This window comes from Apteryx mantelli, chromosome 3 (assembly GCF_036417845.1).
Source record: "Apteryx mantelli isolate bAptMan1 chromosome 3, bAptMan1.hap1, whole genome shotgun sequence".
In the NCBI taxonomy this organism is placed as follows: Eukaryota; Metazoa; Chordata; class Aves; order Apterygiformes; family Apterygidae; genus Apteryx; species Apteryx mantelli.
Window position 1 is genome coordinate 90313477 of NC_089980.1, and position 144179 is coordinate 90457655.

Below are 144179 nucleotides of genomic sequence, written 5' to 3' on the forward strand. Positions count from 1 at the left end.
TCTGATCTGATAAAACGAGTGCAAGTTTCTGCAGCTTTCATCACCTTTTAGGCAGAATAGATGTGCACGTGTTTACACATATTCTTTTTGTTATAACTTCTACACCTCTGATTTACTAGGTCATCATACCCTAGGTCTTTGAGTTCTGGATAGGGATATTATAACAGTTGATTATCAGCTGATTTGAGCTAACCTTCTCAACAATATAATATAAATTTTAAAAAACTGTAAAATTTACAATGTACTAAACAAACGTATCAAATGCAGGATCTCTTAAGTGAACAGGAATGAACATCACAGTAATGAAATATATCTTCTATATCAAAAGACTTGGAGTGAAAAGCTGATGATTTTAAAGAAAAATACCAGTTTAAAAAATGCAAAGAATTCCAAAGTTGTAAAATTGTGTAACATCATAGAATACTAATTTAAGTAAGTAAATTCACTACTCTAAGTTCTTCACAATTAAGCATTCAGTTGGAGTGCTTCATGAGAGCAGTTCAAGTTTCCTTCAATGAACATTCATTCATATAATAATCTTTTTGATGGCTTAATAAGTTATTTTTTATTATTTTTTACTGCTATAAGATGATAATTTGATAAGATCAGTGTTCTTCTAATTATACATTATGTACATTATGTAGCAATGCTACTTGTCACTCAGTGTCCTTCTAGTGAGTTGCTTTTGGCACTTCTGAAAATAATAGCCTTGCTTTAGAGATAGAGAAATTAAGATATAAAAGGGGTAAAAAATTTGTACAGCATCGCTAGGTGAATCAGTGACAATATTAAATATAGAACATGGAATTTGGGGTATCCATTTTGCCTGTTAGAAATTCTTTCTCCCATGGAAATCTGATTCCCTCTCTGTTTCATTTTTGTAGCCCAAGAATGAAAACATTCCTTAATAAAAGACTTTAGAGAAAGGAATTTTTTGTGAAGTTTGTTAGTCTCTCAACTCCCACTGCTGTTCTAAAAGAAATAATTGCCAATCTGAGGAAAAGTCAAGAAAGCCTTGAGAACTGTTTCCCTAGCATGCAGTTTTCTTAGTATAAAGGTGACAAATACTGGGATTCACATACTTTAACTTGATGACGTTATGCATTCTGCTTAACAGTTAATAGTGGAACCCTCAAAAGAAAATTAAATGGAAACCACAATGAGGAGTTTCCTATAACTCCTTAATAGATATATATAGAACATTTTCTACCCTTCATTGTAGCCCTTCCTAAGTCTGTGTATCTAACTCTGCTTATAAATCCCTTTTCTGTTCAACCATGAATGGAAACTTAATAAGGGGAGATAAGTCTCAGAACTCTGCAGAGCCATCCCATTGTGCTGTGCAAGACCAGGGAGCATCTAAATAACAGATATGCTAGCACAGCTGAAGTCTGAAGAAAAAGAAGATTCATTTTTTCTTTTCTTTGTTTAACTAACCAATAACCAACTATGAAGGTGGAAATAGCAAAAATAAGGAAAGGAGAAGATGAAGGCTTTATCCCTTCATTACCTCTAGCGTCCACAAAAAAAAAAAAAAAAAAAAAAGAGTTGTTAAAAACAGACGAAACTTTCAACTGAGCCTGTATCCTCTTGCACTGAATCACACTTGAGGTTCTGTTCATGAAAACTGAACTGGAGTCATTCCAGTCTTCTACTACTTTTGTTTATTCAAGGGGACAGAAAGCTAAAAAGTGAGTGGGGCAGGCAGAAAACAGGTGAAATAGATTATGTGGGAGACATGCTGAATTCAATTTTTTCTTGCTTTCTTTCTCTCTGACATCTAAGTGTCAAGACTATTTGTGTAAGGGTTCATGCAAATACAATAGGAAAAGGAAGTATCTTCAGTAAAGAGTTTACAATCTCGATATAAGAACAAAGATTGACAGGAAGGTATCAGGAGACAATGAGATAACAGTGATCACAGCACACCAGTAATCTAACCATTGTCATATTTTGTGCAGGCATTATGGAAAAAGTTTAAAGGAGCTATCTGGAAAAGGAAATACCTTTGTGTAGTTACAGAGAGCTCCTACTAAGTGTGAGGAGCAGCATGCGAAGAATCACAGAGGTCTTTTTTTTTAATTTTAGCAAATAGGCAATGTAGAATCTGACCTGAGACAGGAACTGACATCTTAATGACAAATGAACTCATTGCCACAAATTGTGTTCACTGGGGAGCGGTATGTGGAATGGCTGTGAGAGATCTGACGGTACTGCCCTCTCCCAGCATGGGCAGGACTGACACCTGCTCTCTCCTGCATGAATGCTCCTGTTGAATCCCTGTTGACACAGAAGAAAGTAGACTGGGAGCAAATCAAACTCTTTGAAATAAAGCTGCTCTCTCATTCTTCCTTCCTCCCCCACCCCAAGGCACTCCTGACATCCTCCAAATTTTGTGTAAAGCTAATTGTGCCTTCCCTCCAGGGACTCCATCCAACAACGCTGCTATTGTCTCAACCTTCCTATATGTCTACTCCAAGACCATCAGGGGAAGTGAAGAGCTTTTTCCAATGTACTGTGAAGAAACTAATCTTTTGCCCCTTTCCTACTTAAAGTTTTCTGTGGTTAATGAAAAATGAAATGTAAATGTAATGTAAATGAAATTTGTAAGGGAAATGAAAAATGAAAAATGTAATGTAAATGAAATTTGACACTCTCTCCTGACTTTTGCCTGTCCTTACTTGCTGAGTATTTGTCCATCCTTTGAAAAAACTGGCAGGCCATCATACAAGCAATGTGCAAAATACATAATGGTTGTTAGTCGGTTCATTTTGGTCCAAAGAACTTTCCCTAACCAGGAGGGGTCTAGCAGGCAGACCCACTCTCCTGCCCTCTTGGAACCTTAGGAAAAAAACAAAACAGAACAGCAAGTAAATGAAACCTGGGACAACCATTTGCTATATGTATGAAAGGCACCAAAATACTTAGACGCAAACTTTCATGGAGTAAATTGCCATTGTTCCACTGGCTTTTGAACCAATTCATCTATCAAATGTGACCTATATTAAAGACTATGTCCTGACCTTTGAAGCATCACCACAGCTGTGCTCCTCTCGAACAATTCAAAGCTCTGGTTGGAGTAAGGGAAGGCTGGAGACAAAACTTTCTCTGTCAAAGAAATACAGAGATAGAACAAACTTCCAGAGAAGAGGATGATCCAAAGTGGAAAATGCTGCCAACCATTCTCTTCTAAGGAAATCTTTCCATTGAGACACTGATCAGTACTAACTTCAAAATTTTTTTCTCCAAAGGGTGTATTAAAGGATATTTTGTTCTGCTGTCCCCTGATAACTTTTTCACCTACCAATAAAATACTACAGGAATTAGATCTTCCAACCACCACATTGTTAATTTCAACAGGAAGGGAATTGGTAAGCAATAATATGTTTCATAATGGTGACACTGCTTTCAGCAATTGCTCCTATAGTCTCAGATTTTACCTACATTTTGGCCTGATGGTGGCCATCAGCTCTCTTTCATCAAAAACAAACAGAAACCCTCTCCTCAGGATTTTTTTGACTTTGAAAGAGGAGGTTGGAGGTTTGCTGAAATTTACTGGTAATTCTAATTTTTTTATCTGATGTGGAAGGTGGCTTTCAAATTCACATCAGCAAAATTCCTAAGTTTTCCACTTATATCATTCCCTGTGTTATATCAGTGTTTGTGCAGTTGCACAGTGAAACTTACGTTTGTGGATCTGGCTGAAAAGCCCATAAAAAATCAGCCAGAAAAACAAAAAGAATATATAACCTGTATTATTATGTTTGCACTAAATCCTATCAATTGTCCAGACTTGAGTGGGAAAGTGTTGAGAAACATATAACTTAAACACCAAATACAGGATGAGTTTTCTTCCTCAGCTAGTCTGTCTCATCTCGATACCCTCCTCCCCTCCCAAAAAACTTATAAATATACAACATGCCACCAAGTGAAAGGCTTCTTATTTTGCTCTTTGAGATACAAAAAAGGATATGGAAAAATGTTCACAGAGAGCTCTTCATTGACTGCACATTTGAGAAGATTCATTTGTGCTGTTGAGCCCACCACACGCATGGACTCATTTACACACAAGCATTTAGGGTCAGCTACTGATTTATGCACCATGGAACATAAAGGGAGGGGAAAACAATGTGTGCTCTAGAGTGATACAAGGGAAGTGAAACCTTAATGCCTTTAGGATGGCAAGAAAATGTGCTTGGAGGTCTACATGTGTTTACAAGACACAGTAAGTGCTTTCCTCAGTGCTCCCTGTGGCTCTAGGTTAGTTGTCCTCTCAGCCAATTCTGCCACTTCCACTGTTTCCCCCATCTCTAAATTAGCCAGCATTTATACCTCAGTGAGAGTAAATTGCATTGCCCTCCATACCTGTGGGGCACTTGCATGCAATTTGGCACATAGTATATTTCCTAATATGCTTCTTAAAGATATTAAGATACAAACGAAATGGAACAAATGTGTCTGCAGGACTCATTCCCAGCATAACTTCCTAGAAAATTATTTTAGCGCCATATTTAGAAACCAAGATCTCATAGGACTACATTTAAGATGCTCTTTACCCCTTTAACCTGGAGATTATTTCTTCCATCAGGTTTTATTCCACTAATACATATTATAACAACTCTATCCATGCATCCCAGACTACACCATGGGCTGAGGATTCAGTAATTGTTTGCATAAATTTGTTCAAAAGAAAGTTGAAGTGATAAAGCCTAGCTGACTGAGAGCTAGTGTAGACCCTTAAGTAAGTCTCAGATTGTGCAGATGGCAATATTCTTAGAGCTTCAAAAACTTAAAATTTATATTCTACTATGAGGGTAAAATACCTATAAAATACAAACCTGCACAAGCCCATTGCCCAAACTCTCAAGTGTTTACAGAGCAAAAACCTCCTTTAAAACTTTTTGCACTTGTATAGTTTTAGATGGTGTAGTGCTTTTCTTGTCAGATGTTCACTAACATATGTGCTCTACCAGGGTTTGCAGGAAGGAAGGGAAAATATGAAAAGGCAAAAATACATGTATAATAAACATATGGAAACAAATATGCCAAACTTGTTCTCCCTACTCAACTTACTGGTCTGTCAGGAAAGTATATATGGATTGTTAATAAATAAACCGTGTGTAACTCTGCCCTGAACTTGCTACCTTGATGCTCATTCTTTTATAACTCACTTTTTAAGAGCCTAATTTAGTAGAAATTGGTTTCAGAGCTGCATAAAGTCAAGTTTTCCCAGTGTTTTTACTCAGGTGATTCATCAATTCATTTGGCTTGACTTCAGAACTATTAATTCCTCAGAAGTGGTTGTGTGTAGAGACTGTGTTAGAATATCTTGTCTTCTTGTGAAACACTAATCTCCAAAGTCAAAACTCACCTTACACAGCTGCTGAAGCTATTTTTGTATATCCAAAGTTAATCCAGCTCTGAGCTAGAGTAATGATGATATATCCCTTTAACAACAGGCATGGAAGCTTTACACTATTCTTTTAACACTGTCCCTAGCACTGTATTCAAGTGCATATCTTGCATATCCATGATGCCAATGTCTGATGGGATGTTACCATTCTCATTCAGACTTATACAGTAGTTTAAATATGGCAAAGATCCCAACCAAAGTTTTTTTGGATAATGCCACGTTGAATTTTTAGTTGTTTAAGCTCTAGTTAATTAACATGTACTAAGATGATTGTATTATAGACTGTACACATGCATTTTTGTTTAACCGTGTTTAAGGAACAACTGTTTGTGTCACGGAACAAATATGTAAATAGTGTTACTATTACAAACTCTAGTTTGTAATTGCATTACTTAACACATATTAGAACAGGCCAAAAGTTATGGAAGAGTCAACAGAAAGTCATTATATTATGGACAGTGCAATTATGGCCTTACAGCCATTAACAGTGTTAACTCTGTTGGAGAATAGAACATAAGAATGATCTTACTGATTTAAACTTATGGTCCCTAAGGTCCCTATCCTAATCTCAAGCAATGACCAGGATGATTAGGAAAAGCATGTAAAGACATATAGTGATATTTCCCTCAGGATATTCTCCTGCTGTTGTCCACTGTCATTTTAGAACCAGAGTTGTATCTACAACGTTATGTTTAACAGCCACTGAACGCCTTTTTTTTCCAGGAATTTCTCTAGCTGCTTTTTGAACCCATACTTTGGGCAACCACAATGTCCTGTGGCAGTCAGTTCTACAACTTCCTATGTGCTGTGTGAAATAATCCTCCTGTTTGTTCATATTGAACTTGCTGCCTGGTAATTTCGCTTGATGTTCCATAATCACTTTGCGTACATCTTCTCTGTGCTATTCATGATTTTAGAGAGTTTTATTTTATCTTCCTCCTCACCTCCAGCTCTGTCTTTTCCAAGTGAAGTATTTAGGATCTCCTCCTATGGGAGCGATTTCATAACTTTCATCATCCCTGCCACCCTTTTATATCCTTTCTGAGATGGGCAAGGAGGCAGAACTGCCCACAGTATTCAGTAGTACAATGACATTTTCTATTTGTTTATTGCTCTCTTTTGATTTACCAAGGAAAACGGATCATTCTTTCATGCAGATGCTGAGGGACATCGCTGGTGCATGCCCTCCAAAGAGATGACGTCTGCGTGGAGCTCACACCTTGCGGGATGCTTATTATCCTTTCTGCCAGACCTGTGATGGGACTTTTGTTAGGAGCCATCATCAGCTCTTCAAGACGAAATGAACTCACGTTTCATCCATAATGGAACTGGCTCTGGAGCTGCTCACAGGAATAAGCCTGGCAGTTGGGTGCAAGCCATGGTCAGCAGGAACAAGGAAAATGGACACCTAGTCCCATCCAAATCGCCCTCTGGAGTCCTGCCTGGCCTCCATCTGCAGCTCAGCATGGGCACAAGTGTCCTGTAGGTCCTGTGCCATATTTGCCAGCCCTACTCAGATGCCTAAGGTATGTACAATTGCATGAGACACCTATTTCAGGCACCTGAATAGTTCCTGCTGTCTCTAAGCTAGTCAATTAATTAACAAACTAGTATTTCGCTGGTACTGACAAAATGACACAGACCAGCCTGTGTCAGCCTTTGTTTCTAAACGAGGGTGGAAATGCCTTAGCCTTGGCTAAGTCCTGAGCCATGCCTGGGGATTACTTAGGAGAGATATGCCTGTGCCAAAACTGTTCCAGCGACTGCTCCAACAATTTAGCAATACAGACATTTCAGTGCCAGTGCCCAGGAACAGTCCCAGGCACTGCTTGATTTACTAGTATAGACAGAACCTCAGAAGCAGGTAACTTGGCAAACCAATACGCTGAGTGGGTGCAGTTCCTCTGAAATCTATGATGTTCCTTCCATTTATATTTGCTCTGTATTTGGAGCAGGATAGAAATGTTCAGATATTAGATGATTCCAAATGTTTTCTTCTACAGCATACCTAGAAGATCTAAAAGACATTAGCATAAGAGAGCAATGCTTGGGATTGAGAAAATTAAAGATATGCCCTGTTTATACAGTATATATATTTAAAGAAGGAGAATGATTCAGGTTAATAAGCAATGAAGTATTTATAAGGTAATCCAGGAATCAAGATCATGTGATTGCAGGGGGGAAGGGAGGATTTTCTCCTCTGATTTAAGATTAGGAATAATCAGGATTAGATACAGCCATTAAACTGTTGGAGTACACCAGTCCTGCACAACAATTAGCACATCCAGAAGTCAGATTTTGCTTAGTAATGCATCAAAGAATCCTTAACGTACATACCCTTATGTATAAATCTGGCCTTATATGGAGATAAATACTCCCTAACACTCTATTTAAATATCTGTATAGGGGCATAATTTATGAGTAAACAGATATATATTAATCCCTTTATGGCTAGATTCTGATGCCTTACAATGAAGACTATTCTGCTTATTATCTGGTGTCCTTGCTATAAATAGAAAACTGTCAAAAATTATTTATTAAGAGGATTTTTTTAAAGGATAGAGATGAAAAGATATCTGTCTCTTTGTATGGCTGCATGTATCTTTATAGATTAATGTGTTTAGATAAGAATTTTGTGGCTTTATTAGTCATTTAGGCATGGTATGAAAATAAAAGTTTCAGATTAAAATAGCTGTTGTCTGCTTTTATGAGCACTCTGAAATTAGGTCATTGCAAGAATTGAAAACATCCCAGTGGCTTGTTATATTCTATATTTTTATGTGTAGATAATACAATATATTGTTAATGTGAGATCTGGCATGTCTTTTTGTAGCATGACATTATTTCAGTTGTGTCAGTTGTGAAACTCGCCTTGGGGACTGTAGGAGTGAAGCAGAAGCCAAGCATAGTCTGTGGGTGCTAGGCTATCTTAGCAATTTTTATGTTACAGTTCAGATGGCTCTTGACCTCCAGAAAAGTACTCTAAACCTCCTTGCATCTGCACATGAAAGTTTCAAAACTCAAGGCTTAAGCTCTGGCTGTCTGGAAATTTTGGGTCAGCGCTGCAGAACGGTGTCCTGATGGCCTGCACAGCGCCCTACAGCCCTACGACACAACCAGGACTCAGGTCCTGAACATGAGGCTCTGCTTGTAATGCTTTGTTTGTGGGAAAGTCATTCAAGTTCCTGGAAGATAAGGGTAGGTGATAAGTTAAACTCCTTCATAGCATTTATCTCCCTCTAGCTTTCTGCTGCTGTTTCCTGTGCATTCCCATCTTCTTGTCCCATTAAGCTACTAACATTATAGACTTTATCATGCTATCATTCTGTGCTGCTAGGTGCCCTCTGTGGTGTCCTATGCATATTGCAGGCAGCAGCTTGCTGGAGAGTGTCACTTTTCCCTGGTTCTTTAACTCAAGTTACAAATAACAAATGTATGAGAAAACTTTGCCAAATCTGTCTGTGGCTATGTGCCACTGTTTGGCTATGACTACCCTCTTCTGGCACTTTAACATAGCTGCTTTTATCATAGCTTCATTTTCCATGGGTTAATCTCTTTACACATCCATACCCCCTCCTCCAAAGAAGTTAATGAGATGACAATATAGGTAAGGGTGACAAGACTGGGTATTATAGATGGCTATTTGTCCCAACCATATGTATATTTTGTATGATTAACTCTTCATTTACAATGTTGCCTTCATTTACAAAGTTAAATTCTAGGGCATATTCCCAGCAACAAACCTCTCTAAATAATAACAGATATTATAATAAAGAATAAATATTATAATAAGAAATAATAATAAAGTTGCTATTTTTTATCACTTATGTTCTAGTGCTTAAGGTTTGTTAAGTGTTTTAGAGAGTAATAGGGAATGATCTTTCTTCCCAAATCTAGATCTGTCACATCATCCTTTAAAAATGAGACTCATTCAACCCATGTTCCCAGGCCATAGTACCAAACAATCATATACCTCCAGGACATATCCCCAAGCTCACCTGCATCTTTTTTCTGGCTCCAGCATCCCATATGCCAGGTGCAACTGAAAGGCCCCCCGACAGCTGCATTTGGTGGGGAGGACCATGGAGGCCACAAGGCTGGGGAACAACCAGGAGTACATGCTGGAAAACGGGCTCTCCAGCCACAGTTCTGCATCTCAGTGTCCCCTGTCGCATGATCCAGTATTTCAAGGAGGGAGTGAGCTACAGACACTTTGTCACGTGTCTAAATTCAGGGACAAAAAAGAGGGTGAGGAAGATGTTGAGAGGTCTGAAAATCTCAAAATTCAAATATGGATTTAACGTGGTACAGGAGAACAAAAGAAAAAAGCCTGGAAGAAAAAGAAAAGGCATTTTCCAAATTTTTGGAAGCTGAAGCCAGGAAAATGCCAGGAATCCTATCCTTCTATGGCCTAGCCATGAGCTGTTAAAAGCATCCATATCTTAAAGTACACATCCTCTCAGTTCCCTTGGCTGAGCCACATCTTGTCCTCTGGAAAATACCGTAGTGCAAGAAAGAAAACATGTCTGCAGTGGCAAACTGGTAATTGTACATGTCATATTGGACTTGGATTGGTTACTTTTCCATCTTTATGTTTGGGTGTGTATTCTGAAGACTTGAAGTGATACTGGAAGATGATGTAGAGATGGATGAGGATAGTGGTGGTGGTAGGGCATGTTTTTAAGATGAAAATAAAGTGGCAGAATAGGAAGGTAAGCAATGTGATGGGTAAGCTTAGGAATGCAGGGCAGGAAATGGACTGTGAATTAGCATCTCGACAATGGGGGAAAGGTTCTATATCATCTTTCATCATCATTGCTGATACTTAAAACTAATGTTGAAAGAGACATGGATCTACAACTTTGTCTTAAAATGTTAAAACACTAGAAAATTGCATGCTGAGAACAAGTGAACAAGTGAATAACATTTAAGAAGCTGGTTAAGCATCAGGCAAGGAAAGAAAACTCTCTTTAATGGAATACAGTAACTCTATTAGCTGTCTTCAGTGAAACTTGAGCTAGGATTGTATTGACTGATGTAAAGTTACCCATGAAACCAACTGCGCTAGAAGTTTCTGGCATAAGAACGGGGTACTACTCTAATCAATTTTGCAATGCAAACAAGCTCTTTAAATGGCAAATGCTAATAGAACATATTTAGAAATGTTGAAAAATATTAATATAATTTACTGACTGGTCTGAAAAATTGACTTTTATATGTTGAAAGCATTGCATTTTCTGTAGAAATTATCTGTGTCAGATTTTTTTTAGGTAAGTTCTGCTATTGCATTATCTTGCTGACATCCTGTATTTCTCCAGAGGTACTCATTATAAAATAATTGATGAGTACTAAATCAATGTATGTTAACTCCCGAGTCTGTGATTCTATACCCCTTGTGACTACTGTAGTGGTCAATATGTCTAGTTACTTTTCAGAGAAAAAGTACACAAAAAGAAACTGATCTTGTACCAAAGAGCAGGCAGTTTCCAGACAAATTACAAGACAGAAGCTGAGAAATGAGAAACAACGGCTTTTCATTCTTTACCATTTTACTTTTATTATTTGCAAGGGATTACTATAAGTAAAGAATACTGTGCTAGCAAGTGAAGGAAGAAGCCTGAATACGCCCCAAAATTTGTCCTCCTAAATTTTGAACTTCCTACCATAACATGTTCATTTTACAAAACACAGAATCTCAGTAGTATATGAGTCATTTTTCAGTCAGACACACAAACAACCTATGTTTGCAGTAACACTTATCCCAGACTGCAGGAGGCTTTTTCCATGAATTTCAGCTAGAGATGCAGATTCACACTTTTTGAGACTCCACATCAGTGCATTTCCCATCTTGTTCTGTATGAGTACATCTTGACTGTCCCTGTTTAATGGGTAGTATCAGGCGTTTGCAGAACTGTGTCTCTGCTCTATATTGACTTTGTACCACTAGAAGGTCCAGAACCAAGGCCCACAGTACTTTTTATCTACATATTAACATGCTTGCTCTTTCCAGAATGCAAAAACAGATGTCCTAAGGGAGACAGACAGCTGTCAAACAATGCATTATGAAACCTGAAGACACAGCAGGTGAATTAAATTTTAAGGCTAAAGTAACTTTAGTAAAAGTGCTTTCACTTAATAGCTAAATTCAGGGTCTAGCTAAGTGGTTTATAAAGCTGATGTGTGAGGTGCACAGGAGGGCTCCAGCCTGTCTGAGATCCCTGTAAAGCCTAGAGGGACTGCCTGCTTGCAACTACTAGAGAGCCAGTGAAGGAACTAAAAGCTCAGGGCTTTATTTAGTGATAAGTATGGTGGTGCCTCAGGTATTTCAGTAAAGTTGATGTATAACAGTTTTAATTGTGTCATAGACAGCCTATCTGTGATTGCTGAGGGAGCAAATGCTGCAGCTTGTCATCTCAGAATGAAGGAACTGAAAGCAAATCCGTGTCAAAGCATCTTTTGCTGTTTTGTCTGTTTTTTTTTTTTTTTTTTAAACATGGGTAAGATCATGCTGGGAAATTTGCCTGTTGTGGCAAGGATTCTGTGCACATCCTGGGTATCGCTTGAACTCTTTTAAGCACATCTGAAAGACTGCATGGACCATTGTAAGAAAAGGTTGAGCAGCGATGCAGAAGCAGTCACCAGTTTTGCTGGCAGAGGAGAGCAAATCAGCACAGCATGAACAACTGGCAGAAACAACAACAGGAGGTTGTGACTGATGGAAGTAGCTAATGGTAAACCTGGCTAGAGTGAACAACTGGTAGCAAAGGCAAGAAAATTGTTAGTGTGAGTAGCTAGAGGCAAATCGAGCATGCATCATAAAAAGCAGCTGAGAGCACTACTTCTCAGTTAGCTTCAGAATGGCTAACTAAGGGGGAATGGATTGCAAACCACTGCAGGAACAACAATCAATATATCTGTCACTTGAGTGTCTCCAAACCTGGATAGGAAATTGGAAATTGGGACTTTCTCATTAACTCAAAAGCATTCAGAATTGTAGGAAGAGAACATAGTCAAGAACATGAAGAAAATAAAAATAGCTGTACAGGAAGAAGCCCCAAGCCCATCTAGTCTAGTATCCCAGCTCTGACAACAGATGCTTAGGGAAAGAGTGTGAAAACAGGGTAAACGTGGAATGATATATCCCTTATATGTCCTCCCAGTGAGTCTCAAGCAGAAGAGTTAAATCTTTGGAGTTTTTCTAGTGGAAACAAATGTTTATAGGGATTGTATTTGGAGCTGATCATTGTTTTTCTGCTCACCTTTATGACTAGGAATAATATTCTTAGATTACTTTCTCCACAAAATTTTCAACATGGTAAATACAGCTTTTCAGTACCTAGTTACTTATCAGAAAGGAGCCAATCAGAATAATCTACCGTAATTCATTAGGCTGACATCTTATGGTTGCTTTCTGTATGCAGTCTTCTGGTTATATTCTTACAAAAGACTGAAATCCTCCCCTGACTTAAATAGCTACTGTATGTCTTCTTTATGTCACTGGTTGTATATTAAGTACACAATTCTGAAAATTATTCAGTATCCCCAAGAGGTAGCTAAGAAAAGAAGTAATGCTAGTATCGAAATTGACTTCTATTTTTCTTCAGAGCTTTAGGTTTTTGAATAGTCAACATACCAAAACTAGTCAACGTACCAAAACATTGTATCAATAGCCAAAGTACCAATTCTGACCATTGCAATCACAGTTCTCTTTAACATCTCTACATTTATCGGCTTAAATATTTTTAAAACTCTTAGAAATCCTACCCTAGTACACTAAACGAAATTAAAGGCATTGACAATGGTAACCAGGGAGTATACTTAAGTTTGTAAATCTCTCTAATGGTGCTCCCTGCCTTCTGTGAATTAAAACCTACCAGAGTCCAGCTGGAGCAGCAGAATGTATGTAACTAGGCCTGCCTTTTGTATTTATTTAGGCAAGGCAGCTACTGGGGGCACAGAAGTGCTCCCTATGGTTACATCGTGTTCTTTATTATGGTGCAGAGCAAAAGACAAACCACTGCAAAATAGAATCCATTTCAAAGTATGAAATACTATTGTTTCTAGTCCAAACAGTATAGCAATTGCTGCACCTTTTTGAGTGTCAGGGATGGCTTAATAATATTACAAGCTTACAACTTCATATGCTGCTGAATTTAAAAGTAGATGTTTCTTTCTTTTACAGGAATTTGCAAATTGCAGTATGTTGCTATAAAGCTGGAAAATAATTTGGATGTGTATCTAAAACTCTTCTTAACCTTTCATTAGTACTTCATTAGCTTATCCACAGGCATCATTAACTTCTGCAGCAATACCTTACAGAGGGCTTGGGATACCACAGAAGTCCGTTTGTATAGTGTCAGCAGCCAGTAGCAGAGAAACAGTTAATACATCAACTATCTTCAGTTAGAATTGTGCTAAGTAAGGATAGATCGATCCAATATTTTCTGATGTGTGTGTATATAATTAATTCATCTATTTATTTAGTTTAGAAAAGAAAGGAGATTGCCTTCATTTAAACTTTTCTGAATGACAGAATGCTCCTTTCTCTCCCAACAACTAAAATTAGGCCAGTTTTAAAACATTTCCAAGAAGGAAATTAGTTGCTCAGGAATGAGTTAATAGGTTTTGCTTGTCCTTCAAAATAAAATCAATTCTAGAATAAGACTAAAGGTGTCAGCCTGAATACAATTTTTACAGAGTTAATGAAGACTTGAAATGGGGATAGATAATGAAAATCTCAGTATATCTTAAACACTAAATTTGCAACAAATTCAACAAAATAATTAGTTTCACTGTTCATTTAAAATATTTAGGTTGTTGTTCAGGATGGAAAATAATATTTCAGCATTGTTCAACTTGCAGGTTTCCTTACTGTGACCTCTGCTGGGTATAGGGATAATTAATTACAGGACCTTAAGTCATGAATGTAAATGCATTTGTGGAATGATTATCATTGCAGAGCTGCAAATCTGCATGTTCTAGAAACTGAAAAAACAGAGAAATTGCCATAAATATCTGGAGGAAAAAACCCTCACATATCTAGAGAGTTGCAGCTGCTGAGAATAAAGACGCAAACACAACTAGCCATAGAAGTGATAGGAAAAACTGATAACTGATATGACAGCCAGCAGGACTGTTATATGAATCATATCACCAAAGTCAGACAGAAAAGGACAGAATCATTATTGACTTCTTATTGCCAAGCATATGTTTGAATAGTAGGCCTTTGGCTAATTCCACATAGGCTGATACAGAGAGGAGTATAATAAGGTGTAGTGAGGACTGGCAGAACAAAGGCTTGCATCCATGTTTTACTCACCCATTGGTATTTTTGCTCAAAACCATATGCTTTGTGCAGAAGATGGGTTTTACTAAAAGAGGAGCAATGCTGTTTTTTAATATGAGATACAGTTGTAAGCTTTTCAAATTCCAGTGAAGATCTTCTAAAGCTAAGAGCTATTGGCATTATAAAAATAGTTCAAAGTATCTTCCCTAATTCCTTGAGCATTGTCGATTTTTTTTTCAAGGTAAGGTAAAACTTTCCTTTTGAAAAATTAATAGGAAGAAATATAACAGAACTGACAACTGAGTTGCTTTACACAGGGAGCATGGATATGTTAGACAAAGGGAGAGAGTTAAAAAATATATCTCTGAGCCTGGACCCTTTACTACTGAGAAATTTAAAGCAAATCAGCTTTAAGGAAATGTAGGCAGGACTCAAGTAGAAACTCCTGCTCCACAGAGAATAGAAATGGATACTGCACAAATTGTGATTGATGATCCTTTAGTTTAGAAATGTTGTTGATAGTCAGTGTAAATCATGTGGGTCAAAAAAATAAAAATAGATAATAACATTTTAAACCAAATGATATTAGGCAAATAGTTCTAATTAAAATTAGAACAAATTAAAACAAATCTATGTTTCTTTTGCAGCACTGTCTCAAGTCTCAGAAAGAGAAACTAGGAGTTAGCATACTTTGTACAGCATAGGAGGAAAAAAAATAGAAGGAAGGAATTCAACAGTTCAACAACGCAGATAAAGTAAAAACAGAAAAAGTGAGTGGTAGTTTCTCTGATGTCCTGATCCACAGCTACTCACTGCTGCTTAGTAGAATCAAGGCAACTGTAGTGCTTTCAGGGCCTTCTCTGAGTGAATTTCCTTCCTGGATGAAATCTCTATATAGTAAAGAAAAAAGAAACCCAGTCAAAGTATAAATGATTTGTACTTTTATAGAATACAGCCTTCAGTATTACCTGGGGAACTAAATTTGTCTATTAAAAGAGGATATTAAAATCAGTTTAAGAAATGCCATTAAGTGAAATATAAAAATAACATTTTTTACATAGGATAATTTTCCCTGGAAGTAAGACAAGATATAGAAATAATATATCTTATTATGTGAAATATATTCTGTCATATTATTATTATTTATTCCAGCCATTATTAGTATTGCTGTGCCACCTGTAACGCAAATAATGAGGCTCAGAACTCATATCTGGAAGCAGATCAGTTCGCATTTAATTTGGCAGCTGAAATGAATGTGGACATAATCCATATTATTATTATTTTCTTATACATCCTATTGACAACAAAGTAAGGTTGCACTGATTGTTTTTAAGATAGATATGCAAATGAAACAATTGATTCCCAGTCAGGATAACGGATAAAAGTGTAACAGCTTAATGCTACATTTTCTTATCATCAATATTATTGACAACAAGGCTAAACATAGATTTTGGAGTATGAAAAGCATTTGGAATAATAAGGATTTTTTATATATATAAAGTCTATCTATCTTATAATAAACAGCTACAACATCCTGGAAAGGTTAGTATAAGTCTAATTGAGGTAGCATTTTACATGGTCAGATGTACTAAAATAAGGTAGCATGAATTGGTGCATAGTGCAGACATACACCTGCTGGAGTAGTGTAATTCACAGAGGTACATATGGACCCTTCCTCCTTTTTTTCATTGGGATTATGTGTGGTTTTCTTTTTGGAGAGGTTTGATCCCATTTCCTCAGTCCCTAACAGAATCTATCCAGTAATATGAGCAGTCCTCTCAGGAGCACAGGGAAAGCAGCTATGGACTTTTCCCTGAATGCCTTATATTCTTTGACAGTAACACAGGAATGAAGAAGGTAGCTGAAAGAGGTGTTTGTGAATTAAGTTGATCTCTACTATAATTCTGTGAAAGCCTTCTGTTATGTAGCCTAGTCGTTAGCCCAAGAAAGTTGCCGTGCAGAGGACATTGACCATTTTCAGCCTCACTCTGTTGGCAAGTGCAGCAGAAGCTGCGCAGCCCACAGGGAGCATGTGGCCTTTGGGAAAAACGGCTCCAAGCCACACGCTGAAGATGTGCTGACGCCGAACACTGCAATGCAGGGGAGAAGAAAATCTCTGCTGACAGAGCTGCTTCCAGGAGGAACTCAAACTGCCCTCGTGAGTCCAGTGCTAGGGAAGTGAATCAAGGCTAATGGAACTGCGGAGGGGAAACGCATGGTTTCATGCCTACCTATCTGGAGTATCCTGTAAGATTTTTAGCTTATTCCTTGATGAAACATGAGCAACTACACTATCTGCTCCTTCAGTATGAGTGGCAGACAAAAAAATAAATCCTTCTCTCTCACCTACTCTAAAATATTTAATAATATTTTTGCTATCTGAGGAGATTTGTTACTTCTTTTTCCTTTCAAATAGTCCTATCTTACAGTTTGTCAGTAATTAAATAGGGCCTGCTGAAGTAAACCTGAACTTTAGCAGAATCTCTTTTTTTTGCTAAAAGGAGACAACAGAATATAGCTGAAATGTGCTTTCCCACACATTAAGTTTGTTCCTATATTTACATTACATTTATACCCCAAAGGTCCAATTTATGACTGGACATTTGGACTGAACTCTGTCCAAAAAAGACTGTTATGTGAAGACTTAATAAACTAATAATACACAAAATGTACCAAAAACGAGATCCAAAGTTCACTGAAGTCTTTATGCCACAAATTTATCTTGGGGATTTAAAAACAGAAATACCAATATCAGCTTACCTTTTTCTTTCTTCAGTGCTGTAGGCTAACAAGCTTAAAGAGTTTGTAATTTTGAACGCCTGTGTGAAGAATGTACAGAGGAAAAGCTGAGTGAAAGAGCTGAAGGGTTTTATTTTTATTCAGTCTTGCCTTCCCTTTCTCACAACAATCTGCCTCCAAATCCTGAAAACACAGTAATTTTTATCTCTGAAATCAAGTCTGGCAAAATAAATGCAATGAGCTCCACTGTTTTAATTGTCTTCAGACTACTATCTTTCTGAGAATAAGTACAGTCTATTTCCGTTCTCCCCAGGGAACGCTCAAGACCATAGGCAATGAACTTCCTGTAAAATCCAGGGACACCGTTTCTCTCACAGGACTAGCAGTTGATTTGATTTTATTTACTATGAGAGACAAATGTCACCAACTGCTTTTAGACCTGAACATGACATCTTTAGATATGCAGGTGCATTGGACAGATATAGTAGCGTCTGCTTATCCCAGTATTGAAGAGAACTGCTGACTGCACTCAGTGAGTAAATGACTTAAGAGCTTTTGGTAAATTGAGAATCTTAGTCTTTCCTTGGGATGTTTGTTTTTTCCTTAACATCAAGGAAACAAAAAAAAATTCTGAAGTATTATTGATGACACCTGTCATGGTGTAACTAATTTTAGCTAATTTTACTACTTTCAGGTAATTTTAGTCACCTGAAAGTAAGTTTTCCATTAAAACTAGAGACCCAAGCTTACTCTAGAAAGAAACAGCCACCCCCAGAAGGTGTTTCATCCCTGTGTATCATAAATTCCTAAACCAGATGTAATTAATTACCATCTGGAGGTGCCTAATTCTCCATGGCAGCCAATGAAAGCATGGACAGTAGCAGTACCACTGGAAAAGCACACTGTTCAAGTAGGAATTTCCCAGGACATACTAGCCTTCATAGGGCTGAAGTGAAGTTTTTTGGGTGATGGTGGAAGTCTGCTAAAGCAGTCTACTAACAAGAAAGACACTTAGGCCATTTATGCATCCCTCAAATCAGCAGGGTCTATCTAGAGTTTAAGTCAGCCTCTGAAAGTGATACCGCAATTTGTGACCACTTACCCTGAACACTGAGATCTCCTGTTACCAGTATCAGGTTTGCTTTGGGATGTCCACTGGATTTTCCTTCCTTGAGCTTTTATAAAGCCAGCAATCATAGATGTTAGTCTTTAGGAAATGCTTTTACATTGTAGACTTCTTCCTGCTAGGGTGGAAAGAGTAAGGCTTAAAAGCTGCAAGTGCTCATCAACATGTCCCATCAGTTTGGGAATGTCTTGACAAGTAGAATGAGCTTGTGCAAAAAAACATGAAATAGGCACATAAAATGCAGGAACAAAATTAAAGTCCATGGAGCTTGGTTGAAGACCTTCCCTGGCGAGTCAGGGAAATGAGTGTTGTTTTTCCTGCCCTTACTGTCTGTCTGGATAGCAGGTCTCATGAGCTAGGTGGAGGAAGACCCTGTATTTATGGTTGGAAGACTGTGTAGCCTGGCGCTAGAGAAAGAAAAGGAATCAGGGAATGAGTATCCGCCCTGCTCTTCTTTCCTGAGCAGTCTGTAACAACATGGAAGGTAATAAGCATGAATGCTATGGGAGATTAATATCCCATGAACTGAGTAAGATCTTAAAAACAAAATGAAAAACCCAAACAACTCCCTCATCTCCTCTCCCCAAGGCTCTAACATCTGCTCCTAGGTAGATCTGAAGTAAGAGGCAACAGGTTGTATCGTTATCTCTTCACTGTCTGCCTGCTCTCTAGTAACGCTTCTGCCCTACTGACTGCAAATCACAGTGCGTCCAGGATTTGACTGTAAAACATTCTCCATTTAAAACAAAGTTACCTTTATATCACTGCTGAAACAATCCTACCTCTTTGAATGCACTGTTAGCTTTAACTTTTGAGAAAAGCATGCATTTCTGAATATATTTTGTACTTGGCACTGAACTTGCAGCTAAATATATAAGAACTTCCAACATAACCCCTAATAGCAATAATATTATTAACAATAATAATATCTAATAATCCATATTATTTGCATAGTCATAATGCTTTGGTTTTCTTTCAGTCCTTTTTTCTGATGCTCTTAAAAGATGCCACTAAGAATATTACTTGTGGCAGTGGTATACTCTTGAAACGTCATTGACCATTGAGGGACTCAAAAGACATTAATTTAAAGGATATATATTTTTAACTTTCCTTGCTCTTCTCTTCTGCAATTATGATGAACAAACAAAACAATGGTTGTTGTTCATACAAGTTGGGTTCCACTATTAGGTGTATTCAAAATCATGCACAGAAGAAGTGAAAGGGACCTCGAGAGGTCATCTAATTCATCCTCTGGCTAGTAAGGTCATTTAGAAATTGGAATAATGAACAAACAACAGCAGCTCTAATCTTAGCCCCAAATGACCTTAGTTCTTCAAAACTTGGAAGAAAAGGGAAAAGTTCTGGATGTGCTCACAGATCCTCACTGCTTAACAGCATGCAAATACTGTTTGTTTCTATTAGCAGCACCTGCAGCCTTTGGCAAAGCTAAATGCGAAGTGTTGCTGACTTGCCTACAGAAGTAGACTGAGGAGGGTAGGATTGAATATACTGTTTATTTTACTTACATAGAAATTACATATTAATTTTTCTAAGGAACACTTAGGTATGGAGACATTCTGTAGTTGGTTCTTTTTCTTTCTTAATACCAACCAAATAAGAAGGAAAAAGGACTAACTACAGAATGTTTTGGACCAGTAGAGGAAGACAGTGACACTGGACGGATTTCAGTTTGAGGAATAACATGATGACACCTCGTTAGTATCCTATTGCCTGTTTCATTTTCGGTCTCTCTTGTTGGCCAGAAGAAAAATGTGACAAAGTCAAGCTGGGGTAACATTCTTGTTGAAAGGGGTCCTCTACTCCATAAAGTATTAGCAGCAACCCGCCCCCCCCCCCATACACACATTTTTCAACTAGTATTTTAAAAGACATTTTTGTGCTTTAAAAAACTCTTTTAATCTTATACCCCAGCCTCCACACTCAGAAGAACTGTTTTGTATGATTTCTGCAGGTGAGTGCTATCCTGGCAACAATACTGTACAGGTCTGCAAGGGAAGAGAGAGGGAAGTGTGGCAAAATCCAGGTAGCAGAACCCTGTAACAGAAAAACAAAGTGCTGTTTGGGCAACACCGCTGGGGATAGGTAGATTCGCTCTTCTGTGGAGGACAGGAAAAGCATCCACATGGGTTTAAAAATCCCAGACCTGAGCATACACTGATACATATAAGAACTGTCACACCACATCAGACCAAAGGTGAGGCCAGCTTCTTGTGTCTGACCAGATGCACGTGTACTCTGACATATTCTTACATACTCTTGCATACTCTTACTGAGTTTATGGAACAAAGCATGTAAAGTGTGATTCTTTACCTGGTTTCCACCCCCAGTTGTGGTAGTCTGAAGTTTAGGAACTAAGTCAGGCTGCCCGCAAACTCATTATGCTTAAAATTTGCTGATGACCAGGAACTGTTTAATCTGCGTTGCAATCCACTTTGCACACTGGCCTCTGCAACATGTTTGTTTTAAGCTCGTTTTCTGGTAACTTTATTTTCTAGTCACCTTCTCCACATTGTTTGAAATTTCATAAATCTTCATCATGCCCACTTGAGTCTTGTCTTTTCATACAAAAGAGTCCTAGTCTTGTTTACCTTATCTCATAGACAAGTCATTTCACGCTGTTGACTATTCTTCTTGCTCCCCTTTGTAACTTTTCAAGTTTTATTACCTCTTTTCTATGATAGGGTGGCCAGATACACGCCCAAAATACTCAAAATGTGTAATCTTTTTTCTACTCTTAATTCCTTTCCCACTATCCCTAGAGCAGTCAAGTTTTCCATTCTTCCTTCCTGTACTTTGTATTGGCTTCCTGGCTGTTTATTTGTTGAGATATTTCTCAAACTCTCTAGAAAACAGTGCTGATAGCCTGGCTGCTGAGAATCTGCTCCAGTCTCAGGATGCTACGTCACACACTTTTCAGTCCTTGGTTTTGATTTCTGTGTCATTGCCCAGGATGTGTTATAAACACCTGGACCAGATGCTCAGAAATCTGGCTATCCACAAACCTGCCCTTACAGTAAAGCATGGTGAGGTGATTCTGTCAAATTAAAGCAACATCTAGTGTGTGTGTGTGTGTGTGTGTGTTTGTATGTGTGGTGTGTATGAATCCTGATAACAGATCAGAAAGTTTGCAGTGGAAAATAGACAATATACTAAAAAACTAAGTAGAGTTGGTGAAAAAATAAGCTAATGAAAATTTCTTGGGTCTCTGTATATATGAAATATTTCTAGGAGACGTGGCCCAAGCATTAAGGTATGGGAGCTCAACTTGAAATGCTACCTATGTATTACCCAGGGCATTCTAGGACAACTAACAAAGCTGGGGAACTGCCATCATTTGATGTCAGTGTGAGCCCTGATGTATAGATTACATGTTCTAGCACAAGTCAGCACAACAGCATTTTAACTAGTGCCTAGGTCCTGCTGTGAGCACTTCTCAAAGAAGTGAGACTGTACCGTGCTTTACAATAATAAATGAGAACTGCTGTGGTTTTGATATCCTCTATGAAGTATTTCCAGGATGAGATAACCAAATCACCCAGTGATAAATCCAGACAAAACTTGTAGCTTTCACTGCATTAGAGAATCCCTTTAACAGTCTGAGCTTTGTTCATTAATTGAATTTGAGTAAACATTAAAAACAGTATCTGCAGCAGTTAACTTTGGTTCTCTTTTCTGCTTCAAATATTCAGGAGATGCTCATCACACTTAAGAACTAAAATTGATACTCTTACAGTCTTTGAATCCTGCATTATGAATGCCTGTGACTGAGGTACCTGGAGAATACAATGTAAGTTTAATTTTCATATTTAGCTCAGAAATTGTGAAGTAATAGTTAATGTGCTTAGAGCAGACAGCCCTTTGTTGATTATCTCATCACATTTTAGAGGTTGATACACTATTGATACTTGTATTTTCCTTATGTAGTGACTGTTAATATTGTATATAATTCACACATTATTTTAATATAGAACTATAATATATATATTTTTTTCTTTTCTGAGTTCTTAAAGTCTTAGATCCAGAGCCATTTCCATCTGAGGTAAATTTTTTTTCATTAACTCACTTTTTATTATATAAGTCTTGCAGGTGAAGGGAAATAACCTCAGGTATCCTCAAGTCTAGGTTAGTATCTAAACCACTAAATCAGTGTTCATCTCCCTGACTGAGTTCTGTGAAAACTGCCAGTGTTAACTGAGGATGGAACTGGCACTTGGTATAAATAATCCCACTGAAAGCACAAAAGAATTTCTCCTCAGATAAGCTGAAACACAGCTAATAAGCAACTGCCGCTGAAGTAGAGATACCCTGTAATTATTTTAAAAAAGGACATTTTCACTCCAAAAGTCAAAAAAAAGTAAACATAAATATTTGTAGAACTAATAGCCAGAGAAATCTTCTCAAACTATGAACAATTAAAATGTATCGGTATTCATATTACATGGAAATAGCAATTTTACGTGTTAGAGAGTTAAAAAACAAGAGCTTTAAATACTGTCATTTACAGTAGAGATTAAAAAATACTCTTCAATTGCTAATAAAACAAAGGTTTGAGAAAACAGACAGCTTTGCAAGATTCTTGAAAGTTGAGATTCAGACATCGGGCCAATGGGACAATGAATTCCGGTACTGAAAGTCTTCCACTGTGTATTCCCCCTTAGCATTCCCCAGGTATTTTAATCTACTGACTTTTAGGTGGAATATCTCAGCTGCTATCATTTACCATGGGAGTTCAGGCTGTCATCTGGGTAGCTAGAAGCTTTCTGAAGATCAGGCAGTGTTATTGTATGTTAGTTTTTTTAAGATATGTTGGCAGGTTAGCAACCCCTTTTCCTAAGACTAAACTTCCATTTTATTTCTGTTCTTTTTTTCTCTTTGTTGAAGGCTGTCTTCAGAATTTAAACAACTACTCTGTTTTTATCTGCTATCTGTAAACCAAGACAGATCCCTAGGAAGTACAAAGTCCTCTCATTCATCATCACTGGTGTGTTGAATTCATAGTCTTGTCTGCGCAATCAATATCTCAATTACCTTTTAAAAACATTGTGAAAAATAAATTTGATACAAGGACTGAAAGCTATCTGATAATTTCTTAGAGTAGACTGGAGTCTAGCCACCACATGTCTAGTAGGTAATAGTTTGAGACAGGATCTTATTGACACAGGACACTAATCTGTCTTTCCCTCCTTTTTTGACAGATCAAAAAAGTAAACTGTATGTAGTTAGGTATTTTAAATTTGGCAAACAGAAGTAGCCATTTTAGTACCTATGATTATTTCTAGTCTGTTACAATAGTCTGTGGATGCTAATCAGTAGAAACAGACATCTGACTAATAAGTTATTAAATTTCCATTCAAATGACTAATTTTAGTGAGTGGGGTAAGTACATGCCTTGTTAGCTGCTATCTCATTCATACATTAATGAAAGGCTTCATTTGTTAAGCTTATTAGCATTTCTGACATAGAAAATTTGCACGTCACATTAACTCATAAATAAGTACTTTTTCTACAATGCTGTGAATATTTAGAACACTTATTTTTGAAAAATGGAAAAGTTTTATGACATTTTCACAGCATTCCATCATCTTTCACTACAATGTTAAAACTCATTACATAATTTTATCTTCCCTCAACAATTCTTTATTTTCATTTAAAAAATCCTGCTCATTTTTAAATTTTATGTAAATTGCTTATTTTTGTGATTCTTGTTTGAAATACATCAGTGTTATTGTGACAAAAGTAATAAATATTTAATATTTTCCACAGAATTTTAGGAAATATGGCTGGAAGGGACTCCAAGGTGGTAATCTGCTCATCTCTTTCTCCTAAAGCAAGATCAATGGATCTACATCATTTCTTTGATTTGCTCCTCTCATTCATTCTTAAAGCTCTAATGTTGGAAATTGCATGAATCCTCAAACAACCTATTCTGTTACCACTACTATTAGGAAATGTTTTCCTAATATCAAACCTAAATCTGAAACTCCAAAAAATTTGCAGTTAGGAACTTCCCGGGGCAGATATGACTCTAGTCTTCCATGGATTTTCCTTCCGTGAACTTCTCCAGTGTTACTACGTCAGTTTTTAGCAATCATCACATCATTTGGCAAGAATTGCAGTAGCACTACCTCTTTTTGTTTGCTTTTGACACTAATTGCTACCAGCTTTGTTCAGTGCCTCCTAGTCCTACTGCTGGGAGATAGTGAACAATAGATCCCTATTTACTGTCTCTGTGCCACTCATGATTTTATCTGCTTCTACCATAATCTCTCCGTTGTTTCTTTTCCACATTTTCCACATTCTACCTTAGTTATCACTTATATGGAAGCCATTCCATATCTTTGGTTGCCTTTATTGTCCTTTCTGAACCTCTTCCAATTCTAAGGTATTTTTTCTGATTTATTGTTTGAATTTTAATCCTTCCATGTCAAAATCATTGGAATATATAACAAACATTTGTTATTCCATTATCTCAGTCATTAATGAAAACATCATACAGAATCAGATCAGGATAGATTCCTGTGGATTCCCACACAATACTTTCTTTCATTTGGAAATAAAACATTAACAACAATTTTCTGGACTACGGTTATCCCACCATTTTTATATTCCCACTTTACATTATTTTCATGTAACCCCCCCATGTCCATGGCTTGATAAGATTATATTAAATAAAACCTAAACCATAATTAAGGCCAAAATACCTGACATTTAATACTTCTTCTCATTTGACAATATGTATTATCCTGCCAGAGAAAGAAATTGAATTGACGCAGTTTGTTACTGATAAACCCATGCTGGCAATTGTTTCCTTGTTGACTTTTATGTTTCTTAATAAGTTTCAGCTAGTTCTTGACACTCTTAGGAGGGACTTCATGATACCTAGCTGATCTGAAAGCACAAATTTGGAAGCACCTAACTAACTGATCTTTCCTTAGTCTATTCTCAGAGCTTAACAATTTGTGTTTGGAATCAAGTGTTTTATCTGCTTTGTTGCAGTTGATACTGATGGCTGAAACAAAAAAAAGACTTGAAAAATAATTTTGAGGATGTTCTTGGCTTCTCATGTGCTATTCTCTCTGTATAGTTGCTATTATTAAATGCCGCTTGCTTTTTTTTAGGTTACAGCTCCTGAATCTTCCTTCTCCTGTGTTTATTTTGAAGGTGCTAGTGAAGTCAACCATAGTTTTCATCCTTGCTACATGCTTGATGTTCCTTAATGCTTCGTGTTCAAAGCTCTGAATATTCTGCTGGTGAAAACGTGTTTCTCTCAGGCCTGGAGCTTGCCTAATCAACACCGCTCAACGCCTGTACTTTCAGGGCAGAGACCACAGCTGAGGTGCCCATCCTGCATATACCTATTTGCTAAACCACTATTACTGCCTGCACTTCTGGGGAAATCAGGGCCCCAAGGTAACACTGGAATGATTACAGAGAGGAATTCAAAGGGCAAGAAGCTTTTACAAAAAGTGTAAAAAGCAGATGTTGAAATATTAGTATTCTACAGGTTTTTGTAATTTTTATTCCATTTCCACCCTTTGTCTTTTTCCCCCAGGCACGCTCCCCGGCCACGCCCGTAAGCAGCTCTGACAACTCCGGCGGCCCTCTCCCCCCGGGAAAGGGGCAGCGCCGGCCGCTGGGCGGCCCCGCCTCGCGCCTCCCTCCCCAGCCGCCGCCGCGGCCGGTCGGAGGCGCGGGCACGGCCCCCCGAGGCACAGCGACCCCACACTGCTCCCTGAAGGCTTGAAACGGGAATAAAGCGTAGTCGGTCACCGGGACAGCCCGCCCCGATGCCCCTAAGGCGACTCTGCCACACAACCGCCCCGCGACGCCGCTACGAGGACAGCGAGCGCCCTCGCGCCCCCCCCCCCCCTTCGCCCGCGCGCATGCGCGCTGCGGTCCTGCCAGGAGTCTGAGCATGCGCAGAGGCGGCGGGGCCGGGGCCGGCAGCGGAGGCTCCGCGCCGCCACCGCCGCGATGGGCTGAGGGGGGGAGGCGGCGGTGGCGGGTGTGCGGCTCCGAGCTGGGCGGCCCGAGGATGGAGAGAGCCATGGAGCAGCTCAACCGGCTTACGAGGTCCCTGCGCCGCGCCCGCACCGTGGAGCTGCCGGACGGTAGGACGAGGGTAGCCGGGTCTCGTCGCCGGCCGCCTCCGGCCGCGGCGGGGTGGCGCGGCCTGCGGGCCCGGGCCCAGGCCCGCGCCCGCCGGGGCTGCGCGGGGCGGGCGGGGCCGTTGGGTCACCCCGGCCGGGGCCCGCCGGCCGCCTGAGCCCCGCCGCCCCAGAAGTGACTCAGGGGAACGCAAACCAGCTCCTTCTCCGGCTCCGAGGGACTTTTTTTTTTGTTTGTTTAGATGATGATGACAACAACAGCAAAGATTTCTTCTTCTTCCTCCTCCTTTGCCTGGTGTCTCATCGGAGGAGGACACTCCAGCGCGGGGTTTTGCATGCCGCTTTTGTGCGCAAAGTGACCCGGTTTACATCTGTGTCACATCTGGTCCGAGATTAGTGGTCTGTGGTACTGGGCCGTCTTCTTTTTATCTGGCTGTAAAGCCTTAATTTGATGCTTTGTAGACCACACACTACTGATGACGATTTTTTTGTTTTTTTTCTCTTTGTCTAATGCTGAATTTTGTTTCAAAAGATATTGTAAGTCACTGTCACCAGTAACAGCCTAAATTTTTTGTCTCTAAACTTGTCATGGGTGCTAGCAGCATTACCAGGGTCATGGTGGACTTAAAAATATAGCTTCAGGCTCTAATGAGAAATGGTGTATTATTTTATCTAGATCTAGCTATTGGGAAGACTACCCCTGTAAAAGTTTTTGGAAATGCAAAAGTTTCTGTTCTTCTGAGTGATGTGCTGTCTTCAGGGATTTATTTATACAGACAAGTCTTTGGCTGTACGTCTCTCAACTTTCATTTCCCGCGTCGGAGGGAAAGGGAGAATATTCTGTTTTCTTTGTACTTTCCCTGTTTGGACTTTTCCCCCACTGCTAGCTGTTGCTGAAGAAGAGCTGACTTTCAGCACCCTTATTGTCACTAGTGAATAGTTTCAGTGTATGCCAGTGCAGTTGCTCATAAATGTCACAAAATGACAGAAAAAATTCAGGTGGATTTGGCTGTTTCTGACAAGCCCTTGAATGACAGGAGTGAAAACTGACCTAATACTTTTCAATATAAGCTCAAAGTTATAGGAATGTTAAAATAGCACTAATTCAGCTAATTGATGATGTTAATATGAGTAATGCTTAACACAACCTGTGCCAGGCGGAGTAGTTTTAAATTTACTCCAGTACTAGTTTAGGCAAATTCATTTGGAATTTGAGTTCAGCTATTTTCATTATATCTGGTGCATTATTATCATATGCTTCTCAGGTAATTATGTTTGTGGTAAGACAAGTACAAGCCCTCTACCTTTCATAACAAATAGTTCTTTTGCACTGTAATGTAGAGTGCATGTTAATGCTACTTATTCTCTACGAATTATATAAAACAAATCACAGCTAGACTGAAATAAGGGCTTCAGAAACTGAAATTCCAAATAACATTCCAAGAAAGCCTCTGTTCAGTGGATGGATCTGTTCATTGGATACATCTTAACTCACTAATTGTCATCTTTCTTGACCCTGATTTTTCCCCAGGCTGATGCAGGCCTGCCTCAGTATATGTCTCAAGCTGCCCTTTATTAGCAACTGATGCCAAGCTAGGTTGGGGATCTAGGGATTTACTTCACAGATCTAGTGAGATGCCTGATTCTTAGCACTCCAGATGTGTACTGGCAAGGTCTGCTCAGAAAATACTGTCCCCACTCTAGTATGGCATGCAGTTTGGTGGCTTCTTGTGTGCTGTGTCTGGCCTCATGAATTATGTGTGGTTTTTTTTTTTTTTTTCATACATTTGAATAGCTTTAATTGGAAAGATGGAGAGTTCACTTCTGCTGTCTGTCCTTAATCCGTGAGTTATAGTACTCTCAGGTAATGGAGAGGTGTGTTTGCACATCCGTATGCTGAAGAAGGGGCTAAATCCAGATGCTTAACTTCTTGTGCATGTGTTGTAGCCATTAGGGTATTATATGGGTGCTCTTGGCACATCTTCCTTAATATTGTGATCTCTGCCAAAATCAATACAATTTCTGTTATAACACAAAGCAGCATGTGCATCTGGTCAGGGGAGGATTCTGGATGATAGATTTTAAGTGGTTTTTAAGTGCGCATGAACCCCCAAGTCCAGGCCAGTGAATACACTGAGCTGGTCTTGCCAACAGGAAATAGTATTTATTTTTTCATCACTCTTCTGAAGTAACCTTCAGCAGGCGTTTTTGGATGCTTAAGAACTCAGCAAAAACTTCTGGATTCTACTGTTAGGGCCCAGTACTAGGAAAACTAGACTTTGCAGACCTAAGTTGTAAGATTTTAGGTCTTTGTGTTTGTTTGTTTATTTTTTGTTTTGCTTAGGCATTCATGACTTGAAATGCAAACAAGTTAGATAACAAATAAGTTCTGTAAGTTCATTAGGCGTATGATGTTTCTTCTCTCCCTTGTGTCATGTAGTTTTACTTTGAGTCAGTAGGAGTTTGTTTATGAAGGGAAATAATTTTTGCCAGAATAGTCACAGAAGCTCCTTAGTCCCAAACCCTTTTAATTAGTTCTGTACAGACAAAAACTCTGGGAAACTCTGCATATGCTCCACAGTGTAGACTCTGTTAATAAAATAGCAAAGAGCTTAGTGTTGCAAATATACCATAAGCACCTTTTATGTTCTGACTGTCTTCAAATTTAACTATTATCTCTTTGTAAATCACTATACTTGAACAATAGTTAAATTTAATTAAGATCAGTCTTAAACATTTGAGTTGTGTGCTCATATATTTAAAACTTTTTATTAGTGTTTTTTTTTTTTTTCCTTATCTCTATTCTTTAGTAGAGCATGGTTGTGAGAGCATGCAAGAACGTCATGCTCAGATTTAATTGATGCTCTCGGGTTCTGTTTTTTGTTTTAATTAGGGACCTTTCTCTTCCTGCCAAGAGATCTGTGGAACAGAGCTCAAGCAAGAAGAAATTTTTTCATTTGCATATATTATGGACTAATCCTGGATACATTTAAAAAAATGATTGAGTCTTTTCCACAAGTGACACCTTTACTTAGTATCAGTTTAATTTTATTTCCAAAACTTCTTTCTATTTTTTTTTTTTTTTAACTAAGCATCAAATTCTAGTGGTATGTGTCAAGGATGGACTGATGCTTACAGAGCTCTGTCATAAGGAGTAAACTATAGCCTGTTCAAACTTTTGAACTTGCTGACAGTTAGTGACTCACTGCAACTTTGAAACTTAATTTGGTGTTGAGAGGCTTACATCTCTTCCACCATGCGTTCAGAATAAGCAACATTGATTTTTATAAATCAGAGTTAATATGATTAGTATCATTAGTTATCTCATTTTGGTGTTCAGAAGTACTAATAAATTAGCATTGCTTCTTTCTTTTGTTAGTTACAGACAGACTGCTTCAAATAGTGGGTAGCAGCAGTAAAAGAATTTTGGGGCAGTAAAGAAGACTAATAATGAATCTTATAGCTGTAGGATGATAAGTGTTTCTCCGACTTCATTTGATAACTCTGAAGAATTATTTATTCAGTATTTGATAAATGTCAGCTTGCCTTATCTTGGTAGTATAAATAGTTCACTATGTGCATGTTCACTATGGTGCCTAAAAATATAAAAAGTTACACCTCTTCGGGTCTGTTTTAATTCTTCCTGTTCTGACTGCTTTGTAACTTTGGAATGTTGGATCAATTAAGATGAGGAACAAAATGTTCAAATTAAAGTTTGATTGGAACAGTCCTGTATTTCCATATTCTACCTGGGTTGCCAGTAAGTGTAGTCCCTGCAATCATAGGTTGAAAATCAAGCTGAAAGAGTCTGTGCTCCCAACGGTGTACTTTGCTTCAAGCTAGAAAATACTGCCTAACAGTTATTATATATTAAAGCATTTTTTCTGTTTTGCCAAATTCTTTTTTTTTTTTTTTTAATAATAGTGTTTTACTCCAGAAGGGCTATCAGTGATGAAACAGGCATGTGGTACAAGTGTATATGCAGTGGAAGTACTGACAGAAAGTGTGTTAGGTGAATGCCAGTCTGTTTCCACCACTGATCTGCACCTTTATCTGTTCTGGCCTTTTTCCTTGCCTTCAAACTTGGGATGTGAAAAATGGTGGCTTTTTCTTTATAATGTAGTTGTAGGTACCTAAAACCTATAATAATAATCTGTTGAACCATAGGCACTTTAAAAGGTGATTAAGTGTTGCTAGATTAACTTATTTTACATAAAAGATCACTTTAGGATAATGGAATAATTTAATTTTTACACAGATAATGAAACTGCTGTCTATACGTTGATGCCAATGGTTATGGCTGACCAACACAGGTGAGAGCTTTTTTTTTTTTTTAAGTTTCCTGTTTTTTTTTTAAGGCCCTAAGAAACAGCATGTTTGTTAGAGTTGCAGCTACTAGAGCACTTTTGGGAGTTCCGTTGCTGAATTGCTGTGCAGGTTCACAGAGATATCTTCTAGCTGAAGCTAGTCTATTCATGCATTCCCGTGTATTCTTACCTGAGTAGCCTTTTGGAGTTCAGAATTAGAAATTTATTGTTCTTATGCTTTAGACTGGAACTGGGAGATGTTCTGTTGATGCACATGGAGAAATTTGGCCAAGGATGAGATAAAAAAGCATTGCTTTGTAACTGAATTGTAGCTTCAAGTGTGTGTTTATTGATGATATAAAAGCTCTTAGTCTCATGTTGCTGGCTAAGAAATATATGGAATAAGAATTGGACAATAAGATTGGTACTTCTGGAGTTTCCTGGATGAGCAGCTGTTTCTCTTCCCCAGTAATGGTTGCTTGGGACCTGGGGGCTGTGTAGTGCCAGTTAAGTGGTGCTGCCTTCCATTGAGCTTTGTAGGCAAGCAGGTAGCACCTCCTGATGAAATTGTAAATTGCATATATAATCAGGATAAACATATGTTCTACTACATAATATCTTGCTGATAGTGTACAAGGGTTTCAAATTATGTGATCAGCTCGTTACTGCAGGCTAAAATCACCACTTCACTTGCAGTCTGACCTATTTAGAGATGTTTTATCTTTACTACTGTCATGATTCATTAAGGTTTGAAGGATTCTATTTAAATTTCATATCCTGTTATCATATCATGTGTTTTCCTACATCATCATCATGATTTCATGTATCAGTCTTCCTTCTGAACTTTGCCTATGTTTAGGAAAGCTGCTGGATATCTGGATAGGATGCCTGTGGTGAGATAAGGAAGAAAACAGGAATTTGCAGTTTTTCAGACCAATGCTAATGATATGCTTGTTTTCCATATCTGTAAAGAAGTTTCCATATCAGTAAAGGCCATCTGGTCTAGTTCTAACTAGCTTACATTTGAAACAGTTGCCCAGTGTCACAGCTTGTCCTTATAAAAACAAGGAAGAAGTGAAGAGTTAAAGTATTGTTAATATGCAGATTTTTAAAAGCTTTTGGATCTCTTGTTCAGAAGTTAGCTGGAGGAAAAAGAAATGGTGATGAAGTAAGAAACAGAGTGCTTTCTTGTAAGTTACAGTATATACTTTGGATATTATGAACTTTTTTTTTTTTAATTAAAAATATTTCTCTGTTTTAAGGTCTGTCTCAGAGCTGCTATCAAATTCAAAATTTGATGTGAATTATGCATTTGGACGTGTGAAGAGAAGTTTGCTTCATATTGCAGCAAAGTAAGACTTGTTTGAGTCCAATCCAGAAGTTAACAATGAAAGTATTACCACAAATCTAAGGCACTAATGTAAGCTGGAAAACTCAGTAGTATCAGTTTACTTTTTATTTTTACACTTCTTTTTGTATTTTGTTTGTTCACCCCTATTGAGAGGACAGATTGTACACATGGTATCAAATGGCTTTCCAAATTCTACTGAGGGGAAGTCTTGGTGGATTTTTTTTTTTTATACTTTCTTTGAAAGCTCGATCTGAGAGAAGTGTAGCCACTACATGTGTTCTTAATAGCTGACTTACCCATGCTTTTCTAGATTTAAAGAAGCCTTGTCTGCCACAGCAGGTGCTGCTTGTTTTTTTGTGGTTGTTTTTTTTTTTTTGGATGTATTTTGACATGCTGTTCTCTGTGGGGAGTGTTTGGATACTCATTAGGAAGCAACTGTCCCAAATTACTTTGTGTACTCATAACTTAATTGAAGAAAACTTTGTCATTCGCTTCTAGTAATTTTTTGTACCCTGGATAAAGGACTTAACTGGAAATTTCAAATTCGTCACCTAGAGTGACTTATTATCATTTGATAACTGAAATCAGATGAATATGTGTATATCTGTATAGCTCTTCTATGGGATAAATCTACATTTCCAAGAAACAATCTGATTAACATTTTTAATAGAAATGAACCAAATAGTTTTTGAAATGGCTTTGCAGAATACTGACTTAAAACTAAGGAATAAGTGCTTTATATTCGAGTCCTATTCTAAATATCTTGGATGTTCTTGCATTTAAACTTTTGGTAAAAGAATATTGAAGGAGTGTTTTGAAGGTGTATATACTTTCTGCAATAGCAGGTTTTTGGGCACACTAAAGGTAGAACTTCCAGCTTTTTTTAAGCAGGCCATTTTAGGAATATCTTTTTCCTGAACATTACATCTTGGAGTTATATGCCTTATATAAAATCTACTTAGCAGAAGAAATATAAGCTAATTTTAACTTGTATCTGAAAAGCTTCTTTGAAACGTTGTCATCCTATTGATCATGGGAGATTGCGTAAACATCTTCTGTTTCTACTTTTTGTGGATTCTCTCATATCTTGGCTGTCTATTGGGTATCTCATTAAGGTGCTGTTTTTGCAAGTTATTTGTTGTACAGCTAGGATCTATTTTGGGGGGGTTGGTGTGGAATAGTTCTGTCATTGATGAGACTGTTAATAATGGATAAGCCAGTCAGGACGAATACAAAAAATACTATATAGTAATCAGTTCCTTCTCCTGGAGAGTTCAGGAGCAAGATAAACCTCTAATGCAAAGTTTCTGTATTATAGGTGACACTGGTTATCTGGAAAAGCTGTTCTATTATGAAAAGTAATAAGAAGATAGATACAGATTCAAAGCAAATAGAAAATAAGTAGTTGTATGAGTTTTAGCATTTTTCTGTTCTTTAAGCTTTTAAATGCAACTTCTAGAAACTGAAATGTAACAAAAAATGGTACTAGAATTGTTGTTTAATGAATATTTCAATCCTGTGAATAGAATAAGGATAAAGGGGGCGAGAGGTTGTAAACAAAATGTTAAGGGAAAAGCACATTTTAAGCAGTTTTCAGTTTAAACAGTTAACAGTTTTAAAGATTCCTTGTTGGGATTTGAAGTCACTAAAATCACGTAGAAGGCTAATACCTGTTTGTTAGTAAGAACTGGGTCGTAGCTTCTACTGTATTTAAGTGTCTTTCCTTTAGCTTTATATAACTTGAAATATGAGGGTGTAGAAACAGTTCATGTTAACATCCTTTTGTGTTGAATGTGATCTGTACATAGTACTGTTGTTGTACGCACATCAATAATAGACTTGGTTTTTAAATATTTTTATTATAGTTTTTCCCTTCCTTATCTGTTCTCAGTTGTGGATCAGTTGAATGCCTTGTCCTGTTGTTAAAAAAAGGAGCAAATCCAAACTATCAGGACATTTCGGGATGCACACCTCTTCATTTAGCAGCAAGAAATGGGTAAGAAAAAAGTTGTTTGGTTTTCTTTTAAAAAAAAAAAAAGTGTACATCATGCACTTGAGTTGATATGTTCTGTAATATTTTTGTATAAGTTAAATAAAACACTTTGTTTTTCACTTTTGGAAAGTGGCACATTTACAGTGAACTTGGAGGTTGAGATTCTTATTTTAAATATTCAAAAAATAATTTTATATGTGAACAGGTACGTCTGAAGTGGCAATTGTTATATAATCATTTTAGTGTTTTCTGTTAACCGGCAGCTGAATGGTCGAGGATGTTTGATTTCGTGACTAACACGATGATCCTTATTTCAGACAAAGTGTGAATTTACCTTCCGGTTAATTAAGTAAGAAAATATTTAGAAGAGGAAACTGAAAGTGTTTTTGCTGTTCAGATTGTTACTCAGAAATGTTTCCAAGGAAACTTTTTCTGCAGGGAGAGGAATACAAAATTTGCATACCACAGTATTAAGAGAGCAAAAAAAAAAAAAAGAGGAGCAGTGAGCTAACTCCTTTTTGTATTTGATAATGAACTTCAGTTATGTTGCTGATTGTCTAAAAGAGCATGTTTGATAGAAGAATTTTACAGTAAAAATGCTTTAGTTTCTCTTTTGTAATTGTTGTCTCTTTGTTCAAAGTTTTAAAGACTCCTGTGAGATATCTTCAAGTTTGTAGGAGAAAAACATATTACATAAGTCAGGGCAATGCATGCGAGGTGTTAGTGTGTATGACAGGATATGTTGCATAAATTGCATTCCATTCCTTTGCAGATGACCAGTTTTATTTCAAGTCCAGTACAAAAGAACTGGACTTGAAAGTGCAGAAAAAACATCACTATATACCTATATATATAGAGAGAGAGAGCGATACATATAGATATCTATCTCACAGTTCTTTATAGCTGCAATATTTTCCAGTTGGAAGGTGGTCTTCAACATTATCTGCAATGCAAGGGGTGATTCTGGGACTAGATGTATGTTTCTTTTTTTAAAAGGTTTTAATATTATTTAATGACTTAAAATTTGCATGAAACTAATCTGTACTGCTCAGGTCTATTTGTGCCATCCATCATCTAGTTTCTACCTTTGTAATTTATTCATGATTTGGACTGTTATCTGTACATGTTTCTTGCATTTAGATTACCACTTCTCACTTGCGATAGGGCTACTTCTGGAAAGCCTTTGCATTGCTATTCCTGAGAGGACTTTGTGAATTGAAATTAAATAGGAAAGAGGTGGAAGTATAACTATTCAGTCTCTCTCAAGATTTTAGTTGCATGCATAATTAAAAAAATTAAAAAAAACAATGTCACTTGAGAGATTATTACTTTTGACAAATAATAGAATGGGAATGGAAATCTCCTGTTAGAAATATGCTTAATTTGGCATAGTTCAGCTTTAGTAGCCTAGGTCATACTGAAATTAATTCGCAGCAGAGTTTAAACTCTAGGAACAAAGTGTCTGAAGTTGAGCAGCTTGTCAGTTGAAGCAGCTCTTATGTTATTTGTGATAGATTAATTGTGTAACTGATCATGTCTGAAAAAAGAAAATGTTTAATAATAAAACATTTTTCAGGGGAGGTGATACTGCAGTTACTATGGGAAGTGTTTTTAATGGCGTTTGAACATTTAAGATGCATTTACTATGCTTTCTAGTTGCTCTCTGAGACAAATACCAGTTTCTTGTTTTGGCTTATCAAACAATTTCTTTTCTCCTCTTCTTGTGAGAAGACAGCTTTAGCTTGAATAAACTGTGTCTTCCAACTGGATAATTTTTATTTTGAAAGTAAAGTGTCACAGTGTTAAAAATAAACCAGTTTCCAGCTCTGAAGCTAGTGATGGCTTTTTGCTTTCCATCATTATGGAGTTTTCTGAAAATCTGTTTAAGTGACACGTGAAATTTCTTTCCAGTAAAAGTTGGCAAAACTACCAAGTCTTTATTTAAAAAAAAAAAAAAGTTTTAAAGATCTTATTTCTCAAACTATAGTATGTGGAAACACACAGCTGTTAATGATACTATTGTCTTTTTCATTTTAGAGCATGTATATGGTACAGTAACTGAATTATAGTAGGGCCAATACTTCAAGGGAGGAGGAGGAGGTATTTAGTGGCTGTTAGGTATGTGGAAAGAGTATCTGTAGGAGAAGGGAGAAAGAGCCAGTGGTACCTGATCAAATGCAGAAATTCACATACAGGAGATAGTTATGTGGAAGAGAAGTATGAGAAAGGTCTGTATGAGAAGAAAAAGTAAGATCAAACTCTTTAAGGGTAAAGCATTTACAGAACTAGAGAACATTAACAGACCAACAAAATATGAAATAGGAAGAACACCTCTATTTTTATGAAGGCAGTCGTAGTTGCTGAAGATTTACTTAGCGTTACAATGAGCGTCTTATTAAATAATGGTGTAGTGGTGTACTAAAGATATGTTCACCTGAGTGTACTGATGATGATGAACTTTATGGATTTCCCTTATTTGAACTCTAGCTTCTTGTCTTCAGGGTTTAGTTCATGCTCAACTGAAACTACTTAAGTAGTTAAGTACTTCTACACTCTCCAAAAACCATTCAGCTGCACAATTATGATTTCTCCCCACTTGATGTCATATGCCACACTTGCACTGTGAGTGTCCAGTGCTACTGATGACTGTTTCTCTTTTTTAGGTGCTCAGTACTGTACTCCTTATAAAGTAAATCTGCCAGCTTTGGTTTATGCATGTGATGAATTAGTGAGGGGAGCTTGAGAAGATATTTGGTCTCTGTAAATCATTTTGCATGACTGGGATTTAGTGTATTCTTTTCTTTACAGCCAGAAGAAATGTATGAGCAAGCTGTTGGAATACAGTGCAGATGTCAACATTTGTAATAATGAAGGCTTGACTGCAGTAAGTACTTTTAATTCTAGTGGTGCTCTTAAAACGAATGCAGAATTTGAAGACTCTGGTTTCTTAAGCCTCTTCTTAAGCCTCTTCTGTCCTACATGTAACTAAGGAAAACTGCTGTGTGTCCAGTGCCCTTAAGAATTGAGAGATGTGATCCAAACATCTAAGCATGATATGATAATCTTATTCAAAGCTTTTCTTTGTGAAAATGTTGACAATAGTATAATCAGGTTTAAAATCATATTTATGAAATGCTAATATCATTGCTAAAGGAAACACATATAATTGTTTTGTACTTAGATTCATTGGTTGGCTGTCAATGGACGAACAGAATTGCTTCATGATCTTGTACAACACGTCAGTAATGTAGATGTTGAAGATGCAATGGGACAGACAGCGCTTCACGTAGCTTGTCAAAATGGCCACAAGACAGTAAGTTTCTAAACTTTATTATCGCATGTTAGAGTTGCTAAGAATTGGATATTGCTTTAGTTTTTTTTATTTGTTCTTGTTTTGTTTTATGCGCACTATAATGTTTAGAAATGTGAAGAATTCTATTGTTTGGCTTAGTAAATGATATTGATTGCATACACTTCTATGGGAATAACTAATTCCAGGCATCTTTGGGATTAGCCGAAGTTCTATAAAAGGCATCATTATTAAAATGGGAAGCTGTAAGAAAGCTTTATGAGCAATAACAGCCATGATTCTCCAACTAGTGTTTAGGAATTTTGTTTTTGAGATTCATTACTGGAAATTAAATCCTTGAGTATAGTTAGAGATGCATGGTACTAAATAACTGTAAGCCAAGAGATGTTTCTGTTGATGTCTTCCTAATGCTGGCATTTTTTTCTGTTCCAAAAAGACAGTGCAGTGTTTGCTAGACAGCGGTGCAGATATTAACAGGCCCAATGTGTCAGGAGCAACTCCGCTCTATTTCGCTTGCAGGTATAGTATTCCTAACTTCTGAATATGGAGTAAAAAGATGAAGTTGAGTATTTTGGGAATACACAGGTGCAATAACAGAATTATTAGAAAGCACAAAAGCGAGGAAGCATAAAAGCTGACTTGTATTTAATCTTGCCTCATGTTTGAATGTAGTTTGTTGCTTTATCTAAATGCTTATCTTTAATACCGCAGGCTGATATACCTGTTTCTAACAGACATGTTAAATACATAGCTGTGCATGTTCTAGCATGAGTCATAAATCAGACTACTGAACTTTTCTCTGAAAAAATGAGATCTACCAACCTAGGCTATTTTGAGTAGTATTTTTCTTTTTCTATGGCTATTTAAAATCAGTGAATTGCTAAGATAAGAATTTGACAAGCTTTTTGTACTGGGTCAATATTCTTTGCAAACAGTTCTCAGAGATTGTTAAGCAGTGATAACCTTCCTGCCTCTTCCTTCCCAGACCATTCATAAATACAAGTCTGCCAGGCATTTTTAAGATACCATCTAAATTACTGTGTGGGTGGGTGGGTGTTTTTTTTTTTTTTGTGGGAAGACCCTGTATGTATGTTGAAAAGTAGGAGTAGTTAGGCTAATGATTGCTACATTCATCAATTTATAAAAACAAAAGTTTTCATAGGGTAAGTTTGACTATTCTTTAATGTACATTATGTCATTATAGTGTACATGAAATGTACGTATCTGCCTTAAAGATGTAACGTTGGCCTGAAATTATATTGTCACTGGTCAGTTCTGGTTTCTTCATTGTTTAGTTTTATTTCAAAACTAATCACATTTGATTAATGAGGTCTTGTTTTAATTGGAGCCTTTCAGCTATTTGTTAGAACATTTACAATTCTGTAATCCCTGTGCTTTGGTTACAGGTTAAATAGTTCACCTATGATTAAACACTAATATAAACAAAGGGAGAAATGGACTGACCTGGTGGCCTGCCAAGGGTTATGTTGTGGGAGCCCTGGTCTGTGGAGCTCATGTGTGCTGACTCTTGGCAGTTGAAGAGAGGGAAAGTAGAGAATAAATGGCTGCTAGCTAATTGAATGCCTGGGTGCTTAATGTAGGGACTGGTCTTGGCACCCGCTCTAGAAGAAGAAAGTGACTTGCTTCAGCTCAGAGCTTTTCGTGAGAAAGGAATGCGTTGCAGGTACAATACTGGTATTCTTTTAGCAATGAACAGCTGGAGCAATTGGAAGGGTGGAATGAAGAGGATGTGTAGTGGAAGTAAACAACTGTTATTGTCAGAGGTACCACTTGATGCCACCCAGGAAGAAAGGCTACACAGGTCCCTGATGGAAGGGTGTGGTAGCAGTGGCTGGTGTTTGCTGGAGAAAGGGTACCAGTGCTCAGAGTCTGACTTTGAAACCCCTGTTCTTCAGGGTGTTAAGTGGACATACTGTGCACTTACTCTGGAGGTTTACAATGAAGAGTGCTTCAGAAGGCTTTTAGTCTTAGCTCCTACCAGCTTCTGGTAGCTGACTCTGAGTGTTTGTTGGGGCAAAGTCTAGTATGTTAGGTTAATCTACTGGTTTCCTGACCTGGAAGGACATGGAAGAGGAGAGCACAGTTGGGAACTGTTGAGAGCCCGATGAAGATACCTCTTGCCCCTCAGCTTTAATTGTCCCTTTTCCTCTGTTCTCCCAGAACTGTTAGTATAGGTGGACTTTGTGTATTCCAGTACAGCAAATATGAATTTGTGTTTATGTAAGGGGCACACCACAAACTAATTTATGATCTAAAACACAGTTGTAAAGCTTGTAGCTGTAGCATTAGTTGGTATGTCTTTTGTACCAGTCTTTCATTTCACCCATTAGATTTCTCGATATTAATTTTGCTAACACATGCACTAAATATCGGTGAAGGCATGTGCTCAACTAGACTTTAAGGTGTTCTTAATAAAGTTAACATCTCTTCACTGGTTCCTAATTTTTCATTTTCTTCAAAAGTGTTTTGGAAAATAATGTTCTAAGTGTTAAGGAATATGTAATATACATTTCCTTGAGTCAGGACTGCCACAATCAACTATTCCAATAGGCCATCATTGGCTACAATAAAATAACACCAAACATTATTTATAAGTGTCTTATGTAACATACAGAGAGACCAGTGAGAGTGTGAAGTAGACTCTGAATGGAATAGTAAAAGTCATCACCCTTTACATTTAAAGACTAGGCAAAACATTCAAATTTACTGCTTTTAAAAAGCAATTACTCTAAAAGATCACTCTTTGCTACATCTGTTGTGCAAAAGATTGACACTTTATCAATTAAATATTTTTATTAATCTCTTTCTGATAGTTAAAACGCAGTTAGACTTTTTTTCACAAAGATTGTGTCAGAATCTGGGAAGAGTGAGCAAACAACTCATGTAGTAAAGATAACTTGCCCTGTGAAGTAAGTTAGGGTGTAAATTTACATGGAGCTCTTTTTGTGCCAGAAGTACAGCTCATACAGATTTATGAGACTAGACAAAGATTGTTGCTGAATGGTGAGGACCACTCTGGTTTCATAAATGGGCCATATCTGGGCAGTGTTGCTGTATGCTTCTGCAGTGACCTTGAAGTGTAGTAAAGGAATATCAACAGCGTTATCTTTCATCCCTATTTTTCTACCATGCAGCTATTTGTGTTTTCTCCTACCTTATTTTGCTTTGTTAGTTGGATGAAGTAGAAACAGATTTATCACTCTTGGATGAAGTGCTGTATTAACTCTCTTTCTTCTCTGGTTTTTAATAGTCATGGTCAGAGAGACACAGCACAAATCCTTTTGATGAGAGGAGCCAAGTATTTACCAGACAAAAATGGCATTACTCCATTGGATCTCTGTGTACAGGTATTGAATTAGCAGTGCTTTTTTTCTGTGAACTTCTATCAGTTTATACAATATCAGCTGATTAATGTTGTCTTTTTAATATGAAAACCTGTGAAAGATTATAGTCCTTTTGCAAAACAGAATTGCAAAAATAAATTTCAACCTTTAAGTCAGTGGTTCCCAGTTTGTACCCTTTGCAAAGGTCTTAAATGGGATCTCATTAAATGGGATCTCATTAAAGGCTTTAAAGACTTTGCAAAATTGGAAAAACAAAGAGTTTGCAGAACTCTGTTAGACTAGAAAGTTTGGAAATTCTTTGTCTGATGGTAAAAAGCTCTGTTTAGGTGTTTGTGTGCTTAACTGTTAAAAAGTAGGAGGTAAAGACATTCAGAAAGGAGTAATTTTTACCACCTTAACTAATATATTTTCTTTTCTCTTGAAGAAATGTTACTATTAAAAAAACAACCCCCCGCCCTCCCAAACCCTTACATGCTGCTGGCTGTCCTACTTTTCCAAGGTATTCCAACTGCTACATCTGGATGATGAATTTTGAAGAACAAAGCTGTTAAGTCTGACATGTTCTCAACTGCTGTAAAAAACACTCTCTTTCTAGTTTGATGCAAAATGTTGCTTGTACTGCTTGCTAGTGTGTCTTTCTGTGATTTGTGAACACCTATATATTTTTCAACAGGGTGAATTTTAAGGTTAATATGTAAATAACATGTAATGAAGAAAAGGAAGATTTTAAACCTTTTGCTACTAATCAGCAGAGTAGAAAACTGAATTGGAGACTAAAAAAAAATCATTGCCCTTAGTGGGCATCATGTAAACCTGGTGATTGTCTAGTTGGATGAAGTTGCAATACTCAAATCTTTTGCTGCGCTAAGAGATTAAAATATTCTCAAGTTACTTAAATCCTGAAGATTACTCATTTTCCTTAGGACCTGTAGTTGAAGTAGCTATCTGTATCTGGTAGTGACTGCTGTTTTCAGTATGTTTTGAGATATTTTTGGAATATTTAATTCTGAAAACTGTATTGCATTGATTGTCTGTGGAAGGTCTTGATTAAGTTAGGTTATTGACAGCATTACTTTTTGGATATGAGAAATCTTTAATAAATCCTCAACTCCAGTCTCTATTTTATGATTTTTTTTTTCTTTTGACCTGTTCCTAGAAAAATAAGGATAGAGCATATTAATAGAAATAACAATTTTGAATTTATTTCAAGTCTTGATTGTACTATAAGGTGTCAGGTTCCAAAATTCATGCTAGTGTTAATTAGCTTGCGTCCAGTTCTTTGCAAATGCAATAAGGTTGGTGCTGGCAACAAAGGAACTAGCTATTTTCGTTTCCAGAATAGCAGGTGGAAAAAAGGTGGTGTATCGTTTTAGAAGTGTGTAAATATGCCATAAAAAACTCCATGTAGCAACAGGAGAGAATCTTAAGCATATTACTGTCTTTGGGTCACTTTAAGTAGAATGCCTGGAATAATTAGAAGTACAAGATTTTGAATATAACACTAAACAGTTCTTTGTGTTTTTAAACATACTTTTCATGTTTTATTATCAAAACTGTATATTTTCACAATTAGTTTCTAATGCTTAACTCCTTCAATGGGACAGATTCTCTGGTTGCTTTAGATGGATTACTCCATCTTGCATGGATATTACTTATGTATGTTGATCTTTCTTTTTTTGTCCTCTCTTTCCTCTTACAAAATATTCCGAGTGTCCAGCTGATACCTTGCCTTTTAAAGAGGATTCTGCTAAAATTCCATTGAAGAAGTCAGAGGTCTCCTCAAAAACTTAGTGTGGAATATTTTCTTCACATAGAAGGATGTCCTAACATTCACCCTCTTTTATATCTGTGATGAAGCCCTACTTCTGGTGTTTGCAGGAACTTGGAGTATATTTAAGTGTTCTTTTACAGGAAGCCTGTGCCAGTGCCACTTTAATGGAATCCCAGTTAATGATTTAGAGGATTCTGACAATGATATTTCATCTGAGAATATCGAAGAAAGAATCCTTCATGTTGCAAAATGTGCTTTCTTTCCTTATTATGAAAACTCTTTCCCTTTTCTAATGCTCATTTGCATATTGTTCTTTTGAGTATTGGCATATATATGTGTGCCATATTGAGTATGCAAGGGTGTGCATGCTTTTCCAGTATGTGTCAGGAAGGGACATGTTCTCAGTGAGGAGGAGGGTAAAAAAAAAAAGGGGAAACAGTCATAAAACAATCTCAGAAGAACTTGTAAGTTCTTCTCTTAAATCATAGTTTTCTTAGCTATTTGCACTAGACTGAAACACTCAGGTAATTAATTCCTTGTGGATTATGGAATTTTGTACATCTTTGTTTTCAAGGCTTAAGGAATTGTCATTACTTTTTTTTTTTTTTTTTTAAATCTGTAAAAATCTCTGGTGTGAGAGTCAACTGTAGGTGTATCTGATACCGTATCCTTCCCCTTGCGAAGGAAGTACATGCAGGAGAGAGATAGAAGGTGTGTAAATCATTTAAGGGAAGAATCCCCCAAAGTGTAACCTAAACATAGCTATACCTGATGAACAGGCAATGCATCTTCTGAACCAGAACCCCTGACTCATGGATCCAATTACACTTCATCTTAAGGTGATTATTTTCTAACGAGGAGGTGGTCTATAAAAAATGGTGAGGTTTGTTTAACAGAAGATCTATCGCTCTCATCTTCTGTAACCCAAAGCTTTAAAAGCGTCATAAGGCATCAAAAATAGATGAGGCATATTGAATGTGTCCAAATGATGCCCTTCTTCCTTTGTTGTGACTGGATTTTCAAATGTCTGCTTCTGTCTCTATTTTTACAGTTCCTGACAGGCTAAAAAAGATGGGCACCACTCTCAATATCCAAATTCTAGTGTCCCCTTCCCCCCCCCCTTTTTTTTTTCTTTTTAAGGTATGAGTAATGACACCTGATGTTTGCCGTTTCCTAGTGATGGTACTGCCTTTGAGATCATGTAGTCAAGACAAGCTTGTGATACTAAGTAAAAAAGGAGAAACCAAATGCTTTCTTTCATTTTACATCTAGGGTTTTACTTTTTGCTTCCTGGCTTGCTTTTCCATGTAGATACGTGTTTTTGGTAGACTGAAATTGTAGATTCGTATACTCCTTGCCAATGTGATATAACCACAAGTTTGGGGAGCTGACTTATATTCATCCTTGTGGATTCTGAATTGTTCTAATGTTTAGGTCCTTGGCACCAGAAACAACTTAATATTTTGTCATTAAAGGAATTGTAAACCATTGTACAAACAGAAAGGGACCTCTAGAGTTGCAACACTGAATGAATTACATAGTCAACATTTTTTCATTTTCCAGTGTTGAATTTGATGTTTGCATTCAAATGTCGGGTGCCTCTTTCAAAATGCAACTGTGTTAAATAAGATTTGATGTAAATAAGCCACAAATGCAAATTCTGTTTTTTTCCAAAAAAAGCAACCTTTTTCCCAAAAGGTTCTGGGAAGTTAGTCTGAGCTGTTGATTTAGGAGCATATGTGGAATCATATTTGTATAATAATTTTAATGTTAGATGACCCTTTAATGGGTTTATCCGATTTCTGCCTTTAACAAGTCAGATTTGTGCTGTATGAACATTTGGAAAAAGTATTTGTTTTGAAGGATGAGATTCCAGATGTAATTAGCTGGACTGTTGTCATCCATCAACAACAGGAAGAGGAGCTAAGTGAGCTAAGTGTTGCACTGTTCTTAATCTCTGGTGAATTATCAGGGGAAATGTTGTTCCAGTGTAAAGTAACTGTGGCTTTCTAAAGCTTCATAAATGAGGAGAAAGGGAGGGGATCTGTATGAGCTGATAAACTGAAAGAATTTGGTTATCAGTCTGTCTTCTCCCAAACATCGTGTGATATCTAACTTTGACACTTTATTGAATTTCAGTTTATTTTAAGATTAAATTTCTGCATTAAACTTTTTTTTTAAAGCTATTTATATTCCTCAGTAGGTTTTAACACCTACAATGTTATAAAACCCAAATTCTTATATTTGTTTTAATTAAAAATGTTCTTTGAATTATTGCTTTTTAGGGTGGGTATGGAGAGACTTGTGAAGTCTTAATACAATACCATCCTCGACTTTTCCAGACAATAATTCAAATGACGCAGAATGAAGATCTACGGGAAAATATGGTAATACAATATTATGTGTTGCATAGCCACAAATCTGTCTATGTTGTGGAGATCTGATTGTTTAATATGGGTGTTCTGATTAGAAGACGCTATCAATACCACAATAGCTAGCCACTAAGCACTGTTTTGTTCCCATGGAGAATTTATGGTCTTAACTTAGCTTTGAACAAGAGAATTTGGGGTTAAATGTAGAATCCATTTAATCTAGTGTTCTAACTTTGTGAACTTGGCAAAGTGATCTAGACAGTATGAAAACTGAAAGGGCAGACCTTTTGCAAGCTTTCATAAAAATGGTGCTGGCAGAGCATTCTAAATACACAATTATTTTGTGTAATTGGGCATGTTTTCCTTCACTTGATCGTTACCTGCAGATATCCATTCTAGGATGTGTCTCACATCTTGAATCATCTAGAACGAAAGGAACATTTGGAGTGAGCACTCATCCTTATGAAGCTGATGTGTAAAATTAGCGTGTAAAAGACTGCAACCATAGTTTCTTTTTTTATTATTGCCATAGATGAAACTATTGCTAAACTGTTCCTTTCTCAGTCGTTCTTCTATACCTTGTTTATTGCATTATTGTGGGTTAGTGCACTCTAAAGCAAGAAAAAGGCAAGTAAAAGAATACTTGTTTCTTCAATGTTTAGGGGGAAGGAAGTATGGGATGGTTTTATCCTCCTTTCCAAATCCAGTTACTTATGGATTTTTAATACATTGCTTGTTTGAAAATAGCTGCAAATAATTGTACAGACCCTAGATTAAAAAAACAAACAAAAAAACTACATGTAGTATTGTGCAGTAAGGTGCTGGCTGCCACTTTACTGAACCTGGTTTGCCAGGTTTCTGAAGTTTGTGTTGTTCTCTGTAATCCCATTGCTTCCATTACAAGACTGAGCACTCACAGGTGTGTACAGAAACAGTGTTTACATTTCTGAGACTGAATTGACTTTTACAAGGTAAGATGATAGGTGAGAATTCTAGAAGAATGGGGGAATGGTGTAGAGGATTTCAAGTAAAAGGTAAAGTTAAAGAACTGAAACCACAGAACAAAAAAGACCCTCTAAAGAAAGGTAAATGAGAAAACATACTATCATAGAAGACAAGAAGGAAAAAAAAGTGTTTTCTGTCTGTGACTAGTGGTGGAGGTATACGTAGAAGAAAGATCTGATATTCACTGTCAAAATGGAAGAATATATTAAGTGTGGTTCTTTTATGGCTTAATTCTGAGCTTTTCTGCCCAGAGTCTTGGTTAAGACCAGTTTGTTTTATATTAAAGTGATGACATGAAGATAAGAGACTAAAGGTATGTTAGAAGTCAGGACTCAAATTCTAAATTTTCTTGTAAAACTAAAAATATTATCAACACACGGCTGGCAGAAAGGGTAGGTTTCACTGGGGAAGGGTACAGGGCTCCTATGTTTAGACAGGAACAATAAATGTACGAATACAATATGGGAAGCTGCTGCCTATGGAGCAGTTCTGTAGAAAAGGTTTTGAAGGTCAGATGTGATGGTCAGATGGTCAGCAGACCAAAATCTCATGATTTTGAGATTGTGAGTGAGAAAGAATAAAGGAATTTCTGTTGCCTGTAAGACACGTGAAACAATCTTTATGCACTAGTCATCATTGGCTATCTTAGTTGAAATATCCTGTCCATCTTTGGAGACTGTGTTCATGGAACATGAAGATCAATTGGACAGATGCCAAAGAGATTAATGAGAATTATAAATATAGGAAATGTGGACTCTATGAAAAGGTTTGAAGAACTGAAGTTACTTAGCTTAAAGGAGCTTGGGGTAAGAAGAAGCTTGCTAGTCATCTTAAATATGTGAAAGGCTGCTCAAAGGAGCAAAGAAATAACATTTTACAGCAAATGAGATAAAGGTATTGCCATAGAAATTTGTAGCTAGAGATTCAACTTATCCATGAGAGAACCTCTAAAATAGTTAAGCATAGTGAAGTACTAAAAGAGATCATGTGCTGAAGCTGCAGAGCCTCCAGAATTGAAGAGCTCTTAAAAACAAGCCAAACAAATTAGACAAGCCAGTCTGGATCACAGATATAATTTTTCTTGTCTTGGGGCAGAGGGTTGGACTAGATGACCTCATGAGGTTCCTTTTCATCCCACTTTTCAGTAATTCTATGAAAAAGTTTACCAAGCTTTCTGAAAATGAGAGTGAGATAAGGGAGGTAACCACAGGGATGCATGAAGAGCAGTGTTGCTGAAGAGTTAATTTATCTGCAAAAAACTGCTTAGGCCAGAGAAAAGTGTGGAACAAAGGAATTGAAGGCAGAGCAGTGTCTGGGCATTGGCAGCCTCTAGTCCTTGTGAGCCAAATGATGGTGTTAGCAAGAAAAAGGGCAAATTAGAGAAGAGAGAGTAACTATAAGGAATTATTGATTAGCAGGATATGACTTCTTATCTGAGAGAGGGTATTCAGTGTTTTGAGCAAGAATGAAGGTTGTGAAAGCAAACTCTAGAATCCAAGGTTCATCTATACTGTGTCATAAACTAGCAGAGAAGTGAACTGGGGAGACAGGTAAATGGTAGAATTGTGAAACTTGAAGTAAGTATGCTCTTAGCTTTCAGAATTTGAAAGTGTATTCCATTTATTTTTCAGATGAAAATAAGTTTAAGTTGTACAACTTACAACTATATGGCTAAGCATTTAGCATTCTTAGCACTCATACAATAATTATATCCTATAGTCTATAAACTGACTATAAAATATATACATTTTCTGTAAACTTGTTTGCAAGATGTAATGAAATGTTAGGTTAGACTGGATGTTGGATAATAGAGAAGTGTGCATTAACATTTCTAGAAGTTACAGCTAGCTTGGGTGCTAGTGATCTGAAGCAAATCTAAATCAAATGCAACTCCTTGACATTATGCAATTTCTTTTGTTTTAATGTACCAGTTGCGGCAAGTTCTGGAACACTTGTCTCAGCAGAGTGAAAGCCAGTATCATAAAATCCTAACAAGTCTTGCTGAAGTTGCTACAACAAATGGTCACAAACTGCTGAGGTAAGTGTCAGAGGATCATAAGTAGGTTGCTAACCTAGCTAGTAGTTAGTGCTACTTAATAGGGTTAAGAATCTAAACCATCTGTTGCTGGCTGCATGCTGGAATAGATGGGTCTCAAATCTGAATCTGTATGACAGTGCCTGTTTAGATTACTGCCTTCACAAGGATTTCGGGAGAGAAGGTTGGTGTCCTCTTCCTGTAGCTGCTGGCAAGTAGAAACTTGGGTTGTGGGGGAAGAAAAATGTTTTTTGTTTGTTTGAATTGACTGTATCGGCTCTAGGAAGGGAAGCTTTTTAGCAGCTGTCATTCCTTTTTTTCCTTTCTTCCTTTTTCTTCTGTTCCACGTCTTTACTTTCTGTATGCTTTCCTAGCGTGTTTGAGGAGAATTTTGTTATTTCAGACTTGTCTTATTTGTTAGATCCACTGTCCTTTTGTTTATAATATATATAAGAACATCTGCACTGCAGCAGACCAAAAATGCATCTAACAGTGTCTTGTCTCAGCAGTGCAAGTAGTGGTTACTTAGGAAAGCACCTAAAATAAGCAAGCATATTTTCTTGGTATGCTTTACAAGCGTTTGTGGCCTCTGTTTGAGGGACTTCGTATAAAACACATCATCTGTAGTCTGTTGAAAGATCAGTAAAATTTGACAGTTTTCAATAGCTAGCAGAATTTGTTTTAACTCTTATGTCTATTAGAAGCTAAGGAAATGTTTTCTGAAAGGACTCAGGAGCATGAAAGCATAGTAGAAGTTCCTTAGTAACATGTTCTGGATAACTTTTTGGAAAAATGAAGGTTAAGAGATCATTTTGTATCTGGAGAGAGTGTCAGCATAGGCTGTAGGAGAATAGGATTTTGAATGCTTCTGTTTAGCTATTTGGGGGCTTCTAGCAGCCCATCAGTTAGCTGAGAGACTAAATTATATACTCTAGTTCTAGCTGCTTTTTTTCCTTCCCCATCAGTCATGTTAAGTTTGAATCCAGCTTGTAAATGGCAGGTCAGAACTCCTAGGCATTGCTAGGGATCTCGTGACCCTGTTAATCACCATCTTGTTTTGAGGGGCTTTTGCTTCAAAGAATACACATAAAAGATTTAAACCCCACAAACTTTTAGGGTTAAAGTGGAAAGAAGTATTAATGCCATTTTATATTGTTGCTGCAAAGATAACTTTTTAAAGAACTTCAGCTGTTGGTGTGCTTAGGTGTGTAGTCAGCTTAACTTGTAACACATTCCTACTTCTGTAGAGCCAGTAGGTTTTCAACATATAAACTGTGCTAAAGTTTAAATCCAGCCTGCAGGAACGGGTTTCAAACTCGCTTTGTATGTGAACATTGTCAAATCGTGGGAGCTGGATTAGATCATGTGAGGCAGTATTTGTTTCTATTTCAATATCTTCAAAGATAAATTAAATTGGTTACTTTGTATTTAGATTTGATTTATTGGTATTGTTACTCCTTTATATCGAGCAACGTCAGTAAGGCTCTTGAAACAATATGTATGTGCTTGTACTGTCTCTGAATCTGAGCTGATATTTATTCCTCTATTGCTGAATGTGGATTCACTAGCTCAGGTTGGAGACAAGTTGGAAGCTTTGCATTGTGCTGGGTGGGAAGGCACTTCCAGATACCTGTGGCTAGGGCATCCTGTGGCCTCTTACTGGCCCACTTATATTTGGTACATTGTAATATGTCTCAAAGGAAATAGGATTATTTTCTTTTTCTGTTAAAAGATGCAGTTTTGCAAAAAATTGCATCCCTGATTATTCTAATTCTGTTCTGTGTTGGAGGTTTCAACCTCTGCTTCAGCTAAGTATTTCTTAATTATTTTGTTATCAGCATAATGAGGATGAAGGTAGTACTTGGTGGATATAGACCTCTGAGCATGGGCCTCTTTCTGCCCTCTCCCTCTTCCAGCAAATAATAGGTGTAATATGCACACTCTGCATTACAACCTCAAATAATGATACTTCCATGGCTGAACTAGTATCTTCAGAAAGTTAATTTTGTGGGTGTTAACCCCCAGCCAATTGGTTTTGGGTTGGTTGGTTTGTTTTTTAAATCCAAAGTGTAGAAAATTTTTTTTTTTTGTAATTCTTACAGCAGGTAGCCTGGAGTGCCAATAGGCTTCTGGCTGAGTTGTTCTGCCTTGAATGTCAGCAGGGAGCTTGTTAAGCTAGCATTACCCCAACGAGTATTTCCTCTTTCCAAGAAATAATTGTAATTTGACATAATGTGGTTTTGCAGGTTCAGATTGGGTTTAGCTGTGTGTTTATGCTAGTAAAAGGATCAGTAAACTATGAAAAGCACTTGAACCTTTTTCAGTTTATGAATGTCACGAGGAAAACACTGCCGAGGGATTATAAAGCTCAGTCAAAACATTTTTTTCCAATACTTAAGTTACACACAAATATAATCTATGAACACAAGAAGGTAAGTAAAGATTTTCCAAATGCTAATTTATAGCTGTGACCAGAGCTTCTGGTAAGTGTAAATAATTTTGAACTAGGTAATGCAAGTTTCCTGACTGGGGGGACTTCAGTGTTCCTACTTTTACACTGTTCACTCTTTGTATTGTTTTGTTACCCAGATTTACCAAATACCTCTCTGGCTGAAATTTAAATAATGGCAAGAAAGTTGTATTTTGTATATCGGTTTGGTAAAATCTATCTATCTATCTATCTATATATTTTTTTAAATTTACACCTCACTGGTAGTCATTAAAATGTACTGACTGCTGTAAGCAAATAAGTTCTTTTCTTTACTCTTTATTTCCCCCTATACCGTAGGGAGGGCAAAGTGATGATAAAGGTACTGTGATGCTACAAATAGTGCTAGACACAATTGAACAGTGAGTATTATGCACACCTAATGTTAGAAATTCATCATGACATTTAAAATTTTCTAAAGGCACTACATTTGTGTTATTTATATTATTGTGGGAGATCTAAGATGCTTCTGCAAATTTGCCTGTAGGAGAATGAGGAAAGAGCACTATTCAGAAGTAGAATTCTGTGATCTAGTTTAGGTAGATTGAAACTAGCTGTTTTACAGATTTGTGAATTAACAGATTTATAATCTCATCAGAGGCTTACAGCATCTTCTACGGTATCTGTTTTCTGGTGTATGCCGATCATATAGTTAATCATACTTTTAAATTTACAAATACTTTAAGGATAGAGTTGAATATATACTCACTTATAAATATTATCTCTGTAGAATTTTGTACAAGAAGTTTTAATATCTTGCAGTTCCTGTTATGTGTTCATATCGAATAATTTTTACTGCTTGGGTCTAAGGAAAGAAAAGTTGAATTTGAGGCTGTTCTGTTTGTACATAAACTTGTGGATATCTTAGATTCTACACTGTATTGGTGCTAAAGGAACTTTTACAGAATTCAGTATTGGCTAGTTCATTTAAAAAGGTGTAAAACTTTTAATATATTTATTGATAACAACACCAGTAAGTTTTCTTCATTTATGTAGTATCTTTTAGATCATTTTTCTTGAGTAGAAACAGTGCCATTTTTATCATCCTCATCTCTTATCTGACTGAGGTAGTTTATGGGCATTTAGGATAATAGGTGATGTTGGGCTGTGGCAGGATATCTAGTTGGTCAGTACAGTTTGACCAGTGAACTGAAAGATGCTATCTTTTCTGGATTGAAAAACATTTCCAACTGGGTATCCAAATTTATGCTTCATATGTTAAGGTCCTTATAGTAGTAAATTGTGTTTCTGACATATGGTTCATAGGAAGTGTACCTATGCATAAAATCAAATTAAGTATTTTGCAAGATCTGGAATTTGCTGTTTTATTTAACTTCCAGTTAAAATTATGAATAGATGCTAATAAAAATGTAGTGTTTATGTTTGACTTTCTGGGCTGGTGCAGGGAATAAAAGTTCAAATTTATTAGGATTAAAACTTACGTTTTTTTTCAGCATGCGAATCAGACCCTAACATTAGGTTGTTTACTCCTTGATATGCTAAATTGTTTCATCTGGAAGAGAAACTTAAATATTCAATTTTTTTCCCCCAGCTTGTCAAGTAATTATGAAGCTCAAATGAAGAGTCTCTTAAGGATCGTGAGGATATTTTGTCATGTCTTTCGCATTGGCCCATCCTCTCCCAGTAATGGAAATGACATGGGCTACAATGGAAATAAAACTCCAAGAAGTCAGGTGTTCAAGGTCAGAAAAGTATGTGATGTTGTTAGGAAGATAGACGTTAAAGAGATGAATTTCACAAAGCATGCATTCATTAATCAGACATCTCATGAACAGGAAGTAAGTTTGGTTGATGTCCCTATCCCTTCTTAAGTTAAGTCTACCTCTTTTCTTCTCTTTATTTTTTCCACTAGATTCATTTACATTCACTGATGCACATCTCATAATTTCTGTTTATTTCTTGTTTAATTTTAATTTATTATTTATTAGATGCTTGAAGGTTTAGTTACTCAGTTGTTTTTCATAAACTTTGATTTTATTTCTAATTTTATATTTAACAGTGTAGTAATCTCAAAATGTGCTAAAATTAAGCAATAGAATAGATGGTATTAATGTAACTTCAGAATCATATTTAGAGGTTTATTGGGAGTTCATATGATTCAGTTTTATCCAGCTTCACAAAATGGACGGAAATAATTGAATTCTTTGTCTGTTCATTGTTTGCACTCTGATCATGAAGTTTTTTTCCCAAATTCCTGCATTTTATTATTACGTACTTTAAAACTTACCGGTTTACTACTACCCTCACAAGCTTATAGATTTATAGCTGCTTTCAAGCACTTGCTTTAGATGCTAGCCATTTAGGTGTTTAATTTCTGAAGGTTTATTATACTTGTTGGTGAGGAGTACCTAAATAGTAAGAACTGAAGGGTTTTTGTTTGTTTATTTTGTGGCCTATCTGCTTCCATCCTCTTGCACAGCACAATTCATATCTCCAAATTTAGATGCCAGTGATTACATGATGTGAACTTACCTTAACCTTTGCGTTTCCTGCAGCACTGGTCTGAAAGTGGTATATTTTAAAATTACTGCATTTATTTGATGATTTGGTGTGTTCATCAGATTACCACTAATGACTTTTAAGACAGAGCTACATTGATAAGGTTGTGTAAGGTGATACTCTAATTACAGCTATATTTAGCTAAGTAGCTCAATTTTTTTTTTTTTTTTGAAATTCCTTCTCTTGGACGGAAGGATGATATTAGAATACTAGGAAAACAAACACAAATTTTTTCTGATAGCAAAATGCTTTTAATAAGAAATTGATTTATATCATAAATATTAAACTAGTGCTTGGATACAAAAAAGTACTGTGTGAAAAATGTACATAATACTTGTCCTTCAGAATTGTTCACTGAAATGTTTTGAGCTAAATTGTCCCATAGTGAATTTAATCTGATTTTTCCAAAATCAGTGACCTATACAAATCATGTATCATTTTATTAAAGACAACATTTTTCCAATAGTTTTAGTTAAAATTGGCTAAAATATGCCAGATTAAGTAACAAGCAAATGCTAAGCATGTTTAATAAGAGTGTATCTACAGTTAGGCAGTTGTACAAAGTAGTCTGTTACACTTTCTTGTCAAGGTTTTAGGAGTAGCCGACTTCATCTCCCTGCATTTAGTTTTCACTTATAGCCTAAAAAGGAAAAAAAGCTAGGTTTCATGATTTTCAACTCTGGATCATTTCAGATTTCACTAAAAATAACAATTATTGAACTGCAGTTTGCAAAACAAGTAGTATTTCAGGAAAGTCACTTAGCTGTCTGGCCATACTACTTTGTATGCTGAAAAAAATTGTTTCTTAATTTGGTATGGAGTTAAGTCTTGTGCAGTAGACTTGTATTGCACAACTGACCTTGTCCCAGAAAAGTATCAGTAATTCTTAATTGTATAAAAACAATGTTTATAGTTTTAATAAATGAGCAAAATATATACTACTGTTGTATTAGCTAACAAAACAAAAATTTCAGGGTGGCTTTAAGTTTATTGTTGTTTTTATTTTAATGAGTATATTTATTTTAGAATTCTGAAAAACGGAGAGCTCCCTTCAGGCCAGTGTTTTCTCCTGTGATATTTCTTAGGGTGATTCAAATTTCAGAGTCTGAAATACAAAACTAGAGATTCAGACTTACTCTAGTCTGGCAATGGGGCACACTGGTCTGGCAGTGCTGACTTCAGCTGAGGTCAGAATAGTTTGTTCTTACTTGGATTTACAGTAACTGGGTAGTGGGAGATTAAACATAATGCTGAGTCCGTTGGACAACTTTCCATTCACTCTTCCTCCTATCTTCCCTTTTTCTTTTTGTCCCTTTCTTGAAACATGGTGGTATTAAAAGGAAGAAAAGAACCCCAGCTATATCACTAGGTTATTACAATGGTATGGAGGCTACCTGAAGACCTGACAGTTGTATGGCTTCATTGTTTAGTCCTGATATTTAAACCTATGGTAAAAGTTGTTTTTCATTAAAAGCAGTGGCAGATGCATGTGGGACATTCATGTCAGTGGACCAGAACTCTGTTTGTTTTTGTTTTTTTTGATACAGACTGTGTAACTCCTAAGTACAGACTACTAAAGAAACCATAGAGATTGTTGTTCCAAAGCAAAATTAAATCCATATTTAAAAAAACAAAAAAAGTCAAATCATACTGGAGCCTCTTTCATGGAACCTAAAGATTTTGAACTGGAGATCAATATTGAAAATTCTCAAGGAGACTACCTTTAACATGAAATTTGCCACTGGCCTTAGAATTCAGTTGTAGGGAGAAATGTCCAAGGTAATCTGAATTTTGATACTTTTTTTATGAAGGAAAGGTCTTTCACACTGCTGGATCATGTGCCATGTAAGGTTTTCTTTGAGCTGTTTCCAGAGCACAAGAAAGTGTAATGCAAATGATGGGTTTGGTTTCTAGTGTCTTGCTTTCTAGGTGGGTAAAGAGGAGGGTGTTGCATAGCTAAATCATTAGATTTGAGAGATTAGGTATACAGCTGTAAGAGACTGGTACTCGATCAGACTCTGATGTGTAATTCCAAAAAATGTTTTCCGAAGTGAGGTTGAGTGGAAGTTTGTATTTAGTATGCAGTTCATTATAAGAATCAACTGAAGAATGCTGACATGCAATTTTGAAAAAAAAGTTGCTAATGATTTGACTGAATATGTCCATACTAAACTGAAAAAGCCTGATCATGGTTGCTGACATAAAATGCTGACAGCCTTGGATGAGGGTGGTGGGCAATATTTAGAGAGGAGTGCTTTATATTCTGAAGCTAGACTGGAAAAAAAGAAAGTGAAATACTTAAGTCGCTATGCTTGACTACACCTTTGAATGAATTTGTGATCAAGATCTGTGAAATACTAGCTTTGGAAAAACAGATCGGTTGTAAGAGTTCTGAAGGGCATGCAAAGTCTGTGGGAAGTTAAGGGTAAGACCCTAGATATCAGTAGAAAAACTGTCTGACAAGCAGTGAAAGAGCTGGGAGAGGAAAACTGTTTTAGAGAGGTGGGAATATTCTGGTAAATAACTACTGAGTAATTTTCTCTTGTTGAGTTATATGTATGAGCACAGCTGCATTTTCATTCTTCCATATGTTCAATAAATCTTATTTTCCATTAGAATGCTTGTTCTACATTGTTTTTTGTGGTGAAGGTCTGGCAGGTAATTCTTGGAAAGAAGCCAGGCACTTGATCTTGTATGGCAGAAATTTAAGTAGAAAATGATACCTACGCTGGAGATATTCAGAGCACCATCTAGAGAAATGTGTGGGTACTAGGAGCACAAGGCTTCCTTTCCCCAAGTTTCTTATTAAGAACTAGGAAGCACTGGAGTGTTTTAGCACATAAATTTCAACAGACATTTTGAATGCGCAGTTTTTATGGGAAATAATTTGTTGCATATTGAGAGAACATGGCTATTAGGTATACTGACACTAACCCAAATGATGTAGACTAAGAGCTGCAAATAGCTCTTAGTCTTTAAAGGCAGCTTTAGAAACTGAGAACGTAATTTTCAGTATCTACTAGTCTTTAAATGCTTTAATTGATGAAAAATGTTGATGGAACAGTAATATATAGACAAGGAAATGCATTAGATGATCACTTTTGTTTTTGGAATGCAATGAAAGACTTTAGTCAAATTTGCCTCCCAGTAGAATAAGCATCCCTGTATTCATTAGACTGTAACCTTATGAAATGTTCCCTTGAACATCTGTAGAGAGCAGTACAGTCAATCCTCATGTTTTTTTGAATTGCTCCTGAGAAAGCAACAGGTTTTCAGTCCTTTCTCTCCCTTCTAGTAAGCCTGCACCTGAGAGCAAATGTGTAATGATAGAATTGTGCCAGATTTTGATTATATTGGTTATAAGCTGGTGGTCCTGAATAAAAAGTGACCTTGTTCAGTATTAAAAAAAAAAAAAAAAAAAAAAAATTAAATAAGTAACTTCAAAAATTGGTGTGAAATTCCACTTACTTGTTTCTGTTTCATAAAGCTAGGTGTTAGTGACCCTTACTCTCGAGACATCTGTGATACTATCAGAACCTGTGTGATCTCGCTGTATGCATAAAGGGTATCTTACCAGATATGTATATGAGTGTGAATATCAGTGGCTTTGTCTAGGGTTTTTGATACTTAAGAGCGCTTCATCCACCTGGTAGGGGGAACTTCTTTGACCAGGACCTGAAAAAAGAACTGGTATGCTCTCGTTCTGAAAACCCAGCATGTATATCATTGTCTCTCTGCTTGACTGCAGCCATCAGGCAGTAGTGTTGTGTAAAAACCATAAGGCCAAAACGTGTTAAATACTTCAGTGTTCTACCTTTTTTAAATTGTTCTGTCTTTAGTCCATCTGCTACTTGATTGTTTTCCTTCTGTATGAAATTTTCTCTTTATGTACTCTGTGGCTACAAGTAAAGAAGTTTTTGTGAAGATTTGACTCCTGTCTCTAACATGACTTCTAAAGTATCATTGAAAGCTTAATAATATGCATGATACTTGTTTTCCTTAATGTTAATGATGTGATAATTCTGTCTAATGTAAATCTGTCCTGTTATTTTTTTTCTTTTTTGCATATGTTTGTTGCAGCCGCTGGAACTGCTCTGGCATTCTTTAGATGAATGGCTAGTCCTTATAGCCACAGAACTGATGAAAAACAAAAGAGACTCTGCCAACATTACTTCTATTTTACTGAAGCAGAAAGAACCAGATCACCAGGATGCTACTCCTACGCCTTCCTTTGCCACTGCAGGAACTGAGAGCAGAAAAGAACTATCTGCTGACACTGGGGATTCGAAAACATATGATGTTGCCGGGAAGCAGGAAGCTTATGCTGATTGCCAGGGTGTTATCTCCATGACAGCAAACAGGCTAAGTGCTGTCATTCAAGCATTTTATATGTGCTGCTCCTGTCAGATGCCCCAGGGGTAAGAAGGATCCTGCTTATACCTAAACTCTTATATTTTTAAAATCATATATGCTTTCTTGGAAGAATGTTGGTGCTGACTAGATGGTATTAATGGCAATCAGGGGAATGCTGTCTAATGCTTTCACTAGTTCAATTATTTGAATGTTTTTTTCCTGCTCTAATGGCACCTCCAAACAACAGAGCAAATTTTCCATAGTGCTGCTGCCTATGACCATAACTGCACTGAGACAGATTTCATATTGAAGGTCTAATAGCTTTTTTAATCTTGTGGGATACTTGCAGGAAATGTCCTTTTGGTTTCTTGCAATTTAGCCATTTCTACTGTTGGTTCATAATGTGAAATCGTCCCTAAATTTGATGTGATTATCCAAAACCAGCTATAACCAAGCTCAGAAAAAATAGGAATTTGTATGTAAAAAGGACAGCTGGGGCAAAACTCATTTGGCTGTATTGCCGAGGATTCATTTGATAAGGCTTTCACCTCAAAGTAACACTCGGTTGGAATTCTGCCCCAGGTTGACAAACATTATTTTGTGTGGAACAGATGCTACAACTTATGTAAGTTTGTTACCTTCAGTATCTGGTTTAAAAAGAATGAGTGTCCCACTGTAGCTGAACTCTGTCTGTCCTGAATTGTCATGGATAATATTTGTCAAGTGAACTTACTTGGTAAGCTACAAGTATAACATCAAAGTGCTGTGAGCTAGAAAGCTGCAGGTGAGCTTGCAGCGAGAGGATCCTTTGACCCTCTTGAGGATTATGAAAGTATGGTGGTATGAAAGTCCCTGAGGAATCTTGAAATTCAGGCAAGGTCCCCACTGCTTTGCTACTGACAACTTTCTTGGTTATTCCAGCTACTGGGAAGGTTTTTCTTTCTCTGCTAAGCCTTCTGGAAAAAAAGCTTTCAAATCAGCATGTACTATTTGTCTGGGGATACTCCTGTGTGGATGTGCTGGAGGATGAGATAGAGATCAGCACATTCAACAAGCACCTCTGCATTTTGACTTTTAATTTCACCCACCATGAATAAGGAGCTCTTGCTTAGCTATTTGCCTTGGAAATCTCCATCAAACCCTGTTAAGATAAAATGTTGATAGTCTTATTTACAACATCCAAATGAACAACAGAAATATTTATAGAAGTGAAGAAGTGCATTTTTTTCTCACTTTATCTGTTAATACTGAGATGAAATCCGAGTGGTGTCTCCCTTCCTGTGTCCAGCTGACTTGCTGACAAGCCTTGTCAAGGGATCTGTCTCTCGGCATACTTCACACTTCCATTTGTTCCATTCCTTATGGAGAACCTCTGTGGATATGGGATAGGTTTAACTGAGAGTTCTTCCTATAGGTGCCAGGAGAGGAAGGACTCATTCAGGGACCTGGTGGTAACTGAGAGAACTCCTTGGGATGCAGGAAAGTAAGGTGGAGCACACCTGCATCCCAGGTTTCCTTAGGGTTTTTCAGAACTGTGTTGAAAAGGTGAAAAAATCTGAGACTGATTCTGTTTTAATAAAATTTTCATAGGAATAGGAGTAATTGGCACAACAATGTAACTCAATCCAGTTGACGCCTTCAGATAATATTTGAAATTATATAATAACATTAAATGACATTTCCAGACATAAAATAATATAAAATGACTCTAATTTTAGATTTAGATATCTATATTTAATGGAGGAGAGTAAACAGAGCTCATGGTTTTCCATTGTTCCTACTGTTTATACAATAAAGATGGCATTTCTTGCTTAAGTGAAAAATGAGCTGGTTAACAAATTACTGAATGTAAATAAAAGGTAGGCATGTGAACTCTGAAAACATTTGAAATATTAATGCTATTTTGTTTTACCTGTCATGGTTACTTTTGTTCTGCAAATGCTGATATTGAATCTAGGCTTTCTTTGTTAATATGCTGAAACAACGTCCCAAGTTTTCAGCAAAAAAGCTGAACAGTGTATAGTAAGTGTTTTCTTAGTGTATTGAATCATACAGTTTGTATGGCACTTTACAGGTAAGGAGTGTTTCTTTCCGTTGGAGAAAGACCCTCTTTTCGTTGTTTAATACTTTCAGGTCTTCTTGGAAGAACTGTCTTAAAATTTCCATGCGTGGTCTTTGCCTGGAAGATTTTGTTTGATTGTTTCTGGTTTTTGGGTGGGGGACAGGGAGGGAATGGATGTGATGAGATTCTTTTTCAAGACAGGAGAAGGGAGACAAGGAAAATAGCTCAGTTTTATGTAAGATGAGCAGCTCTTTTGACTAAATTGATGTGGGGAACAGAATTACTTTCAGACTTTTGGTGGTTGGAAGTCCGTTTGATGTGATCCTTTTCAGCTTTTTTTATAGCCGTCAAATTTTTAATAACTTATAGAACTCTAGAAATTTTGCGGAGGTGTTCTTGGATTATCACCCTGGCCTTTCTGAAGCACTGTCTTGCCGGACCTTCCTAGGCCCTGGACGAGCCAGGGTTCCATCCTGGTTTACAAGTGTTCATTAGTTCTTGTGGAAGCTAAAAGACCCAATTAAGTAGTTTTCTATTTTAAAATGCAGAACACACATGTAAACAAATGGAGTAGAATTTGCATCCGTGTTAATCCTTCCCTTGTTTTCCAAACATTATGTAGAAGAAATTAAATTCTGTACTAGTGTATGAGACACTTGCCTGGCAAGTAATTCTGTTCTGCTTTTTCAAAGCCACTAAATACCCTCTTGGCCTCCATTAGTAACAAGTTCACTAAGTTTGTGATATTGTTTATTCCTGCCTCTTTTCCTCACTTAACTACAGTTTACAAGGTGTGGAGTGGGAGTTTTACCCAATTAACAAGAATATAGCACAATGTGCATATCATGTACATTGCGCATATAATCTAGTTCTTCCATATATGTGCTTCCATTGCTGTATTGAAAACTGGAAGGATTCAATGGATAAAAAGTGTATGTCCATTAATTTGAGCTTTTTTTGGTCATATAGTTAATACAGAGTTAACAATCAGGTTGCTCGATCTTCTTGGCCACTGGCATTTTTGCCTTTTTCCTTGGTTTATTAGGTAAACTTAATAATGTTGATGTTTCTGAGAGTATTTAGTTTCATAATTAACATAATTAAAAACAATCAGTTGTTTTTATTTACATAGCATTTTACAAAAAAAGCAACAATTTATGTAATTCTTTTCAGTTTCATTAAACAGAAGCATCTTATGTTTTTCTTCAAACAGGATGACATCACCTCGTTTTATAGAATTTGTCTGTAAACACGACGATGTCCTTAAGTGCTTTGTTAACAGGTAAGTTTCAAGGGGGAAAATATATATTATATATATATATATATATATATATATATATATATATATAAACAATACATATATATATATATTTGTCCAAAATAATTCAACTCCCTTTTTTTTTCTTACTGAGTTATGTTTTTAGGTTATTGTCGTTATGGGTGTACCATGCACATTAATGGTCCTGTTCAGTTCAAGGGAGTGTATTTTAATGATTCAGGGATGAGTCTTAAATGGACTGTTCTGCATATATAAGCAACCCTTTTGTAAGATTTTTGTGGCATTTGTGAATAAAAACTTGTTCACAGAGCAACAGTATAATATTCATGACAGATTCTTTCCTCATTTTTGTTCAAAACAGAGCCTTCCAATTAGAGGCAGATTAAAATTTTCCTCTTCAGATGTGTTATACTTAGTGAATTCTTAAGAGTCTAAGACATCTTTGTACACTTGCCTGCTTCCAGAGTGTCTCTGGGATTGCCAGGCTCACAACCTTGTCTACTGTCTGGAGAACTGCTCATATCTGCCATGTACAAAGGATGATGTAGTATAAGTCATTTTGAAGCAAAATTTAGGAAAACATTGCAGAAATAAAAGTAGCTTTTGGAATTGTTCTGAGTAATTAAATGGTCTTTTTATGTAGGCTGGGTGTATCATGAAGCGTTATTATTAGATCTGTGACCATTAGGCTTCTAATCTAAAATATTTTTCTTTCAGAAACCCCAAAATAATTTTTGATCATTTTCATTTTCTTCTTGAGTGTCCTGAACTAATGTCCAGATTTATGCACATCATAAAAGCACAGGTAAATGTCAAGAAATGCTTACTTAAAATTTCTATAAATATAAGGGGCATTAAAATATAATATAAGGGCATTAAAAAAAAAAAATCCATTTAGGGAAGATGGAAGGACTAAGTGTGGCCTCCAGTGCTTCTGAATCTGAGATGTGGACTGGATCATCAGTTAAACAGGCAAGGCAGCAAGACTTCTGTACATTTAAGTCTTTTAAATTCATGTATAAGTCCATTTTAGATTATAAATGTTAAGTATAAGTCTTATAAGTCCAACTTTCAATTAAACAATGTGACTTTCTATTATCAGATCTGTTTGTAACACATATAATAGATTGAACTTTAAATTAAACTGTCCTTTTTCCTTAATTGACTTGTGTTTTGAGACAAACTGGAGCGCAGATACGCTGTTATTAGTAAAGTGATTTGGCCATAGTTAAATTAGTGGCAGCTCCTTCAGTGAAATGTCATACTGTCATGTTAACCTTAGCTCCGTTTCCTACCATTTCCTACTTTTTTCTTTTTTGAGTACAATCCTGATGTCTTGCAGAACCTAAACTCACTTCTCAGTTTAACACAAAACTCAAGAGTGAAGAGTTATTCTAGGGAACGCTAGTGTAGAGAAGTCCTTAGTCTGTGTTGCTCTCAATTTCCTGTAATGAAGAGTTAAGTGAAAAATTAGCAAACAAAATCCATTATGAAAATTTGCTGCTTTACCTAACACTTAGTTTTTATCTAGATATTCCCTCTCCCCCCACAATAGTAAGAAGTTTTGTGGTATTTTTTTCCCTATGTGATGAAGTTTGTTAACCATTTCTGTATGACTGATGGTCCAGTCTTCCTGCATCCCAGATTCGGCGAGCAGTCAAGGTCATGCCTAGTCTTTTCCTCTTCCCAGAATACCGTATGGCCTTTTGAGGTAGCACAGAGCAACTCTTTGCACATCTCAGAATGCACTGAGACATATGCATAATTGTTTTTCAGCCATGCTTGTGAGATGGGAATTATGTAGTTGTATGCATCTGTAAAATAAATGGCACAAATTGATTACAAGTATAGCTATGTTTCTGTAGACCAGATAGGATTGAATGTGAGCCAAAAAGCAGATGGCTAATATCTCATAACTTAAAGTAGGACAAAGCAAACGTTGTAAATACATATTTAGATACTAATATTATAGTAAGTCTTTTTCAGTTAACTATTTAGTGAGGGCCTGTTATAGTCAGATACGACTGGTTATGAAACTACATAAAGGATAAGCAAGTGCTGATTTAAAGTACTAAGTGGTAACATGGAGATTATCTTCAAAGAAAACTTTGATCATTAGAAATCATTTCTGTACATGTTTTTGAACTTGTGAGCTAATTGGTTGCAAATATATTCAATTGCCAACCTAACATTGGGTGTCTGGACTTAAGACCCTGACAATTCAAAAGCTTATTTTTGAAATTCAAATATGAGCTTTAGAATTGTGCTTTATGTGTTTGTAATAGTGATATTTGTGTTTTATTGTCTTCCTTTTCCCTTTGTGAAGTCTTGTTTAAAATTTATGGCTTATTGTCAATTAATTACTCAGTACTAGAGTTCATCCCTGTATGTTTATATTTAAAGTGTCTTTGGGGAAATGATTTATTACCAGCTTCAGAATTGATTAATATACTGCAAACATTTTACCCCTTGTTTTGTAGCCATTTAAAGATCGCTGTGAATGGTTCTATGAACATCTACATTCAGGACAGCCAGATTCAGACATGGTGCACAGGCCTGTCAATGAAAATGACATCCTTTTGGTTCACAGAGGTATTACATTATGAAGAGAATAGTACATTTTTTGAAATGCGTACTATTATTGTGACAATGAATGAAGATATTAATTTAATTGGTTCTTCATATTTAGATTCTATTTTTAGGAGTAGCTGTGAAGTTGTGTCTAAAGCAAATTGTGCAAAACTAAAGCAGGGGATTGCTGTGCGATTTCATGGAGAAGAAGGCATGGTGGGTAAAATCACATACTACTTTATGCTATTTATATGCAGAAATATTAATTCAGTTTTTCACATGTAATGTTTTGAATTAAATCCTGATGTTAAAAGAACTCTTACACTTCACTAAGAAATATGTGGTTACATAGCTTAACTGTCCAGTGGAAGTTCTATGTACTAATATGTTGTTTTATTCTTTTGACATGCAGGGACAGGGTGTGGTGCGTGAGTGGTTTGATATTTTATCCAGTGAAATAGTTAATCCAGATTATGCCTTGTTTACCCAGTCTGCTGACGGTATGTCTCTGTCTTATTTTTATAATTTTTAAATGAGATCATCTTTTATAAAGGCATTTTCATAATCTAAGAAAAAAGTCACTTAATTGATTCAGAAGGAAAGATTATTTCTTTTTAAAAGGAAGACTGAGAGAAGTATTTTTGTAAGTAACTAAATGATCTATTCAACATAAGTTTTTATACAAACGAAATATTTTTTTTAATTTGAAGTTTGGTTAATTTCGTCCTCTGTTTTGTTAGAGAATTGTTGGTTTTAGTGAGGACATGCTGCTTCTACCTGCTAGTAAAAGGACATAGTACTCTGACACTGGTATAGAAAATGTTTTTCTTTCTTTTGCAATTGTGAGGGAACTGTGGAGGTATTCCTTTTTAGAAAACCACGAAGTCTGGCAGTTCGTATTAAAACCAGATGTTGATCTCCATGGGCCTACTTTGTAGCTGACTTCTTGTCTTTTGAGTGCTTCATACACAGCAAATCTTTTATTGGCAAAGCTTTCTTCAACAGCAGTGGTAAATGTTTTGCCTTCTATCTTACCAGGTTTTAGGGAGTGGCAAGGAATTCAGTCAACAGTAGAGGCATAGATTAGTTTCTGAAAGTTAAAAAGAAAACTTCAAGGATGTCTGTCTGAGATTGTCTTTTCCAAGGAGACCAGGACTGGACTGTGTCTTTTGTGCATCTGTCTGGGACCAGATGAAAGGAAATGGATATGTTCTGATCCTTCCCTTGAGCACCTTCACAGGTTGATACAAGTATGGCCCATTAGAGTGAGCAAAAAATGCACATATTAATATAGTAAGATGGAGGACTAAGTTCAGCAGATCATCATTACCCTTATCTTGATGATAATTCAGAGTGGTGTCTTGGAAAGTGGCTAAGCACCGTAACTGTAATAATATGATGTCATTCCATTCTAATACACTTCTTTCTGAAGTTACTTTAGTCCCTTCACCATAGAGTATACAAATTAAAAATGGAATTCTCAGAAAGAATAGTGAAAAGTACAGAGTTGGACAATAGAATTCCTGTCTGTTTTGTGACTAATTTTTCATATTGAGGTGTAGGAACAAAATAGTTTTAAGCTGGATTAAGGGTAAGATGAAATCTGTTTAAATAACCAAAAGAAAACCCAAAACAACCTCCCAGAACCCCCCCCCCCCAAAAAAAAACAACACTTGGTGCATTCCTTATTTTTCTGAGTAGAGCACACTAACTGAATAAATGACAAATCAGCTTGTGTAGAACTTTTGAAATTCTTAGTAGCCTCATTATAGCGTAAAATTTGTTTGATAATAATGATATAAAGAAACATCTCTTTCTCACCTTCCCCTATTTTTTTAAATGTTGAGTCTCAACTTTGTTTGCATCTAGGTTTTGGGCATGTGTATTTAGAGGGCTTTATGGATGGCCTGTAACAAATATTTTGACTCCCTCATGGTGTACACTGGGAAAATGCAAACTTCTCTAAAGGATAAAATTCTGCTTTTCACTGAACAGAATAAGTAATAACAATGAAGAGAGCTATAATAGGATGGTTATGTAGTATATGGGTCTTGTCACATGCACAGTTTTTCTAAGTCAGATAGGTCCTGAATAATTCCATGTGTGACCTGTTAGTCCAGATTAAGAGTGCATTACTTTTGATGGTAAAAATAATAGGAGCAAGACTTTCCTATTCTAGAATTTGTGCTCGTTTATGTATTCTGTAGGAATTATTGTTCCTTCATCTAATAAAAGATTTCAAACAAAAACTTTGCCAAAAGGTCAAGAATGTGTATAGTCAGAAATGTCATCACTGCAAGATTAAAGTTAGTAAAATAAGTTATAAAAGGTAACTGGAACATGGAACCTGTTTATCTTTCTTCTCCTATAGTGTTGTAATGTGATAACACACATGGAAAAAGAATTGCACCCTTTTATTTCCTATATACTGGTTTCAGTGGTTTTAGATGCTCAGTGTATTTGACAAAAATGAATGTCACTTTTTTTTTTTTTTTAAACAAAGTAGTGAATGTGATAATCTTCTGTTTTATAGGAACAACTTTCCAGCCAAACAGCAACTCTTCTGTGAATCCAGATCATTTGAACTACTTCAGGTTTGCTGGCCAGATCCTGGGGTTAGCTCTGAATCACAGGCAGTTGGTGAACATTTATTTCACAAGGTCATTCTACAAACATATTCTTGGTATGGTTTTATTAAAATTTAGAGAACTACATAATGTAATTGATTAGTTTTTGCAATGGTTTGGACAGTAAACTTTGTTTTTCTTTTTTTTTTTTGTGTGTGTGTGTGTTTGTTAAAATTGAAAAAGAATCTTGGAAATGAGTGTCTTGCTACACTTTTATGTGCATCAGTTACAGCATAATATGGCAGTAATTGCTATTCCAGTCTAAGCTTCTCTTAGTGTTATAGTTGCAAAATACAGAAATACGTTAGCAAAGGTATATGGGAATTTCATACCGCTAGCAACTTTTAACAAAAATAGCTAATCTTTGAATTTATATGTCAAATTTGAATCTTAAATTTTTAAAAAAGCACCATTAACCTCTCTAAAGCATAATCATATAATTTAGGAGACTTTAATCTTTAGTGTTGCTGATTTAACTGGGAATGTCTGAAAGGCAGACTAGTGTGGCCAGTTGTTTTTGTGATGTATGTAATTCTTGCATCACAGTTTGGAAATTCATCTGTCTTGTCACGTAATGTCATTCTCGAGATGTGCATTGGTACTTTTATTCCAAATTTGTTTGTAAAATATTCTGGTCTGAAACTCTGTGTAATTGTTTCTGGGCTGGAGGTATGTGAAACCAGTACAGGCACTTCTAATCTTTGTGGAGTGTGTGTGTGTGTGTGTGTGTGTGTGCGTGTGTGTTTTGGTGGTTTTCTTTGTTTTGAAACTGTGGTTGAAATAATTGACTTTGTCTTGATAGTAGATATATTAATCCAAGTCCTATTGTAGGTTTTCATTTAAATTTGGAGGAAAAAATGGATGAGTAGTTTCTTAGAGAAATGAAAATAATCATTCTCTAATTTACTTAGGTCAAGCTTACAAAGTTGATAATGTTTATGAACTCTGGTAAAAATCTACCAGGCATTGTTTTTTATATCTGCAGTCATTCAGTCATGTAATATTTTGGCAAGGTGAGTCCATACTGTTGCCTGCTTCCCTCTCCACTAATATTACTTATTTCTCAAAAATGGTGTGTTAGAGCTAATGCAGGTTCATCCCATCTCCTTCCCTAGAAAAATGAATGTATACACTTACTGTAGTATTCAAGAGGAATGATCAAAAATCCTTAAAAAAATACAACTTTTCTTTTTAATATTTCCCTACAACCCTTTTAGTTCATCTCCCGTTTTCCCCTTCATGCTCCAGGTTTGAAGTGGGATTCCTAGCAAATCTTGGCTGTCATATGTCCTTTTCCTCAATGTCAAAAACCCCACCTTTCAGCTATTGCCTAAGGAGTTAGGAATACCACCCTGGTTGCTGTAAATATGTGGCAGTTATGCCCCTTTTGACTTAAAAGGGACACTATTTGCTGTTGGTACCTGTGGCCTGGGTCTCATCTCTGCTCTTTGAGCATCTTTGTGCCTCTTGGTTGTAGAACATGATGCCTCTGCGTTCAGCTGAGGTTTTTCATTGTCATGAAAAACTTTTCCTCTTGCATAAAGATGCAATGGAAGGGTGAATTCCCTTTTGTCTTCCTGTTACATCTCCAAATAAATATAATTTCTTTGCCACTGCATGCAGAATTTCCATTCTGTTTAAGTGCTATTCCTTAATCTTCTTTGGATGTATAAGATAGCTTGAAGTAGAAAGTCTTACCTCTTCTTCAAGAACCACTCCTTACTTTAGGGCCTAGCAAGGCTCTCAAGGGATTCTCATTCTGTTTTTCTGTAATCATTCTGTCTATCTGCAGTCTTTCAGTGATGTTTGCTGAGTCTGGGACAAATCAACTCTTAAATTCAGATTTACTGTGTCACCTTTCTGAAGATGTTCAGGCCTTATGCTGTTACAGGCCTGTTGATGATAGACGTAGTCATCTTTGTCAAGATCTTACATAAGACTGGGGATACATTTAAATTCTGTCCCTTAATACCGCTCTCTGCTGTGGGCCAGAGACTAGGATTTCTTTGGCTCTGTACTGGAAAAGAACCGATGAAGGAGAGCCAGGCTGAAACAGCACCATTTGGCAATGCCTCATAAGGCTTCCTTAGTCATTGATCTTACCATAAGAAAGGTATCAAAGTAGACACATTGCTGTGTGGCACAATTTGGCACTGAGTCAAGAGTTGGTCTCTGACATCAAGGCATTACTTGGTATGAACAAAAGAGTGACACAAGCTAATCTCCATGTGAGGGTTTCACAAATCAGAGAAAAGTATTTGTCTGCTGTTCATTCTGTGATTTGAGAATAGTCAGATGTTGCTTTTGTTATCTACCAGATGATCACTAATTAATTAGGGTTCTTTTCTGTTTTGAATTGTGATAATACATTAGATTTCTTTGTCTCTGAATTGACAAGACGACCTATTGTTTCTTTTTTTTTTTTCTTTCCATTTTACTGCAGCAACCTGTTCTTATATTCTCAATTTAAAGATGTCTGCCACTTTTGAAATTTCAGGCTGTCTGGAGTTCATCTCAGATTACTGGATTTGTTCTTTTGCTTCATATCCAGATGTTGCAGAATGATATTTTTACTAAGTGAGAATTCAGCGTAATATGCAAATAAACAGTTGGCTACTGAGAGGAAAGATGGCCTCTATTCTGACAATATATATATGTATAATTTCACACACACATATGAAATACATATATTTCATATATGTATATGAAATATGTATATATTTTCATGACTATTCCAAACTAAGCAGCCATATGTAGTCTCTATTAATAAGACCTCACCAGCCCCTCTTAATAACATCTTGCCATTCTGTTGAACAGACATCTTGAAACTCTCAAGAGGTTTGTGCACATTCAGCTTCTTTAAATTCAAAAGGTTCATAGTTTTTTGTCGTCTCTTCTAATTTTTCCAGCTCTCTGAGTCTGGTAAGTAACACTTCCGCTTTCTGAAGTGATTGCTTTTTCTTCCTCAATTGCAATAGTTTATTTAAGCCTTTCCAAGGCCTCTTCCCTCAGCTTCGTGTATCTTCTCTCTTCTTGAGGAATCTGAGTTGCACAGCAGCAGATACTCCTGAGGGTTTTTTTGTTTTACTTTATTTAGTTTCAGGTTCAGCTATGGGTTATGCTAACTGTTGTTCATGCCAAATACAGATTACCAGGTTACAGACATAATAGAGATTCCCTTCAGCTACTCAAGAGGCCTTAAGTAATGGAGTATAAAACTCCATTTGAAGCCTGAGACCGTTCCCTTCCTTTGCTTTCTCACCTTGCACTGAGATCCTTGTTTTTCCTGGCCTTTCCTGTTAATTTTGGCACTGAAACCATCATTTGTGTAGTAAGACCTCCTGTATCTGAGGAATAGTGTGAGCCTCTTTCAAAGAAACTCTTCTCTTTGGTAACAGACCTGAAGTGGAAGTGCCATAATTAGAAGCTGAAACCTGTATGAACAAATGTGGCCACTTTTTTTGAGACTCAGGTGGGTACATCACCTTTTTTTGCTGTGGTGAATTGAGATCTTCCTGCAACAAAGTCAGGTAGGGAAGATCACTAACTCTTTTTTTAAAGTGATGACCCAGCTAACACCTAATTAATGTGCCTTACAACACGTTAGGTATATAGTTTGCATGATTTTTTTGTCCTATTAAATCAAGCATTATTCCATAGTTCCTTTTGTTTGTTAGGACTGTGCTCTATTATGGATACAGAAATATAATCAAATCAAGTCCTCTTATTCTTAGCTTTATTTTTCTCAAACCGCCTGTCTGTCTGCCTTGTGCTTAAACAGAGAAGAGAGCACTTCACTGGTACTGTTATCCAGTTACTCTGTAGCTTTTCTAAGGAGCCATTTACTTTTCTATTTGGAAAAGGAAGATTCTAACTCCAATCCACAAAGACAAATAGCAACCTAGTGGATAAACTCCTTCCTGTGCTATCTGCTCTTAGACTTAAGACCTCTCTCTGGCAGTGTAATAAGAAATACTCCTTGAAATGGCATAAATAAAAGTGAAAATTATTTTCTGGGTCAGTGCATTTTGAGCTGTGGGCCCTAGAATCCTTGAATACTTGCTGCATTTGAGTGTTGGAGCTTACCTGTAATATCCTTGACGGTCTGTGTTGTACAGAAGTATTTGTTTATCACAATTATGTTTAGATTAATTTGTCTTCCTTTTCAAACTACAGATGCCTTAAAGACATAGCAAGAGGAATATATGTAGTATTTCATGGGACCCAAATTTTGTCCTAATAAGCTGGTACGTTTCTTGCTTGACTCTTTATTGAGCTGTCAGGAAAATAAGTGAGTTTAGTGCTTTAGTCTTACAACATGCTGTCCACAATTGTAGTCTCGTCATGAAACTCTAGTTCAGTTTCTTGTCTAAAGGAGTCTCAGATTCTTACTTTTCAATTTGTGTCTTCTCCCAAGTTTTGCTTATATCTCTGACAGCATTATTTCCACATTTCATGTGTGAAATGCACATATGCTTGCTACCAGGGGAAAGTGAAAGTCCTCTAGAAATTACTGGATAGCTATTAAATTTTATGGAGAGATGACAGTGAAAATTCATTAGTAAGTTTATCTATTTCTTCAAAAACTGATTTATTGCTTTTATTAGAAAAAAAAAAGTGCTTTATAGTAAATAAAGTTCTTGTGTGTGCCATTTCAGCCCAAGTCAGGTCCTCTAGTGAAATAATGCAAAACATCTTGTGTTATGGCTTCCTTCTCGTATTGCTTCTCCAGTCCATACCATGCTAAGACCTCTACTAATGGAACACTATTCTGACACTTTGCAAACACATGAAAGATGTTGAAGCAATAACTTGTTTTTCTCTGAGCCTACTTACTTTTCTTCCCCCTTTCCAGGTATTTACTGTGACTTAGTATTAGATAGAATTAAAGTAATTGGGGTTCACTTTGTTGTTTAGTGAAGACGGTAGTTCTCTTGTACAAATTCATAGTCACCTTGTTCTGGACACGTTTGCCCAAATCTGTTCTTGGGGGCTGTGACTGGGAAGCGAATATAAATAGGTAGTTTCTATACTTGGCTAGAAGTGACGAATATAGCAACTGTATATTCTTCAATCTCTTTAAATGATTCTCAAGTTCAGTTTGGTAACACAAAATTTCCAGAAATCTTTTTTTTCCCCACTGAGAGTTAGGTCTCATAGCAAACATGAGTAAAAAGAAGACTGGACAGTAGAAGAAATTTAAGTACAAAAAGATCTTCATATATATTTTTTTATTATAAAGCCTCTTCTAGAGGGAAGAGATGTTGAATAGCAAAATAAGATATTTCTGTTTCTAAAAATTATGTAGAAAACTTTGAGGGTTTTTTTTTTTTTTTTTTTTTGAGATTTGTTTAACCTTGCAGATAGGTGCTTTCACTGAAATCCATTATTGTCATAAAAATTTGCAACCTGTTGTGGTATAATGCTTACGTGGTATGTCATTGTTTCAATGCTGGGTGGAGGGAACATACACAAAGGATACTTTAGTCTTTGATACTTCTAAAATACAGTAAGTAGTACAATTCTGCTGTAGTTAATGGTGAATCTTTTCTCTCCCTTTCCTATTACTGCATTATTCAGGTTTATCTCTAGAGGGCAGTCTTCTACCGTATATTAAGTCAGAATCCTTTTTGCTTTATCCAGTTCGTTCAATTGTGTTTTTTTTTTCTGTTTTGTTTTTTTTTTCTAGGTATACCTGTAAATTATCAGGATGTAGCATCTATTGATCCAGAATATGCAAAGAACTTGCAGTGGATTTTAGATAATGATATCAGTGATCTGGGTTTAGAGCTGACCTTCTCTGTTGAGACTGATGTATTTGGAGCAATGGAAGAAGTGCCACTAAAGCCAGGGGGTGCAAGTATACTTGTTACACAGGATAACAAAGTGAGTATACAGGTTTATTCAGAAGTTGCTAGTATAAGAAAAGCAATTAGACTGACTTTCTGAATAACTGGAAGTGTAAATTATGTATTGTTTTTAAAGGAAATATACAAAAAGTTGTCAACACTGTTACTCCTTTGTCTAGGTTAACATTATAAATATGGTACTGCTATTAAAAATCTCTGTAAAAGTTTTCAGGTTTGAGGTTCTTCCTTCTGTCAGAATATTTGGAAGGAAAATAAGGTCAAATTTAAACAAAGAGTTTATTTTGGAAGTTGCAAATATTCCTGAAGTTAAGTCATAGGAAAATACAAGGAAGATAGAACTGTAACAATTGCCAAAAATAAAATTGTAAGTAATGCTGCAAAGTGTGCTGCTCCCCCTAAGGCAATTTAGGGCACTAGATTGCTCTGCAGTAACACATAGAACCGATGACTGAATAAATAGGTACAATTTCTCACTTTTCATGTAACTATATATTTTCAACTTCTAAAAATTAGATTCATGTACTTTAACAGTATAGATTATTTTCTTTTTAATAAATAAAATGCATTCATTTAAAATAAGTGGAGAAGCAATGTCTTATACAGCAAGCACTAGGATTTAACAGCATAACACTTGAATTGCACTTAAACAGATGATTGTAACAGAATAGCCCTTCTCCTACCCTCCCCCCCACCAGCTGCTTTCCCTGAGGAACCAGACATCTTGTGCTGAGGATCTGCTATTTCAGTGTATTACCAAAGCAAAGTCTAGTAAAGTGTGCTTCTTCTGTGTATTAAGCATATGGTAAACATCTTGATGCCACTTGCTACAGAAAAACTGAATCTACATCTAAATGACATTTCAAATATAAACTATATATATCGTATGCAGTAATCTATAAACCCTGTAATGCCTGGGTCCAGGGAGAAAAGTTTTGAAGAGTCCCTAATTGGGTAGACTTTTAAGATTTGGTGCTCTGATTCATACTTACCATGCTATATATACCCACAACTGAAGGACTAACTAGTTTTTAGTGTATAACGCTAAGGATTATAATAGCTTCCTCTGTCAGGTCTCTTTATTTAAAATATGAAGTCCTAAGTTAAGTAATATAACTTAAGCTGTTGAATAAAAAGATTTACTAAAGTTGAAATTCAAAACATTCTTCAAGTAGTCTTTAATGAATTGTGCATTTAGTAATGTGTCAGTGTATTACAGGTACTCTTGAAATCATCCTTTATATTTTTTTTCCATTATTTACATATGTACATATATATGGACTGTGTATACATTTCTGTGTATGTACATATAAGTAAGTAAAAAATAGTTCTCTGGTGGTCTGTTTACTAGTGTCACTGACCAGACAGCATATGAATAGAATGAAATTAAAATGGTTTTGCTATTGTTAAATGGAGTGCTCTGAAAGTCCTAGAGGAAGCTTTCTGAATCATGTACAAGTTACTCAGTATGTATGGAGATAACTTATCTTTTTCTGTTTAATTGAATAGTAACAGTTTGGTATTCCAGCATAAAAAAGTCCTTGAATTCTCTGCAGCATTTATTTAAAAAGGAAATCAAAATAATGCAATTGAATTTTGAAGGTCATCTAGAAAGCGAAGATGGACATCCTTTAATTGAATTCTCCAGTTCCTAACTGGATAGCTTTCAGTAGCTGCAGGAGTGTCATGGGTAGACCTGCATTTTTTTTCTTATGCTGCTGACTGTTTTGATCCTTATGTCTAGATCCTTATCTTAATTTTCATTTGTTTTGCACTAGTCTACCTTCACTTCGAGTATGCAGTATTTATTCTGCTTTCCTAGTAACTTAGCTGCTATACTGGTAAATGACCACTTGGTGTCAGCATTCGTTCTAACAAAATTTTAGCTTGTGTTGGAGCAGTGGGCACTGAATTCTTGCATGCTAAATCCTAGTTTCCATTAAGATGAAGTGTCGTTCCAATAACTGGAATACATATTATTAGCCTCATTCTGCAGTGTCTTCTCCTATATAGTAATTCATAAAAGAATACAGATGGTAAAACAGATCTAATTCGAAAGGCAGTGAATAATTAATTTCTTTACTACCTATCAGAGAAGGCAAAGACATAGATTCTTGTTTCTGGCAGTGTTAACTACTTCTTAGTATATAAAATAGATAAACTTGAAATAAATTGTGGTTTCATAATAGCCATTTTAAAACTGGTTGGTAGTTTATCAGTTTGCATGAAATTAGAAGTTTGTTCACGTGAAGATAATCTCAATCATTAATAGCTTATGTTGCTCTGTTAAGTTCTGATTTGAGAGGCAGACGAACAAAGGTAGCTGAACGCATGTACGACAGGTGAGTCAACGCTAGCTCAGCAGCCTTCCTCAGCTCTTCCAGGAGGGGACTAGAGTTTAGGTAGTTCTTATTTGAAGGGTGCTTAAAAAACAGCTAACTGTTACAGTAGCTTCTAAATTGTTAATGCTAGTTGATTTTTGAATTTTAAGGCTGAAAAATCTAAAGTCAACAAACATATATAAGATGGCACTGTCTCTTGTTCACTGCTGATTTTGACAGTGTGAACCAAGTTGTTGAAAATTAAAAGTCTGTGTTTTAGTGGGTTTTAGTAGTGTTTAGGGATTTTGTCACATTGAAGAATTTGGGATGTTTTTATGTTATGTTTTAACCTAACAGCTCTAACAGGTTAAACAAAAAGTGGCTACTTTATACAGCATCTTTTTGCTGTGACAGACATCTTCATTTTTTCCCCACTTTAGCTGAGGAGTAAAAGATTGCTGCTTGAAACTCATTGTATTTGCTATACCTCTGAGAGAAGTAAGTTCAGCCTCTACAAGAGTTTGCTACTGTATGCACACTAGCAGATTATCTGTTTGAAGGATAGCATATTTTTTTGAAAGAAACTTAGAAGTGAATGTTTATTCCTTAAAAATAAATAACAAACTAAACCCAGAAACCATCCAAAACCCCGAAATAAATCTCTCTTATTTAAAACCAAAATATAACAGAATAAATATCCCACTTAAGAAATGTAGTAATAGCTGCTAGTCAAAAGCTGTTTTCTTTGAGTGAGGGAAGTTTCTCTTTTTACTACAACTGTGTAATAGGTGAATAGTTGTGGGATAATATGGTGTAAGTATGTAAAAATGAGCATTATCCATCTGCCTTCAATTGAAATATCAGTTATAGTAGTTTCAGTTTTAAAGGGAAAAGTCTTGCATTTTTCCGGTGTCCTTGAGATGCATTTTTCTGTGTTCTTTGCTGTATATATTCTTGCAGCTTTCTACTTTTAGGATGAAGAAAATTAGAGGTAGACAAAGTTTGACCATATGCTATTTTAAAAATCATCCAAAAGTGCATGCTCCACAGTTCTTTGGCTTTCTCTAACCTCAGGGACTTGTCTGTCTGTCGTTATCTATTGCATGTTCCAGTATAACTGCCATGCTGTTTGGCAGTAAACAATTCTTTACTTTTTCAAACCACTTCAGAATGTAGCTGTTCTCTTAATTTGAACATCATAATGAACATTAATCTGTGTCTTACAGCATACGGGGTTGTGAAATCAGGGCTGTATGATCTTTGCTTGATTTACCTCAAAGGAAAATGCAGAACAACCCCTTTCCCAGACTAAACTTTGTCATCATATTTGTGTGTTTTGAGTCTGTGTGTTTAATCAACACCCCCCCCCACCCCCCACCCCCGTTAAGGAAGAATGAATTGTACCTTTTCTGTGTATGTAGATCTGAAATTATGAAGATGCTTCTGTTTTGTGATGTACTCTTAGGGGTTCTGAGAGGGAATAAAATACGAATGAAGTGAGTTGAGGAAAAAAACAATTTGACTATTTTTTTTGACTGGCATATATTATGTAAATTTTTTGGTACAGGTGTCTCAGCATGCACCAATTTTGATAGTCAGTATGTGCTGCTGTTCCAGGCTGCTTGAAGATTTCTTGTTATAGCATAAAGCACAGCAACTGTTTTTTGTTTGTTGTTTGTTTGTTTGTTTGTTTTTGAGAACTGTCTGGAAGTTATTGATGTTCTTTGACCAGTGTTGCATTTAAACTTAGATCCCTGGAATTGGAAGTCCTGTAATACTGATGCTGCAGTAATAGTTTAAAAGCGCCAGATTTTTCATATTAAAAATTTTAATGTAAATACATTTGTGATGCATAAATTAAGTATTTATTATGCAGGTCATATTTTTTAATGGATTTTTTTAAAATAAGATTATGAAATTTCTCTCTACAACCCTGTTTTCTGAGTAGCTTAATATATAACAGACATTTAAGATGTAAAATAAATATTTCTGATCACTGAAGAGCAGTGTTAACACTATTTTTAATCCTGGCCGTGCTAAAATTTCTGTTTTCTTCCCAGAACTGCTTATGAGAGATGTTCATAGAGACTGATTTTGTCTAGTGCTGTTTGACTGCCCAAGTAATTTATTAGAAAAGGGAAGTGACTTCAGTTCCACTGACTGTAGAAGCAGCCTTGGGGAGATAGAAACTTGTTTTTTGGGAACAGCTCTATAGTGGAAGATAGGCTCAGGAAATGTCCCTCCTCTTCAGAGCACTTCACAAATGCTTAATTAATTGTCTTTGCCCTAGTAAAATAGGGGTAACGCATCTAAAAATGTCTTCCAACTACATAGCAAATTACAACCCCTGTATAGTTCTGTAAATTCAAGGAATGCCCTTGAAAAATATTTTCCTGTTTTGAAATATTTCATTGGTATACTTCATCATGTTTTATAGAAAGGGAGAACAGAGAAAGAATGCTTGGTTGCTTTTGCACAGGTTCAGAGCCTAGATTTTAGATTAATGGGCTTTTAATTTAAAAACCAAGGTAGTATTTTCATAAAATTGCTGTCTTGAAACAAGATAATTATTGAGATAGTTTGATTGGGAGCTGTGTTTTTATGATTTCATTATTAGAAATCATGGTTAAGAAGTCAAAGCGTTACTTTGAAATAGAATATCTTAAATAGTATTGGAATAGATTTTGTCTTTAAGTAGAAATCTCTTTTTTGAATAAGGAAGCTGTGTTAGACTTGCGTAGTTTTGTCAGGGTAAATAAGACGTGTTTGTACAGCTTAACACAAAAGCCTGCTGATTTAATACAAGCACTTTTAAGTCGGTGTCATTCTAAAAAACCTTCTTTTAACTGCCTCCTGGGCTTTTGTGTTTTCAACAAAAGCAAAGTTCTGGTAGATTCCTTTTCTAGCTTGCTGTTCTAACTCCTTTTAAAGGGGACAGAGCTCCCAAATCGCTAAAGCATGTAACCTGTGATATTGTGTCTGTTCAGATGTTTATGGTATAAATGCTTTTCTCTCTCTTTTTTTTTCTTCTCCTTTTTAAAAACTGGAGGAGGTTTTCAAGACTTTCTTCAAAAAATTGAAATTATTATTAATACAACAAAGTTGGTAGGGATAAATCATATATTCTGTTAAGGCTTCCTAAGATGGGGGGGGGGAAACAAGTATATTATGACTGTAATATGTTGAGGGCTGCATTTGTGTGTGTGTTTGTGTTTGCGTGCACACACATGCAGGAGTACTCTGTGTATCTTAATATCATTTCCTTCATTGCAGGCTGAGTATGTCCAGCTTGTCACTGAACTTAGAATGACAAGAGCCATTCAACCTCAGATAAATGCCTTTTTACAAGGCTTCCATATGTTCATTCCACCTTCTTTGATACAGCTTTTTGATGAATATGAACTGGTAAGCAAGATGCCTATACTGATTGTAAAAGAAGTTGTTCAGCACACTTCATCAGTAATGTAATGATGTAGAAGTAAAGCTCAGTACCCCGAAAGGAAACACGTTATATCTTTCATTGTGATTTTGCTTTCTGTGCCTCTGATCAGTGAGGATCTCAAAACAAGTACTGCTGCTTATTCTAGTTACTTAGAATGACCATCTTCCTGGAATATGATAACCGCAGGTGCCAATGATAAACGCCTTACATTGTAATTATTGTAATTTCCAATTGGGAACTGAATGTTGTGGCCTTCAAACCTTTTCACTTTCTCTTTCAGGAGGACAGAAGTTATTTAAAAGTCAGGAGATGCTTTCTATTGTCTTCACTTTTTCTGAGTCTTGGAGTCAAATTCCAATTAGTTTTTGCAGTAGTTGCGTCTTCTGTAACTAAATAACTGAAATTTTGTCTCAAGTCATGCTAAAATTCAAAGCTATTTCCATTTCAGCTTCTTTGATCATAATTTCTACCCCTTGATAGTATGTGTTTAAACTGGACAGATCGTGTAAAATGATCTGAATTCAAGAATATTTTTATATTAAAATTTAGTCTTAGGTTCTGTAAGAACACATGGTTCTGTATGTCTGAAACTAAACAGAAAAAGTATTTTAGTTTTTATACAGCATTACTTTTTAAATAGCATAAGCAAACACTTGAAATTAGAGGTTACCCAGGGAGACTAATCCAGATCTGTGTGTTTTTTCTGAAGGAACTTTTGCTGTCTGGTATGCCAGAAATTGATGTGAATGATTGGTTAAAAAATACAGAATACACCAGTGGCTATGAGAGAGGAGATCAAGTTATTCAGGTAAAATTTTTTTTTTTTGGTTAAAGGAGATCATTGTGTGTTAATCCTTGGGAAGCTGTGAGGGTTTTGGTTTTTTGTTTGTTTGTTTTTATGGAAGCTTATGTCAGCTGAAGTTTGTAGAGCTTTTTATACTACATTCGTATATTAAGTGACTTAGTGATATAGGAGTTTGATGTGAAAATATCTAGAATTTAAGTAACAAACACACAAATACTCCATTTGTTGTTTCACCATTATATTTTCAAGTACTGTAAGTATTTAATGGAAAAAGCAAACTAACTTATTTTTCATTTAGTGGTTCTGGGATGTTGTGGAAGAACTAACTCAGGAAGAAAGAGTATTGCTATTACAGTTTGTTACTGGCAGGTGAGTTTGTTACTGGCAGGTGAGAAACTTTTCTGTAGCATCAAATATATTATGTAGCTATTCTGAAATAAGTCAACAGACTGCATATTACTATACAAGATCATCTACCCAGAAACTGTTTTACATACTTTGGTGTTTTGTATGTTTGTCAAAGTGGACAAAGTGTATGTTAAACTTTTGCTGCCAGTATTTCCAGCAAAATGGCTGATTACTCATTTATTATAGTTGACTACTTTGCAAGAGGCCTTTGTGTAAGTAAGCTGTTGGCTCAGACAATTTTTAAAACTAGTGAACTTAACTGCACTTAATATTGTTTCTGTTGTGTATTCATTTGCCTCTTGACTTCTCCAGTAATCAATGCAGGCTTTAATATATGACATAACTAGATATCGCCTTAGTGTAAACAGAACATCCTTCTTCCTAAAGCTCATTTGAGATCTTGACATTAGTGCAGCATATCAAGATAACTGAAGATATATCCCTATGCAAGGGTATGTGTTTGCTCTATATAGGATTTTTGTCCTAAATTCTGGGTGTTCTTCAGGGACAGCCACTTGCATTTTCTTTGTTTTGGGAGGTTTCCTGAGCAATAAATGTCACTGTGAGCTGGGTGAAGCAGCGAGTTGCCAAGTTTGTGTGTACATACGTGTTCCAAAGTGGATTAGTAGACATATGTATGCCATCTCAGTTGTGTAGTCCTGTCATTTTCTGGTGGTAGGTAGAGATCACACCATCTTCTTAATTTGGTGTTCCCTTCGTACTTTAGGATTAGGAGAGCATTTGACCTTTCTTTTGTTCATAAATTTTGTGGTTAAGCAATGGTAAGTACAAGATTTAGATCATCAAACTTTGTCTTTCATAGCAAGGGATATCGCAGTCATCATCATACCATCAAATGGCATGGTCTTCGGATTCCATTAGTTTCACTTGAGTTATTGTGAATTTAATTGTTTTTAGGGTTCACAGACAATTTAAGAGGCTAGTTGTGTGCACACTGATCTTTTCTTTTGTCCTGTGCAGAAATGGTTTCTGCAAATCTAACTGCACTTCAGTTTCACTTCAGCTTCTGGTCTTTAATGGCCTAGTCCATTTCTAAATTTCTAAGGCAAATAATGGTGTTTATGATGTAAGGTCATGTTTCAAATACTTCTTAAAAGATTCTAAATGACAGGTGGCATTTACTGGTTTGGTGGCATTTGGGAGGATCTGTTGGATTCTCAAGGAGTCTTTCTATCAAGTAAGCAGTTATGTTGTCTGATTAATTCATGCTTGGGCACCATTCGTTTTGTTCACACATTGCACAACAACTTGTTCTTACTTGTTTCTTGTTAATAGGAAGTAAATTTTTGGTACCCTTTAAAGAACTTTGGGCTAGAATTTAGAAAAAAACATGCTGCTGTTATTTCTTGCATCAGCTAGTAGGAATCTATTATGTTTTTTTTTTTCTTCAGTCTTTGAAACATAATAGACAGATTTCTCCACAAAAACTTAGCTTTCCAAAGTTGCCTCTAACAGTTGTATGCAGCTGGCATTTTTGCACATAAATCCAGTGATTCCTGGGAAAGTCTTGGTTTCTGGGCATGGAAGATTTAGATGCCAAGTTGCCTGTGAGCTAAAACTCCAGTCATCGTATGTCTAGTACAAGCCAGTATGTTAAACTAAAATTTTACATTAAAAGCATACCTAATTTCAAACCAGCATGTTTTTAGAGCTGAATGCTTCGTTTTTGCTTAATGAGGAATTTGTTTTAAGATTCTGTGTGTACTGGATGGCAGTCTGCATTCAAAATTTGCATTATTTTTTTCATTTCCCTTCGGTCTAGTCTAAATATGCCTTTTTTTGTGAAGTGGTACTATTCTTTCTTTCCAGTTAAAGACTATAAAATTGATTTAGTGGGTTGAATAAAAAAATTATATGTATGATGGTGTCTTCACTGTTTCTTTGACATCTTTATTTCTTAAATGTTGCCTTTCCCCTTCCCCCATTCTTATAGTTTTGTCTCTTCAATGTAATTAAGTCTTAAGGTAGTTCTAGTACAGGTACCATTGTATTCATCATTAATACTGATTTTGAGACCTTTTCCTTTTCCTTTAACAGTGTACTTTTCATGTCATGTGTAATGTTTGAGTAGTAGAGTCTGTATGTTTGGAGGTCTTAGCACTCTTGAGAAAAAGGTAGTTGCTTGGCTCTGAGCGGTCTGTGTTTCTTAGGACAGTCTTTGCCTAAATTCTGTGGTGAGGCCATCTGTTTGGTTTGGTGGGCGAGTGTTGCAAACTGGAAATCTATTTAAGATTTCCTCCCTTGGTGTATTCTATGCTTGCTGGACATGTAGCATGTGTGTTCAGCATGAGAGTTGTTGGGCTAGTGCGGTCTGTGTGAGGCATACCAGAAACCTGAATATTCTCGTGCCTCATGCTGGCAGCCTGAAAGTTTACTTATTCACCACCTACTTATTCTCTGCTCAGTTGTTTGGAATAGTATTGCCCATATCCACGTGATTCTCTCTCCCCCCCCCCCCCCAATCTGTATTTGGTGTTTATAACAGTATTTGGCTAAATAGTTGTTGACTACCCATTGGCAACTTCTGATAAGGTTTTTGGTTAACATTTGGGGAGAAGTGGTAAAATCTCATCATGATAAATTTTACTTTACTGGTATTCTGCTGGTTATGGAAGTTTTAGATTGTGGTATGTTTTATGTTTTAAATTGTTTAACTTGGGGGCCTGCAGTTTCTGTTAAGTGATAAGCAAGCTATGTGCTGTTTTAGGGAAATTCCACATCTTCAGTAAATGTATTGGTATATGACTACTTCTGTTAAAAACAGAACAAAACATAAGGGAGGTGGCTTAAAATATCTCTTTTACACTGCTTTCTCATTTCATGTAAATTTATGCAAAATTTGAAATGTTAGATAGGAATGGTAGGATTCAGCTGCAAACTTAACCATTCTAATAGTGTTGAAATTTCCAAAGTTATGAAATTGCCTTGTTACTATTACTGAAGGCTATTTGCACATGGAGTAGGAGAAGTAAGATCTTGTGATCTTATTTGTGCTTCTTTGGAAGTCTTTATTTATTATCCTGGCAGTGTTTTGTTTGGAATGAAAACTCATACTTGGAGGCGTAAGTCTGCAGCCATCTGTTTCTTTAGAATATTCAAAGCCCTGATCATACTACATTGTTTTGACCTACTGTATGAAAAGTATTTTTGTAAGTTAGATTGTAAAAATGCTAGTTAATAGCTGGATGAATGAGAAGTTTTAAACAGAGTTAGGTCCTTGTTTTATTGCTAATTTTGATGTGGAATTCTCTTGGTTCATAGAACAAAAGATCACTGGAGTGGAAGCAGCCCTGCATTAGAAATCCGAGCCAAAAACATGATATAAAATAAGAGTACCGCTGTAAAATCTTTACAACATTCTGAACTGTGGCTGTGAGCACAATTCCATTTGTCCTTCAGAAATTGTATGCTTCAAATAATCAATACTTCAATCCGTGGTGCTTGCCTTATATACCATTGCTAGAATTGTATGTTGGATCTTGCTGTCATTAAGCTAGGTGATAGCTGTTGGGTACTATAGCTAACGCTTAAAGGTATATTTGAAAAGTATTGTTGTGAACTCTGCTCTAGCCCCTTAACATTTGGGAGGAGGGGTGCAATAGCAACCCTCTTACCCTTTTGTTTTTTTACCAAGTAGTTTTACTGTGAGTGGAAGTGTTGCTTCATTCTCCTTTTCTATTCTCTTCTTCTGCTTTTTAGAGTCATTTTGTTTTTCTTACTGTGGAAGCATTGTTTTTAATGCAGGTACCCATAATCCAGAATTCTAACAGCTGCATTTTTTGTTTGTTTGTTTTATCAAAAAATTTTTTTTTTTGCTAGCTGCAGAATCACAGAATAGTTAAGGTTGGACAGGAGTTATGGAGATTGTCTGGTCCAAGGCCCTGCTCAAAGCAGGTCAGCAAGAGCAGGATGCTCCAGGCCTTGTCCAGTTGGGGTTTGAATACCTCCAAGGATGGAGACTCCTCAACCTCTGAGGAACCTGTTCCAGTGTTTGACCACCCTCACCATTAAAAAGTTTCTTCTTATGTTTAAATGGAATTATAATTTGTGCTGATTGCTTCTTGTGCTGTCACTGGGCACCACTGAGAAGAGTCTGTCTCTGTCATTTTTACTCTCCCTGCCCCACATCACGTATTTATACACTTTGATCTCCCCTGAGCCTTCTCTTCTCCAGGCTGAGCAGTCCCAGATCTCTCAGCCTCTCCTTGTATGAGAGCTGTTCCAGTCCCTGCATTATCTTTGTAGCCCTTTGCTGGACTTGCTCCAGTATGTCGCTGTCTCTCTTGTACTGGGAAGCCCAGACCTGGACCTGGCACTGCAGATGTGGCCTCACCAGGGCTGAGTAGAGGGGAAGGATCACCTCCCTCGACCTGCTGGCAACCATCTGCTTAGTGCAGCCCAGGAGGCTGTTGGCCGCCTTTACTGCTGGAACCTGTTGCTGTCTCAAATTCAACTTGTTTGGTCCTTTTCCTTTCATTATATCTTGATATTTTCTATGAAGGCTGTGCTAACAATGTGTTTTGCCTTGCAATGCATACAAATCTAAGTCAATATTATAAAAATATTTCTGAAATTTATTATATTAGTTTCTGTTAGTTAAAATTATAGGGAGTGATTCTGAAGACACTGGGTCTTTTGTCCATTTAACCTTTTAGTCATCCTTGAATAACACTACTGATGACTGTTCACATTCTTTTTCTTTTAATGAATGTATTCTGGTTTATGGTATTTTTTTACTGTTTTTAGATTATTGTGAGAATGCATTCATGAAAGTGTTAGCACTTTTGTAGTGTGTTACAATTTTGCCATAGGTCATCACTCCGTGATGATGTGATTGATGTAATGGTGTTATTAGTTAAAAATGTGGAATATTTAGTCTTAAGTACACAATGAAAAGAGATGTCAAGAACACTTTGATCAGCTGTCCCACAAATAGTGATGGGAAGAATAAATTTTTGTTATGATGCAGTATTTCTTAAGCTGTAAATAATCATATGTGTTTGCCTAAACAGAAAATCATCTTTTATAAAAACTGGTAGAAATGAGCCTTCTTCACAAACAAAATTCTCTTAAGTGGTGTTCAAACAATTTGATGTCTAATGTAAATAGACAAATGCATTATTCAGTAAGATAATTGAAAGCATTTAGACAAAGAGAATTTTGATACTGATGAGAGAGGGAAAACCTTTGTAAAAAATACTAGTAACTGATTACATGTAGTGTTAAGAGATTTGTACAATGTAAAAGCTATGCTTTATGGCTTATAACTGTTCTTTTAATGGTCTAATTTCTGTGAATATTCTTAGTTCCAGGGTACCTCATGGTGGCTTTGCCCATATAATGGGTGGCAGTGGATTGCAAAATTTTACAATTGCTGCTGTGCCATATACTCCAAATCTTTTACCAACATCAAGCACATGGTATGTTAACTAGTCTCATTTAAATACATTTAAAAATAAGGCCCTTTTAAATTTTATTTTAGTTTTTACATTTCCTAGTAAAAAAATGTAGTCCTTTTGTATGCTTTTATTAAAAGGCCGAAAAAAGATCAGTATGGTCAGTTTGGGGAGTGTCCACTAGTCAACATAAAAGTGGTAGTTTTAACCTTGAAGTAGTTATGTGGTGTTCACTCATTGTTTACTACTTTATTTTGTTTAACTAAAGGCAGTGTGATCACTAAGGGAATCCTCAAGCTTAGTTAATGTATTACATTTTATTAATGTGAAATAAACTTTTTTTCCTGCAGTATATTTGAATATTGAATGGTACTGTAATGCAGCACTGGTGGTGTGTGGTTTTTTTTTTTGTTTGTTTGTTTTTTTCCCTCTCCATATATGTGACATCTTCAGGGTTTACTGATCTGAATGCAAATCTGAGCGGATAGTTTCATGTTAATTACCTCATACAAAGGAATCAGAAAACTTTATTGTTTAGGTTTCTTACTGAACTGTGATTTTTCCCCCCCCCCCCCCCTCCCTTTTCAGTATCAACATGCTCAAGTTACCTGAATACCCAAGTAAAGAAATCCTTAAGGACAGGCTTCTTGTAGCATTGCACTGTGGAAGCTATGGTTACACGATGGCATGAGGAAGTCTAGAAAACTCATCTGACTGCTGATATGCAATTCAGAGTGGCAGAAGTAAATTCAGAAACTGTCAATAGAAAAGCAGCTTAGATGCTGCAGCCCATTGGCAGGGCTGGCTTTTAAAATTCATAAAGGATCATCAGCTCTTCCTCTCTGTTATTTGTTATCTAAGTAACTTTGATACTTTGATACTGTCACATGACTTAAATTTCTGAGTATGCTGTATTTTCTTTTTTTTTTTTTTTAATTATAGATCTATATAGAAATCAGTTTACATTCTTTTTCATATTACTTCAATCAGAAGGTCTGTCAAAATCTTTCTATAGTCTTATTTTTGATTTTCAACTGTGGTTGAATGACATTTGTGTTTTATTTATTTTGCATTCAGATAGTATACTACTAATGGACGGACTTGTACTTTATGCCTTGTTGCATGTGAAAGTGCCGTTTATTTTTTCAGAAAACACTATAAAAAGTTAAATTTGGGTATTGTACAGTAAGACAAATCTGATGTATTTTCCATTTCTTTACATAGTAACAATTTTTTTTAACATTTTAGTATTTTAATGTATATAGTATGTAAAGATTAGACTATTGTCACTGGAAAAAATAACAGATAAAATATCTAATTTATATTAGAATTTACACTATATTCTACTAAATATTTAAAGTATTTGTGACTTTATAGTCAGTTTGCAGTTTAAAATTTGTAAATATTAAGATATATATCTGTTTGTTTGTTACTTGAATGCCTTTGAATGCTCTTTCCTTGGCATAATTGTATGTTCAAAAGGTATAATTAAATTTTAATATTTTTACCAGAATCTGAATGTGACGAGTTTGTGTGGGTAGTAGACTTTATTCATCTTACTAATAACTTAAATCGCTGTGAGAGCAGCAACTGAGAGGGGATTGGCAGTTATGTGAGTGGGCACCAATGCACAAGGAAGGAACTTGAACTTATTGAGAGGTTAACTGTCAAGACTATAATTATGAGAATCTCTTGTAAAAATTCATACAGAATTAGAATATCTTACTCATGTAAAACTACACAGCAGTAACTCACCTGCATATGTTTTGATTCCATAGGTGATAAGTAGTTGCACATGTTGGGATAAATTACAGAACTACAATTTAAGGGAGCTAGGGTGGGCCTACGTTAGTATTTTTGTTCAGGCTGGCTTTTTTTAAATGAATCTGCTCATCCCTGCTTGTCGTGCTTTGCATCGGAGAATGCAAACTGGACTCTTTCCAGGTGAAACTAAGCAGAGAAATATGCTCCAAAAATGTACCAACCACTGGTGTATGAAGATCCAATAATGTCTGTAGGACACAACTGATCTGAAGAGGTGATCGGACCAGTTAAGTCTAGGCTTAGTGAACCCCCCCCCCCCCCAACAAGTAGATTTTAAGTATTTAACTCTACTGATCCACTTATGTTTTCCTATGCTAGTTGCTAATGCAGGTGTAGCCTAAGTTAGCCATCTGGTCTGTCTAGGCTGCTTGGTTGTGCTGTTTTCTCAAGTTCATTTATTTTTAATCTCGAGCTCACATAAGTTCTCTGGGGGTGGGAGGGAGAAATCTGTGGAGTATCTGATTCTGTTCACACTGGTTTTCCACTAGGCTTAAGCTTTGAAGGTTGACTTATTATCTTTATTTTCCTCCAGTTCTGTTTATGTGCATAAATGTTGGCTTTAATTCTTAGGCAGTGTTTGCAGACCTCTGTCTGACATCTTAAAGACCACAACTTAAGGAGAGCAATGCTTTCAGTTAGTGGGAAGAGGCAGGCTTTTCCAGCATGGCAGTGCAGAGTCAGTGTTGCTATAGTCAGTGGACAGAGGAGCTGATCCTCTAAAGCATCCTCTAGGAAGCAGAGGGAGACTGTTTAGCCAGGTTAGATGTCTGAGGCTGTGTGGGGTTGTAGCGCTATGTCCCAGCAGTCTTGGATTCGTCAGGTGGCAAAAATCCTTCACTTTTCTGCACAGTTGTGCACTACTTGATTCCCTGGCTATATAGCTGACCTCTCTCTTATGCAACATAGGTAGATAGCAATTTGTGAATTTTGTTCATTTCACATGTTATATTTCATGGTAGTTTACAGCTGTTTGTAGGAGACTGGATCCTTGCATACTAAAGCACAGCATCAAAACACCATCATATCATAAGACTGAAGGAAAAAAAATCAGTTTTGTTATATTGTTTGTACTTTCCTTTGATAGCTTTGCGAAAGAATAGCCATAATCAGCGAGGAGCATAGTTTCTTTTAGTCCTGGACTTGAATCCAAGAGTTGGCCATAGGTAGATGTGTAGGACAGTATAGCAGCATGTTTTTTTCTGCAAAAGAACTATAGCAACTGTGTGGTGACAAATCTGGGCTGTCTTCTATTACATATTTAAAATCTCTGCATATTAAAAGTGTTTTAGCAGGTCAGAGATGTGGGATGATGTCCACAGAAGGTAATTTTTTCTTTTAGAAAAGTTCATATTGAGGAAAGATAAAGTATGCTGGCATGCAGAAAGATGTGTGGTACAGGAAAATCCCTCAGTATCATCATGTGGCTGTAGATGTGCAGACACTAAGCTACAATTTATCTACAGAAGGATGGGAAATGCATCTTTTTTTATTGTGTTTCTTCCACACTGAGATACCCTCCCTCTTCAATGATTTAGTAACAGTAGGGTTAGATTTTTATATGGAAAAGGTGGCAGCCCTGAATTGTGAAAAGCTACTGGTATTTATACCAGTAGGATCAATATATTATACTGTAGGTGACATAAATATCAATCAGCAAGCAGAATATGGTCTCAGACAGTATTTCCAAAATGTTTGGCAACCGGTTTTGACATGTAACTGACTGCAACGAGTTTTAATGTTCTGTACAGTTTTCTATCACAGATCTCCCTGTTATAACCTCAAAAATGGTATGAAAACAGCTTATGTCTTCCTCCCCCATCTTGATGTTAGTCATATATCTTGTAAACCAGAGTTTACAAAACATTTCCTTGATAGGTCAGAATGAAATTCTTTTAAAATACTCATGTAATGAACAAGCATGATGAAAATATGTAGAAAATGGGAATAGAGCTTTTCTTGCTGTGATAACAAGAGTCCAGTATCCTTGTTATTGCTAGTTTTGAACTTTTTTTTTTTCTTTCGAAACAGCTAAACAGTACTGCCTGCTGCAGTTGACCTTGTGATGTTGGCGGGATTTAATTATTGCATTGAAAAGACTGTTTTCAGGACACCTGTGCCCTGTTAACAACAGGGTGTACAAGCCTGTTGAGAAACTATAACTTAATATAGCTTATAGTTTAGAATGATGAATTGGTTTGTATTTGTTCCCTCCCACTGTGCCAGAACAAGGCAGGGTGAGTGTTTTATCTCAGAAAGAAAAGAGCAGATGTCTTGTCAGATCATAGATCATGAGCGCTCATTAACTTTTATTATCTTTATAAAATGTTAAACTAGGCTTTGCTATCTTTGATGCTTGAAAATATGTTGTGCATCTAATGTTGCAAAACCATTAAAACCATAAACTGTGAAATGTAACCTAATGACTACTACTGTATATTCCATATGAATAGCTATAGTTGATAAGATGGAAAATGGAAGAGGAGAAATAAGGTGGTTGCCCCTTATCTTCCAGAGACTAACCTTGGAGACTTCTACATATACAGTGGAAAAATACTAGGACCAGCTCTGCTTACAGTGGGAGAGCTCTCTATTGAAAAGAATAAATTTAAAATTGTAGTTTTTAGTTTAGTTGGACTGTTCTTGAAATCTAATGAGCTGATTTAGCTCTGCAAGTGCAGCTCAATAATGCCTCATAAAACCCTTGCTGTTACATTCCTGGAACACTGAACAGGAATGGAAGCTTCCTTCGATGACATCCAGCTTGGATGTACTTGGTATAGAGCAAGAAAGGGGGAGAAAATGGCTCAGATTGCTTTCCTGAACCATTTAAATAAATAAATAAATAAAAAACTTGGCCCCGCACAATATGCAGACAAGCACTGTTCTATAGATATTCCTCTGAGTGTTAATGTGTAGAGAATTTTCCAGTTATACTTCTATAGCATTACACAGGATCAGTTGTAGAAATTGATTCAAGCATTTGTCGTTCTTCTTGTATGTGTAGTGCGTTGTGTTTTTCACTCTGAGCGAAGGTAATCTTTGCAGTTCTGCTGCCTGAACACAAGATGTCCTTTGCTGTTCAGGTAGTGGAAATCTTGTGCTGGAACTGTCCTGCTTCCATTCCTCCCAGTGCCCTTGGTCATCCAAGCATCTGTGACCTGAAAAGCAAAATCCAGAATTCTCTCAATAATAGACTTAAAAAAAAATGTTTTTTAACTGGCTGAATTTAAGGAATACACTTGCTGAATGCTCCCAACACAATTAACTACTTACGTAATTGCACAGTTTTAGTTCTTTGTATGAATTATTCTTGGTATTATTTATATGTAGTTGCTGAGTTTTAAATTCTTTGTTCAGTAAAGACCCTTGTTGTAGATATCTTTGGTTTTTATCTAGAATAATCTTGAATTCCTTGAAATGCACTACTGCTGATCGTGTGTCAGGATGCATCATTGACAAACCTTTCACATTTTCTTCTTTGTAGCTTAAACCCAAATTTAGTTTCTTTAGGACAGTTCTGAAAAACTAGAATTAAAAAAAAGAAAAGCCCACCGTAATCAAAAGTCTCACTAATCAAAAGTCTCCCCATCACGCTTTTAAAGAGTTTGTAAATAACTGCATTTTATAAAATACTCTGTTAAATACGTGTTTCAAGCAAATATTAAAATCCTAATGCATATTGAGCAAGTCATCTAACGTATCCCACTTTCTAATACAACTTTTGTGTGTTAATATTTTCAAAAAGTCCAGTGGATTCAAAAAAAATTTTAGGGACCTCTATAAAGAAAGAAGACAGCTAATGAATTAGAGAATGCCGTATCTCAATAGCTTACTCCTGTTGTGCCACCACTACAGTTCTCAGACAGCCAGAGACAAAGACAATCCTTACCCTAAAGGGCTTACAGTTTGCAGTTACACAGGTGTTTTCCTGTGAGATTTTTTCCCTTCCTTCCCAAGCTGTCCTTTTGCTTCTGTATTTTAGCTTTGGGGCAGTGATTTTTTTTATGAGGGGAAGGGAAAAAGAATAGGAATTTTTCCTGGCCTAGGAAAGGGGGAAGTAAGTGAGAAAAGGAGTTGAGATCAAACACAGTGATGCTGGTAGCTTAAGAAGGTGTCTTCCATAAGGTATGTCAGATGTCTGGCCACTTCTGGCAGGTCAGAGTGGAAAGTAGGGTGTCTGCAGGGTTTGGTATCTCTCTTTTTCCCCATGTTACGTACCTCTCTTACGCTTATTAAATTGAAGTTGGTTCATGATTGATATCAACCTCAAGTCTCTTGATTAATCAGCAGTGATATGAGGAGGAAAAGAAGACAGGATAGCTTCCAGAAGAAATCTGAGATGGCGGTTGATATATAATGCGAGGAGCAGCTGTTTGCCTGGGGTTCTTCTCCCTGGTCGGTCCCTACAAACTCTTACAATGCAAAATTATTTTCTAGTAGGTGCTTTTTCTACAGCAAATCTTTTTGGCATGGGTACTTTAAGAAGCCAAGTAGCTGCAGTATTAAATTGAACATATTGTTTATTGATAGCTCCTCTTGGTATCTTCTGTTCCAGGTAGTGAGTAATCAGTTCCCTTTGTTTTCCTTTTCTGATTCCTGCAAAGGTGGTACTTGCCTCTACGGTAGTTTTTGTTGTACATTAGAAAAAATGCTTGAAGAAAACTGACTGATTGTTTAATAGACTGATAAATAAGAAGCATGGTGAGAAGAAAGGAATGACCTTGTCTTACTACTCAGCAGGCAGGCATCAGGATCTGTGTTTGGCACCTTTTATATCCACCACAAGCTTTTGGAACATGATGCAGAGTTTGAAGGGTGGAGAACAGGAAAGCTTTCCTAAGACAGAAGACATTTTAATTTTTGTAAGGCTAGTTCCTGCTTCTCTGTAGTTTCCATGCTAAGTCTTAATTCAATTTGACAAACCTAATTAAGAGCATTAAAAATAAAAATAAGAAATATTGTATTACTGTAGTAAAATGCTATATACTATAGATTCTTTATAGCCTAAAAACTGTAGTATTCTATTAATGCTACTAACTGGGCTATTTTTGCATAGCTTAAATAAAGGAGGCTTTCAATTTTAGGCCTGGGGTTGGAGATTTTTGCATGTATTTTTATGTTTTCCTTACTTCTATTTTGAAATAGTGGAGAGATTTTCAATTAGGCTGTTGAATAATAGACAACTCAGTAGTTTGTATATGCATAGGCTGGTGCAAAGAACTTTTAGCATGTCTATAGAAGAGTATTTCTCTGGTTGAGAAGTAAAATTAGCCTTTAAAGCTAAGCTTTGAATCAAATGAATTAAACTTCCTCAGGGATTCTTGAGTTGTAAAGAGAAAAGTACTTTTGAGTTCAGAACATATGTTATGCCCAGACTTAGTACAGGTAATCACACAGCTTATAGACTAGAGACTGTGATATATGTTTTATAAACACACTTGCCAATTCAACAAATTCTTTCCAGTTTCTCAAAGGTCAATAACAGAATAAATGTACTTCTGTAGGACTAGGTGTAGCTAGAGGCAGTAGGGATCAAAATACGTAAGAAAACCTAATAAAAGAATTATTGGGCTACTATGTTGATACTTAGTTTTATTTCAAAATCTATACAGTTAGGTAGACTGAAACATTTCTAGCTGCATTTATAAACATTTGCATGTAATTTAAATTCAATGATGGGTTTTCTAGACACCTTTATTTTGGATTTAAAAAATGACATTATCACTTGTCCTTCCATATTCAGCATATAATTTAGTTAAAACACATTGTTTTTAGAAGTCTCACTTATATGTTTGGAGTGTTACAGATAGGCAGGCACTGCAGGCTCCAAACAGAAGGGCTGCAATGGTCCATCAGAAAATATTTCTTATGAAGCCAATTTCTTCCATCCATATAGACTTTCTCAGTTAATCAACTGCTGTATATTGCTAAATTTTCTCTCAGAATCATTCCAAAATTCTCACTTTTTTTTTTCTGGACTATTTTCTTTGAATGTAGCATGTGACTGTTGATAGGAATATCAAGTAACATCATATCCCTACATGCGTGTCAGACTTCTTCCTGGGAAATTTTAAAGAAACCTTGTGCCAATATAGTTAGAAACTGACTAATGGCAAAAAGGGTGTATAATTTCAGCAAAAGTGCAAACACTGTTGAGGTATGCATAACTGAGTGTGCTGTTTGCAGCTGTATATACTTACTGCATTAAGTGCTTGTGACATTCTATGCCAAGAGTTCAATTACTGAGTTTCATACAGAGCAAAGTGATTCATCAGGATTATTAGGATTCTCATGGGATAGCTTCACCATACTGATTGCCTTTGACGCATCAGTTTGCTTAGATTAAAAAGCAATTGCTACTGTCTAGTCAAATTTAAGCACTCTGGTGAAAGGAAATGGAACCCTAGTGCTGTCCAGTATATAAAAACACCTTGGTCCACAAATTACATGGATTGGAAAGAAAACTGTATACTTGATGAGTGATACATGCACATGGGCAAAGATCTCACAAGTATCTAATATACAGCTTGTCTGTGCTAGTAAGGTTATTCTGACAAATTTAGGTGAGTCTGTGTATAAGCATTATGTTTAGACTAACTTTTCCAGTTGTTGTTTTTGTGGAAATAAAGTGGTGCAGCTGTTGCTTAGTATTTGGATTCCTGTGTATGTTATGGCACTATAGTTTTTAAGTATATGTGGCCAGGGAAGGATTGCACTGTAGGCAATCTAAGTTTCCTGATAGACCAAGCCTGGTGAGCTGACCTACAGACAAGAACTGCACTTACCCCTGATTTGCTGCACACATTACTGATGCTTCAGATGGAAGACATGAGTAGAAGAGAAGAGAAAATAAATGGTGGAAGCACACTTCAGAAAGTAAAGAATATCTTCAGGAAAGAGGTGAGTAGTGTCCTGAGAGTAAATATGGGATGTTTTTGACAACAGATAGATCGTTCACTTGGTGGGTGGGAAAACTGACTGGATCTCCTTGAGATGTGATGCTTTTTTCTTTCCTGCCTGGTTTTAAGACTACAAGTCTGTCTGTGGCCGCAGAGGCTGGGAAAGACTGGTAGGGCTTGAAAGGCCTAGAGGAGGGTTGGTGGAGATGATTTATTTTCTCTTTCACATTTGATGCTAGTCCAGGACAAGTCTTTTGCTGATTGTTCATTTTGATTAATATATTTTTCTCTTTGCCTTAAGGTAGATTTTCTTGGCAGTATTTGCTGAAGCAAGTTAAGCTTCTACTGAAAGGGCACCTCTCTGGATTGCATATAAGAAGGGGCTCCCTTCTGTAAAGACAAGATGCTCCCCGTTAGGCATAAGAACATGCATAACTTTGCTAAAATGTCCTCCTAATTTAAGAAAACTCTGAATTTTTACTCCATGGGCAGGACATGTGGGGCTAATTACCATATCTGTGCTTCTGGTCCTTAGCCTGTTGACATGTCAAATGCACCTTATTTACCTTGCCTGTGTAAGTCTAGGAAATGCTCTGTGTGTGCATCTGTATGTACTTGTTTTAAAACACTCTGAATGTTAGTATCACCTTCCTTGTCAGCAAAGAGCTATTCTCCTAACTTTACTTTGAGATCATTTCCATACAAAGGTTGACAGTCTGGTCAGATGAAATTCAAATAGATATTGCTTGCTTTATTTAGATCAGCGTTCATATGGAAGTGATTTTATTTTAATGCAGTAAGAATCTTTGTCTCCTTGACTGTATTGTGGTAATTTAAGAACTGTATTAGAAAGACTAGACAATCTTTCTTACAGTTGCTTTCACTGTATTTGGTGATGATTTCCTGTGTCTATACTGATAGTGTTACCAGAGAGGCGGACTGAGATAATGGAAATGTATGAAAAACTGTGGTAACATTTAACATAAAGCTATGCTTTTTGTAAGTTGGTAGTACCTTGTATTAATGCTTTGATTTGATTAAAACTGTTCAAGCAACCAGTATGTTAACTACAGCTTATAGCTATGTGCACTTTAATTTTGTGTGTGGGGAAAAAGCCTGAAGAAAATTATTTCTTTATTGTTTTTCACAGAAAAAACCTTTGGCCATGTCTTGCACTACTGGAATATAGATCTTGTTTCTGCTTCTGTGGCTGTCTTGTCTCCAGTACCAAGCTTTTTTGTTAGTCTTGACTGGTTTGCTGCGAGTTCACTAAGGGCTTTTGCTCTGTCATGTATCTTTGTGCTTAACAGCCAGCAAAGTTCAAGGGATAGGCAGATTACACAGAGACTGCAGAGTCTGGTGTCTGATGTCTACCTCTGTCACTGACCTCCTGTGTAAGCTTGGTAAATCACTTCATGCGTCTATGTGTAGGCCCATGCTACTCTTGTTAGACTGCAAACTTCTGAGGGAAGGAGGTACCCTTTGTATATCTGTGTGATACCTCACAGAACAGATGAGTTTGGCAGGGATAACCAGTTGAAGCGTCTGCAGTATCCAGGTGTAGTATGTGTATTTTTACCCAGGGTTTAATACTGGTGACCGTTTCTTGGAGATGGTCCTTGATTAGGGCTGACAGCCCTCAGGAGTCTGCTTCCTCTTGTTCTGTCTTGCCACCCTGCTGAGTGCTGCTGGCAGCTGTAGCAAAGCATGCATATACAAGTTCTCACTAATACAATCTGTACTGAAAAGTCTGTAATTCTTTTTGATCTTTTATGTAGACACTATGAAACTAAATTTAAGGTGTGACTACTGAAGTTCCCTGTTTTCCACTCATCCCTTCCAACCAAATAAAACTGTCAAGCACCTTGAAATTGCTTGGCTTCAGTGAGTTCAATATTTATTTGCTACAAGTAAGGAATTCTTTTTTGAATGTAGTAAAATAAAGCCCAATGCCATAATTTAGCAGGTTTTGTCTAACTCAAACTCCTGAGTTATTTTTTCTTCAGTCTTGCACCGGTGTCGTGTTCTGAAGCCTACTATTAGTGTGACTGGTGTAGGCGCATGCTTCCTACTTCTGTAAAGATTTTCCTGGAGGGGAAAGGTCACTTGGTGATTGGCGTTTTATACAAAATTAAAAGTAGTTTTTGAACAGTGTAAAAACATAAGTCAATATTGTTTACTCTGTTTTATTATGTGCTATCTCAGTATATCTATAAGAGGAATATTTACATACATGGAAAAATTTGACTCAATATTCAAAGCAGGCAGTACTTAAAATCAAAAAGGTGGATTCACTAAAAAGGAGATGGGGAGCATGGGTGGTGAGTTACTTGGTTTTCCAGATATGTGGCAGTCTTCTCATCCAGGGTGCCATCTTGCAGCTCTGCAAACACTTGTTTTTTAAAATGTAACATATTTTTCTGTGACCGTGGAATATTGCATCTTTAAATTTCATTCCATCCTTCCCTCCAGACAGATCAAACTCTGCAGCATCAGGAAGGCTTCTGAGCATGCCTTGATGAAGGCAAGGATGGAAAGCAGTAAACCAGCAAAGAATCTGCAAGATTTGAAGGCTTCTAATTCTGAAAGTGATATATATCCACGAGGTGATACATGCCAAACATCAGCTCCTACCAGCTCTAAAAAAAGAAGTGCCAAATATAAATCTATCTAAAATATTTCCACTACTTTTGCTGCCTTAGCATAAATATCTACCCTGGTCCCTGGCACATGTGGCTATGTTAGTTAGGTATGTCTGAGACTGCTTAAGAAGGGGAACTTGTTTATTTGAGAGTTTTATGAAATTAGGATTTCTCTATGTGTGATGCTCAGATCAACATCATTAGAAGCAAGAAATCACACATTAAAAATACATCCTAATGAAAGAGATGCTGTGTATGTAGATGGTATAATCTGTCTAAGAATATAGCTCACAAAATTCAGGTTAAGGTTGCAAAATACCAGATCTCAAAGTGTACAAGATTACAGAACACTTGCTTCTGCTGACACTTGTATTTTCTATTTTCTTTTGCAGGAGATTTGAGATATTTGTGGCACCTGGCTTTACAGGTGGAAAGATCCTGCAAGCCATTCCATTAAATATAATAAGATGATGTTACTTCAGGGCTTTAAGCTGTTTTTGGCATAAAAAGTTGCATCAGAAGGTAAACATCTGGTTTTGTTTTACTACTTGGCTTCATGCAAAGAATGAAGCAGGATTGTCAAGCTGTGGGAATGCATTTAGGTGTAATTATCATGAATTATTTGCTGCTAACTCTCCCTTGCCAGTGGTAGAAAGCTCTGATTTCTGTCTTTGCAGGATGCCAGGCCTTAAACCTGTCAATGGCATGAGGCAGGACTAAATGTTGGCCATCCTGTACATCAAGCTGGTGTAACTTGGTGGGTGAGGGCAAGTCTCATTTGGAAACCTTTGCTGAGCTTCCAAAGATGCTTGGTTTTTAACTTTGGGAAAGGTCATCATTTTCACCAACAGCTTGTGTAAGAAAATGGTCACTTGTAAATCAGAATAAGGAATTGCTGGAGTGGGAGGACCACATAATATTCATCTATTGGTGTATGTACAGTGCAGAGAGTTTTGGTAAATTATTTATATTGTAATAGAACAAAGGGGCTAGTATCTGTACATCTGACACAAAATGATGATCTTTCCCCTAATGCATTTGGTGTTTGTATATTAGACAACAGTCTATAAAAAACATCTACAGGAAGTGTGGGACTGGCTGTCCCTTGGATATCTTGCATTGTCATTTCTTTCCCTTTTTGATTACTGTCATGTTTTAGCTGCCAAATGGATATATTTATGTTTGAGCCAGAGATTTATATAAATACTTACTGAATTCAGGTAATACAAATAAGGACACTTAACGGCGCCTTTTAGTCTCTTTAGAGTCTCTTTCTCCATGTAGAAGAGCACCTTGAAATATGAGAGTTAACATCTGCCCTGTGCTACATATTTTTAAAAAGCTTTACTCTGTATATCTTGAGGAGTTCTTAAAATCATGAGTTTTAGAGAAGCATGTGGTTCTGCTTATGGTGTCCTAAGACCATATTTCCTCTTTGTTGCTGGGTCTCAGTTATGGTAGGAAAGGACTCTCGTCAGCATTCTCCAGGGAAAGCATCACTCTTTTCGAAAGATGTTTCTCTGCTAATTATCAGAGGGAAAATTGGGGAAAAGGTTTCCACAGGGATGTGATACATGCAGGTTCCTGAATGGGGCAGTGCCCATCACCTATTCCCTATGGAAGTGGGATTGCAAACTCCTTTCAAATGTGTGCCGCAAAACAGCTTTACTTGGAAGAGGATAAGGTTAATGTTGTGAAGGAGTAGCCTGGTGGGCAAGCACAGGGACTATAAAAGCTGTTGAGGCTTCTTTGGATGCATAGAAGGGAATTGACTCCTTTGTTAGCTAATCATTTGCAGAAACTGCTGTATGGCACAGCTGCTGGGATGTTAACCTGAGGCCTGCCAGCTCGCCCTTGTGTTCCCATGCTCCGACAGTCCCGATGGCTGTGGCCACTTCGCTCGCTTGCTCTCTCTTTCTCTTGCGCTCTTTCTCCCCCTCTCTTTTCTCCCTTGTTTTTCTGTTGAATGGCAGAATGATTCTTCCCTTTCTTACGAAAGTGCTATGGAGAAGGCTGGCCAAAAATGAAGAGCTTTGTCTTCTGGAAACACTTAAGTTATACTTTTGTTCTGCATCAGAACTTGATTTAGTTCCTGCCACCAAAAATAGCCAGGAGTCTGAGAGAGAGTCTTCACTGCAGGCCTCCTCAGCTCACCGCTGTTGGTTATTTTGCATATGTGGCTGCTCTACTTGCAAATACATCAGGGACATGCCCATATTGGCCTAGGGATATGTTTATAATGAATTTTCATTACACACAAAAAGCTTTCAAAACTATATCATATTTTTATGATCAGTTCTAATTATGAGGATAAATACTTGAAAGGAGGTGATATGTTCAGGTAATACAGTGATGAGGCTCATGGAGGTACCTGAGGGACTCTCCCAGACCACTGTCATAGGAGCAGAAGCAGGAACATTTAAGGCAAGTCAGTTCTGAACACTGAACAAAGTTCAACTGAACATTAAACTGAGTCAGCAGGCAACTATAATGCTTCTTGCTCCATTCTTGTTGTATTGCTGCTTATATTCACTCATTATGACATGTTTTCCAGCTGAACTTAAAAAGTATTTTTTTCCCCCCAAAAGTAAAGGTTTTGTGGCAAGGGTTCTGACTTTCAGTCTGTGAGAAAAGTCTGCTTAGTATAGACAGGCAAACAATCTATAACTACACAGTATTGATTTTTTTAATGTAAATTGCATCTAAGTTAAATTTAATCCTTCTCACTCATCCAAAGCCTGATAAAGTTGGATGATTTCCTTTTGTACCAGCTGGCTTTGGGTTTGCCTGCAAGGCTGGTGTATGTTGAGTGGTGATGCCCAGGCATGTGGCTTTGAACGCTCTGCCTAATGCAGCAGTAGGAGTGGAATCCAAATATAGAGATATATGAGAGGTCTTTGTATTTACTGCTGTGCAATCATGCGGGTGGTACCCGTGACCTAAGCCCCTGACCAGTGTTGTTTATTGCGCTCAGTGAGATGGTAATGGTCAGCCATGGATAAGATTCAAACAACTCTGCAGGACAAATTTATCTAAACATTACTGAAGTTGCTGCATTGTCCTCTTAAAAAGCGAAAGCTGTAAAATTTGTCAGTGCTGCAGTAGATTCTACTGCCTTCTACCAAATACCCCTATCTACCCTGCAACTCTATTACTGGCCATAAAATTAAGTTGCTTTGTTGCCTGTGGTTATTCATTTTAACTTTAGCATAGTAAATTTAATGCAGAGACATTTACTTACTGTAAATTTGTCCCCAGTGAAACAAAGGGGCACTAGCTTTGCGGACTTTGTAAAGACTATCTGTTTCCGTTAATAGTAGTGGCTGCAGGTTAGGACATCTTGTAAAGTAAGTATATACACTAAGAATCAATAAGTGTTTTATTAGTGCCCAGAGATTGTTTGACTATAAACGCTTTAAAAAAATCCAATTGCTATAAAAAGGTAAATTAAAAAGTTAACCAGCTGTTACCTCACTTTCATTAAAAATCTTATATTTGATTTCTCCTTTCTAGGTAATCAATGTTCCTTATTTTGCTATAATATTGGGGCTTGGAATAAAATAGCTTTAATTTATAGCTTTTATTTATTCAGAGGTATTGTCAGCATCATAGGTTTTACGCTTCCTATTAGAAGTTTGGAAAATATTTCTTACTACACTGAAAGAGAACAAAACTCAATTTAGAAATATAATTTCCTACCACTAAGACACTTGATAACATGGGAGAGATTAATGGAGCCTTATGACAGAAACTTGATTTAAAGCAGGAGATTAATACTGCTTTATCGGCCCATACCACCAGTGAATTAGCTCAAGAAATCTGTTTGAAGTTGCTGAGTTGTCTGTTAGAAAAAGGTCTCTGGACATTCATTTGATTATTGCTGAGTACTTGCTACAGGCTTGTCTGTCTGACAACACAGGAACAAGCTTCACACCACACCAGCCTTGCTTATTTTACACTAACATGTTTCTTATTATTCCTTGTTATCCCACAGGAAGCTGGAATGTTTTGGAGGTCGGCTACTGGCTCAAGGGGATTATTCCTAGTAAATCAAGCTGAAATTAACAAATAGAATTACACTGCCATTCTGATCACATTGATATTGAGGGCAAAGAAATGTTTAAGTGGTGTTTTTAATTGAAAAGCTTCTGTCCTAGAGCCTGCTGTAAATCATATTTTTATCAGCACAAGAAGTCTTTCATTTCCTTTCCTAAATATAATAGGAGTGTTTATCTTTGGAGCACATTAAAGCAGTCCAGAAGTTGGGCCTGACAGGTTGATAGATCTGCAGATGTACACAACTAACAGAGGAAACTGGGAGCTAATGTGTTAGGACCACAGACGGCCTTTGGTCCAAGCTGGTATTCCAGCTCTGCTTCTGATATAAATTACTTCAATGTCAAACAAGAAAAAACTCTAAGGTGACCAATCCATTTCTCTGTCATTTGGCAGATGTGCTTTATATTTGAAAATACAGCCACTGAATTGACTGGTAATTCTTAGGATCCTGTATGCTTCATTTGGTGTAAAGAAATAATCACACCATGAGCATGCATATATGCAATGTATATGTCTCTGTGTGTATGCACAAGATATGCATGTGTACACACAAATGCTTTTTCCTTCAGCAGGCTTCAGTTTGCTTGGGAAATGTGTCAAGTAACTCTGCTTGTAAATTGAATGAGTCCAAAATGAAATCTGTATGATTTTGTAGCTTTTAGTTTTTATTTCCCCTAGAACTGTGGCATCCAGAGTTTTGCTTCTAAACCACTTTATTTTTTAGTATTTTTGTCATGTTGTCTATGCCAATGAGTCTACAGAGTTGACCTTTTAACATATACTTTGGATAGCTGTGAAAATGTCTACTTCATTACAGCAAGCTTGTATTTGTTGGCTGCAAGATGGTAATGTGAAAAGGCACATTCTCAGATGTTACCCTGCAGAAATATAGACAAATGGCATATTTTGTATGCACTAATAGCAAAGGCTAGAACTTAAAGAATACCTTCAGAAGGTATCTCAAAGCGTGATAAGATTGTCCTGTGTCACTGATGCAGAAGAGAATTAATGTTAAAAATCCTTACAAAGCATGCAGATTTTGCTTATGTGAATAGTTGCATTTCATAAAACTAACCCAAGAAAGTACATCTGCAGTGTGCTTAACACTTGCTGACCAAAGACCAGTATTAACATGCAAGCAGATTGAAGCTTATGTGTGAGGGTCAAACAAGACATGTTGTATGTCATTTTAGGGAAGAGAGAAGGGGAAAGATCTTCTCTCTATTTTTTAGTGTCTGGCTGGAGTGACCAGGTTTTACTCCATGCCTGCAGCATGTGCATAAAGTTCTTCTCATTACAGTCCTGGACCAGTATATCAAAATCTGCAGTTGCAGAGTCAGGACTGCAAGCTATTTAAAAGGGCCTCACTTGGCTGGCAAAAGGAAGAAGCCAAGAACGGATTCAATGCTGAATATAAGCAAATGAGCAGAGACCCAAACAAAAAGACAGCTACTGGCCAAAACATTATCATTGGTTGTTCTTGCTGTAGGATTTGTCAAAACATATTCTGATACACGTCAGCAAAGGTTTGAACTGCCTCCGAAAGTTCAGTTGGAGAAAGCCACAATCTCTCAAAATTACAAGAAGCAGGTGACAGCTATGTCCATCTCAACAAGGCTGCTATATCTGCTCCTCTTGACCAGTACATACTTAGCCAGGTTTAACCCTTGTGTAAATGGTAAACAGAAAAAGCCCTTCCACTTTGGGAACGCTAGTGTCAGTGGAGAAGTTATCTTATGAACTGCAAAGATTTCCTTTGTGCTGGGTCCTTAGGGGCTCTCCTTCCTCTGAGTGCCATCAAGAAGGCCAGACACCATCTGGTCCAGAGTATTTGTAAAGTTCATCATTGCAATAAATGTCACTTTCAGGAATATAAACAGGTTGTTGACCTACTACATTACTGGTGTATTCCCATCAGAATGCCTAGAATTTTATCTGAATTTATTAATGCAAAGGAAAGGAAAAATAAAATCTTTACCAGCGGGAAAAGCCTTAGCAGCTACACTGGAAGTGGTGCTGGTTGGGACAAACGCTTCTGGCTTGCTGTGGTGCTTGTTGGGTATTTTATTTACTGTATAGGCAGAACCAAGAAACTACATGCCTTATACTTATTACAGTCTATGAAATTTCAGATCTATTGCATGTTATTATCTGACCTTCTGTATAAGAGGCCACAAGATATGTCCTTTCAGGAGCCAACTATTTCTGCTCTGCTAATAAATACTTTCCAGAAGGACTGTCAGCAAAGGGAACTGAAGAGCTGGAGACTCCATCTGTTCCTTTACACATGTTTTTAGTGGTCAGTTCTTTCACTGTTTTAAAAGCTTATGACTTATGAATAACTTAAATTTAGTTGGCTTCAACTGCCATTGGTGCTTGGTTTCTTCTACTCTGCTCAATTAAATATTCCTTCAGTAAGCTGTGTTTCCCTGTCACGTACTTGGACAGCATGACCAAAGTATTTCTTGCCTCCAATTATTTCTTGAGACTTTTAAAAAGAATTGATCTCTGTGTTCAGTATTGCGGAATACCAGTCAATATTTGGGAAGAGTATCAATAGCCAAGAATACCTAACAATACCTCCCTCTACTTTCTCTGTCTGTCCTGAAATGCTCCCTTGGGACCATTTCACCCTCTCCAGTTTATCTGCTTTTTTTTTTGTTTTGTTTTCAAGCTGTGGGCATGGGAGATATAGATGGTGTTTGGCTTACCCACCTTACAAAAGCCATACGTAGGCAGAAGGAATGCTTTCTTGCTCATTATTCCAATTTTGAGATATCCAAAGATTGTGTTAGCGTTGATATGTTTATGTAGATAAATGGAACTTCTTATGAGAAGCTTTAGAGGTGGAGAGTTAGCTTATTTTCTATAAAGGCAGACTCTTAATTAATCACTCAAGTGTTTCTGTAGGAATGCATGCAGCATGGGAAACAAACAGAAGAAAAAGCCCATGTGCAGTTGCAGAGCTATGACATCATTGGGATTACAGAAATGTGGTGGGATAGTTCGCATGATTGTAGCACTACAATGAATGGATAAGGAGCCTTTAGGAAGAACAGGGCAGGAAGGTCAAGTGAAAGGGCTGATCAAGTCAAAAGCTTATGAACAAGAATCAGAGCACAGATGAACATGGGTGACTTTGTGGTGGGCATCTGCTACACACCATCTGTTAGAGAAGAGGAGGTAGATGAAGTCTTCTTTAGACAACAGGAAGAAATCTCATGGGGGACTTTATCAAACTTGATATCCAGTGGAAAGGCAATAGGAATGGGCGTAAGCAGTCCAGGAGATTTCTGAAGAGCAATGAGGACAATTTCATCACACAGATGATTGAAATGCTGACTAGGGGGGGCGCTCTGCTGGACCTGTCACTGATGAACAAAGAAGAACTAGTCAGGGAGGTGAAGGCTGATGGTAACCTTGGCTGCAGTGACCAGGAGCTGGTGGAGTTTAAGAGATGGAGAGAAGTGGGCCAGAAAAATAGTAGAGTTACAACCCTGGACTTCCAGACAGTGGCTTGCTTAGGGATCTGCTTGGCACCATCCCATGGGACATGGCCCACAGGGGCAAAGGAGCACAAGGACCTCTAGTCGATCTTCAGGGAGACCTTCCTCAAAACGCATGGATGAACAGGAAACTCCTCACAGAGCTCAGATACAAAAAGGAAGTACACAGAAAGTGGAAGCAGGGATGAGCTGCCTGAGTCATCCAGAAGCATTGCCTAAGCGTGCAGGGATAGAATTAGGAAAGCCAAAGCTCAGTTGGACTTGGAGCTAGTTAAGGCCAACAAGAAGGGCTTCTATAAATACATTGGCAACAAAAGGAAGACCAAGGAAACTGTGAGGCCGTGACTCAGCCTCGGGACATGGGTCCTAGTGACAAAGGACATGGAAAAGGCTAAGATACTCAATACCTTTTTTGCTTCTGTTTCCACTGGTAAGGCTTGTCCTGACGCCTCCCAGGTCTCTGAGTCTAGTGACAGGGACTGGGAGAGTGATACATGACTTAACAGTAAAGGAGGACTGAGTTAGGGACTACCTAAGCAAACTGGGCATACGCAAGTCTGTGGGACCACATGAGCTGCATCTAGAGGTGCTGAGGGTTGCCTGACGTAAGTGTGACACTGCTATCATCTTTGAAAATTCATGGCAATCAGGGGAGAGAAAAAAGGCAAACATCATGCCCATTTTCAAAAAGAGCAAGGAGGAGGATCCAAGGAACTACAGGCCCATCTGCCTAACTGCAGTCCTCAGTAAGATTATAGAGTCTGTCCTCCTGGCAGGATGAGTCCAAGCACGTGAAGGTTCATAAGGTTATTGGAAGAGGCAGCATGGATTTATCAAGGGCAAATTGTGCCTGACCAACCTGACTGCCTTCTGTGGTGAGATGACAGTCTCTATGGACAAAGGTAGTGCAGCAGGTGATGTTTATACTTTAGCATTGTTCTCTGAAGTTCACAGAGGAAGGATGAGAGGCAACAAGGACACTAGGTGTGGCACAGGAAATTCCAATTAAATATTAGGAAAATATTTTTCACCATGATGGTGTTAAACACTGGAACAGGTTGCCCAGAGAGGCTGAGGTATCTCTATTCTTGGAGGTGTTCAGAGCTCAAATGGACATAGCCATGAGCAACCTGATCTGGCTGACCTGCTTAGAAAAGGAAGTCAGACCATATGATCTCCTGCAGTCCCTTCCAACCTAAATTATTCTGTAGCATTGAACTGGGATGTGAGAGAGACAGACTGAAGTCTCTGCTTTGCCTAACTGACAGTAAGAGCTCAAATGTTCATATCCCACTTTTCAAGTGACTGTCCTAACTGTTGGGTGGAGATGGTGACGTTTTCTTAATAGGAAACCTTGGAAAGACCTTACTTTGTTCTCACACTAGCCAATTCTGCAGGAGAGAAAAGACAGTTCTTGGGGGTTACTTCTTCCTGTGCCCAAGAGCAAAAATAATTTGCTCTTGAACAGACAAAATAATCATTACATGATTTATTCTTTTACTAACACATTTTTGTACAATAGTGGAATCCAATTCATTTTTGGGAGATTTTCTTTTACTGCCTTTCATTTCAGACATCTTTGAAACTAACCAAAAAAGCAATTTTCACATACAGAAAACAAAAAGCAATACTGCTTCATTTTGTGATTAAGAAATCTGGGATTTTGCTGTTCATGTAGTAAACAGCATGAAAGTACCTCTGATAGAAAGAAACAATCTTCAAGCTTAAGTGTCATAAGAAGAGATCATTTTGTTTAAGACATTCTGTTTTCATTTGCCTTGGAGAGTATGTTTTCAATGAATGTTTTAAATCTGTTGATTCTTACAGTTGTGTTGACTTGTCCTGGTGGTCATCTGACAAAATAAATTCTCTTTTTCTTCTCAGCCAACCAAAAATGTATTTCAGTTGGAGAAACAATGTGCGGTGATAGCTGACCGCTACCCCGCCAAGAAGCTATTCTTCTGGCAAGAGGTGTCTTTTCTAGTGCGAAGGACTAGGAGAAGATCCTTGAAAGCCAGTGAGTGGGCGACTGTGTTGTTGTGTCTCTACCACAGTGTCAGGCTGGTGGATGCTGTGCCTTCTTGTCTGGGAGCAGGCAAAAACATCACTTTGTTGCTCCTTCTGCTGAAAGACACTTTTCTCCTTACAATCTACAGAGAGGTGACAAACTGCAAGTTTTTGAAATTTTGCTCACTAAATGCTTTTCAGAAGGTCCTAGATGTGTTTCTGCAGCCTCTCTCCCACTGTCCATCCAGGATGTGGAAGGGACACGCAGCACATCCTCCTTTTCTTTGCCACGCTTTCCCCATGGACGCAATCAGGCACACTGCAGAAGCAAAGTAAACAAACCCTTTTCCTAAATTTCCGGGCAACAGAATAGGCTTGACCAACTGGGAAACCAGAGACATGGGGCCCTGCTCACTCAACCCATTGTCAGGGCCTTCATGCTGATCATAGCTATGTAATAAAAAAGGGCGAGAGAGTGGCAGAGCTTCAGAACTGTGTGAGGCTCTTACATATTTGCAGATACTAAACTAAGCAGTTGGGATAGGAATGATTTTTTTGGCACTTACCCTCACTTTTATTTAACCTGAAAACAAGATTCAAGATGTCAGGGTTTGTTAGTGTTTAAAATACATCCATGAGGTCAACAGACAGTCCTCTTGAAGAGCTGAGTGCTTGAGGGGTTCGGAGACTTCTGAAATTCAGTGCCTCAATAAGGAGTAGTTCACTCAAATGGAGGTATCCAAAATTGGGAGTGAAGTTTTTAATTTTGGGGCCAAAATAATTTCCTTAAGGGTCATGAAGCTGATCTTAACCTCCAGACAAAATGTTCAGACAACAAAAAATTGCTTCTTCCTGATGTAAAAAAGGCACTGCAGTTCACCATGGGTAGCAGGTTTATATGGGCCTTGTCTGAAGTATTCTTTCTGTCATTTTGTACTTAGGTCTTTGAGCCATCTATAAGAATATGAAAGTTATTGCTAGAGAGATTCAAGACTGGTAGTTGATAAATAGCGCTACATCATGCTGCAAAGAACAGTTGATGAATGTTGCCATTGTATGTGAAATGTTTCTTTTTTTCTCTTTAATAGCAATGTTTTAAACTACGTTGTCCTGCACAGGGGATTGTTAAGTAAACCAGAACTGACATATGACAAATGTAAAGCTGTGGTTACAGCTCCGGCAATCAATGAATTGCATGTTTCACATGTACAAGGGCAGTCATGCTGTTTCCACTTGTAGAGTGATAAATGTAATTCAATCTATGAGCACTAAAACATGAGTGTAACTTGCTAATGCAAGTGCATGCCTTGAAGAGGAAAGAAAAGTTTGTGAGATGCTGTGTTGCACTGCTTTGAAACCACCCATAAAATAGTTCTAAAATTTGTAAGGAAATTGTATAGGAGTTAGAGTGTAAGTTGATAAGTGAGGGAATGTTTCTCTAATAAACGTAGTTCAGTACCCATGAGTATTGTTACTCTAGCTCAGACAATGGAGGACCCAGAAAAATGTCACTTTGAGATACTAAAACTGAAGAGGCAATGGGGTCATAAATGAAGGCCATTACTTATGACACTATGAATGCAAAAATGGACCTGTAGGTATGACTGCAGCGGCAACTCAGGAAGTTAGAAATCATGTTAATCTGACTTTTAAATGATGGTCTGTAGCAACTGATTAAATACATTCTAGAATAAAGGAGAAAATACGGGTTAAAGTACACTTCAGGGACTGGAAAATGGAGGTAACAAACTTTAAAGTCTTGCCGGGCTCCATGATTTTGATATTTGGCAAGCAGACTGCTAAACATGGGTGGTTTCTGATAAAGAATATACTGCATCTGCTTTCCAAAAGCTACTTCATTTTGTTTTGAAATCTGTTCCTTTTTTCCAGATAGAAGGATAATTAGAATTTATATTTAATAAAGATTATTTTTTCTCAGAGCAATTCAGGGAAGCTCAGATAGTGTTACAGTTCACTGAGCTTATGGCATGGTGTTGTGATGTTCCTGTAACATTTGAAGAAACATTTTTTAATGCTAAGATCCTGTTAAACAAGCCAGCCCTAGTTATCAGTATGCCCTTATCAGAAGGTTGTCAGTAGGTTAGTAGACCATGCCATTATTGAATGGGCAGGCAGAAAGTGATAAATTCCTTATGCAGTTCTAACATTATTTTCAAATGAATAGTAGTCATGGAGGGTCTAACAATACACCCAGCAATGGTTCAAACTATATGGAAGTGCTCTAGGAAAAGTCTAACCATTCTGCCCCATGAGAATGAGCATGGGATGACTGTTTCAACAATTGTTTGTCTTCGGAGTTAGGATAATGACATGAAATACATCCATCTTGAACTGAAGGAAATCCAAAAATGTTTGATTTGGATATGCAGCTCTCTTCACTTTTGCTTTTCTAAACTGAAATGCCTTCCACACAGCTTTTACCAAGAGCCTAGTTTTAGGCTGGGCAAGTGCACGCACGAATGCCTGCATGGCACCACATGAGGCTGCTGTTTACAATTTCTAGAATTTAACTCCAAATTCTACATCTCTCTGACAAATCGAAAGGCCTACGTAAGACAAAACAGACCATGTAACTGCATGGAAAAGCTTTAGCAGACGTTTTTTTTTTCACTCCTCGTTTTGTTTTATCTCACTTTGTGAGATAAAGTGATTGCACTCCACCTTAATGCTGTATGTGCTGTATGTCCTTTGACACTGAACTTAATGCATTGTTGATTTGAACAGAATACGATGCTGCTTTGATGTGGTGCATCAGGACAGACTGCCTATGTAAATAGGGTACAGATGATTATTGGAAATAGTGACACCTAGTACTACAAGAGCACTTAGAGATCCAGATCAGCTAAGTTTGTGGGGATCAGAAAAGGGAGCTTTGAGCTTGGTACACTCTGCCCAGCCTTACTGCTTGCTCATAATATAAAGCAAAAACATTATCCATATAGCTCCAAATGTGAAAAGGAGCTGTGAAAAATGTCAGGTGATAATTAAATATGTTGTACCTAGCTGGCAGTATATATATATATTTTTTATATATATATATATATATATATTTTTTTTTTTGGAGAGCATCAGCAGCATCAGATGCAAACAAATAAGCAAAATCCGGTTACCACAGTGGAAGAAAAAAGCAGAAATGGAAGATGTTTTTGTGATAAGCAAGACTGAAATTTCTTGGGAGTGTGAGCACGTTTAACCTGTTAGCATGAGTGTATTTGTTTTTGGTCAGAATAAATTACTAAGACCAATCATGAGATAGAGAAGAGAAGAAATATCAGAAAGATCTCTGCATTATGGTGCAAGTAAATTTCCATCCTCTATCTCTCTAAAAATACTGAGTAGAAGAAGGCATCATCAAACCATGATGCCTCTTAAGAGCATCTGAGAATTTCCAGATAGATATTCTTATCAAGAAAAGAACCATGAATACCTCCCCAGCTTCTAACAGATTGTTTTAAAAGGTGTTGTATTTAGAAGTCGATGTCTCTTATCTCTGTGCTTTTTTTATTTTATAGACATAACACATAAGACATAACACTCTTCCAGTATTCTATATCCAGTCATATTCACAGTAAATATCTTCCCTCTACCTATTTTCACAGAGGCTTACAGGTTTTTCTGTCAGTTGTGTAAAATCAATGCATGCCTGTGGAAGAAAGCTGCAGCTCTGCTCTCAGCACGTAAGTGCTCTCTACCGTGACACCCCCTGCTTTGCTGATAGCCCAGTTTCTGCAGGATTCACCCTCTCGGCTGATTCCATGACTACAGTCACCGGCTGTGCCTGATGCTTGTCTAACCCTGAAAGCCTTTAAAGACAGTTAAGCTATCTTGACAAACCAAATAAATGTGGTAATAGTAGTTAGAAACCAAGTGCTTCATTATGTTGTTTCATGCCTTTGTTTTTAAGAGCTTAAAACTGACCTCTTTAAAAAGAAATCTTAGATTAAAAGATTTTGAAATTATAAATAAAGGCACTTTCAAGTGTTTTTTTTTTTTTTTAATTAAACTGGTTGTAATGATGAAAGTCAAGGGAGAAGTAGCTTGTATCTTCCTAGCTGATTTCTGTCAGAAACTGGAGTTTAGTCTGAGAAGTGACATCTTAAAGATTCTGGAAAACCCTTACCCCCCCAACCCCCATCAACTGAGTGAAATGAGGTCAGTGACAGTTCCCAAAGACTAGGAGAACTGTAAACTTTTCTTCTGTGCAGTCTCTTTTCTGAAAAACTGAACAATTGCTCATCCCCTGCACCAGGCACCTTCTCTCCCTCCCCAGGGCAAGTTTAGGAGAATGAACTGGATGAAAAATATATCTGTGTAGTTATTTGTACTTGTTCTGCTGGTACTAGACCTTTGCTTGCAGTCTTCTTCCTCCAGCACAGCAGTAACTAGACTTCAAGACCCTAACCTGGCAGCTCTTTTTAGTTTCTGTCTCTTTACAGACACGGTGCCTTGTTTTTGAAAATGCTGGCTGGCTGTAGCAAGCTTGAAGCAAAATGTAGAGAAGCAATTCATGTGGCATTGCTTTCTGAACACCACTGGATATGCTGTTTGAAAACAGATATTCAGGTGAAGTATTCAGGTCTCTGTTTACCCTCAGTCATATTTTATATGATCAGACTGGAGAAAATAGTCAGTGAATATGAAAAACTCACAGTGCAGGATTTCAGAAGCAACCTGAAAGTCTTGTTGAAAGGCCCTGAGTCTAATAACCTCTTGCACTTTACCCACTAAGACATTATTGATGGGACTTGTTTAAAATCTACCTTCTTCATCCCCGCAGCCCCCAAACCCTGTGGTGCTGGAGTCAATGTGCTGCCAAGCAGGGCACTGCTGACAGGTTTCAGGCGCAAAGAGAAAGAATGGTCTTTCTGAGTAGCTGAGCTGCAAGTAGCTTTTGTCAAAATACACTTGAGTAGGCTTTTCCCTGAGATTTTTTGTCAGATAAGTGAAATGAATTCTTGCCTGAACTCAGAAGTTGTTCTGCTCTAAATGTGCCAGGATAATGGTAGGGACAGAGCCTTCCCTCCTTTGATCCAGGGCAGACCTCTGAATACCACTACACAGTTATGTTACGGTGATATTGGTGATTCCCATGTGGCCAGCCTGTGACTTCAGAGCCACGTGCAACCTTTCAAGCTCAGCTCCTGTGACCAGCAGCAGGGCTGTGTTAAATGCCGGGCAATGAGAGTCCTCCCTGCAGGAGACAGTCATGAGATAATGTTTGGCCAAATATTGCTGGGGTGCCCTTGCATCCAGCTGGGTCTCATCCTGTAGTGAAGTGGTAGGGTCTGAGGAGCTAACATCCCCTGGGTTTCCATGGCTCCAGCCCCTGCCTTCCCCTTTGGCTTTCTGAAGTACCTGTTTTTATGGCTCATAGGAGTTTTCTAAGAAGCTGTTCTGAGCTGTTCTGCCATTTCCAGATGGCACCTAAGGAGCAGGCTGCAAGGTGGGGGGAAGTGGAGCCTCCTCAGTTCATGTTTGAGGCTAAATGCTCAGTGCATCAGTTTTGCAGCATCACTGAAGTGATGCGGACCTGCTTCTCTGACCTCTTTCAAGGCAGCATTTTGCTTTCCGTATCAGAAATCATTCCTGTCTCACCTTCTGAAAACCTTTCTAGCTCAATCTACAAAGCCTTTTGCAACTCACTGTTCCTCAGTGAAAAGCTATTTGGAAAGGCAATGAATCGTGAAGCGGTCTGATAAATATTGGGCAAAGGAAAGATGCTCCAGTGCTTGAGATGCTAGCTTGGGATTTGGACAATCAAGTTGAATTTTTTTTTGCTCTGCAACAGACGTCCTAAATAAGTTGGAGCATGTTATTTAGCCTTTCTTTAAGTGGAGGTGTTGTGGGTATAGCCTATGAGATGACCAGTGATAACAACAAGAAGGTATCCAAAGAAATATTGGAGCCTGTTGTATTGCATTTGCCTCTAATTTTTATTATACATACTGTCAGTTTCAGTTTATCTCAGGAAAGGTATGAAATCTATTAAAAGCGACTCAACAAGGCCTCATCCTGTAGCCCTGTTTTGGTACCCACAGGACGCAGCTGTAGATTTCTCCAAGTGTGCAGGCGTCTTGATAACATCCCCCTTACTGCTGCGCTCTCAATAGCATTGCACAGCAAGGTTTTGCCAAGGACACCATGGTGTTAATCTTTGCAGAGTGATGGAACAGACCAACTGTTTCTATTTATTAATCTCTGCTCACTTCAAAAATCATTTGAATCTATGGCAGATGATAATGATAAAGAAGTGATGCTTGAGATCTGTCTCTCTTCAGCACTGTAGGTGGTGAATCGTACAATCAGCTATTAGGCATGACAACTTAAAGAGGTCAGTTGTTGTTGACAGATAGCTTTCTGTGTAGCACATGTGATTGCAGAAGTACTGTTTGTCTTCCTGCTGGTTCATTACTATCATTTTCTGTGCAATTGCAATGTCATTTTACTAGGCCTGATTTCATTTCATGATCCAGAAAGGCATTCACTATTAGCACAGGTAAGAGCATTTCTCATAGCACTTATCAGCTGAAAGTCACCCTGAGCAAATACACACCTGAAAGCAAACGTGACTACAGATGATAGCATTTAGCGTAGGCAACCAAGCACCAACAGAGTGAAGAGGCAGAATCTTTAACAGGTTCATGTGATTCATGCTAGTGTGCAAAATAATGGTCTCCGTCCTTCCCAATGTAGAACAAAATACTTCCCAGTACAGTTGAAAGTTTTGTGACAGTATTTGAGTGCTGAGGCTTTCTGCTGATGTCTTGAGGTCCCTCTATGTTGACCTATTTATGATGGCTTCAATGAGACTCTTAAAGAGAGCCATCATCTTGTTAATGCTACTTCTTCCTCTTTAGTCAACCCTTTCTATTGCACTCCTAAAAAGCAGTGAAACTTGAGGAGAAATAGCCAAATTAGGTGGAGACAGGAAACTATTTGTACAAATTGTCCTGTGGCATGATGTGGTTCGGACATGGAGCATCTGTCCACTGAAACAAAAAGTTGCTAAGGAAAGAAACTAGGCTTGCAGGCTGTGCATGGACATCTTTTACATGAGTTGGTGGAAAAGTTTACTTCCTGCATTGATCAGGCTATGAGACATTTGTGTGAGCTCTTATTTGCTTCAGGAAAACACCTGCGGTCTACTCTTCTGAGCTCCCAACAACCTGCCTCTCATTTTTTAGGGTGGAAACGAATCAATACATTTATGACTTTAACTGTTGCATGGGAGAACTGTTCACCTGTGAGATTTATCCACCTCTGGTCATGGAAGCACGATAACTCCAAGTGTAATTATGAGGAAAAAAAAATGCTGGAACAGCTAGTTTTTAGCTCACCCAAGTTAATTAAATCAGAGCCATAATTAATTGTGTGTCCTTTTCTGTAATTTGGCAAGCTCTCGAAACGCTTCCTTGCTTAGTTAGACCTGATTTTTGCCACTTTACTTGGCTGACGGAGGTGGCCACTTTTATGAAAGCATCCAGAAAAATAGATTAGTACCTAATAGCACAAAACACTCGAAATCTTCTGGTTTAGATGTCAATCATGTTATCTGTCTGAACCTTTTCAAGTAACACAAAGTCTATTTATTTCCAGACTGACACAGAGTATCTTCCTTTATTCCTTCTCCCTCCCCTGAAAGGAGATACTGTTAACTCAAAGTCAGGTCTTTTCTTTATAAATAATAAAGAACACTTCATATCTTCAAAGCACTATAGACATATTCTTCTAAGCATTGATTGTTGTTATTAGCTATTACTTTAAGCTTAAATGGTATTGAATTAAAATAATCTCTTAATGATAATCCCCTCCTCACAGGATTTAATGGTTGTTAAATTGGGTTTTGGCAAGTATGAGATTAGGCAAGTATGCAAGTCTGGGTCTTATCCAAAGACCATTTAAATCAGTGAAGTTATCAGGTCCTTTCAATGCATCATGCCACAGCATGACAACTAACATTTAGTGGAATGTTTGCAGAATATTACAAAGTCTATAAAATATGGATTAAATGTACCTGAGGCACAGCCAGCTTCCTGACAAACAGGAGATGAAAACTTTTTTTTTAGACTGACTCTGCTGATCTAGACCTGCTGTGAGCTGTAAAAAATGCCAGCTAACTTCCAAATGGTAATTTGGTAATCATTACAACAGGCAGTCCAACAAATCTCTTCAAAATGTACTTTCCTATATGAATGATTTTTTTTACTTTGAAGGTTGATGATTTTTGTTAGTTAAGTGACAGAAGTTTTAAGCGACTCTAGTGACTAACATCCCCATCCACTCTGTGTCAGTGGACAATCTGCAGACCTTCCTGATCAGCTCTGGTTGCTCCGTAAACCATTGCACCTTGTTGCTAACTCATTTTTATGCCCTCTGTGAGTTTTGTTATTTCTAATGATTTTATTTTTGCTTTCACATTTCTCAAGTTTTCACAATTCAAACAAATAAGTTGCCTTCAAATGTCTGAGATGCAGATCAAAGTATGGTTTTAACTACAAGAAGTTGTTATTGTGTAGCTTCTGCTCCTCCTACAGATGCATGACTGTTGGCTAAAGTGGTTCATTCCATACTTGTATGATGCTAATGATGTTTTGGGTAATCTTAAAAGCAAATGAAAACAAAACCAAACAGCTTCTCCAAGTCCAATGTCTCTTTGTGTTTAAGTTCAGTACTAATGCAAAATTCAACACATCATTGTTAGAAAAACATTGCTAAGGAGGTCTGATGACAGGACTGGAAGACATCAGCGAAGACAGGAAGATCTGAGCTGATCTATGGAGAAAGTGGTTGTTCTCAAAGAGGACAGACTCTTGAGCTCACTAATTTTATGAGTAAATTTTAGATCCACCCTTGCTTCTCTCTTCCTCTGTATGGGGCAGGCAGCCTTTGATACAGAAAAGAAGAGTTCTGCATAAATAAGATGTAAGTTCAGAAACTGATATTGCTTTTGTGGATGGTGAGATTTGCTGATCACCTTTTTCTGAGTGTTCTGAAGCAGTCATATTCTGTGGGAAAACATGAAAACCTAGTTCCAGAAGTAAGGGATTGTCTTCTGCAGGAGCCAATAACTAAAGGCAGTAAAGGTATGCTGCAGAAATAGCTGAGTAGATAACACTTGTTTTATGTGGGCCCCCAAGCTGCAGAGTCAGAGTCTCTAGCAGCTCTAGCAGCTACTTTGACAAAGTAAGTTTGGGCCATGAAACGCCACTCTTGGGCACTGCCTGAATGCGTTATTGCTATGCCAGCAAAGCTAGACCTTCTGGTGGGGCCAGAGAGCTAGAGGGAGGACTGTCCAGCACCTGAAAGGGCTGTGAGGAGTGCAATTCCCTGTGTGCCGAGAGGCAGGGTGAGAGGGATTCTCTTTAGGAGATGCCCTTCCTCTCTTCCTTTCCCACTCTGCTTTTCATACTTTGTATTTACAGTCATCATTTACTCCTGTGACAAGGCCAGGGGACACAACACAGGGAGTGTAATGGTTTGGGCTGAAAAGGCCACTATGTTTTGGGGGAAAGGAAGGTGGGATACTTGGGCAGAGCTGAGGTTCCCTTCTTCCTTGCTCTCTGCTGTGATGTTAAAGCTTTGCTATTGATTGTCCCTGTGTCGTCTAACTTTTCTCAGAGATTTCTTGGGCATTTCAAGGCTAACTTTGCTAACTTTGTTGGTGCTTTGTTAATACACTCCATTACTGCCATTTTGCAACCTTCCTCCACTTTAGCACAGGCAATTATGTTCTGTCTATTGTAGATTCCCATTGCTGAATCAATAGCAGAAGTTTATTCTTCACTTCCTTCATAATAGCTATTGTATAGTGCTGCAAAATGGCTGTTGTAGCCAGCTGTAATTTGGCAGTAGATGAGTAATCCTGCACTCAGTTAAGCACCCAAAGGTCTTATGGGATGAAAAGTGATATAATCATTATTAGTAGCTCTATTGCTCCTTTGACATCTCCTTTAAGTATTAGTTGAGAACTGGATGGTTATCTGGGCATTAATGTTGCTTCAATCAATTATCCATGCATTTTTCCCATCCCATTTGATGATTATTTCTATCACAAATCACTGGTATCCCACATGGTCCTTTAATTGAACATGAGTCTACAGAATTTTTTTATCTGGTTCCCTGCTGTTTCCCAGCCATTTAATGCTCCTATACAGAACTGGACCTTAGAGGTTAGGATTGTTGGTTTCCTTTCTCCCTCAAACAGCTGGCTTGTCGTTGCTGTTGTCTCTAGACACTGAGCGAGTTGGCCTCTGACAAGCCAGTTGGCAACGTCTGATGTGTAAAGTTGATGATGGAGGAAGTGTTGAAGCAACCTAATAATTCAGCTGCAGTGATCATCAGCTTCTGCCTTTTGTCCTTGAAATAAGAGAACTTCTCAGGGTCTCAGGTTCTAAATTGTAGTGTTTCATTGTTAAGAATGTCTGGGTTAAATAGCAGAAAAAACACATTTATTGTTGCATGGCACTGTGTAGCCAAATGCATGCTTGATTTTATATCAGCATGGTGCATTGAGGGACTCTTGAGCTGGCACCTATAATGGCTCTGTCTCCTTAAAGGGCCTGGCAGTGTGAGAGAAAGTAATCACATCCGAGCAGGGAATGATACCTGTACCACTGCAAAAGGTAGGTGGAAATGCTACTGGGTTGCAACACTAATATTTAATACCTACTTTTTAAGGGTTGGAATGTCTGTGCATATTTTGGATAGCGGTGGTACGTGGGTCCTGTAATTTTAGTATTTTGAAACACCTTCTCCATGGAAAAATTGAGAAGATGATTGTATTTTATTGCACAGCCCCTGGCGGAACACAATGCTCTGCTGATAGGGAATTAAGCTCCTAGCTAATAGAACAGGAGAGCTGACAGGATAGGAAGCTTGCAATGAAGATGTTTCCAAAAAAAAAAAAAAAAAAAAAAAAAAGGCCTAGAGGAGTGTGTTACTTTGTTTCATCTTTTGTAGGGGATGCTAAAGAAATAAACCTTTTCTTAGGAAATAGGCAAATGTGGTATCATCAGCAGAGCTGAAGAAAGGATAGCACCAAAATGCTGAAGCCTGAGACAGGCATGCTCTCCACGGTCATTAAAAGAACTGAAATTGTACCGTACACGTTTATGCTAATAAAAACTTGACAAAGAATTCTTCAGTCTTTAAATGAGCTACTGCACAAAAAGCAGGTTTATAAGGCAATCTTCTTTCTGAATCTGCATCAGCATAAAACCTTTTGGCACAGCCTTTTTACAGCTCCTGTCTACTTAAGTATCTCATGCAAACTATTTGCTTTAGAGTATGATAGTAAGGTCTATTGAAAACATTAAATAATAAATTACCCAACTTTCTTATTCTCTTTGAGCTGAAATGCTTAATAGACAAAATTCAAACATAGGTTTAATCCACCTGTAAAGTACTTGGGCATCTGAATTACAGTTTTAATCTCCAGCAGCTGAGTTATGTCCTACTGTTACAATATATTCAGGGAGGGAAGGCTGGACAGATAGAATCTCCTTATTTTACAGATTGTGGGGATAACTTATGCAGACAGCTAACAGCCTGTTCCTGCTAGGCAGGGAGAATTTACTGGGGGGCTCAGCTCTTGCTCCTCCTGTCACTGGTGGGATATTAACTTGTTCCTCCCTCTGCAGAGCTGATCTGTTTGGGTTCAGCCTTGAGCTGGCTACAGGTACTGCTCTTCGGAGGAAATGGGCTTGCAGTGCAGGAAGAGGGTTGCGCCTGCATGTACTCCTCTCCAGGATGGATGTTCAGAAGAATTAGCTGTTTTTTCTTTATAATCCCAAGCTAAAAGAGGCAAGCTCTACTATTGTTTGTGCTGTCTGCTAATGTATGAGGTAGCTATGCAGGGATTTTGCAGAATATATATCAATTTATATACGTATGAAAACAGTCATGGTCATTTGTTATGGTCTGGGTTGAGCCTGCAGACCTTCCTTCTGACTACCCAAGTTATAGGGTAGTCGGCTGGAACATGAACTGGCAACTTGTGCTCCTGAGAACAATACGTACATGCCCAAGCTATTGGAAATACCGCTCTAAATGACCAGATGCTGCGTGTGAATCACACTGTTAATCTTACAGGGTGAAGAGTTATTTTCCTTGGGGCCCCTGGAGAGACAAAAAAACTTGCTGCTTGCTCAGATTCCCACTCCAGTTCTGGTGAGTTTTACTGGTAAGGACACATCTCACTTGATCTCTGCTTCCAGCTTGCAGACTTCTTCCTCTCCACCACGCACGAGGACTCACAATATAACCAACTACCAGGTATTTTTGCCTGCCAGTTGTTCACCAGCCCCTCCAGACTCCAGAGGGAAAGGTCAGGGGGTGAAAATCACACAGGGCTTCACTCTCTGCAAATACCAACACATCATAAACGTCATTATATGTGTTAGGAACAGGCAGTTCAAAACAAGTCAGGACCAATGCTTATGTGAACATGCTGCTATGGCTGGAATAGAAAAAAGAACAGTGTTGGATTTTGGCCATATAGAGAGAAGAAACCCGAATGGCTCAATAGTGGAAAAAGAAACCTCTTCTGGTAACATGCTAACCACCTCTGGTTAATACTTTAATGCCTCAAAAGCCATTTGAGATTGTCAGATGAAAAGCAATATGGAAAATAAAAAGTATTAATGTACACTGTGTGCTCTGCAAGAGAGTTACACAGTTAAATCTTACTCTGAAAAATAGCTTTATTGAAATGTCTGCATTTTGCAATGTCTGCTGATGGAACAGAAGATGCAGCATCCAGATTTAATGTTGACTCCATGCTATTCTGTGTAATATTTACCTGCTAATGTAGAAGTCTGGGCACAGTACCCTTATCTCATATTTACTAAAAATGAAGTATATCGTTATCAGTTGTTTTCCCAGAAATTTAACCTTGAACTGGGATGGGTGATCTGAAAAGATAAATTACAAGTTAAGTCCTTAGGACAAGGGAACAAGATGCAGACTGGGAGATCTAAAGCTGGAAATAAACAGAATAATTGTACCTAATGGAGCACTTTAAAAAGGGTGCTTTTCATGGTCTTTAAGAAACATTTTCAGCTTATAATGATTTATTTTCACCACTCACAGAAACTATATGAATGACTAATACACTCTGATAAAATCTCTGTCCTATTAAAGAGTCAACTTTGCAGTAGAGGCAAAGAAAAATATAAAAAGTTGCAAAGACAAGGTAAAGCTATTAGTGAATCTCCATTCCAAAGTTGTTTCCTACTTGCTGTAAACCATTTCTATCAAGGGAGCAATTTCCTATGTGCTGCCATTAGTGGATAATATTTTTCTTCAAATAATGGGCTGTGGATGGTGACTAACCACAAATGGTAATATTCTGTCTTCTAAAAGCCTGCACAGCACGCTTTAATGTTCTGCCATGACGCATTAAAATATAAAGTAGACTATTTCCAATATGAAAACTCATTTGTTTAGAAAAATCTCTCTCCTTCTCTCATTACCTCTCTCACAACTGCTGAATGAAAGTTGGGTTTTCCATTAAGTTTCAGTTGTCCCAGAGTTGAAAGGTACATTCTATAGTTAGCAGACCTTGGAAGAACATTTTATATGGAGTTTAACAAAATAAAATAAAATCTGATGAACAAGCCAACAGCATGTGTGTGTGTGCCATGAGATTTGTTACCACTTCCATCTCTGAGTTACTATGCACACAAGATAAACTGAGCTTGGATTAACCAGGTGCAGTATAACAGCGCTCTGTTATCTGTCCCTGACAAAATTGCAGGCTGCTAGCTGGAATTGCCACTTGCAGATAGTAGTCATTTAGTTGTAAACTGTGCTTGTTTTTTCTAAAAGCCTGAAACAAGGGCATGTTTATAAATATGCTGAAATATGAAATGCTCCGAGTTCACGTAAGGGAAATGAAAACCTTCCTAGCCCTTTCATTTCCTATCAAACATTTACTGCATTGCAGGTCTCTACAGCTCAGTAGCAACATCAGTGTAGTATTCCTCATGCAGAAAGCGTTTATAGTGCCGTGGTAATGTATTATTTGAGGCCATCTTTAAACCTGTATTCTGTTTTTATAGGACTGATTTTGATAAAAGAGAATATAGAAACATTTTTGGATGTTTTCAACTGTGGCAATTTATGAAGAAAAGTAAATATACTAGGCTTGTATGTTATTGCAGGATTCATTGCTAGGGAGGAAAAGTCCCTGCTCACAACTGAGCTTGCTTAATGGAACCAAATGATAAGCACAGCAGAAAATGCTGAGCTCCCTAACTTAGTTTTAAAAGATTCTGTTTTCCAATGCTTTGATTTCTATTTTTTGAAAAGTAAAACTGCATAATAAAGACTACCATTTTGCACTTCAATACTATAACACTTTTCTTCCCAGAATTGTCTAGAACAAAATCCACTTAAACCTCATGCCCTGCCATCAAAGGATATATAGGGGGATCATTTTACTCATCGTCAAGTGAGAAAAAAAACACCTTCACAACTGCATGGGATAGGTAGTGAGAATAGTGCACCCAAAGTGCATTTACATGTAAATTTAAGGAGAAAATGTAACCTGAACACAAGGGCAAATTAAGTCTGTATTTTATACAGTGCTAGTTATTGGTTTCATGGATTATCAAAAAGATGCACCTTTGTTAATATCCTGTTCCCATGCTCCTTGCTTGTATTTCATTGCAGAACAGATGAAAAGAAGTTTCATATTAGATACTCTGAAGTTTCCATTAAAACATCTCAGTCAGCAGTTAACAAACTGTTGGTTTATGAATCACCTTAAAAAGAAAATTGTGATGTCGCTTCCATTTTTCCATCTCTTTGTACACTTCTTTTATGCCTTGAAAAGTTAAATATTCTAGGCTCTATACTAAAATAATGCCAGGGGATATCTAAAATGTCCAATTATAGTGTCCTTTTAAAACACATCAGGTCTTTCAGGCAATGTATCAAAAAGAAACTCAATGAAGTAGTCATTATTTTATCACTTCTATTACTCAATTTATAAGAAACAATTAATAAGGCACAAATGGTGTCTTGACCCCTTTCGATTTGCTACTGAAATACCTTCAATGGTTTGACTTTTAAACTTGCCTAATTTTTTGTGAAGTTCCTTTCTACTCTTATTTGGATCACTTCTGAGTGGGAGCCAGACTTCACGGTAGCAATTTTACAGCACATAGACTTAATAAAATACCAAATTTTTGGCATAGCTCTTGAAGAAAAAAGAAATAGGTGAAACAATGTTTCAATGCATGTGTAATTGTGAAAGAGAGAGAAACAGAGAAAAGCCAGGGGAATTCAGAGGACGTGGTACTGGACGTGAGACAGCTGACCGGTGAGCAAGCCTCAGCTTCACGTTGTATCATTGTACGTGTGATGCTTTTCAAAGCACATAGTTCTAGGAGGCTAAATAAATGCAAAGGGGCTCCCTGTGTTGCGAGGCATCAGAAAATTTAGTCAATTAGGTTTTCTGCTTGGAAAGAACAGTAATGTGTCTACCAAGGAGCTCGCGTACTGCAGTTTTTAAAGTGTTGACTTAGTTTTCTAATGGTGTGTCTTCCTGGCCAAGGAACACATGGATTATTGCACAGGTAGACTTGCAGCAAGGCTGGGTCATTGCAGTAGAGGTGGGATGGCACTGGCTTGCAGATAAAATATGTGCTCAGTCCATTGGAGGGTTTAGGCTGTGCTTGCTAGCTTATGCCAAACTGAGGTGTGAAATACAAAGTATGGTATTGTATGCCTAGCTATACAAGAGAAAGAGATTAAATGATACTAGTGGTCTCTTGTGGTCTTAAACATTTGTTCAGCAGGTCTCCTGTGTTACCCATCTTCTCCTCCTTATCCGCAGGACAGTATAAAACAATGGTGCCACTAGTGGTTTAATTTTCTGAATATGGGAAGCACCATTTGGGTTATAAAATTATGCAAGATGTACAACAACTAACCTAGGAACACTGCTTTTTAGGGTTGTCCTTTATCAGCTGAGTTGCTAGAGATAAAGGACCTTGTTCCTTTAAAGGACCTTTTGCTATAAACTAATTCATTAATAGACTTGTATGTCTGTTTGTTTAAATAGGTAAGGGTGGGCTTGAACAATAATGAAGGAAAGCAGAGGTGGACACTTCTTTGCTTGGTGGCACCTTACAGCCACCTCTGGAGTAGCTTGAGAACTGGACGTAGCAGATTTTGCTTCTCACTAATAGATAGAGTTGGCTTTATTGGGGATAACTGGAGCAGTACATGGAGATTAGCCCACACACAGAAAACTGCCTATTTGGCTGATCTCCCCCTTCACTGGACAGCTTGTTAGCAGCTGTATTTCTAAGAGATCACCCACCACGTCATCCCATAGAGTTCTTTATTTCTCAGAAGTTGTTATCTTTTGCATGCAATGCTAGCTTTGCTAATATCCCATTTTGCTGTCCTCTCTGTCTGGTGTCATGATCAATGTTCATTGGTCATGCCATGTAACTCCTTGAGTCACATCTACAAATACCAAAATTGTTCTCTCACACCACATATCACGGGCAAAATTTTCTGTTCCCACTATATTATTCCCCAACCCCAGCACCTTTACTGCAGGTGGAATCAATTTAGCCTTTGCTATATTTAAAAATGGTGGATGCTGAGAAGATGAGGTCTGAGAAAAAGTACTTTGCCTTTCAAATAGATGATTCCAGGATTAGAATCTGGGATAGTTCATTTTCCCCCCAGCTTCAATCATTTCTGTTTTGCAGATACTCTTCCTAGCTTTTTAAAGTGTAAATCTTATAGTTTTTATGTGTCTGTAAATCAAAAACTGCAGAACTGATTTTAGTCTCTTTAAAAAAAGGATCACACCTGGAGTAAGGATTTTGTATGCCAAGCTCCAGCATCATGCATGTAAGGAGATGAGTTAAAATCTTCTTTGAAAAAGGAAGGAGGTTTGTAATGGGAATGCTTTTCGGAGTGGAGGTATAAGAGGGTATCGCTACAATAAATCTAGAGAACAGAGATAAAATGAAATCTTATGATGCTTTCATGGAGTTTGGCAAAAAGCAGTTTTGCATCTGAGTTCAGCTGATTCTGCCCAGCAGATGCTATTAAAGGTGTATTTTTCAAATGCTTATGGTTCACCATGTCCTTCTGTCTTTTTTTTCAGTGTGAAGAAAGTCACAAAGTCAATCACCCAAAGGCAGAACTTTGTGTGAGAGGTGCTAAGGATGGGATATTACCCCCCTCCAGCCCTGGCATTCACACCCCCTGCCCCTGGGTTTGCTCTGACTCCCCTTGGGGCTGCTGACCTGCAAGTGACCCTGAGCCAGGCAGACTCTGCAGATATTTGGGTGGTTTGCTGGTGAAGCATAAGTTATTAAGGATTCTCTCTGCACTTTGGGACTCAAAGAGATGGAGAAATCAGTTTACACTATTGTTATACTTGGAAATGCTTAGGGAAAGTGCAAGAGTTGTTTATGGTGGCTTTGTGTCCGCTAGAAATGCTCAACCAACACTTACCCCAGGCTTTAGGCTCCATTGGGTCAGCAGAAGACTGCAAAGTAGCCTCACTGGAACAAAAAGACCCAGCCTTGAGAGCCCTGTAATTAGGAGCATGGCTGTTTTCAGAGATCCTAATAAAGACTGGAGCCCTGTTGCATCCCAAGAACTTGGCATCTTCTGCAAGTGAGAGTCTCATTTTGTGGTAAATAGGTTTTTCAACCTTTGTGACAGCTTGAAAATGTTCAATTTAAGGTCTCTTACACTAAACTGACCAAAATAAAAGGATTAGAACAGAGTGAGAAGCAATATGCTCAGGAATGTACAATTATGAGGGTATCCATCTGAAAACAGCTGTTTGCAGGAATAGGAAAGAGGAGGCATTTTTAACAACTGGGTAGGCAATGGGGAACCTGCAGTTGTAGCCCAGTGGTCTGAACTCCAATCACATCAGTGCTCTGTCACAATTACTTTAGTTGCTCACTCTTCGGCTGCATGAAAAGAATTGACTAAACTAGCAGGAGACATAAGAAATTGTGTAAGAAATTGTTCTTCAGGCATACTTACTGGAAGGAGATGATGACCAAGGAAGAGGTTGGTCTGTTGCTCAACAGAGCAGCAAGGCTGTGGACAGAAAATGTCACCAAAACAGTGTGCAAAGCCTTTTGCATTTTCATACATTTTCTTTTCATACATTTTCATTACAGCTTCAGCTCTGACCCAGTTAAAGTTTGGGAAGTTGGAGAATAGTTATCTGAAGGTGAAGTCTTTGAATTGGGTGTTCCTGCTGGGCCTTAGGATGTTTAGGACTAGAATATTCAGAGAATAGCCTGAAATGATCCTGGAGCTTCAGGAAGCTATTTTTGAGAGCTCAGGGAGCGTGGGCGAGGGGGTGGGAGAAGGCAGGGTAGTGTCTCTTTTTATGAAGGAAAAAGATGGGTGGAAGAGTTGCTGAGGTTCAGTCAACTTGAACTGGGTGACTTTGTAGTGGGTGTCTGCTATAGACTGCCTGGATCAGGAAGAAGTAGATGAGACCTTCTTCAGACAGCTGGAAAAAGCCTCACATTCACAGGCCCTGGTCCTCATGGGGGACTTTAATGACCCAGATATCTGCTGCAGGAACAACACAGCAGGGCACAAGCGATTCCAGAGATTTCTGGAGTGCATTGATGATAAATTCCTAACACAGGTGATCGAGGAGCCGATGAGGAGAGGTGCTCTGCTGGATATCATATTTACAAACAAGGAAGGACTGGCTGGGGTTGTGAAAGCTAGGGGCAGCTTAGGCAGCAGGGACTGTGAGATGGTGGAGTTCAGGATTCTGTGATGAGGGAGCAGGGCAAAATGCAGGATCACAACCCTGGATTCAGGAGAGCAGACTTTGACCTCTTCAGGGATCTGCTTGGAAGAATCACATGGGATATGGTCCTGGAGGGAAGAGTGGTCCAGGAATGCTGGATGATTTTCAAAGATTCCCTCCTCCAACCTTGAGAATCATCCATTCCAACAAGCAGAAAATCAAGTAAAGGTGGCAGGAGGCTTGCAGGGATGAATAAGGAGCTCCTGACTAAATTCAAACATTAAAAGGAAGTGTGCAAGAAGTGAAAGCAGGGACAGGTGACCCAGGAGGAATATAGAGACACTGTCTGAAGATGCAGGGGTGGGGTTAGGGCTAAAGCCCACCTAGATTGAATCCGGCAATAGATGTGCAGGGCAACAAGAAGAGCTTCTACAGGTACATCAAAAGGAAGCAAAAGGAAGACTAGAGAAAATGTGAGACCACTGCTAACTGGGGCAGGGACCCTGGTGACAAAGAACACAGAAAAGAAAGAGGTACTGAATGGCTTTTTGCCTTAGTCTTTACTGGCAAGACTGACCTTCAGGAATTCCAGGCCTCTGAGACCAGAGGGGAAGCTTGGAGCAATGAAGACTTGCCCTTGGTGGAGGAGGATCATGTTAGGGAACACTTAAGAAAACTGGATATGCACAAGTCCATGGGACCTGACAGGATGGACCTGTGAGTGCTGAGGGAGCTGGCTCATGTCATTGTGAGGCCACTCTCGATTATCTTTGAAAGATCATGGTGACTGGGAGAGGTTTCTAAGGACTGGAAGAGAGCAAATGGCACCCCTATCTTCAAGAAGAGCAAGAAGAGGATCTGGGGAACTACAGGCAGTCAGCATCACCTCAATCCCTGGGAAGGTGATAAAGTAACTAATCCTGAATACTATTTTCAGGCGCATTGAGGACAGAAAGGTGATTGGGAGTAGTCAGCATGGATTTATGAAAGGGAAATCATGCTTAACCAACCTGATAGCCTTGTATGATGGGATGACTGGCTTTGTGGATGAGAGGAGGGCAGTGGATGTTGTTTACCTTGACTTACCTTGAATAAGGCTTTTAACATTCTAATAACATCCTCATAGACAAGCTGATGAGGTATGGGCTAGTTAAATAGTCAATGAAATAGACTGAAAACTTCTTGAACTGCTGGGCTCAGAGGGTTGTCGTTAGTGGCACAAAGTCCAGCTGGAGGCTAGTGACTAGTGTTGTTCCCCAGGGGTAGATACTGGGGCCAATACTGTTTAACATCTTCATTAATGACCTGGATGACAGGCCTGAATGCACCCTCAGCAAGTTTGCAGATGATAGAAAACTAGGAGGAGTGGCTGATACACCAGATGGTTGTGTTGTCATTTGGAGGGACCTTGACTGGCTGGAGAAATGGGCAGAGAGGAACCTCATGAGGTTCAACAGAGGGAAGTGCAAAGTCCTGCCCCTGTGGAGGAACAACCCCATGCATCAGTACCTGCTGAGGGTCAACCAGCTGGAGAGCAGCTTTGCAGAGAAGGACCTGGGAGTCCTGGCGGACAATAAGTTGACCATGGGCCAGCAATGTGCCCTCGTGGCAAAGGCCAACAGACTCCTGGGCTGCTTTAGGAACAGCATTGCCAGCAGGTTAAGGGAGGTGATCCTTCCCCTCTACTCAGCCCTGGTGAGGCCACATCTGGAGTCCTGGGTCTGGTGCTAGACTCCTTAGTACAAGAGGGACCCACCCGAGCAAGTTCGGTGAAGGGCCACAAAGGTATTAAAGGGACTGGAGCAACTGTCATATGAGGACAGATTGAGAGAGCAGGGACTCCAGGCTGGAAAAGAGGAGGCTCAGGGGGATCTGATCAATCTTTTTAAATATCTGATGGGAGCATGTAAACAAGATGGAACCAGACTCTTCTCAGTGGTGCCCAGTGACAAGAGACAACGGGCACAAACTGAAATATGGGAAATCCCATCTGAACATAAGAAAACACTTCTTCACTGTGAGGGTGTTTGAACACTGGAACAGGTTGCCCAGAGAAGTGGTGGAGTCTCCATCCTTGGAGATTCAAAACCTGACTGAACATGGCCTTGGGCAACCTGCTGTAGTTGACTCTGCTTGAGCAGGACAGTAGGACCAGATTAGCTGCAGAGGTCCCTTTAAACCCCAACTATTCTGTGATTCTGTGAATTCAAATGCAGGAAAATACTGCAGTAAATGCACTCTATGCAAGTACCTAGTGAAAAAGATAAGTTGATGTTTGTGAGGCTTCTGAGTTTGTCTTTATGATGTTCTTGGAAGCAAGCTGGGAAACATGGACTGGATGAAATTACTTCAAGGTAGATGCAAAACACATTAGAAAAGTGTACTCAGACAACATTTCGCTGACAGGATGGAAGAATTTATAGAGCTCTTCAGTCTGTTCTTGTTGAGGTACAAGTCGATACTGTCATTAATGCCTTACTTGATGGATAGAGAATATCTTATTAAATTTAAAGTTGAAACAAAATGAAGAGGGGAGAGCAACCATGTGAAGGACAGGTTAAATGGTGTTGGCAACCTGCAGAAACAGTCTGAAAAAAGAAGGACAAGGACAGGATTCCATGCTCAGTGCAGTTGTTTACTCCTGCCAAATACAGGATTAGGAACAACTGAATAGGAACCAATTCTGCTGAAAAACTCTAAGTGCTGTTGTGGACCACAAGCTGAGCATTCTTGAGACAGGGTATGTTACTATAAAAAAAGCACAAAAGTTAATCTCCTGTTCTACTTATCATTAGAAAGGCCTCAGCTAGAATACTGGTCTCATTTTGGATGGACCTGTGGAATTTCTTGTCAAAAGATTGTGTGGATGCTAAAAGTTCAAATACATTTAAAAGGTAACCTGGAAAACTAAATGGAAGCAAATTACAAAGACAACTATTCTGACTCTAGGCACCTCCAAACAATAGATTTTCAGGGGCTCAACAAAGTCCAGGAAAAATATTGCTACATGCTTGCTCTGTGCTTATCTCCTTTGCAAGCATGAGCTAAATGAACTTTCAGGCTGATGATCTACTATGGCCTTTCTTATGTCCTGCCATGTTCCTACATTCAGTGAAAGTTGGAGGTGGCTAAAGCAGTGGCGAGGATGAGGGATGGGGATAAAGAGGCCTCAGGCTGTACTAGAAGATGCCAGTGGGTGCTAGGAACTGCTAAGTCAATTCTAGAGGGCCTGTGATGAGAGACGGCTGCACAAACTGAATTGCTGGAGTGATGGTTTTCCTGAACGTCCAGCTTTTGTCTTGTTTATGCACCAGATCTTTGTCAGTGCAAGTCTTTTTCTGTCTCTGCCCAACTCACTTCCTCCTTGTCACATCCCGGGCTCTGCCGACATGCCCTCTGAACATCGCTATAATGCAGTAATACTGTTTTTGATTTTGTTCCTGCACATGATTCTGAGGTCATCTGGCAATCTAGGCAGGCATCCAAAGTGGAATTTGGATTTGTGTTTTAAAAATCTGGCTGACTTGAACAATAGATTACAGCGGTTGTGAAGGAGATGTTGTCCTTTCTTGGCTAAGCTCTCATAAAGTTTTATATGACAGATTAAAAAATAATAAAAGAAAATGAAATAATAAAAGAGGACATTATAGTAACAAAAGAGCAGAGCAATAGAGAAGATTCAGATGCCAGACAAGAGCCAAGGGCAAAAATCCATCTTATTCTATGAGGTTAGTGCTGCTTTTTTGGTTTTAATCCTTTTGCTTTGGTGCATTTCACTCATAGCCTTTGCAGGGTGTGGAAACCGAACATTATACTCTGGTGGTTTAGTACAGCCTATCATTGTGTTTGTTTCAATCAGTTCCTCACTGGGCTGAACGCTTTAGGGATTTCTTTCACAGTAATTCCCCAGATCTCATTCTTGGTCATTACAGTGCAGCTGATTGCCACTAAGCAGATAGTTCCTTCTTTTTATTCTTTGCTTTCAGCCTCATAATTCTGTGCTTATCTGCACTGAACTTCATTTGCATTTATTAGCTGTGTTGGTATTTAAAATATCTACTCTAAGACCTTCTTTATCTGCCTGCACTGTTTCTTATTATTTGCTGTCTCTCCCAATTTAACTTTAAATGCAAACTTGAAATATTTGTTCCAAATGGTTGTCCAAATTCCTTGCATAAAGTATTGAGTGCTGATCTCTTCCTACTCTCTGTCCTGACCACCAAATTCTCTCTAGCTGAGAGGTTACCTTCTTCAATTTTACTTCTCTTAATCTTCTTATAGGTCCAAGTAGTTCCAATCACTTGCTCTTCCTTTCCTTCCTTCCTCATGGATGTGGCTTTCTGGCAGGGGACTTAGCAAGGTAGGACCACCTCTGTTTTCCTTACTGACACACTCACTCACCGTGCTGAATGCACACACCTTGCCTTCCCCACATGGACCCCTGTTCATCAGAAAGAGTCTCTGCATTCACACTCCAATGCTGTGACAGGCTGATATATACCTTTTGAAGAAGGAAAAAACACCCTGAATGTGCTGAGTTGAAGATTTTCACATGATGCCATCATTGCTCCTTATGTCTTCTTTGATATCATAGATATCAGATATTTGGTTATTGACTGAAAGCAGTCCCTTAGGATCTAGGTAACCTACAGGAGAACAAGTTGGTTGCAGTCAAAGCACTGAATCTGGTTCCAGTTTTTGGGTCTGGCATAGACTTCCTCTGTGATTTCAGGCAAATAAGGCTCTCTCCCCTAGTCCCCTTGTGTAAAATGGAGAATATAATGCTTATTAGCAGAACTCCTTTGTTGTTGTTGTTGTTGGACTTTTCTCACATTTTAAAGGATGTGTTGCTCCCAAATAGAGCAGAACTAAGAAGTTGCAAATCCCAGGATGATCATGGGACATGATAGGTCTGCAGTGCACACCAGCGTAAATACAGCAGTATTCACCTACAAGTTGTGGCAGACAAGAACAGACTCTCTGGGAAGGGTTCAACTCCAGAATGAGACTCCAAAATTTTGGTATTTATGTCTACATGTTTCTAAGTTTCTATTACAGTCAGTAGAGAGTAGCCAATACAGTCAAGGGAATTAAAGATGCAGTTAAGCTGAAAAATAGATGTGTGTGTGCTTTTGGGTGAACTGATTAGCTCCCTGGGAACTACTGACTGGAAACTCATTTCAGTTGCCCTCACATAGGCATCTACTGCCATTTGAAGCTAATGCCTTAGGGTATTTTCCTTGCCTCCAGCTGCTTTGGTAGAAAGGAAAAGGTTGAGCATAGGTCCTGTATGTTATCTGCCAGTCCTGCACAGATATTTTGGATACTTCAGAATATCTCATAAAACACTATGCCTGTGCATTAGCAACTGATTCAAGTCCCTGATCTCTGCTGAACATAATGAGACCAAAAACCTCTGTTTACATGGAGATCTCTATGTAAAGGCCTACATTTAGATATTTCAAGTTGGCACAGAATCTCATCTTCACTTGTTTTGCTTGTGTTGTGTTAACTGTCTTCTACTGACATCTTTGAAAGTTTTCTGTAACATCTGAGGATAACAAGTGCCTTCTAATTGTGAAGAAAAATTGGCTGTTGTTTCTCTGAAAATAAAGAAAATCCTTTAAGATTAAGAACTTTAAGAGGTTTTCTGTTTCACATCTGATCTACTGACTAAAATTAATTGCATATGTATGATTTACAAATAAGAATCCATGTCTCATCCTATTAGTTGCTCCCCTGCTGTATGTGGTAGGATTCACGTACACCGTGATACTCTTTTCATTCCCACAGCTCTGCAGAGGCTCCCCTACCACCCACATGCCGTAGCTGGGAAGGATTAAGAGGCAGCCTCAACTAGCCTTGCTGTTCCCAACTAGGGCAGGCTTTTGTGAACAGCATGAGTTCAGACTGTTATGAAATGTCGTACAGGAGTCTGATCCAGCCAATAATATGGGCATGTTGAAATAGGTCATAAACTTCACTGGGCTTCAGACTACTTTTGGCCTGGACTTACGAAGATGGGTTAGATGCAGACTGGCCCACTGGACAGCCTTGAAGAAGGTGCCAGGGAGTAATAAAACAGCCCTTGCCTGTAGTCATAACTTTTCAGTATCTCCCCTTCTCATTCCCATCAGAAATCCATTATCGTTTAGAGCTTGCTGGTAATGTCGAATGTGAGAGCCTTCCTAAAGAGAGGTGCCAAAGGCCAGAGCCTCAGAGGGTACAGGGTTTCAGTGCTAATAGCCAGGCCTCATGGAAGTGCATATGGGGCCAATTCTTTGGGCAATGGTTATCATCAATTCCTTTTATCTGAACCAATTAGTCTGAACTGAAAGTATATTTTTAGGGCCTGATTGAAAGTCCAGAAAAGTCAAAAGAGCATTTCTACTGGCATTGCAAGGCTACAGCATTCTCAAGGGCATAGCACTGAGCAGTCTAAAACTGTTCTTCTCATTCCTTCAATATTTTAAAGCTTGGCAGAGTGTTACAGTAGTGGAAAGGTACAAAAAATACTCTGCAGTTTGTGCAAATTTAAAAACAAACTGAACAGCATACTGTCCCAGGTGTGCCCATACAGAGCCCTGAAAACAGGAAATCACAAAATGCTATTTTCATTGCTGTTACCTGTAATATCTGTTTGTTGTGGTTCATGCAGAAAAGAAAAGAAAAAAAATCCCACAACCAAACAAATAAAAAGTCTTATAGTCTCTTTCCCTCTGTTTTTGTGAAAAGAAAATTATAGTCAATGCAGAAGAAAAATGTGGAAAAGTATGGGAGATTTGTCTTTGGAAGGGGAAATAGATACAAAGTCTTGAAACAGTGCTGTAATTTCTATTGCAAACATTTTGAAAACTGTTTTCTGAAACTCTGTGAATTGTATTTTACCTCACTTGAACTTTTATCTCTGGAAACACAAGCAACAAGTATATACTTATGTGTGCTAAAGGATACTGTCAGTGAGTGTTAGAGACCAAATTTAAGCTCTATCAATGAAAAGTGTTAAAAGATCTACCATAATTTTATAAATAAATTATTAATGCTGCTTCTTTTGAACTCTTCCTGCCAGTGTGAACAGTTCATTGTTGCTTGTTCATCTTCCAGGATCAATAGGTTTTTGCCACTTAATGTTGCCACTTAATGAATATCCTAAAAAATGGTGGTTCCTGCACTCTTTTAGTGCTTTCTTCCAGTGGTGTTTATTAGTCTATGGCTTTTTTTTTTTTTTTTTTTTTTTGGTATGAGGTGCTAAGTTTACAGTAAGTTTTAAGTAACAATGTTCTGTGACTTGTGGTGCATTAGGAAAACCATCTGTTAACTGTTGAGGGCTTAAATGGCTCTTAAATGACTGGTTAAGGTGTCAGGGAACTGGACTTTTAAAAAAAAGATGTCACTTCCTTAATTCTGGAACTGAACAAGTCTGTACGAGTTCATTTAGATTAGAAGACTGACTCACCATATTTTCTTTCATTTTTCATTTAATGCAATCTGGAAAATAGAAATCATCAGCATAGTGAAAAATAAATTAATTTCCTATGTTATTATGATGTTAATGATACTTCTCATAATTTTTCTTTTTTGCCAATGACTTTCCTTGTAGGGTTATTTCATTATAATAAAAGAGTTTATTAAGCTATTCCACTGTATTTTTATCTGCATGTAATTTATCATGGAGGTTAGTGTATTGCACAACACATCAATATCTGTGAGTATATCTAGTTTATTTAACATTTTGCACATTCCTTTTATTCTTTTATTGGAGATGTGTACAACCTTCCTAAAGTTATATCTCAGATTATTTCATTATTATTCCTTGTACAGTCAAATGGAACAGTTACAGTTGATTGTGAGTTCATGGTTGCCTCAAGCTATTGATGGATATGTCTACACACATGCAAATCTTCATGAAAATATAAATTAACTGTCAACTGAGATCACTGGGAGAGGCTTCTAGGCCAGGCTACTGCTTTACTTCTTGTACTTTCCTCCTAAGCAGGTCAGCTGAGCCACAGCAAAAATACATTTGTACCTGGGTTATCCCATGTCCTTCCTTCATCCTCCAGGCATCTGTCTACACTGATGACCTAGACCTGTGCCTGCTCTCTTTGGCTGCTGGCAGGGCTTGGGCCTATCGGCTCCATCCTCAGCTGAGTGCCCAGGGATGGAAAATCAACGGACATGCTCTGGTTGTTCCTGTGGCCTCGTTCTGCAAAAGACTGGCATTTAAAACTCATGCTTCCAGGCACGCTTGTCAACAAGGCAGACTGGAAAAGGGCATAGAAAAGAGATAATTTCCTCATGCTTTATGAGTAGGGTGGGGAGACAGGTGTTTGGAGATGAATGGTCCACCTTGGGGATCTCCTCAAGTGCAGTATGAAGAAGAGGGGAAGGTGTGCGTTATTTCTCCTCATCCAGCAGTGCAGCCCCAAAATATCCAGGCTAATTCTGCAGCCAAGATTTCAAAAAAAGTTAATCCTTTCTGCATCAAGTCATGGTAACAAGGAAAATACTATTGATTTTGGAAAAATAGCTAAGCAGAAAGACCTTTTTTACAGAAAGCATAAAGTCCACTAAAAACAAGTGATGTGAAAGGTAGAAAAGAAAACTTAAATGCTAGCTTCGGGACTCATAACTGTCATTTATAATTTGGTTGTCTCAATGCACATTCCCCTGTTATCTCAGTTCTGGATTAAATATCAACAATATTTATGTCATCTCCTGGCTATGAAACCTCCTTGACAGTTTGCACAAAATGCCAGTAATTAACTTTCAGAGACACATCAACCTTTATGTAAAAAGGCACTTTAAATTTATACCATATCATAGTATTTGACAATGGGCCATCTCTTGTCTCAATTACAATCTGGTGAAGCAGGTTGCATTCCTTGACAAATGTAGGTCAGTATGTACATAATTTCATTTCCTCTTGCTATTGGAACTCGTTTTATCCTGGATATGTGGAATTAAACCCAGTTCTTGGTGCTAATGAGCTTGAAAACTTTATTGAGCTGAATCCATGGAATGTTTGAATTTATGTCAGGGAACTCTGAGAGCTCTAAAACTTTCCTGCACCTCTGGCCTCTTTTAAATGGGCTCATAGAGAGTCTAGAGTGAGAGAAGAATGATTAGACTGTGTGCAAACTGAAGCAGCCCTGTATGCTCTGTGTTTGCTCGAGCCTAGATTAACACAGATGAAGCAGGACTGTATTCCTAGGATTTCAATAAGACTAACTGAACTCTGAGTTATTGCTCATCTTTCCTTGTGAACTTCAGGCACTACAGGGAACATTATGAATATCTGATTGTACATCTGGAATACTAGAGATACCCTCTTCGTTTTTTTTAAACATGAGCTTTGTTTTGTTCCTTGCATTCTGGGCTTTTTGGTTTTACATATCTTGGAATACACTATTCTTCCTAACACAAGCGCAAATGCTTTTGAAAAGGATAAGGCAATGCAGTGGGGAGTAAACTAAATGATAAAACCCTAAAGCAGGTGGAGAAGACGGTATGTGTATCAGTATGCCTCCCCCCTTGACTGTGACTGTGGCTAACTGAGGAATGCTGATACCCCCTGGTGAGCTGGGATCTGGCTGGGAGCAGCTTGGTCATGTTGCTAAAATGGACTCAATGTACTTCTGCAGTTCCTCTCTGAACAATACGCCTGAATGATATGAAGGTACCTGAACATAACTCGACCAAACTCAGACTAGAAAATCCCAAGCTGCCACTGCCCAACCTAGCTCAGGCATTGGAAACTACATGGACCTGCCAGAGAGAGTGCAACTGAGCTGATGATAATCGGTGCTGCCAGGCCTCGGCACTGGCCCTGGAGGCGCACTGCTGTCCTAACAGAGGTGTGCTTTGGCTGAGACCTGCACTCTCTGTGTGGTGACGCTCTGTGCCATGTGGATGAACTGACTTGGGTTCCCACCAGCCCGGGGGGCTCAGAGCTGCTCTGCGCTTGCCTGTAGTGTTCTGCTAAAGGCTTTTGGCTTCCAGGGCTAAACAACCAACGTGGGGAGAAATGGGACATCTAATCAGCTTAGCTGCTAGGGCAAAAGCATTGCAAGTTTGAGCAGCTGCTAATGTAAAGTAGATCTGATAGCAGAGCAACAAATTTCTCACTCTTATGCATTTGAACTGGGTAAATAATTCCTTCCCCTTAGGTGGAAGAGTTAATAGTCAGCAATGATACTACTGCCTCACTGCATATCCAGCTATGATGATGCATCATGCAGCCTCCTACTGAAATAAGTCATTCTGGCAGTGGGATGCAAGAGGCAGAAATACCTGTCTACCCAGTCAGAACTGCTGCTGATATGGACATCATCGTTTAGGTCTTGTGACTGACAGTAGTGTTTGACACTATGTTCTTTTCATGAAAGTAAGGTGCATGCAAGTAAGGAAAATTCCCACCATTGGAAGAGAATAGGCTAAAACCCAAACTTCTCTGGGCAAGATGTGTCCTCAGATCTCTTAGCAGGGGAAGCTTTAAACGCTTCATTATGCTTACAAGTGTTGTTTGAAAAAAATCCCTTTTTTGACAAAAAAAGGATGAAATCATGAAAAAGTCATCTCATATTTTTAAATAGCTTTGTTCATCAGATATGGTTCATGAATCCTATTTTGATGAAATGGGACTCGCATAACCAGAGCAGGAAATATATGTTGAATTTTTTGTATAAATTTGCAATGTGTCTGAATGATAGTTCAATAAATAAAAACAAGAAAAACATACATGAGGCCCCAAACAGCAATGGAAAGAGCCTTCAGATGTTCTACAAAGAGTCAGTGTGTTTCCAGGGAAAGAATGGGAAAGTACAGGCCAGGATGGGGGATCCAGCCCTCATGTGTCCACTGGCACGGCAGACAAGGTGAAGGCAAAGTACTTCTCTACAACATGGTTCCTCTGACCTGTTCCTGCGTTAGAGCAGAAGCTCTGGGTGGGATCTTCTTGTCTGAATGGTGCCTGGTGCAATGGAGCCCTGGTGGGTCAACTACCTCTAAGCACAAGGAGACAATTAGTGTTTTTTTTCACCCTCCAGTATATCTCAGTGCAATCTCCGTATTTTTTTCCTGTGCTTTTTCCAAGATAACCACTGTTTCTCAACATCCTCAGCATAAGAGTTTCCAATCTGGGCACTGTAAACTTTAAAGTAATTAGTCAAGTTCAAGCAATTTTCAGACTCTTAAACACTTTATTTTTTTCTATAACAACAAGGCATATAGTTCTGCTTAAAAAAAAACTATCTGCTCTCTTCCTGTAACCTATTTGTTAATCATGTTTTGGTGACTGACTTTTGGGCACAATCCGAAGAATTTTTCAGGCAGTCTTTAATAACCACTAATATGTCTGCATACAAAACCAGATGATTATTATTCATGGGTGGGATTAAGCAGAATTAAACTTTCCAAAACTGCAGCGAGCACATTCAGCTAGACATGAAAGTAAGCTGAATTTCCATTTGGTTTGCTTCTTGCTGAGCCTTCAAATTATAAAGTGAAGCAAAGCCAAAAGATTAATACAATGAAAACAAAGATTGGGAAATTAAATGACACGATGCAATTTTCTGCCTCATTGGGCTGGCACCAATAATATGCAAAGGAAAGCCTGCTTAGTGTTGGTTAGCTGCTGTATAAATGTGGGACAATCAGTCTCCTTCTCAAGGGAAGGTATTTTCTTGAATCGTATAGCCATTGACTCTTCCAATTACCAGAGACCCCATGCACAGCTTGAGGCTTATCTTTTTTTATTATTATTTTTCTGCTCTACTTTGACATATTACTGCTATTAAGAGTTTACACAGGTGCATGATTTTTCATTATCTCTAATATTTTAGTGATAGATAAGGGAAACACACTGAAAAGAAAGAAGGAAAACCCTGAAGTCTGCTGCCACCTCTATAATTAAATATTAATATTTCAGAAAACGTTACTTTGTGGACCTATAATGTGCTGTCCGTTAATCATCTCTTTCAGTGAACTTTTAACACATTATATATTCAGGTTGCTATTGGGGTATTAGTGAAAATATATTGTTACTTATAACTGTCTGGGAAGAGGCATTGTCCCCTAGTCCTCTTCTTTGGGTGATTTACTTATTAAAAATTAAGTTCTTGTTCTTTTAAAGGTTTGAGTAGTATCTGCATTTCTATTACATACCTATGAACCCAAGGCCTGTTTACTCCCATCAGGTCTAGTTTGCTTTGCCACTGAGTCTGCAAGACTTGGGACCATAAGAGGAAGCCTTCCTTATCTATGGATACTATAGCATCCTTGCAGGAAGAGTCCCAAGCACATTCGTGGCTCCATGCCACCCTGGCGTGTTCTTGTTTTCTGTGCCCGAGTTATTGGCTGACGGTTAACTTTTCACATGATGCAACATATCTGAAGAATAAACTCTGAACTGGGGTTCAGGAGGGCTAGTGTTGGACCCAGTTTGAGTACTGACATGGTGCATGACCCCAAGTAAGTTACTTTTGCCTCTGTTTTATCTTATGTACTTGTTTGTCTGGCATCTTTAAACTGTGAACTCTGAAGGCTGGGAAATGCCTTGCAACTGATTGGGTTGTAGAGCACCTCTAGGTTCAAACCCTTTCTGCTGCCCTGGTTTTGTCACTTTTTTTGTGCCTCTCAGAAATGAGAAAAGGGTTATGGGAGGAAAAAACACTTTAAGTTTCTCATGGTGCCTGTAGCCTGCAGGGGCAGAATGAGGCATGCAGCAATTAACATCATTATCGGTATTTTCTAACTACCAAATGCTTGAATTTACACTCTTAATTTTCACTACTAATTTCCTGTTTTTAAAAGGGACAATGATATTTTGCTATGGGCGCAGCATTTGCTTGTGGGCATCAGCGGGCTTTGCAGACTTTCTCAGGGCATGTGACAGGAGGCCCATCAGTCGCAAGAGAGAAGCAAGTAGCCCCAGGAAGCTGTACAGGTACATCAGCATAAGTGGCTTCTCATAGATTAGCCAAATCAGTGGGTTTGGGGGATTCTTTTGGGGTGCCTGTGATTTAGAACTGTGTTTACCGCAGATGAGGTAGAAAACTCTGTAAACTGCTTCAGGCTTGCAAATTATTAAACATGGTTAAAATAACAGAAGCAGTCAAACATGTATCTCTGATTAGTCCAAATCATGAACTGTACACTGGTCTATATTACAGAAGAACCTGACATATTCTTCTTTTCTTGCTACTGTACTTTACTACCTGGATGTGGCATTATGACACTGAAGTTTCTTGTGAAAGGTTCCAGCAGCCTGACATTTTAGAGTAAAATTTTCATTATCTTTTGTTCATTGTGTTGTATTAGTGATTTGCACCTCTGGGCCTTACACCTTTTCTTAGATAGGCTGCTTCTTGTTCTTGTAGCATCAGTGCTGGTAAAGCTCCACAACTTGGTTTTCGTAGTGTAATAAACTGAGGTAAGGATTTCAGTTCTTCTTCATTTGTCTCTGGTAATATCTACGTAGTTATTTAAATCTGTGTTTTCAGCCATTTCACTGGATTGCAGCTGATACAAACTGCTTGTTGCGTGTATGAATTACTGTCCTTTGCAAATCTTCAGAATTCCTTGGACATGTATTGCAAGTCATTATTCCAAATTAGCTTGCTGTAAATACTATGCCCGGTGAATATTATTGTGGTCTGACTCACTGCAGAGTTCTATAATGTGTTTCTAAGCTGAGTTATTTTGACAAAATGGCAGTAGTAATCAAGCATCAGCAGGCAGTAGTTTTGGCTATGTTCAAATAAATCAGGTACCAATTGCTGCCAGGTCTCTATTAGGTGCATCATGAACTGTCGTTGCTTCCTTGCTGTTTTTTTCCAATACTTTACATAAATACAGCAACCTAGGAGAATTTCTTTTACTTGTGAAGTCTTTTCTGGAGAATTCCTATGCTCTTGTTTGCCTTTCATACAGTACCACAGCTCAGCATCCTTCATGGGCTTTTTTCAAAATGTCTGAAAGAAATATTCTTTGGAATCACTTTGTTTTCCAATCCCTTTGGACTAGTTCATATCCCGCATGCAGATTCTGCATTCTTGTTAATCCAAACATCTCTGATAGCAAGGGAAGCTGATGCTTCTGTGCCTGACATGCAGGTCTCTTAGCTATATTAAAACCAAATCAGTGGTATCAATACACTGTGCTTCTCTCCCCATTTCTGTTGGCAGAGTCATAAGTATGAGTGAATATCAGTGTTGTGCTTCTGTCCCTTCTCTTTTTTATGCCATTGTACTATTGCATGAGAGAAGAGCTGCTACAGGATTTTTCTCTCCTGGTTTTTGTTTTCACTTTTAATTCTTTCCTTGATGGCTTCAGATCACATGGTGAAGCCTCAGTTGTGCAGATTTGTCCTGTTCGTTTGTGGAGGTTGGTGCTTTAAAGCATTATAATTTTCTCCCTTTTAGGATTAGGTGAGATCACTTCTCTGCTCCTCCTCCCATCTCCTTTTCTAAGCTGTGATTGCAGTGCTCTCTGTTTCTTATTGTAACTCAGGTTTAGGCTTCATGTCCTGCACCTTGCAGTTACCCTGAAGTTTCTTTTTTTGGTTTTGCTCCTCTCCGTTCCTGCTATAGCCTAGGTAGCTCGAGTCTGCCTGTCTAATGTATAGAAATGCTTTCTTCTTGACACAGTAATGGAAGCAATGACCATTCTGCTTCCCCTGGAAGATCAGAGTAGATGGTACCCATTCCTATTATACTGAACACAGCCTTTGTGGGATCCTTCTAATTTATGTGTGTGTGTGTGTGTGGGGGGGGTGGGCTGTGGTACAATTTTCCCTGTTTTAGCTGGGTGTGGGTCTCAAGGGCCTGGGCACATTCAGAGCGACTCAGCATGTGCCTGTTTTTTCCTTACTTGCAGCAATCAAGCTAACCCATTCTGATGCCTCCTCCACCTTTCCAATTTCACCTAATTGTGTCGTATGCTGGAGTTGCTCACCCACTTTGGCCTTAATGTTACTGGCAGCCATGGCTCCGTATGCACCACTGACACTGCATTTGGAGACTGCTTGAGTTCTTCAGTGTCCTAGCAGACATCCCATGCCTTCCAATATGTCAGGAAATCTCTTAATTTCCTCTGCCTTGAGCTGTCCTTGCATAGATTCCACTATATATTTTCAAGACTAATGATTTTTGCAGTTTTCCGTTTCACTGCTAATTTTTTTTTCCCTGTTGTGCTTATCAGAATGAAATCTAGATTTTTGGTGGTTTTTCTTTATTTCCTGCTCTGTGCCTGCAAATGCACCCTGTATCCTGCTGGTATCATTCTGATTCACACAGAGTTTGGGTCTGGAGGTGACTGGGCTTTTCTTTTATTGTCTTTCCAAGATGCAGTTACTAGTGCCTTGCTTAAGTTTTTAGGGTTGGTAGAACTAGTCTTGTTATCTCAGTAAGTAGAAGGTATCTGCCCTAAATTAGGCCATGTAGGGAGCCATAGGCACTAACAACTGAGAATGGAGAAAGCTGAGAGAAGAGATGCCCAAGATCCTATGGATGCAGTACTCAAAATGCTCCCCCTTCCTTTTGGATTAGCAGTCATAAACATGTTCCTGAAATTAGAGCACTCAGTTTCTTAAAATGATTGTTTTGGTCTCGCTATTGGTTCTCCTCCCTTTAAACCCAAGATCCCCATGATGAACTCCCTTATCCACTCTGGAGCAGAAATGTGAAAGGATGTGTTATGTGTGAATTGCCTAACGGCATGCTAAATGTGGATCTCCCTCCACTTCTTTCCTGTTAAAGATATTCTGCCCCTTTTTTTTTTTTTAATCTCTCTAGCCCAGTGGTTGGAATGTACACATAGCTCATTCCTCCAGGTGAAAGCAAATGAGGATTTGAACTTGATCTCCAAGATCTGAACATGCCCTCAGGTTGCAGCCTTCTAAGAGGGCTTGGGACTTTTGCTGGAGAAGAGGTTTCAATCAGCTCAGTGACACTAGAATTTATGTGTTTGGATAAGTGAAATAGAAATACTTGTGGCTTGGGAACTGTGTAGTCAGGATTTGACAATAGCTGGAAGAACTACCTTTTGGATTAGGTCTCCTAAAAATTCAGTGAGGTCACCCAGATGCCTCTGTAGATGTAACCTCTTGTCTTATCTTTCCCCTGGGCTAGATTGTCCCAGCCAAAAGGATGCCTGCTAGCATTTCGGGCTCCCCTAGTCTTGGTCTGGTTGGTGATCTGTGCAGGACTGTGTTGTACTGTAGCTAGTTGCCTACCAGTCAATTGCTCGTGCTCAAATAAACAGCTGAGTGGAGCAACAACCACTTCAGACTCCTGCAATCGGAGTTTATTACAGGTTAGAGCAAGTACGACTGATTAAGAAGTGCAGGCACTAGCTAGCACAACTGAGTCCTTTGCCTGAAAGCAGCCAGGAACTGCTGCTATTTACTCTCCTATGTAGTTCTCTCCTAAACATCTTCTGTTCTCTCTGTCTCTCTCTCCCTTAAAATGAACCCAGAATCCCATACTTTCTTCTGAACCATAATTAGCTACACTTTATTACTGACAAATGTCATTCTTGCAGACGGAGGCAATTAATAACACCCAGGTGGTACCTGAAAGTTTTCATATCAATTCCCTGGCAGCTGTTCATTCTACATTTACCTATTTAAACAGTTACAAAGAACTTAGTATTGAGAATATGGAGAATTTATTTTTCATGTATCTTCTCCATTCCTCATGGGAAAGGTGGATCAGCTATTTTCGAAATTGTGATTTCTTTGTGAGTCAGAAATATTGATCAACCGAGACGCGTAACTGAAGATTTGCATTGTTCCTTATGCCATGTCCTGCAGGACACCAGTAAAAATAGAGAAATAAATACATGGAACAAGAGGCTTCTATAAAACAAGGTTTTGTTTTGCTTATGTTTCAGAGTTGATCCTAACAAAGTTTGCTCTGTCTACAGCAGATGGTTGGTGCTTATTAGTGGCCATTTTAGCTACACATGTTTAGCTGTGCATTTCAAATGTCTGAAATCATCAAATGGTCTAAAATCATCATGCTTTTTAAAAATTTGAGTGCTAGAGTTCTAGGTGGAAAAAACTTCCATACCGAGATACCTTTGTTTTTTTTTTATCTTCTGCCTCGGGACATATAGAGAGGTAATCCTGCATGGGTTATGACTGGATAATTTTTTTCCTTGATTAATTCTGTCAGTGGAAGTATCATTGCATCTCTTTAGCTGGTTCCAATACCTTATAGTGAATATGAATGTGGTGAAGCTGCATGTCCTCAGTGATGTCATTTGATTGTTAAACATTTCTGATTCTCTAGGTGAAATGTCTGATTGTGCTTTCCTGAAGTCAAAGCAGACCCTAGTGGCTGAAAGGCATTCGTGAAAACAGCAGTGCAAACTGGAGAGAAGTTTCTGATTGCAGGATAGGAATGTTGAGGAACTTTAAGATTATCTGTATTGTAGCTGGAAAGCAATAAAAAAATTGCTTAGGAGATCATGTTCATTTTAACTACAGACATATCTTCAAGGACCAAGGCAGCCTCAATTTATATGCAAAGATATTCAGTAATTACTCTGGATGTAAATATGCTGTGGGGCTTCTGACAAATAGTGACACTGACTTGTGCATGTTCTTTGTTTCCCTAGGATAACTATAATAATTCCTTAATATAAAAACCTGTATCACTCACTTTGCCCAAAGCTTTTTTTTTTTTTTTTTTAAGGCGAAAAAAAATAATGAACAGGGTAACCCTGTCCTGAATCTTAATGGTTTTCTGATGAGGAAAACAACGACTCTTAATTAGAAGCTAAAATTTTTAATTAAGATGATTCTTCAGTAATTATCTCAGTTGTCTGCTTCACTGGATTTTAATGAAAAAGATTGATTAGGTATAAAACCAGTAGTGTAATTAAACATTCAGGGTCTACATTGGCTATTGAGGTGAAAGCAATGTGATTAAAGTCAAAGTGCATTTTTCAACAAATGGTGTGAGACAGTGAAGCCCACTTCAGGTGCCAGGCTAGTCTATCCCAGCTTATGCCCTCTTTCCCTGCCTGCTCATGATTCACAAAGTCAATATGCAGGAACATCACTTTTGGGTAATAGTTATGTTGAGAGACATTATAATGGCGCTCCTCTAAGTGAGGCAGTCAAAGTGGTTATGCATTCCATATGTCAGGGGTCTTAGTAAATGGACTAGAGCTTGTCGCACAAGATTTCAGACCCAAGAATAATTTTTTTTTTGTTCTTATGAAAGGTGTGAAATAATTAGTTCAGCATATTTATTTTTACATGAGCATGGAACACCCTACAGAAACTGACTGGGGAAAGGTACTTTTTGGTTGGTATTACTTTACAAGACAGTGCCAATCAAAAATCTCATTTTTGCCTCTTACTCTCACCGAATAGCCTCCCAATTTATGAACAGTATCACTGAAAATATGAGTAAAAGTTTACCTAAGTGCAAAATTTGTTCCGAAGAACAAATGGCTGCTGCACTTCTGACTATGATTTTATAGCCCTACTAGACAAAGAAAAATTGTGTTTAGCTAATCTCGATTAAATCTTGTAGCTTAGTGTCACTCAGTGGGCAAACTAGGGACATGTTGACATCACAGCTAAAAATAAAGGTGTCTGCACTGAGAAAACTGATCTTATGGAAATTCTGAACTCAGACTTTCAAACATTCAGCTGTAGTTCTTATCTCAGGGAAAAAGCAGAAACTATGGGCCTATATGGAAGGCAGTTGTTTGTTTGTTTTCCTCTTTGCTTTAGGATGCAGAATTCACAAGCTGTATCTGGAATTCAGGGAGTTTCCCAAAGCCTTTGTTATGTATCGGTCTTTATTGGGAATTGTACAACAGTATTATGCTCTTGCCAGTTGCCAGTAAAAGGAAATGTGGTAGAAAAGGCAAAAGGATCTCTATATTCAGTCTATTCAATGAAAGACTGCCTTGAATTGATTCATATTCTGGTTCATTTTCCTCAGTGTGAAGTCAAAAGATGTTTTTCTACAATTGCACCAGTGCACCAGAGGACAGACTTTGAACCACAAGATTAATTCTCCCGTTTTTTCACTGCATTAGCCCACATCAATTATTGTTCACCTTAATTTTTTTTTCAAGTTTCTCAGCTAACAAAGCAGCCAGCAGATTACATTTCACACTTTTCCCATTAATTGTTGGTATATTTCCCTCAGTGCTAGACAGTCTGAGTTCATTAGTAATGATTAATCATTAATCACATTAGCAGAAGGGGTGCCGCTTCTTTCTGTTGATTGTGCTGACCATCAGAGCTAATATGAAAAGAGCATGATGAAAGAGCTTTGTGTTTTTATGACTCCTTGCACTTAGTCTTCTATGACATACAGTAATAGTCAAAATCATCTCCTCAATTACATGGTTCTAACCAGACAGGCAATAGTTTGCGCAGTAGAAATTCTCCTTTGTCCACTCTGTTCTCCACCCTTGAAAATGCATCTTTAAAGGATTTTTGTTAGATTCTGTGTCTCTGTGGTGTTCCCAAGTGGAGAAGAACCTGAAAAAATGCCTGGCTCTCTTACTCATATGGAAACAATGGGAAATCCTGCAAGGACAATTCTTTGTCTTAATCACCAAACAGTCTAACAAATAAATCTCACCTACTTCCATGGCTTTCCCTGTTGTAGTGGGATCCTTTGCAGGGGATCACATATGCTGGTAAGTATAAGTACTCTCTGTCTGGGATTTGAAGTGTTGGATTTGAAGATCTTCTGTGTTTATTTGGTAAGTAAAACTGAGATCACAGAAGACATGGGAAAAATCTGCAGGTTGTTTCTGAAGAATGATATAGGCCTGACTTCACTAACAGTGTCCACAACAAGGAAAAATTAATTCAGTGGAGAATGTTGCTTTAACCAACCAGTCTGCTTATTGCGTGAGGTACCTGGTACCCCTCCGAACGGCCGGAGGTAGTAGCGTGTGCAGTGCTTTGCTGATGGGTAACATTTCCATTCCATCATGTTTGGAGCATAGTCTGGCTGATTGTATTAGCTAACCTGACCACTTTCTCCTATGTAATTGAAAAGACTCTTCCAGTCCCCAAATATTTTGAGGGTCATTTCCTCACGCACACTATT

At 37.8% G+C, this 144179-nt stretch overlaps 1 protein-coding gene across 6 annotated transcripts; it reads left to right on the forward strand.

Moving 5' to 3' along the window:
• Nucleotides 1–26521: 26521 nt before the first annotated feature.
• On the forward strand, nucleotides 26522–109232 carry HACE1 (HECT domain and ankyrin repeat containing E3 ubiquitin protein ligase 1). Of its 6 annotated transcripts, XR_010883794.1 has the most exons (27): nucleotides 26522–26696; nucleotides 30952–31006; nucleotides 32263–32352; nucleotides 34243–34347; nucleotides 37153–37228; nucleotides 37526–37657; nucleotides 38091–38173; nucleotides 40926–41022; nucleotides 45076–45177; nucleotides 48099–48205; nucleotides 52243–52489; nucleotides 57291–57628; nucleotides 60839–60907; nucleotides 61622–61709; nucleotides 63385–63496; nucleotides 63594–63691; nucleotides 63888–63975; nucleotides 66009–66158; nucleotides 71792–71988; nucleotides 77564–77695; nucleotides 78442–78540; nucleotides 78836–78906; nucleotides 95558–95691; nucleotides 96120–96249; nucleotides 105177–105309; nucleotides 106241–106353; nucleotides 108920–109232. XR_010883794.1 is itself a non-coding variant. In XM_067293924.1 (24 exons), exons 1-24 carry the CDS (start codon nucleotides 26621–26623, stop codon nucleotides 85051–85053), a joined length of 2829 nt encoding a protein of 942 aa, XP_067150025.1. In that variant the 5' UTR covers nucleotides 26522–26620; the 3' UTR covers nucleotides 85054–85744. The 6 variants fall into 6 exon arrangements, 4 of the variants coding, with proteins under 4 accessions (XP_067150025.1, XP_067150026.1, XP_067150027.1 ...); XR_010883793.1 differs by lacking the exon at nucleotides 106241–106353; XM_067293924.1 differs by lacking the exons at nucleotides 95558–95691; nucleotides 96120–96249; nucleotides 105177–105309; nucleotides 106241–106353; nucleotides 108920–109232 and adding exons at nucleotides 84273–84386; nucleotides 84951–85744.
• The last annotated feature ends 34947 nt before the right edge of the window (nucleotides 109233–144179 follow it).

Coding starts and splice junctions, on each gene's coding strand:
- HACE1 (XM_067293924.1), top strand. CDS start 26,621: ATGGAGAGAGCCATGGAGCAGCTCAACCGGCTTACGAGGTCCCTGCGC. Junction 34,348..37,152: donor CATTTAGCAGCAAGAAATGG/GTAAGAAAAAAG, acceptor TTTTCTTTACAG/CCAGAAGAAATGTATGAGCA. Junction 84,387..84,950: donor TTACCAACATCAAGCACATG/GTATGTTAACTA, acceptor CTCCCTTTTCAG/TATCAACATGCTCAAGTTAC.